Source organism: Triturus cristatus, chromosome 5_1 (assembly GCF_964204655.1).
Source record: "Triturus cristatus chromosome 5_1, aTriCri1.1, whole genome shotgun sequence".
Lineage (NCBI taxonomy): Eukaryota > Metazoa > Chordata > Amphibia > Caudata > Salamandridae > Triturus > Triturus cristatus.
The window spans coordinates 77,822,710-77,966,888 of NC_140587.1; the positions used below are offsets into that span (position 1 = coordinate 77,822,710).

Consider the following 144,179-nt stretch of genomic DNA (forward strand, 5'->3'; position numbering starts at 1 on the left):
AGTAACCTGCTGGAGTTGGGGTTCCCTTTCCCGGGTTGTACATTAAACAAACAATACAATGTTTCACTATATTGTCTGCACATTTTGGGATTTGTTCATTTTGCCACACTGGAGCCAGAAGTTTGCATATACCTTTTGCACTTAAGTGGGCTGGACCATGCGCCATAGTAACCACAGGAAGTACATAGGCATCTGGTAACAGCCAACGTTGGTGTTCAGATAATTCCACCCAACAACCCATCTCATCCAACATTCCTGTACTTTCTCTCCACTTGCTCAACTCCTTCTCTGAAGCCTCTTTCTGAATCGCTCTTACACTTTCCACTGTATCCTCATACATTCCTCTCTCTCTAACCCAATTCGCAGGACCCGCCACATACATTCGACTTGTTGCATCTTTCGCTGTCTTTTTCGCTATTTCATCTGCAAATGCATTTCCTCGGCCAACATCATCTGTAATCCTTTTGTGTGCACTACACTTCACAATCGCTATTTGGGTGGGTAAGGAAAGTGATTCAAGAAGATCAGTCACTAACTGACCATATTGTATTTTGGTGCCATGTGAAGTGAGAAAACCCCTTTCCTTCCAAAGACGCCCAAAATTAAACGCTACACCGAAGGCATACTGACTGTCAGTATACACGTTCACTCTCTTCCCTTTTGACAATACACAGGCTCTCGTTAAGGCCATCAATTCTGCTGCTTGAGCTGAATTGTGTTTGATGCGTGCTGTTTCCACAATTGTATGCAAAGTAGTTACAGCATAGGCTGAAACTGTATCTCCATTAGGCATTTTAAAACAAGAACCGTCTACCCATAGAGTTCCATCCGGATTCTCTAGCGGCGTATCTTTTAAGTCAATTCTTCCTTTTGTCTCTTCCTCAGTACGGAAGAAACAATCGTGTTGCTCCTCAACACTTTTCTCATCTGGAAGGGGCAACAGAGTGGCCGGATTCAGGGTATTACATCGTTTAATGTGTACGTGACTAGCCAAAAGCGTCAGCTCGTATCCAGTTAGACGAGCACTCGTAAGATGCTGCGTTTTTGTTCTGTTTAGTAAGGTATCCACTGCATGTGGTACCATGACAATGAGAGTGTTATCCAACACCACTCCAGCAGACTGTCGAATAGAAATTGCTGCTGCCGCTGTCGCTTTGAGGCAACTAGGCAATGCTTTAGCTGCAGGATCTAATGTAGCCGAAAAATAGGCACATGGCCGCTTTTTGTACCCAAATTGCTGTGTTAAAACTGACAATGCACAACCTTCTCTCTCGTGAACATAGAGCGTAAAAGGCTTACTGTAATCAGGAGTACCCAATACAGGAGCAGAACACAGAGCAGTACGTAAGTCGATAAAACTCTTTTGGCACTCATCAGTCCAAGGAAGGGGCTGAGGCGTATCTTTCAAAGTGAGTGCCAACAAAGGCTTGGCCAACAAAGAGAAGTTAGGGATCCACTGCCTACAGTAAGAGGTGATACCCAGAAAGGCACGCACCTCCCTTTGTATGGATGGCACAGACATTTGCGTAATCGCCTGAATTCGTTCTGGTGTTAATCGCCGTCCCTCCTTTGATAGGAGATGACCCAAATAGGTAACCTCTCGACGAACATATTGTAATTTGGAAGGTGAAACCTTATGATTCTGATTAAACAAATGGCGTAATAATGCAACAGTGACATTTTTGCAAATATCTTCTGAATCAGCAGCGACTAACAAGTCATCCATGTATTGGATAAGAGCTGCACCAGACGGCAAATGAAAAGTATCAAGATGACATTTTAAGGCTTGGCTGTAAATAGAGGGACTTTCACAATAACCCTGAGGTGCGCGCTTAAACCGGAAGCTTCGGCCTCCAAGAGAGAAGCCGAAAATGTCCCTACTCTCTTCTGCAATGGGAATACTAAAGAAGGCATTCTTTAGATCGATAACAGAGAACCAAGTCGCTGTAGAAGATATCATCGTCAACAGAGCAGTGATATCTGGAACAACAGGAAATTGTGGCACAACAATTTTGTTTACCTACCGCAGATCAATTACGAAATGATATACAGGTGGCTGAGAAGGATCAGTGCGTTTAAGAACAGGAAGAATAGGACTATTGCATGTGTTACCTCTTGTTTCCTCAACCACACCCTTTTGAATTAAATCATGAATGATTTCTAAAAGAGCTTTTTCACGTTCAGTGGAAATTCTATACTGCGGGATGCGCGGAAATTCAACATTGGGCTTGAGAGTGACAACATAAGGTGGAATCTCAAGACAGCCCACATCATTCGGACCCGTGGCCCAAAGCGTTGCTGGAAGAGAAAGCAATTCAGGTGGGAACTGATCTTTGGACAAATACATTGGGGAAATCAATTTCTGTCCTAAAGTAAGATGTACACCAGAAGGAGAACAATATATCGTAGCATGCATTCTTTTCAATAGGTCTAGACACAACAGATTCTCACCGCAACCATTCGTTAACAGAAGTGGAGCTTCCAAATCGTAAGGGCCAATTGAAATAGGCAAAGGGCAAGAAACCGGATTACGAACAGGGGCACCAGAAAATCCTACAGAAACATTTGTTAAGCCAGACAAAGGTGCCCCAGGGAGTTTAGAATGAATGATAGAACTTCTCATCGCCCCAGTATCTAGAAGAAATGGCTCTGAAACACCCATTGTAGTGACGTTAACATAAGGTCCATTCTGATCTACTGGAATCAACACAACTCCCTTACTTTGTCCATGGCTGTCCTAGTTGGCATGAAGACTTTCATTTCCGTCTTCAATATAATGGTCTTCATTGTAGTACTGAGTAGACCTAACATTCTGCTGATCGAAGTAGTTCATGGAATTGGGAGAAGGAAGGGCACGCTGTTCTTGAGTCAACACACCTCGACCTCTACCTCGGTTTGCTGACTGGAGGCCAGCACGACCTCGTGGAGCAGATAATGCTCCATTGCAGTGTAATAAAACCGGACAACTATTCTTAAAATGACCTTCCTCTCTACAATAGGCACATTGATTAGGTCCTAACAAAGGTCGCGGAATGTATGGCTCAGGCTTTTGATACAACCTCTGAAACTGCGGCGGCTGTTGAGACTGAGGCTGGACATAACGAGGAGGATAAGTTTGTTGCAAGAGAACCTTTGTTTTTAGTTCTTTCGTCTTTTTCTCTTGCTTCTCTTTTTCTTCTTTATCTCTGTTTTCATAATATTGTGCAGTAGCCAATATCTGGGCAGAAGAAGAAACAGCCCATGAACTTTCAGAATCTTTCAATTTGTGTGACAGCTCGGGAAGCAAATTAAATACGAATTTGTCCACAAATAATCGCTGTCCACCCTCTGTAGCCATGTCTTGACCACTGTGATCAATTAAGGTCTCCTCGAAACGAGTGTAGAAATCAGAGACACTTTCATCTTTTGTTTGCATGCTGCTAGTTTATCCCAATTACCTCTCCATGCAGGCATCATAGCTTTCATTAATGTAATAATCCTACCAGGGAGTTCTGAAATCAAAACGTCAGGCTTTGCACCACCCACTTGATCTCTATCTGTGGCAGTTATAACATTCCAAGTAGCACCTAGTTCCTGGGCGTGATCCTCTTTACAAATCTTAGCCCATATTGTCTGTGGGACTACATTTCCCATTAACATATTAATATCAGCTAGGTTCATGATGCAAGCGTCAACTGTCTGTGATAGTTCTTTATAATAACCTGCAGGGTTTTTACGAGGATCTGGTAGAGTCTGTTTAAGGGCCAAAACTTCAGATCTCTTCCATGGAACATGTACCCATATACGTTGAAAATGAGCAGGAATAGCTGGATTAGCACCTACTCCCGCAACCTCTTCCTTCCATACTGGAGGAACCTCGCTCATGGGATAATTTTTCAGTGTCAATTTAACCGACGGATCAGAATCAAGGAAAACTTGAGCGAACAATAAGGATCTATAAGAAATAAGTGTCCTTACAGCTTTCTCAACCTTAGAACCCACAACAAGTCCTTTATCAAAATCAGTCTGAATATCTAACAGATCTTGTGGGATCGGACTCTAATTCACATCTTCCCGTTCTTTAATGAGAGTATCGCACATTGCATTAAAAACATATCTTTGTGTAGGCGCATTCCATTGTAAAAAATAGGCATAATATCGGGCACACTGTATTGTGGACCCTTTTTGATCCATTTACGTGCAAGAGAGTCCAACTTTTCTCGTTCTTCAAAATCTGGGAACTGACTACGAGACTGTCTTCGAGCAAAAGCCGGAGACACATTGAAAGCTCCAAAGAAAGGAAATAGAATACCAGTGACCGTGTCTGTGAGACGCTTGCGCACAGACGGAGAATTAGACATAAGAATTGGAGTCAAAGTATTAGGAGAACTGACAGGAGGAGAAGCGATTATTGCAGCAGGAGCAGAAGGCAAAGGAGATCTAAGATCAGGAGATGAGGGCAAAGAAGTCGAAGTTAATGGTAAAACCGGCAAGGGCGGAAATACTGGAGGAGGCAAATGCGGAAGAGCCGGAACAGGCGGAGGTACCACTGGCGGCTGAACAGGCTGTAACAATTGGGGTGCATTGGCACTTTGTGCATAGGGCGGAGGCAACCTCAATAAATGGGACATTAGGGGATCTTCTATTTCTTTCTTATTATCGGAAGGGGATACAGGCAATACCGGATAGCATTTATCTATCGCCATGCGATGCTGTCTTTCTGTAATTTCAGTCGCATTATCAATTTCATATCTTTGAATTGTTGGGCAGCCTGTAAAATTGTCATACCCTGTGCTTTTCTATCTCGTTTTGCTTGTTTAATTTCTTTCTGTTTGGCTTCCTTACGCCAAAGGCGGAAAGAGTCAAACATTGCCGGCCGGGCTTTTCTTTTGAATAGAACTGCTTCTAAATTATCTAGCACATCGGGATCAAAACTACCATTTTCTGGCCATTTTAGAACACCATCTTTCTTCGTGTATTGGGTCCATGCCTCGTTAAAGGCAATGGGGCCAATACCATGTTTCGAATAGAGCTCATATGTGGGAGTTCCAACCGAAGGAATCGGACAAGAGTCCTCAAGCCGGGAATCCCTATTACAACCAAAGCAACAAATTCTTCCAAACTTAGTCAGACCAGGCATCTTGTGATTTCACCGGACTGTTCACAAACTTCAAGGGGGTAAAACTCAGTTTACCAGCACAAATGCACTTACCCTCGGCTTCGGCTTCAGCTATTGCAATAGTCGAATCTAAGGACCACAAATACTAAGAAAACAAAGAAAAAATTGTGAGCGCTACCCACGAAGATACTTAACTAAGGACGTCTTCTCACACCAACAGAGGCCCGTCTATCGTCTTGCCTTACCATACATTATCAAAGGAAGGGCCAAGGCAGGGTGGCAGTCAGGGCAGCGGTTGTCAGTAGCCGTCAGGAAGGAGTAACCGCGCTGCAAAAGACCTTAGGACCACTTTCGACATACAGGGGTCGCTTAATGTGGCTCGCGAACCCTCCGGAATTTTCTTGCGGAGTTCCTCACGATCTTCGGGCAGAACCGGTACCACTGAAGCCACCCCACGTGGGCGCCAGTTGAAGAACCAGAACCTTTTGGGACTGGCGGCGCAGGGTACGCCTTAATCTCCTGGATTCACCTGCTCAGCTACACAGGACACTCTGTCGGCGTTAGATCAGATTTATTAGCTGCAGCTAGTACAGTTATCCCAGAAGTACACAAGGTAGGTTCTCAGAAGACTGCCACTTCACTCTGTGGCGCACAAACTTATATACCCTATAGGTAACATATACATTAACCAAATACACACCCAGAACACATAAGAAAGAGCCAATAAGGAAAGTTGGAAAACAGGACAGAACCAATAGGAGAGATTGGAAAACAAAAGTGTCAGAAGACTCGAAGAAACCTCTCCTCCAACAATGTTTGTCACCCCTCCCTCAATCTAATTTATTAACGGATTCGTAACTAACTTGCAGGTGGCGAGATACGTTTGTGTGTGTTGGACAGTTGTGAAACGAGAGAATGCTAGCAGAAGACAGCGAAGGCCAGACGATAAGAAAGTCAGAAAAGAATAGTGTGAACCAACAGATAGTTGAGACGGGGATTAGAAAACCAGACGGAGATTAGTGGACTCGGCCAGTCCTAACACCAGCTTTGCAAATAGAGGCAGAAGGGCTGTTTTAACACGAAACTGCAGAAAAAGCAGAATAGACTTTGTTCGCCGTGCTGCCTGAGTGATGGCAACACAAAATGGCGGCGGAGCACAAAATGGCGGGTCGATTCGATCACGATCGAAAATTGAAGTTCCTCAGAACTAAAGTGATTTTATTATAACACCTCCTCAGATGCTAAATGCCCAGACCACAGGGGAATGAAGTAAATAATTGATATGCTTTAAGGGGATTAATTTTAGAGCAATCTAGGCAAGCTATTCTCTCCTGTAAATCCGGCTCGCCTTTTGAGGGTGTGTGATCCCAGAAGGCAAGCTTGAAAGGTGAAGCAACTGTTTCTTGCTCGGCCCATTGTCGCTTTCCCTATGTTAGCCTAATTGCACGTGTAGGCCGTTTTTCTTTTGCACATGTTACTTCATAATATACTTGCCTTTGTGCCACATTGTATTTTCACACAGAACCTGCACGTGTTATCGTATTTTATTCCTTTCCTGGGATTTAGTCTGAATACACTGGACCAGGTCAAACAACAATGGCCCTTGTTTTTCCTCTCTTGTCAGTCACTAGCGCTTAGACATAACAAGAGAATGCTGCTGCTGTTTGTGAGCACACATCTTTTCATATAAATGAAAACGCTGAGCGAAGGTCCTGAAGCAAGAGTGCTGTGCCAGCTGAGATGTAGAACATTCACTTATGTATTCTTTAGTATGGGGGCTGCCACTAATCCGCGAGATCTATAATATATAATCATTTAGCTTCAGTGGAAAGGGGGGGGGGGGCGCTAAAGTGTCTTATAACATGACCGGCCTTTATATGGTATATGGTTTAACTGTTAATAATGTTGTTCATTTGTTGTCTAATTGTGGCACACATACTGCATCTTGGAGCATGACAGCCTAAATAAATATTATAAACTTCCTTCGTGTCTCATGTTTATCTTATTGTTGACAAGTACAAATGAGAGCGAAAGGGTGTGTCCTGTTAACGCGATCCCTGAGAGGGTTGAGTGTTGTGTTCTGGAGTGCCCCTCAAATGTTTGTTTCTTCTGTTGTATCCCTCATAAGGGTCCAAATATAGGTTTGATCTAAATATGCCTTTATATAGGGGAAACCTCCATAACAACTAAGTTTAAATTACGACTTACCTGAACAACAAAGTCCGAACGACAAATCTTAACGACTTTCCTAAACCACGACTTTACTTAACAACGAAGCTTAATTGATGCTTCTATGATAAAGATACATGGAAAAAATGACCACTAGATTGCAGGCTTGCATTCTGCATGAACTATATACTGCACGCTCCAAACTGTTGAAGCTCCGGATAAGTAGTCAAGCACGCAAAAGGAAGTGCTTTCTCCAGAATCACAGGATGGTGCCGGGCCTCGAACTTTGTTTTAAAGTAACAAAGTGGGCAGCTTTGGCTGTAAGCTAATATACCCACCCCACTTTTCCATTTTCTTTAAAGTTACAAACTCAACATTGTTGTTTAAACGTGAAGCAAAAGACGTGTGGTTCTGTGTTTTTGAACTGCTATCACTGCAACAGAGTGAGTAAACTAGTTAAGCATCCATCTCAGTATTAGAGATGCAACTACTCCAATTTGCACATGTACCGTCAAGCGCCGCAATAACAATCGAACTTTATATTCTTCGAGGGGGTGGAGAAAGTGGAGGGACATTCAGCTTATTCACTCAGTGGTACATTGTTGTTCAGGCACGGCATGCTGTGTTGCATAAATATGGTTGCACAGCAGCCCCGTATACTTGTGTAAAGTGCTCCTCTCTGCAATACATGAATTAAAAAAAAAAATGCAGATTACTTGCTGCGCGTGGCACCCGGAGCAGGAGGCAATGTGATGACAACTACTCCTACAACAGGAAGTAGGGGAGGTGATGCTGTGGTAGGTTGACCTAGTGACAAGGGATGCACTAGCCCACACCGGCAATGTAGCATCACGTGTCACGATTACAGTACGTGCAAGCATAGATTGTGTGTGGGTGATCGTGTTTATTTTTAGGGTGGGGGGAATTAGTATTTAAGGGGGGGGGATCGGGGTACTAGTTGGAAAGCATTTTTTTAACACGCATTCCTTAACAACAAATTCGTGGTAAAGGAATGCGTGGGAAAAAAATTGTGGTTTAGACTGGGTCACGGTTACGACCTCTGTTAGAGAAGTAGTGGTTGGGGAACTCGTTGTTCCAACATACAACCTTTATATAGGCATAACTCACGTTGTCCTTATTTAGGCATAGAATTACCAATCCTTATCTAGGCATGAGCCATGCACTCCAAATATAGGCATGGTCTTTTACCTACATTCGACCACCTTCCACGTGACCACTAGTTCTTGGAATCAGACCCTTACACTCCAGGGATTCTCCGCTGCACAAGATTATTGATTTCTCCAAGAAATCCTGTATTATGCATGAACCACCAATCCCTTAGGGTTCATTCCTGACGTCTTCCTCTGCACTACATTACGTCAATGCTACCCATCCATAGTACCTTTTGGGTATAAATATACCACCCTTTGCCCATGCAAAGTAGGGGAGACCTCGACTTCAGAGAAGCCCGTTATTCCCGGCCTGACGCACTGACCAGAGACGCATGCAGAGATCCAGTTCCCAGTGTTTTAACTCCCTTCACAGGGGTGTTGGAGTTCGAGGCCAGGGAAGAGATTCCACAACTCTCTCATTCTAAAGTATGGAGTTGACTAGAACCTAGAGGGGACTCTTGGCCTCCTATACTATACTATACCATACAGCACCTACTTCTCTCCTTGTCTTACACTTAGGTTAGGTACACTCTGGTAGAATTAGTTAGGAAAGCATCTAATGAGTATCCGTACTTTTAGCTATGTTTTCATGTATATGAATGTATTTAAACAATGCTAGAGCTATACCATTTATGCTGATAATGCTGTGCATTATATATCTTGCATACTGTCTTCTGATTGTAACTGCTCCTATCTCTTACACGAGAACTGACTGTTCAATAAATACTTATTGAAACGCTTGTCTGTTATTTCTGTGTAACTCTGAGAAACCAAGCATGCAAGATTAGCTGAGCAAAACGTTATCTAGTGTTTCCACGATTTTGAGGGATCAGGGCTTTTCATGTTTGGTGGTTGCCAGAAACTATTCCCTTGTCAAGAAGTTTTTAGTGAACTCTGGGCTAGCTGGTATATGCTAAGCGAGGTTAGCATACTCAATAGGGGCAGACTGACTCCGTCCTCTGCCAAACCTGTAGTGTATGTTATCCCTAGGCGCAGAACCCATTTAGGGAAATGGGAACTACACGACATGGTGCCCAACGTTTGGTAAGGCACCTATTTAACAGTAGATCCTGAGTAGCTCAGTTGTGCTTTTCTCAGAGACCCTTACTCACAAAACTCCAAAGACGTTTGGAGTGGGTAAGGAAATGTCCGCCACAGCTTAGTAGGAAAAATCCTATGTATTAGCTGTTGGTTTTTATCAATATTGAAGGACACATCGTTTCTAAATTGTACACATTATCTTGGTTTCCTTGAAGCCCAGTCCGTGTTCTTTAACACAATGTCAGGGGACGAGAATCCAGATCCTGTCCACTTAGCTGATGCACAGGACAGAACTATAGAGGAAGGAGAAGATGGGTATATATTAATACCTCAAAATATAAGAAAAGCCGTTACGGTTAAACTTATAAAATATGGTCTATCATCCAGGGGTGGTAGAGTAGTCTTTATGATAGTCACACGAGGCATTTCAGACAGAGGTATTCTACTGTTGGGTTACATTCCCAGCAGCGAATGCAGTAACCAATTGCTTTCATTACTTCAACGAGGATGAAGCACCCGTGGAATATAATCCTTATGAGGATATTGAAGTTCCTCTTGCTTACCAGGAACATCTTACCTGGTTTAATGGCGCCCTAACGCATACAAAAGAAATAACAAGGCTTGGTCCTTTAGGAAGACCAGGAGCTACATGGCCTATTCTAGCCGGCTACACACCACATCCTGACTTTGAAACAATGACAGCAGGTGAATTACTAACTCACATTAAAGAGTTAATAAAAATATACAGACAAATAGTCCTTCATGTCATGAGGACATTAACAGTTCAGCCACCATTGGTTATACCAAAAGCTGCCCCTCATAAGGGGAATACACTCAAAATTACTCCACAGACTTTACACGCAGTCATGGGTAAAATGCCCACAAAACGTGAACAAATACCATTCTGGATAGCCCAAAAAAATTTCACAGATTGAGGCGGTATTTACATATACTAGTCCTCATGAAAAACACAGAATTCTAACAATCTGTTTGCCAATGGGGATCACACCACAACTGGAGGACTGCATCACTTGGGGAAAAGTCTTAGCTGCAATATATACTAAAACACATACCCTCTTTAGCAGTGATACCATATATCCTAAAATTCAAAATGAATACTGGGCAGAGCCTGCTCTGAATTTAGGGGTGAAATTACAAAATTTCGACCAGGTGTCCACAATAATATTGAATATTAAAAGAGAAGCAGCATCAGTGGCGATCTGCCAACGCCTAAGGGAGTTTGACTTAATAGAACAATCACAAGAACTACCCAGAATAATAAAGCAGTCAAATGCAGAATTAGGGAGAGACAGTTTGGGTGGAAAAGCTTCAAAACCACAATTGGCAGAAAGTCCTGAGAAGGACACTTTTAAACACCATACTGCTTCTTCGAAAAAGATGTGGGAAAGTAACAAACAAAACACTAAAGATTAGATCTCAATCCTGAGGTAGGTCTCCTCAACAGGAGCACACTGAAAAGAGGTATAACCTCAGGAATAGGGATAATTTGAAGACACCTGACCAGTATCGGGATACTGGTACATGTTCCTCTCGTTCCTTTCAGATCTCATCAAAGACATCCGAAAGTGGAGGAAAGTCAGACCACAAAGGAGAAACTACCAAGTCTAAAGACAAACCGCACGTTCAGGACAATAAAACGAAACCTCAATTCAACAAGAAAAAGGTAGCAAGTCTAAAAATCAGACAAGCTGAGAATTCTGAGGACACAGCTACTGAACGGGGAATGGGCTCAGACGATGCTGGACAGTGCAGCAGAAATTTCAATAGCTCGCCAGAACCTAAAGGAACTTCTGGAGATAGTGGACCTGAATGAATGTCACAGTAGAGACTGCTGATACCAGGGTTACTGCTCCACAAAGGTTATATGAGAACACCCTGAATGGAGGGAGACCAGCCCAGGAAAATTAAAGGGATATTCTGGGAAAGACTGTCAAAGGGTTATGATATCCTGCTAGCAGAAAGTGATTGGCCACCACTGTTTGTCAGGGCGTGCCCACATGGCGAGGACATAATTATGCCAGCCTTCTCCAACCTAGTTCCAATTCACTTAATATACACATATGCCAGGAAATGGGCAGTTGCCTAGGCCCTAGCATTATACAAAAATCATGTTGGATGGGATGAGGGTTCACCCCACCACATATCATAAAAAAATGAACCAACTGCACAAAGGCAGTACCCAATAAAGCAAGAAGCTAAAATACGGGTCAGGGAGATCTTAGATCAACTTGAATATCAAGGGGTGATTGAAACTTGCACCTCTCCAAAGAACAATCCTTTGTTTCCTGTGGTAAAACCAGACCTTTCATATCGTCTAGTTTTGGATTACAGACACTTAAACTCGTGTTCAAAAACTTGTGCAGTGCAAAATGCACACAGTGCAGCATTAATGAATAACATTGTGCGCAAAAAATACAAAACATTAGATCTCTCAAATGGTTTCTTTTGCCAAAACATAGCACCTGAAAGCAGGTACTTAACAGCATTCTGAATAATGGGATCCCAGTATCACTTTTGTTGTTTACCACAAGAGTTCAAGAACAGCCCGGGGTTATTCTCTGCAAGAGCAACAGTTACTACAAATTAAGAAGCATTGTCATATGTCGATGACATATACTTAACAGAACATGACTTAAATAGCCACTTGAACAGAGTGAGCACCATATTACTGGCACTCTCCTCTGAGGGCTACCAATTCAACTTTTAAAAATCAAGAATTGCCCACCTCAACGTCCTATTTTTAGGATACGAACTATCAAGTGAAGGCCATAGCCTAGCAGCAACCCTTTTAGAAAAATGTGCGCTGCTCCAGCCTCCAAAAACGCTGAAGAATTTACAATCAATACTGGGATTCCTGAATTTGGCAGAACATGCATTTTGGATTACGCAGAAAGGGTTAAACCTCTCAACGTACTAATTAAAGCTGATTTCTCAGCAAAACATTGGACACAGAAATCCTGCATTCACTTCAAGCTAATATGTTATATATACATCACTTACAAACCGGCATAAACGTATGCAATTTGGTGATCCGAATAATTCCGGGTCAAAGCGGGTACTCATATATATTTAACTTTCAATGAAGGGGAAACCATACCTATTGCATACAAATCACATTTGTACACAACAGCAGAAATGCACTTCACTTCAACAGAAAAAAATTCTGACTACAGTAGCAAGAGAACGAGCTATGGCTCTGGGGAAACTCATTGTTGTAACTCCGGTAGCAGCCTTAGAGACTGTTACGAAAGCTAGCATTCCAAATGGATACAATGTGTTAATTCTCTTGCTGCAACGGATGTAGAAAACAGATTTGATCCAAATTTGAAAAACAGGCATTCCTGCAATATGAACAAGAATATCCTCTGCCCACTGAAGTCCTGCCTCGATCAGTATGAGTTTATAACTTATATTGAAGGATCAACGCAACCCTCTACGGGGAACAAGCAAGCCTATAGTGCAGCGTGCGCAATCATTAAAGGTTGCATGCGTGATGGTAAATTCCATCCCATGATCACTAAAACAGCTCTGCTGAATTAAAAGCATTCATACTGGCACTAGCAAGCACTGATCGAGAATTTCCCTCACTCCTAGTGTGTGATTCATATTACTGTGTCCAGTCATACAATGCATATTTGCAGAATTGGGTTAAAAATGGTTGCAAAGATGCTAAAGGTGGTACAATAAAGCATAAAACGCTTTGGAAACCGGTTTCTCTGAGAAACGAACTACCAAATATTCACGTGATACATACACTGAGTCATTAACGTGATGGCGTTCACGTTGCAGGAAATTCATTGGCTGATGAAGCCGCAAAGGGGGCTGTTCGCACGGCTTGCGTAGCTGCGATCACTCGTTCAAAAACGAGAATAGACAGTGAGATAATGTTGGCTGTCAATGCTTCAACCAAAGGCAGTGGCGCAGCATTACAAAATAAATTTCCACTCAAATACTCCTATATAATTGATGCGAAAAATGTTCCTTTTGCTCAAGTGGGGGACAGAGTAATTCCAAACACTGAAGGTTGAGTACATTTAATGTACAAAGCACATTTGGGGGAGGGTCTGTCACATCAGGGGATCTCAAAGGCTCTCATCATTGAGAGAAATGTACTGGTGGCCTGGATTAAGAATGCAGACTACAATTTTCATCACTGACCGCGAGGACTGCAAAAGGCATCTTTGTCCAAAATAACAACGGACAACAGGCTACACAGCAGCATGCCCAGTGCAGACACCATTATTAGATAGCATAAGGCTCTCGACACACAGGCTTCCTTTTGGACAAATGCGCCTCCTCAAACACTAGCAAGGTTACTATGGATGTGGCCTCTGCTCGGCTGATGCTCGAACTGTTATAAAAGATTTGCGAGTCTTTATCGGCACAAACTCAATTGGCACACTATATTCTGACCAAGGCCCTGCGTTTAGCTCTCTGGCTTACAAAGAAGCCATGGTTAGTTTGGGTGTAGCATTGCGGTACTGTTCTCCCTACCATCCAGAGGGAAATTCTGTTGTGGAAAGGAAAAACCGGGACATAAAGCAATCTATAACAGCTAGAGTATTCGGTTCAGAGAATGTCTGGGTCAAACACATTTATGGGGTCCAACGTGCACTTAATAACATGCCAAGAGCTTCTCTGGGAAGGGAGGGGGGGGGGGGTTTCTCCGTATGAGGTCCTTTTTGGGACATGAATGGGGGTACCTTACCTTTAAAGTGAAGGCACAGTGGCGGATGATAAACCCTTTGATATCAAAGATAGTTTGGCTGTTTTACAGGACCTTAATAAATTAAGAACGAAACTAAGCAACATCAACCTGAAGCCAACCGCCACTGGGGAAAAAACGGCAGTCTCGGCAAGGCCTGTCTGGATCCCAATAGTTGGGGATCTAGTTAGAGAGAAGATCGCTGATAAGGAGGAGTTTGGACCTTCCTACAGAGAGCCAGTACCTGTACTAGCAATCCAAGGAGCAAGAACAGTACTTCTGCCTGCCCTTGCCGGAAAAAAGGAGAAAAGATTTGTCAATCGACCGCCTCAAACCACACTGTGGCCTATACTACACAGTAGGCCTCGTGGTCTCCAACATAGTAGTAGACGCCCTCCTCTTGCTACTATCCAAGAGGTTCAAACTGAAAGACTAATCACCATCGAAGAGTCACCATTGAGAAATAAAGGACTAAGCAACAATGCTATGGAACTTATCCCTTTTGAAACACAACAGTTCGTCCAGACACACCTGTCTACACAAATGTAACAAGTGAAAATCTGATTCAGCGAGAAAATGAAAAAACAAGGACACTAATGTCATCAAATCCTGCTGCAATAACAACAATTGATCGAACTGCATCTGGCTATTTCATAGACTTTGATATGTTTTCCGAGGATCCAAGTGAACCTGAAACCACACCAGCCAAAACAACTTACAAACAGCAAGTTAAAGACTTTTTCCACTTTCTGAACGAAACTTATCTGGTTTCACCATGGACAAAACTATGGATAATATCCGGGATATTTTTCTTTCTTTTCTGGCTAGGTTTAGTAATAACTATTAACATGCTTGTAAATGGCAAATTTGTAAAGACTTTGCAAGTGAAAATGTGAATTTAATTTTAAAACCACACAAATCGCATTGTGAAAAAAAGACTTGTCTGCAGTGAACATCACAGCGGTTCCTATACCTGATGGTATAGTTTGGGACAAAGTCGATTTTGATCTATTTGGCCCGACGGCACTTTTAAAAATTCCACACCTTTTCAAAATTTCATTAAGGGATTTTATTACCTCCAGTACCTATTCTGATGATTTGGACTTTGAGACTGTCAGTAATATGATCTCTGATTTAGAGATCTGCTGCATTTTCTAACAGTGAGAACTTGGAAGGTTCATCAGATTATGGACAAATGTACCGTTTCAACCACTATGTTCATCATTTTTTACATAGATCTGCAATACCTAGAAATATTTGCTTAATCAATGGGAACATTTGCTCAAAAACATTTGTGAAAGTTTCCATATTTTTCAGGATTTAATACATCAGATCCACCTTCTTATTATAGAAATGTGAACACAACGGCACAGAAAAATGTTAACACCAAACGGATCTATTCTGCAGCCTTTATTGCCCAGCTGTCTAGACAAGGGTTTGATTTTTGGAAAGACACTGACACAAAATCTGTCTGGGGTTCTAGAGACTGGCAAGTGCAGGGGAATGAAGCGTTATTTAGAGCATGCATTATTCCACAGTAAATGTTTTTGAATGACACCGTGCAACAAACCTCTTGCCTTGGACTAGCCAAGATCAAAGACATGAACTCACCTAGTGTACCAACACCTGCAACTACCAAGGGTAATAGCACTATGCAGGGAACAATCACCATAGATACGGTACTACAGTACAACAGATCAGACCCCGATTGGGAGAAATGGTTAATCTGGTTCTCATACACTAACCGCTGTCAGGAAAGATGCCTGAATAAAACGCAGGGTTTCACCATTCACAGGCCAGATCCCAGTTATTTACAACGACAGCACCCGGGGGTAGTTACAACGTACAGTGTAGGGAAATTGTGCCTAGATTGGCTACAAACATCCACACTAGAAGAAGTGAAACAACACTTCTCTTTACTTCAAGAAGACGCAGACTTTAGAGATTTCTTACTGGGTCCAAGAAAACCGCGACAAACTTTTCATATATGCTGGCATCTATGCGGCTTATAATGAAGTTTGGAAAGTCTCACAGGCAGAGGCCGCAGAGAGAGTATGTGAACTTGATCGTATTAATTTAGAAAGCTCACTGTGGCCGACAATGGTTTAACAACTTTGTCATCCAGAATCTATTCTCTGGGCAACATTGTATCCTCTATCGACACACTCGAACAGGATTTAGCCATGCTATTACAAGGCCAGTCCCAGTTATGTTCGGTAATGTTATTAGGCTGGATTCTACTATCTTTGCGTGCAGGCGAAGTGCCTTGGTGTTTTTATAAACGCGTCTCTGTTTTCAGAATACAACCTAACAGATAAACGGATCGAAATGGCTCAAAGAGGGGCAAAGTATACAAGTTTGTGCATTGAAAAACTGGAAAGATTACCTTTCACGGTAGCACAAAAACCATCTACAGAATGGTTAATTCATGGCCATCTTAATTTACTGGTTACAACTTTCCAATTTCAATATTGCCTTAAATAGAAGCAAGCAGGCAGATATGAATGGTTGGGTAAGGAATACATTAGGACATCCTGGATTTTACCTTACACTTACAGATGTAGGAGTGGAGGACGTGAAGTTTTTCTAAGCGGTACAAACTGTAAAAATGCATTGAGCGGTTCACTCCTATTTGAAGACATTGTTTTACACGGGGCTTGTAATGGATCTGTAGCAAACTTCTCTTGTCACCTGCAAGGCGCTCCAGCGGCCGTGATTTCTCCAGCATACGGCCTACTCTCTAATGGGAGTTACCTCCTGTTGAGTGATAAAGGTTGCTGTGGCATGCTACCGCTGTGGCATGCTACCAGGTATCCCATATCTAGTGACTATCAACTCCATGGTTACTTGTTGTATGCAAGTATTGTTTCCACCAAAAACCAGTCAGGGAGTCGCCACTATAGCCTTCACTGAATATTTCTTTTATGTTTTGATACTCTAAGCAGAATGAAAGCCATGCTTTTTCAACAGAGCATATTTTTAACCTCCGCCCGAGAAACTTGTGATCTTCAAATCGCAAGGACTTCGGCTGAGATACTGACTGATACGTACAAACTACCCTATACATTTCTCAGAAAAGATGGGATGCATCTTTAACATGTCTGATGCGAGCGGAATTGTACATGTATTTAAGACCATAGGTTCAGGACTCTTAAACACTTTCCAGACAGTCCTCGGAATCGTTCCAAACTTCGTACATTCGGTGTTTGGTGGTCTGCCCTTAATTCTTGCAATTGTTGCAGGGGTTCTGATTCTATTCCTACTGCTACGCTCTGGACGGCCTAGCAAACGGCGTCACTCCCAGTGACATGGAGAAAGCTCTCCTGGAAAGGAAGTGCTGCGAGCGCATAGCACAACAGCTGGCAACACCTCGACTACGGGAGCTTAAATACTGGTTCCTGACTTTCCGACCAAGGATGCAAGATTGCATCTTACCTGACTTCCGCTGCCTGTTTTGCGGTACAGAACGCGTGCTAGACATCTGTCAGACACTACCATCTGTCATGCCAATGGACGTCGATACTCTGCTGGACCCGCTTATGGCCTATGGTCTGTGTTGTCCCCAACGGCTTCCAATACTGATGATGGCATTCATTGAGACCTCACAGAGGCCATGTGCTCCTGCTGAGGTACGAGATGGATCAACAGGCACACGGGTAACAACGGCTGCACGAATTGCTGAAGCGTCTGATGCTGAAAGCAACTACTGTGCGGTTGACCTACTGAACGAGGTATTCCAACTGTCCCCAACAACAGTAGACGATATGTCTGCAACAGTAGATGATCTCACGTTTACCCCTAGCCCGGACACTGACTTTTGAATTGGCTTACATGGTGCTGGAAAATTACAAGAATTCGGCTTCCATGTTAACAAAAACTTGGAATGCTTTCAAAATTTACAACTTTTTTTACATGGCACAGCTATCTGCTTACAGTAGAACAATTCTTATAAAATGAACTGAAACAAATATTCCTAATACAATCCTGAAACAAATATTCCTAATACAATCCTGAAACAAATATTCCTAATACAATCCTGAAACAAATATACATTGTTTCATTCATAACACTTTAGAATTTATTGGGAAGATAAATGTTTTACATGTATGCATTACAATTTGATCACATGATTGAAATGATTTGTGGAATTATTTTAAACTGCTTTTACATGTGATGTTTTAAATGTACGGTACTTATTTTAATGTGCATAATTTATGTAGATATCATTCTTCAAAAAAGGAGTGGGTGTTGTATCCCTCATAAGGGTCCTAATATAGGTTTTATCTAAACATGCCCTTATATAGGCATAACTCACGTTGTCCTTATTTAGGCATAGAATTCCCAATCCTTAATTAGGCTTGAGCCATGCACTCCAAATATAGGCATGGTCTTTCACCTACGTTCGACCACCTTCCATGTGACTAGTTCTTGGAATCAGACCCTTACACTTCAGGGATTCTCCCCGGCACAAGATTGATTTTTCCAATAACTCATGTATTATGCATGAACCACTAATCCCTTAGGGTTCATTCCTGACGTCTTCCTCTGCACCACATTACGTCCATGCTACCTTTTGGGTATAAATATACCACCCTTTGCCCAGGCAAAGTGGAGGAGACCTCTACTTCAGAGGAGCCTGTTAATTCCCGGCCTGACGCAATTACCAGAGACGCTGCCATCCTGCACGCAGAGATCCAGTTTCCAGTGTACTGACTCCCTTTGCGGCGTGTTGGAGTTCGAGACCAGGGAAGAGATTCCACAACTCTCATCCTAAGGTATGGAGCTGACTAGAACCTAGAGGGGACTCTTGGCATCCTATACTATAGAAAATACGATCCTATAGCATACAGCACCTACTTCTCTCCTTGTCCTACACTTAGGTTAGGTACACTTGGGTAGAATTGGGTAGGAACGCATCTAATGAGTATTCGTACTTTTAGCTATGTTTTTATGTATACGAATGTATTCATAAGTACTTAAACAATGCTAGAGCTATACTATTTCTTTATGCTGATAACGCTGTGAATTATAGATCTTGCATTTTGTCTTCTGATTGTAACAGCTCATATCTTACATGAGAAAACTGACTGTTCAATAAATACTTATTGAAACGCTCGTCTGTTGTTTCTGTGTAACTCTGAGAAACAAATCCTGCACGATTAGCTGAGCAAAATGTTATCTAGTGTTGCCACGATTCTGAGCGATCAGGGTTTTTCATGTTTAGTGGTTGCCAGAAACTATTCCCTTGTCGTAAAGAAGTTTCTAGTGGACTCTGGGCTAGCTGGTATACGGTAAGCGAGGATAGCGTACTCGATGGGGGCAAACCTGTAGTATATGTTATCCCGACGCGCAGAACCTATTTAGGGAAATAGGAACTACTCGACACTTCCACCTTTGAATGGCAATTGGTAGTCACATTAGGAAGGGGTGCACTTTTGTTTAGACAGACAAGGGCACAGAGGGAAAAGCCGTTGTCAAACTGGTTTTTCAAGGGGAGTGTAGCCCCCAGGTAGTCACACCTATGAGATGGGCTAGAGAGCTCCACACACAAAACTGAAACATGGCTCAACGCAGGATCGGATCCTGACATCGTCCAAGCCCCCCCATCCCCCCCACCCCTCCCCACTGGCCCCCTCCACCCTGGCTACCCAATCGAGAGGATAGACCAGCGTCTAAAGGCGGTGGGATTGCATTCATTTATAAAAGCCATCTCAGCTGCCGCATTTCTGGGAGTCCTTTACCAGATTGTGAGAATCTCCTATTTACAATAGGCTTTACCCCCACGTTTTCTTTGTCCGTATCCTAATCTACCGCATCCCTGGCTCACTGGGTCAATTCTGTAAAATGTTACCCGAGATGGCCACTAACCTTGCCCGTACACCTGCTAATTTTACCTTGCTAGGTGACTTTAATCTGCATTTTGATAACCCATCACATGTGGCCGCTGCAGAGATTACTAAAGATCTTGCCTCATATCAGCTTAAACATAAGGCAACTAATGTGACCCATGCGAGTGGTCACCTCTTAGATCCCATTTTTTTCCAACCTAGAGGAATTAATTGGAATGCCTCCCACCCCAATACCCTGGTCCGATCATTTGTTGATCCCTTTTTCCTGGACCCCCACCTGTGTCACCCCCTCATCCAAGCCAATAAAAATCTTGTCACGTCCCTGGCCCAAACTCTCCTCTGAAAAGTGGGTACGGGAGCTAGAAAACTGTAAGCCGTCCACTGATATTGATCCAATTGTTGCCAATGAAAAATTCATTAACTGGGTTGATGGCACTTTAGATCAAGTTCTCCCGAAGAAACTTGCCCAATTGAAAGTAGGGCCCAACCGGACACAATGATATTCCCCCAAGCTCCGGGTGCTAAAACAGATCTGTAAGAAGGATTTCTCTCCAAACAAATCTGAATACAGGGAAGCCATAAGATCATACAAAGCTGAAATCAAATTGGCCCAGGCCTCCTATTATGAGGCAAGAATTTCCCTGGCAGCCAATTTCCCCCGCGAAAAAAATACTTAAATCCCCCTCACCCCCGATTAGACCTGATGCCTTTGGCCGACTTTCCAATGAACTCGCAGATTACTTTCATAATAAAATCCAAACAATCTACTCGTCATTCTCCCCGATGGACAGCCGAAACAATTTCCACTCAGAGGATGCGTCTCTGCATTTCCCCTGATGGATTGTGAATCATTCCAAAGCACCTCTGCACTCGTTAAGAGAGGGTCGCCTAGAGACCCAGCTCCACCTAATATTCTGAAACAAGTGTCCGAAATAGTCTCCCCGATCATCCTGGACTTGATCCATGCCTCCCTCTCTTCTGGAGTGGTCCCACCCCTGTGGAAAAGAGCAATGGTAAAGCCTCTCTTGAAAAAACCTAGTCTTTAGCCAGAGCTACTGAGTAATTTCCGCCCTATCTCGCTCCTCCCAGGGATTAGTAAAATAGCAGAGAAACATGTCAATATAGAACTTTCGACATATCTGGAATTCCATGACCTCCTTCATTCCTCCCAAACCGGCTTTTGCCCACGCCAAGGAACAGCAACTGCGCTGTTGGCAGTTGTAGAAGAATCTGAACAAATTCTCGATGCTGAAGGTTCAACTGCGATTGTCGTGTAGTTCCTATATCCCTATATGCGTTCTGCGCGTTAGGATCTCCTATGCGATAGTATATGGCGGAGGACTGAGTGTCGGCCACTATCACATATGCTAACCTTGTCGTAGCGTGTATTTACCTTAATAGCTCAGAGGCCACAATATAAACTTCTTGGTAATAAGAAGGGTATCGTTTCTGGCAACCTTACAACATGAAAAACCTCGTTCCTCAATGGTGGAAAAACAAGAGAGCTCAGTCATGCATGCTTAATATTCTCAGTAGTACACAAGAATTATAGAAGGGCGTTTCAATAAGAATTTATTGAACAGTCTTCTATTTTGTGTAAACGATATGAGCTGTTACAATCATTACAGCATGCAAAATAAGTAATGCATATGAGATTGAGCAAAAAGAAATAGTATTGCTCTAACATCGTTCAAGGTTCAATAATACTTTTGTATAGATAAAAACCATGTTTCAAAAAGGACAGATAACCGTGCGAGTAAAAAGAACAGTTTAAAAAGCACAGTTGATTGTTATACACTTCTGAAGTGTCCCAATGTGTTCCTACCCACCCCCACCCTTGAATCCAAACCTAAATATAGATGTAGGTGCAAGAGGAGATGTAGGCACTGAACGCTATAGGGCAGTTTTCTATAGTTGGGAGTGAAGAGCTATATCAGTCCTAAAATAGTTCTGAAGCGTATTGTGCTAAGAGTGATTTGGAGATATCTAAAAGAAAAGTCTCTCTGAGTTTCTTTAAGGTTTGGAGAAAAGTAGTCTCTAGTCTTTAGTCTAAAGTCTGAACTAATAATATTAGTTTAAAATAGCCAAGAGTCTCTAAGAGAAGAAGTCAAGTCCATACCGGAGAATGGAGAGAGTCGGGTCTTTGCTAGGATCTTGAAGTCTTAAGTTTCCGCTAGGGAAAATAGAACACTGTGCGTTGTCGTTTTGGAGTGCTGGGAGACAGAGTCTCGTCTTCACCGCGTCGTCAATGCGTCAGGCCAGGAATGAAAGGCTTCTCTGGATTCGAGGTCTCCTCTAATTTGCTTTAGCAAAGGTGGGATATTTATACTGGGCTATGGGCAGGTATGGCGTGGTATCGGTCTGAGACGTCACTAATGTACCTACAATGAAAGAAGATGGCTGAATTCCTAGAAAGCTAACGGAACTGGCATCGTTATGACAGGTAAGGTGTGCAGAAGTAGGTATCATAACCCGGTACTGCACTTCAATGATAAGTTCCTGTCGGAAGGAGGTGTGCTTGATGTCAAAGTGCATGTCACCTGATGACCCGGTAATACACATTGTCTATAGGCAAGTGTGATGTGGACCTCAGTGCAGCCTTTGACATGGTCAACCACCAAATTCTGATCCATCGGCTCAGAAGTTTGGGGGTGACCGGAGTAGCTCGAACATGGCTGCAATCATTCTTGGAAGAGCGATCCTTGCAGGTTTTTGAGGGTGATGTCACCTCAAAACCTCTGCTTCTCCATTGCGGTGTCCCTCAGGGTTCGTCCCTTAGTCTGTCCCTTTTAAATGTCTATATGACTCCGCTTGCAGAGATCGTGCTCCCACTTGGGGTTCATATAGTGACTTGCTCTGACGACACCCAACTGGTCGTAGCGCTGAACCACTCTGATAATGCCTCTATCCGCCTTTGTCCCTGTCTAGAAGAGGTAGTCAAATGAATCCATCATCCTTAAAACTAAATGGTTACAAGACCGAGTTGATACTCCTTGGCAATCCATCTCTATTCAATGCAGATCTTCTATAGCCAGCCTCCATGTGCCCCGTCCCTGTCCCTGGACAAGACCTCCGCTTTATGGTCTAGGCACAGAAGGTTGCGACTTCCTGCTATGGCATCCTCAGGATGCTCTGCAAAGTGCTTCCACTTCCAGGTGAGAAAGCTTATGGTACAGGCACTTATTCTTTCCCACTTGGATTACAGGAACGCCCTTTACCTCGGAGCTCCGATCACAACCTTTACAAAACTCCAAACGGTGCAAAACTGCGCTCCGAGGATGCTCATGGGCATCTCGAATCGGCAATATGCAAAGCCCGTCTTGAAGGCTCTCCACTGGCTCCCTGATCGGGAAAGAGTTAACTTTAAGGCCATGTGCATTGCCCATAGGATGTTAACAGGGAATGGTCCTTCAATCAACCATTCCATGGTCCAGCCTTATGAAGTGAATAGACTGCTGCGTTCTGGAGATGTATACCTGGCCGTTGTTCCCAGGATTAAGAGGGCCAGAAGTGGCGGTCGCCTATTCGCTTACAATGCTGCAAAGCTGTGGAACACCCTTCCTTCAGCCTTCGGAGGGAACCCAGCCATCTAGCCTTTTGGAAATTACTGAAGACTTGACTATTCCCTTGAGTGTGCTGCGACGTCCGTCTGTTATTGCCATAGCGCTGGGATGCCCCTGGGTAGCTACGCACTTAACAAATGCTGTTCTTATTTCATTTCATAGAAAGGTCCAGCCATGTTTGGAGTAGGCAGAAGTGTGTACTCTGGGATATCTAAATGCCATATGTAAAAAAAAATTATTTTTTAGGTTGAGTGGGGTGTTAACCCTTCTCAAGCAACAACCACAATCCTTGTGAGGTGAACCACGAAAGGACACACTTGCCTGTGCTTAACCCTCTGGTAGCGTGGCACAAAAGCGGTCAGGCTTAACTTAGATGCACTGTGTTGGGTATTTATGCAGCACACAAACAGTAATCAAGTGGAAATACAACGCAGAAAATATCCCACTCAATAAATAGAATAACATTTAATAAATAAAATGACTCCAACACAAAAGTAAATTGAAGCCGTAGAACTGGAGTTATGAATTTTTAACGTTTAAGGTGGAAAATAGCACCAAAAATTTCTACGCGCCCATGACTGGTGTCTAGACGCACAAGACTAGGGTGATGAAGCACAGTTCGGCTACATGTAGTGGATTGGGCCTGGTCCCTGCTTACCTTCAGATCTCGAAGATATTTGAAGAAAAAGTTGCTGAGACGGCATAGTATACTGCAAGGTGCCGTGCCCCACATCGTCGTCAGGGAGCAGCTTGACCAAGTCGCGGTGACGATTTCTATGTTCTGACTTTGTCCATATTTCAGAAGTTGAAAATCTCAAGATTGATGAAGCTGCAGGCTGTAGCTGAGGAGGGCTTCATAAGGCCAGATACCCCTTTTGAGAGGGGCAGCTGAACAGGCTTTTGCGTCTGCAGAAAAAAACGTCGCTGGAGCTACCACAAAATCAGGTCGACAGATGCTGCACCTCGAACAGTTCAGCAAGCAGGTAGGTGCCAGTCTCAGGCCACTTTTTGGTGGAACATTTTGTGAGTCCCACGTTTTAGGGTTAGGCTTTTACAGCACCTTTAGCACCACTTCCAAGGATCCAGGACTGGTTGGAGACCACTTAGCGGTCAGGTCTCTCTTCAGGCAGGGTCCAGGTGCTGGTGCAAGTTTGCTGGAGGTTGTTGTGTCCCTGTAGCTCAGAACAGGAGGCAAACCAATTAGCCCTTGGAGTCTCTCTGGTGTTTCTGTACTCAAACAGCAAGGCAGTGAACTGAATAGTGTCTGAAGGTCCAATATTTATACCTGGTTCCAGCATTTGAAGTGGAGGAGACTAGTAGGTCTTTCTGCATCTGGTTCTGGAACTTTCTCCCGTTGTCCTGCCCAGACTCGAAGAGGTCTAGGGTGACAAAAAGCTGGCATCAAGTTCTTTTGTGAGTGTACTAGAAGTAGCTCTTTGAAACCCAAGTCTGCCAGGGAACAGCTGTTCCATCTATCCTTCTAGTACCTAGCCCTCCCTTTGTCTCACTGTCTGGGAAGAATACAAAAATGCCTCTATTGACAGTCATGTTGCCCAGAACACAGTCTGCAGGGACCAAATGGCTAGAGAATGAAATTACCAACTTTCTAAAAGTGGTACTTTCAGAACTGTGACATTAAATCTGACTTTACTATTAAAGAGGATTTAAAATTGCAATTCTTTGAAGACCAAACATGACATATCTACCTATTCCCAAACAAAATGTATCACTTACTTGATGTAATAAGGTATCCCGTTATCCTATGGGACACGTAGGTATTGCAGTAGTGAAAAAATTATTTTAGAGTTTTTCACTACCAGGTCGTGTAAAACCTTTTAAGTACATGTCCCACTTTTTAAATAGAATGTCCACTACCCTATGGTCACTTTAGGGCTTGCCTTGGGAATGATATGTTTTCAAATGTAAGTTTTAGGCTTGGGAAAAGGTTCATTTTGCCAAGCGAATTCGTAGTTTAAAATTGCACACATGCTGCAATGGCAGGCCTGAGACATGTTTTTAAAGGGTTTTAAAAAAAGCAATGAAACAGCAAACCAATAAAGCAGCTGCACCTCCCTAGTTAATATCCCAAAATAGAGTCCTAAGAACAATAATTTTGCGCCACGTAGTGTGCACTTGCATTTGCTCCCGCTGTTTCCAAAGAGCGATCCAATGATCAAGACAAATCCAATCCCAAGTGTGGAGTGCACCATATATGTAATTTTTCACAGTAAATTAGTCCATACCATCCATGATGTTCATCATGTATTCTTTATTCTTTCATAAAAGTTGTATAGAAACGGGCAAAGCGTTTCGTCCACTCTCTGTGGACTTCATCAGGGCTGTGAAAGCATACAAAAACACAGTCTATAATACAACTGTTAGAAATGGTATTTCTGGTTGGCTGAGGCTTGCGCCAAAGCCAGGCAGAAACCACCACTCTGCTCAGGGCTGGGGAGTTACACGCCAAAGATAACCCCTGCTCACCCCCTTGGTAGCTTGGCACGAGCAGTCAGGCTTATCTCTGAGGCGATGTGTAAAGCGTTTGCGCGCGCACCCAGCAACAACACCCAAGGCCCACCACAAAGGAAACTCCACACAAGGTATTATATAAAAATAACCTTTGTATTATACACAACACATTAGATAAAAACACACACTTTACAATGTGCCATCAGGCACGGGCAGAATTTACAAGGGATTATATATACAGGGGACAGGGCCACATGGACCACTGTCAGGAATTAGCACTTTGTAGAAATAGCCCTCAGAACGTAGGAATAGTATTGGAGAACATAGCACATACAATCACTGTAGCACTAAAAATAGAACATATAGCACACAACCAGTAACTACTGGTATCAGAAAGTACCACCTACGCAACCCTAACCACCTTTAGGAATATCACGCAGGGAACTAGGACCTCACTAGTACCACCTGTACTAGGGAGAAAACAACCACCTAAGTATCACAATACCTGTAGGGGTCTAAGCACATAAACACAGGATGCCTAAAATACATTTAGAGGTGTAAAGCACATGACGCATAAACACATTCAGAGGTGCAGGAAAGGAAACAAGAACACACTAGCATAATTACTACTAGTGAAACAATCTCCAATGCATAAACGCAGTTTAGGGAGGAGAATATCATAAAGACGTTGCGCAGGCGCAAAAAGTACATATATAAAAATCACCAGGTACCCTAGGGGAGGGCACAATACAGAAAAACTGTCCCCAGGCCAACTGGCCTCTCAGGGGTGCAGAAATGACCAATCCACTAATGTCAGGGCGCGACTGCGCAGGCTGCGCAAGCCAGGCGCACAATGTACAACCTAAACGTTGCAGCTGCCCACTAAGTGCTGGGCAGCTGTGAACACGGAGTGTGGGCACCACTGTGCCCTTTGAAACTAATCTGTCGCCTTTGGAGCCTCTCTGGGCTCTAAAACAATGACATTCCCCCTAGAGCCTGTCAGGGCTCTATTAAACTATTGCCCCCGACGTTGGAGCCTCACGGGCTCTAGAAAAAAGGTGGGGGCGACGTTGGAGCGGCCCGCTGCCTTCCGGGGCCGCTCTACTGACTAGGAAATGCCCCCGTAGCGTTGGAGCCTTCACGGCTCTGCACAAAATTGCCCCCGTTCGTTGGAGCCTTCACGGCTCTATACAAACGCCCCCCGAGCACGTGGGAGCCTCACTGGGCTCAACGAAGCACAATCACCCCGTTGGAGCGCCTCGCGCTCAGACACCGAGGAAAATGCCCCCTTTGACGTTGGAGCCTTCCCGGCTCTTAAACAAAATGCGCCCCGTTGGAGCGGTCCGCTCTGGAGCGGGGCCGCTCTGCTACTGCCTCTCCCCACCCGGACTCCCTTTACTCTTACCGGCTGGGGGAGAGGTGGCGAAGACAGGACTCCGGTCTGCGGGGCTTCCACTCGCTGCACTCGGGGAGGCGGGGTAGGCTCCCGTGCTCTCCCGTCTTCTCCTCTCGTGGGGCTTCCCTCGTCCGGCTGTAGGAGCGCGGGGTAGGCTCCCGTCGACTTCCTGATTTGGGACGAGGCCCCGCCCACGTCACACGAGCACTGCCTGGCTTCCTGTTTGCACAAGGGCCGCGGCGGTGACTTTCTCAGTGGCAGCGAGGGGTAGGCTCCCTCTGTAGGTGCGATATACGGCGGGGTGGGCACCCGCCGTAAAATAAACAAATAAGCGGGGTGGGCACCCGCAAGCACACCACAATGCGGGGTGGGCACCCGCCAATTAAATAATTAAATAAGTGGGGTGAACGCCGGGTGGGCACCGGCTGGCTGCAATAAAGCGCTCCTGAGCGCTAAAAGCAAATCAAAGCACTTCCAAGCGCTTAGGGACACAAATAGAGCACTCCCAGCGCTTTAGGATAAAAAGAACCACAAAGTCCAGCAAAGTTCTTCCCTGCATGCAGCAGGGCAGGGGTGGGGGGCAAGGCTGGACCCAGAGCCAGCTCACTGGGCCTCCAGGCAGGGAGCTAGTCCAGGTGGCGGTCCTCTGGTCCAGCAGCAGCAGCAGCCCCCCCTCGGTAAGATCCTGGCAGAGAACAGTTTCTGTGGGGACACAGCCCCATTTTTATACAGCAAACCCCTTTGTTCTGGGTTCAGGGTGAGGGGGAAAACCAGTCGCAGCTGGTTGGGGAGCACCCTTGATGTGCTCAGCCCCTCACTCTATTCATTGGCAGGGCTAGGGTCGTCAGTCGCACCGCAGGGGGCGGGGCCAGCATTGTGTGTGGAAAACCCTGTCCTATTCAGGACCCAGGTGTACTCCTCCCACCCATCTAGCTGCTGATCTCCCCATTCACCACTGGGTGACTCATCCTGACTCTGGGGAATCCCTAGCCCGTCACATGACATGACCAGCCAATCACGCGACAGACACACTGCACACAGAAGTGCCCACGTGTTAGACCTGGCACCTTGGCGTGAGTCTCCCTTCCTCTTTTTGTCGCTGTGCCTCATGTGTTTTTATGGTGTTGGCCGCTCAGCGCGCTGTGCCACTGCCAACCAGTGTCACGGTGCGAGTGCTCCCTATGTAAATTGTATAAGTTGGTTGGATTCCATGATTGGATTGTTTGGTTTACTATCAGACCCCAGTACAGTGCGCCGGGGGCGCCAGGGCATGTAAATGCGAACACCGCTGGTGGGCTTGCAGCACTGGTTGTGCCACCCACAGAAGCGGCCGGTAAAATATATCCGAGGTCTGCCATCGCAGAACCTGCGTGCAGTCTGGTACTGACATGCTGACCGGCAAGTGCCCACACTTGCCAGTCCCCAAAACCTTCCCTTAGCGGCATGTTAGTCACCCCTCTGGTAGGCCCGCGGGCAGGGTGCGTTGTAAGCCTAAGGTAGGACAAGCCCGGATGCGTGGCATGTCCTAGTAGTGAATTGCCGCCATCTTGTTGTTCACTACTGCAAGGCTACCCTGTTCTCATAGGCCAGTATGGGCGGCCGGGATTATTACACCCTATGATCCTAACCGACCCAGGGAACATGGTAGGAGATCGAGTTTAGTATGCCTGAACTCGGAATAATAAGGTACATCTTTTCGCAAGGTTTATTTTAATATTCCGGGTTTGCAAATGCCGCTTTTAGAAAGTTGGCCTTTGCTTGCCTAAACCTTTCAGCCGCCTCTGCGTGTTGTGTATCTGATGTCTGGCTGGTGTGAGTGACAGGGCTGGGGGAACCCAGATGGGCAGGGCTAGGTAGCCTGGTATGAATAGGACGATCGACAGGTAGATGGGTGGGAGGAGTGCTCCTAGGTTCTGAATAGGACAGTGCTCTGCTACCTCAATGCCGGCTCCGCCCCCTGTGGAGCGTCTGATGACTCTGCCCTGCACTCTGAAAGGAGAAGCCTGCATCACGTAAACAAAGTGCTCAGAAACCGGACTGAACTAGGCAAGGGCCCCCCTGGCCTGGGAGAACAAAAGATTTGTGGTATAAATGGAGGAGCCCTGCTCCTAAAAAACTAGATCCGTTTTTGACCAAGAAGAATCTCTGCCTGAGGAGGAGGCACCGGGAAAGCTGTAGGAGGAAGACTGTCCCTATCCTGGGGGATTGGCCTGCAGTGGTGACCTTGCTGCCAAAGGAGAGAAGAGAAACTGTTGCTGAAGACTTTTACTTTACTTTTACTTTCAAGACTTGTGCTTTTCCAAAACGATCTCCAAGGGCTTGGAACTGAGCTTGCCCCCTGAACTGAGCCCCAGGACCATTGGGCTCTACCTGATCTTCACTCGCCTGCTGCTGGACTGTGGTGTCCTTTCCCTCGCCGGAGCTGTGACCCTCGTGCCCAGTCCCTCCCTGAGCCGTGACCAGGACTGCTTAGCCGCCCCCGCCTTGGGAAGAGCCTCGCTCGATCGGAGCCGCTCCCCCTACGCTGTGCTGGGCTGCCCCGTCACCTCGCTCGTTGGAGGCTCGCTGTGCACCTTCACCCTCCCGCCGGAATCGGCGTTTGTGAGCATCTCCAAGCCTCGGACGGCCCGGACGCATCTGCGTGCCCGGCTGCCCCGCTTTGTTCACACGCCACCTGCAACACCCGCTCTTGCCGTGAGCCTGAAGATCAGACCCCCATCGTGAAGTGTGGGAGCCCCGGACGCCGCCTCGCTCTTCTGTCGAAGAGCCGCTGAAATCCCGCACCCGCCTTTGCGTCAAGAAACAAGGTACTGTACTTACGAACTCGACCGCGAGCTCGCATCGGATCCAGGGTCCGCAACGTTCTTATTTCCCTGTCATCTGCTGTGTGCTCCCTGGGCGCTGCCTCAGCACGAAGTGCGCTGAGGCCTACAGTTACCTTGTGCCCGCCTAAAGAACTTTCCGTAAAACCAAGAGAACTTGACCGTATTTCCAAGAATTGTGGCCCCATCAGTTCAACGTTACTGGGCCTTGTATTTGAATCTGCTGAAACTACATAAAAGCTTATTTTTATATACTTCCTGATTGGTGTCCGTTTGTGGTGCATGCAAGGGGTTTACTGTACGTGTAATTGCATTTGCTTAACCGTGTACGCCTGAGACTTAGCCTAGACTGCTCGCGCCACGCACCTAGAGGGTGAGCAGGGGTTATTCTGGGGAGTCATCCTTCGCCCTGACAAGAAGTAAAGGGTCCCTGCTTGTTGTGGGTTCACACCTGCGTCAACCAGAGCCCCCTCATTTCTAACATTGGTGGCAGCGGTGAGGATTTACGGATTTGCATTTGTGGTTTGCGTATAGTGAATCACTGATCACCACGTAGTGAGAGCAGACCAGTAACACAGCCACAAGACTAGAATTTGTTTTTGTTTTGCCAAGAATCTCCGTTGTTAGAACCATGCCTGGTTCACTTCCCACCAGAAGGGCAGCTTCTATAATCTCTGGATTTGAGGACATAGATTGGGAAGAAAGCGCACTTCGGAATTATAGCAATGAAGAATTGAAAGGTTTTTGCTCCAAGTTCAGAATTGCCCAAACTGGATTGAGAAACAAGACCCAATTCGTGAAGGCGCTGAGGGCCTGGTATGAGTCAAAGGCACCAGAGAATCAGGTGGAAGTGGTTCCACCAGAAAGTGTCCATGAGTTTGGCAGAGGCCTGTCGCCAGAAGAATTGGCAGACAGGGCAGCAACCCGGGCACACGAGGTGGAGATGGCAAAACTTCATGGGCAGATGGATATGGAAAAACAAAGACTAGCCATGGAAGAAAAGAAACTACAATTAGAGCATGACATGAAGCTGAGGGAGCTGGAGCTGAAAGCAAAAAGTTTGGAGCTTAATCCCTCTGGTGGCAGCACACCGCCAGTACCGGCGGAACCAAGAGTTTATATTCCCAAGGATGTAGTGAAGGAGTTCTTCAGGAATGACGACATCGGGCAGTGGTTCAGACCCTACGAGGTAGCCATGTCTTCCCACCGGGTCCCTGAGAAAGATTGGGGAGCGGGGTTGTGGGGAAGGTTCCTGAGTGAAGGGCGGGACACACTGTTAGATTTACCTGTTGATGTTCGTAATTCTTATGCCCATATGAAGGAAGCATTGATGGCTAGGTATGGGTTGACCCCTGAGTTATATAGACAGAGGTTTAGGGGTTGCACTAAGATTCCCAATAGTACGTATGTGGAGTATGTGACTTTCTTTTGCAGAGCGCTGGATGGTTGGGTAAAGGGTAGTAAGGTGAATGATTATCAAGGGCTTCTTGATTTAATGGCATGGGAGCACTTGTCCAGTAATTGTTTTCCTGAGCTACGCCAGCACCTGATAGATAGTAAGCTGACTAACCCGAGGAAGCTTGCTGAGGAGGCGGACCGCTGGGTCAGTACCAGGGTCCACAAGGGTACCGTGGGAGATTCCGCCAAAGGTGGGCAGGGTCCCCAGCAGAAGAGTGGGGGGGACAGGGGTAAACAGAAGCAGTTCCAAAAAAGGCCCCAAAATAGTCCCCAAGGGAACCAAGGGAAGGGTTCTCAGCCTCCCCCACCCCAGAAACCGACCGGGGCCCCGACAGGTCCTCCTGTTCAAAAGGGGCCCGTAAGATGTTACCGGTGTAACAATTTGGGGCATTTTGCCTCTGATGTAAAGTGTCCATTGTTTGGTAAACCAGCACCCACTGGTGCTCCACCCCGGCAGGTGACTAGTGTAGCCTTGGGGGAGGAGAGGGATGTCCAAGGTGGGTGGGGTCCCGCAGAGATGTCCCTGGTCTCGCTAGGAGACCGTGAAGTGGTCCCTCCAACCCAGCTGCCTGAGAACACTAAGGTGCCAATTCCGATCCGGTAAAAACCGGGTACGAACCGTCGGACGGAGCCTTTTCTCCGTCCGACTCGTACCCGGTGCGAAATCCATCCGAAAATGCAAGTACGAATCATACGGAAACACCATTTCCGTACGATTCGAACAAAACACCGACCGAACAGAAACTAAACACAATTCCGATCCTGAAAGGAGCCGACGTGACGTCGGTACGCATCCAGCCTACGTTTCACGAACCAGGAAGTACGATTCGAACCGACGTCATCCCGCACGGAAAATATTTACCGGCTGCCAAAAACTGCCGGGAAATCAGGACGACACACGCAAGGAGCAGCTGGACGCGACGAACAGACATGGACCCGAACCTACGTGCCATCCCTGCCCTCCTAGCAGTCCACCTGGCGTACAGGAACCGACGCAGACGCCGCAGAAGGTCAGCACAACAACCAGGGGCAAAGGGGGGGGCAGGGGCAGGACACACAACACCAACACATGGTACCAAATCACACATGGCCTGGACATACCTGACCATCAGGGCCTGGTCACTTCCAGGGGGTGGGGGCAAGGCCAGCAACGCAAGCGTCCGCCACAACGGAAGTGGATGGTCACGCGAACCGGTACGTACCCTACCCAGGCCGCAAGAGCGTGGGTACGGAACGTACCACGCGTCCCCCTACGTCACTCCAACAATAGCGGTACGGCCCGTACCCACGTCAGAAAGGCCTTGGTACAGCTCGTACCAGCATTGCTGGGGTCATGTAGGGGTACGCGTGGTACGACCCGTAGCCACGCCCCCAAGGCCTGTGTACGGTGCGGACCCCACGGCCCGCAACAATGGTGGGACGCACCGTACCCACACACCAAAGGCATGGGTACGGCCCGTACCCAGGCACGCAGAGCGTGGGCAGGGGTATGTACGGACCGTACCCCCACCCGTGGAAGTACGGCCCGTACCCCCACCCGTGCATGTACGCCCCGAACCCCCACTCGTGTATGTACGCCCCGAACCCCCACCCGTGTATGTACGCCCCGAACCGCCACCCGTGTATGTACGCACCCAAGCGCCACCCGTGTATGTACGCCCCGAACCCCCACCCCACCCTGGTATGTACGCCCCGAACCCCCACCCGTGTATGTACGCACCCAAGCGCCACCCGTGCATGTACGCCCCGAACCCCCACCCCACCCTGGTATGTACGCCCCGAACCCCCAGCCGTGTATGTACGCACCAAACCCCCACCCGTGTATGTACGCACCAAACCACCACACCAGCCGTGTATGTACGCACCAAACCCCCACCCCAGCCGTGTATGTACGCACCGAACCACCACCCGTGTATGTACGCCCCCTAACCCCCCCCAGCCGTGTATGTACGCACCGAACCACCAGCCGTGTATGTACGCCCCCGAACCCCCCCCCAGCCGTGTATGTACGCACCAAACCCCCACCCGTGTATGTACGCACCTAACACCCACCCCAGCCGTGTATGTACGCACCAAACCACCACCCGTGTATGTACGCACCAAACCCCCCCCCAGCCGTGTATGTACGCACCGAACCACCACCCGTGTATGTACGCACCAAACCACCACCCCAGCCGTGTATGTACGCACCAAACCACCACCCGTGTATGTACGCACCAAACGCCCACCCGTGTATGTACGCACCAAACCCCCACCCCAGCAGAGTATGTACGCCCCGAACCCCCACCCGTGTATGTACGGACCGAACCCCCACCCCAGCCGTGTATGTACGCACCAAACCACCACCCGTGTATGTACGCACCAAACCACCACACCAGCCGTGTATGTACGCACCAAACCCCCACCCCAGCCGTGTATGTACGCACCGAACCACCACCCGTGTATGTACGCACCAAACGCCCACCCGTGTATGTACGCACCAAACCACCACACCAGCCGTGTATGTACGCACCAAACCCCCACCCCAGCCGTGTATGTACGCACCGAACCACCACCCGTGTATGTACGCCCCCTAACCCCCCCCAGCCGTGTATGTACGCACCGAACCACCAGCCGTGTATGTACGCCCCCGAACCCCCCCCCAGCCGTGTATGTACGCACCAAACCCCCACCCGTGTATGTACGCACCTAACACCCACCCCAGCCGTGTATGTACGCACCGAACCACCACCCGTGTATGTACGCACCAAACGCCCACCCGTGTATGTACGCCCCCGAACCCCCCCCCAGCCGTGTATGTACGCACCGAACCACCAGCCGTGTATGTACGCACCAAACCCCCACCCCAGCCGTGTATGTACGCACCGAACCACCACCCGTGTATGTACGCACCGAACCACCACCCGTGTATGTACGCCCCCGAACCCCCCCCAGCCGTGTATGTACGCACCAAACCCCCACCCGTGTATGTACGCACCTAACACCCACCCCAGCCGTGTATGTACGCACCGAACCACCACCCGTGTATGTACGCCCCCGAACCCCCCCCAGCCGTGTATGTACGCCCCGAACCCCCACCCGTGTATGTACGCACCTAACACCCACCCCAGCCGTGTATGTACGCACCGAACCACCACCCGTGTATGTACGCACCAAACGCCCACCCGTGTATGTACGCACCAAACCACCACACCAGCAGAGTATGTACGCCCCGAACCCCCACCCGTGTATGTACGGACCGAACCCCCACCCCAGCCGTGTATGTACGCACCAAACCACCACCCGTGTATGTACGCACCAAACCCCCACCCCAGCCGTGTATGTACGCACCGAACCACCACCCGTGTATGTACGCCCCCTAACCCCCCCCAGCCGTGTATGTACGCACCGAACCACCAGCCGTGTATGTACGCCCCCGAACCCCCCCCCAGCCGTGTATGTACGCACCAAACCCCCACCCGTGTATGTACGCACCTAACACCCACCCCAGCCGTGTATGTACGCACCGAACCACCACCCGTGTATGTACGCACCAAACGCCCACCCGTGTATGTACGCCCCCGAACCCCCCCCCAGCCGTGTATGTACGCACCGAACCACCAGCCGTGTATGTACGCACCAAACCCCCACCCCAGCCGTGTATGTACGCACCGAACCACCACCCGTGTATGTACGCACCGAACCACCACCCGTGTATGTACGCCCCCGAACCCCCCCCAGCCGTGTATGTACGCACCAAACCCCCACCCGTGTATGTACGCACCTAACACCCACCCCAGCCGTGTATGTACGCACCGAACCACCACCCGTGTATGTACGCCCCCGAACCCCCCCCAGCCGTGTATGTACGCCCCGAACCCCCACCCGTGTATGTACGCACCTAACACCCACCCCAGCCGTGTATGTACGCACCGAACCACCACCCGTGTATGTACGCACCAAACGCCCACCCGTGTATGTACGCACCAAACCACCACACCAGCAGAGTATGTACGCCCCGAACCCCCACCCGTGTATGTACGGACCGAACCCCCACCCCAGCCGTGTATGTACGCACCAAACCACCACCCGTGTATGTACGCACCAAACCACCACCCCAGCCGTGTATGTACGCACCAAACCACCACCCGTGTATGTACGCACCAAACGCCCACCCGTGTATGTACGCACCAAACCCCCACCCCAGCCGTGTATGTACGCCCCGAACCCCCACCCGTGTATGTACGCACCTAACACCCACCCCAGCCGTGTATGTACGCACCGAACCACCACCCGTGTATGTACGCACCGAACCCCCCCCCAGCCGTGTATGTACGCACCGAACCACCACCCGTGTATGTACGCACCAAACCACCACCCCAGCCGTGTATGTACGCACCAAACCACCACCCGTGTATGTACGCACCAAACCCCCCCCCAGCCGTGTATGTACGCACCGAACCACCACCCGTGTATGTACGCACCAAACCACCACCCCAGCCGTGTATGTACGCACCAAACCACCACCCGTGTATGTACGCACCAAACGCCCACCCGTGTATGTACGCACCAAACCCCCACCCCAGCAGAGTATGTACGCCCCGAACCCCCACCCGTGTATGTACGGACCGAACCCCCACCCCAGCCGTGTATGTACGCACCAAACCACCACCCGTGTATGTACGCACCAAACCACCACACCAGCCGTGTATGTACGCACCAAACCCCCACCCCAGCCGTGTATGTACGCACCGAACCACCACCCGTGTATGTACGCACCAAACGCCCACCCGTGTATGTACGCACCAAACCACCACACCAGCCGTGTATGTACGCACCAAACCCCCACCCCACCCGTGCATGTACGCACCGAACCTGCTATAAGAATGGGGTGTGCAAAACACCCCCAGCAGTGCCCAGACACAGGAGGGGTGGGTGCAGGGTCCTCCCAGCAGTGCCCAGACACAGGAGGGGTGTGTGCCTATCACTCCCAGCAGTGCCCAGACACAGGAGGGGTGTGTACCTATCACTCCCAGCAGTGCCCAGACATCGGACAATATACCCCATCAACAAGTTCAGTGACCTACAAGGGTGATACCCCAGATGCAGGCGGAGACATCGCTGAGCCAGCATGGCTATATTGAAAGGCAACCCTCACACATCCAGGAAATGTAGACACAGCACAGCACAGCATTTGGGAGACACCCTGCAGGAAAAATGGGCTGGGCCACAGAGGACGGAACACACCTTGGGACAATGTCACCATACAGTGAGAGCAAACATGACCAAATACCATTTGCAGAGACCTTTGTGATGGCACGCAGATGGCAGGGTACACCCCATGAGCAGCACACTCCAACATTTCACAGACCCCTAACACATTATCACCACCCCAACGCAGGGAGCACCAGCACCAACAGCAAGTCCAGGAAAGCATCAGTGTGCAAAACAAAAAGAAAAGGCTTTATTCAGCAGGAAAATATATCAGAGAAAATGTCCACTATGTACAAGGGCCATGGGCCAGCCCAGCAGCAATGTCCGGGGGGGGGGTACACATCGGGACGTGTGTCCCCTAGCTTGGCTGCACAGTTCACAAGTCCATTTCATCCACAGAAGAGGGGGCATCAGGGGGGAGGGTGGAAACAGGCACCGCAGGGACAGGAGGGGAAAGGGTAGGTGTTGTGGGTGCAGGGAGGGATGAATCTGCCACAGGGGGGGTGCCAGCGCCAAAGGTGGAGGACAGAATGGCGCTGCACACGTCGGCAAGTTCCCCCAGCGACTCCCCCGTACCCAATCCAACCACAGGCCCCAAGGAGGGGGGGGGGGCAAAGGGATGGGTCGCAGCGCCACTGGGGGAGGGTGTGGACAGGGTGGGGGACTCAACTCCCCTGGCCGGGTCCCGCCTCCACCGCTTGCGGGGTGGTGTCATCCTGGGGCTGGGGGGCACACTCGCAGTGGATGATGCTGTCACTGACTGTTGGCCAGGAGAGCTAAGGGGAGTGGATTTGGAGGGAGTGGGTTGTGTGGAATGCGGACTCCCACTGTGGCTGCGTGTTCTACGTTTCCCCCCCGACCCAGTGGGTGTGCCTTCCTCACCCTGTGTGTGCGTGACAGGAGGTGTGCGCTTCGACTTCCCTGGTGGTGTGGTGCCTGTGTCTGTTGGGGTGCGTGCACGCTGACGTCTGGATGTGCGTGGGACAGGCACGGGAGTGGGAATTGGGGATGGGGCAGGGGTAGGGGGTGTTACGCAGCGCTGCAGGAGATCCAGTGCTGCAGTCAGTGTGGAGTCTATGGACCTCAGCAACTGCCGTTGGTCAGACTGCGCAGCCGACATGCCCTCCATGTATGCCTCCATCTGGGTCAGCACCTGGGTGTGGGCATGGAGGACATTTAGCATCGCAGTCTGACCAACCTGCAACTGCCTCAGGATGTCCACAGACTCCGCACTCACCGCAGCAGTGGTGACAGGGGCAGGGGGTGCGGTGCCTGGCAGGAAGGAGACATGTGGGGACCGAGCACGGAGGGAAGGGCCACGAGCATGTGGGAGGCCGGTGATGGAACCTGAGGTGGCGGGGGGATGTGGAGGGCTGCCATCAGCTGGGGGGGCAGACTCCGCCACCTCTGGGAGCTCAGCCTCGGACCCGTCTGCGTCATAGTCTGTGTTGGCAGTCAACAGGTCCTCCGCCTCACTCCCTTCGGCCTCCGTGCCACTCCATGTGCCAGACAGGACAGCACTGCTGGTACTGGTGCTCAATCTCTCCTCCCGGTCCGTGCTAGTGTCTCCTTCCGTGTCCCCCGGCGATGCTGTGGGCAAGGTGAAGAGACAGGAGAAAATCAGACACCTGTACACATATGTCACATGAGTCAAATATACATAGGTCACATTGCATAGCCTGAAAAGCAACAGGAGTAACACCTACAAAACAATGTACACATGTAGGCCATGGAACACACAGTTTTTCTACCCACCATGCCACTGAGACACAATGGAGATCATGACACAACAGCAAATCACTGCACCTGAAATTTTAGAGAGGAGTCAGCCTCTGGGGACAAATGTGCACAGCACCTGCACCACACTGCGTCGTCAAAAAGGGATGAGCATGAATCATATCCATTTACTCTTGCCGCATGCTGCAAAGGCAATACATGAAACCAGGCCACACATGACAGGGTCACTGCACCTTGAGCGTATGTCCAGTCAAACATCACACACAGGCTAAACCCAGCAAGGAGGATGAAGCTTCTGACATGTAGGCCTTGTACGCACAAACCACCCACACCTGAGACAATCTCATTGAGACGGAGAAAGTATGTACACCTCTTACTCTGGGATGGAAACACATGGCCTCCACTAATTCATGACTGTAAACACACAGCCCCTGGTGGCCATGTCCACACATCATTGACAGGCAAACATCATCAGATTGTCTCAACAACACACACAGGTAATGCCCACTGTGAGTATGCACAAGCAAAATGGGTCCCCCTGTACAGTGGACACATGTAGCAACCTGTAGGTCCTAACAGTTGAGCCCAGGGTACAATGCCACCCTACGCAACCCATGGCAAAGACACAGTGAATGGCCATATTGTTGGATGACGCACATGATACCTAGGAAGAGGTGCCCCAGGGCACAGTAGTGCCCACACTCCTCCATGGTCCAGGATGGACATGACTGCAAATTAAGCAACCGTCCCTGCACTTAGCAGGCCTCCCACTCAGGCACATCATGTCAGAGGGCACACAATTGGACATGCATGCTGGAAGGCTGTACATTTTGGAGACACACCCCTATGTCGTGATTCACAATCAGTGCCAAGTGACATGGACACCACAATGACTGAAATTGGCCATGGCACACGCAAGGTCCCCATACCTGTGGCACATCACCCCCACACATGATGCTGATAGCATAGGGCACCTGCATGAACTGCCTGCATAAATAACCTTGTGCAAGAGTGGCGACAGACCAGGGAACACATTGCAAGGAGGGGAAGGGAGGGAGTGAGAACAGCACTGTGCTACTTTGTGGAGAAGTTGACGCACTGCACAATCAAACCCTGGCAGTGTATCCATGCAACTGCACACTTACATTGGCTGGGGACACACAACTGACACACATGTACCTACCCCCTTCCTGCTGCTGCCTCTCCTGTAGGCGCCTGTCCATATCGGGGAAGACCACCGCCAGCACACGCTTCTGGATGTGGGTCAGACGACGGCGGCCACGGTTCTTACGGCTCTCAGGTGAGTCCCCCAGCAGGAGCCGTGCAATCCTCCTCGTCCAGCACCGGATGTCCTGCCAGCGTTTCCTCACCTGAGACAGGCTCCGCCTCCGACCCTCTGTACCCCTCACGGCACTGACGGCTTCCCTCCAGATCTCCCCCTTGGCAATGGCGCCTACCTGTGAGGATGCAAAAGAGAGAATACATTAATCCACATGAGCAAAGACACAGAGACACACATATAGAACAATCCTCATTATGAACAGGCCATGGTATGCATGCAACTAATTGCACCTTTGTCATAGGGACATTATCCACTGTGGAAGGCCAAATGCACTACGTGCCAGTGGAAGCACACGGGTGGCATGAGGGGTACCACACACTCACTGACCAGGGATCACACTGTGCCTCACAGGCTACACCAGGATTATGTACAGCACCTCACAGCAGTCACCTGCCCCAGCACACTGATGCTACCTCAGCAGAGTACACAGACACACACAGGTACAGGACAATCACATGGCATTGCCAACTGCGGGTACACACCTCACTCTGCCCATGTGCCAGTAGACGGGGGTGTCACAGGTGTGGGGCTGGCTCAGCACGGCATGCACACAGCACTGCTCCCTGCTCACATCCGATGGCCAGGCCATATCCATCCCTCATGCTGCTTGTGTGCAACACTCCCCATATGCACTCACCCACATGACAGGGGACTAACACACACACCAATGTGCAGGGGACGAACACGGCCTTTGGACACTCACAGCACAGGTACACTGAACAAACACACATCCATGGGTACTGACACCTGTCACACTGGGGGGAACACAGGATCACATCAGGACTGTGGAAACAACATCCCCAGGAGGAGTATGCAGGCAGAATGTGGCATGCACCTTGCATTCATTGTCACAGTAGGCACTATGCAAGTGAGGAGTGCACACAGGAAACACAGCATGCTCTGCATGGGTGACATGAGGCCTTCCACACCCTGGGACCCACTCCAAACAACAGTGCATGTCTGTCACACATGGACACAATGCCAGAAGTCACTGTCACACAAAAGGGGCACAGTCTAAGCTAGTGGAGTCTGCACTCACCTGAACCCCTGGTCGACCATACAGGCTCTGGAACTGTGGGAGGATCACATCTATCAGGGCAAGGTTCTCCTCCTGGGTGAATGGCTGTGACCTCTCCACAGTCCTGGACATGGTGCCAGAGGAATCACTATCAGCAGCAGTGGTAATGGATGAATGGATGTGCAGGCAAGTGCTCTCTCATGGGACCTGGCTGCCTTATATATGCCTGGCTGGCCTGTTCATGTATAGGAGTACAGATTGATTGGTCAGTCACATTAGCATCCTACGTTTCATCCAATCCCTTCAAACCTACCCCAGTGTGTGGCTTTGCATGGTTTCAGTTTTGATAATGATGTCAAGTCAACATCCACATTGCAACAATGTAGATTCTTTCAAACTGACTTCTGCTGTGCACCTGGTGCTCAAAATCAAAAATTTAACTCAGTCTCCATGGCAACCATCAGGCATTTAGGCCCTTATACTTGTCCCTCATGTGTCCCCTATGTGTTTTCATACATTTACACACAGGTACGGTGCGTTCCACGCCCTAGGGCACCCCACAAGCAGTGATACCGACCGTACATGCGCTTGTACGGTCCGGATCACAATATGGGCGCTGGCGTATGCGTACGCCACAGTAGTACGGACTGTACACGCGCTTGTACGGTCCGGATCACAATATGGGCGCTGGCGTATGCGTACGCCACAGTAGTACGGACTGTACACGCGCTTGTACGGTCCGGATCACAATAAGGGCGCTGGCGTATGCGTACGCCACAGTAGTACGGACCGTACAAGCGCGTGTACAGTCCGTACTACTGTGGCGTACGCATACGCCAGCGCCCATATTGTGATCCGGACCGTACAAGCGCGTGTACAGTCCGTACTACTGTGGCGTACGCATACGCCAGCGCCCATATTGTGATCCGGACCGTACAAGCGCGTGTACAGTCCGTACTACTGTGGCGTACGCATACGCCAGCGCCCATATTGTGATCCGGACCGTACAAGCGCGTGTACAGTCCGTACTACTGTGGCGTACGCATACGCCAGCGCCCATATTGTGATCCGGACCGTACAAGCGCGTGTACAGTCCGTACTACTGTGGCGTACGCATACGCCAGCGCCCATATTGTGATCCGGACCGTACAAGCGCGTGTACAGTCCGTACTACTGTGGCGTACGCATACGCCAGCGCCCATATTGTGATCCGGACCGTACAAGCGCGTGTACAGTCCGTACTACTGTGGCGTACGCATACGCCAGCGGCAATATTGGCCCAGGGACCCTATACACGCGCTCCGAGCGTATGTACGGTGCGTATTACAACTGTCAGTGGTGACAGGCGGCACACAGACAGGAATGGAGCGGACAGGTATTGCCAAGGGTGGACACCAATGCATTGTCTGTGCAATACCACCTGTGTGTGACACAGGTGTGTCAGGATGTGATGTGGCACTTTACCCCTGAGGTGTGGGCAAAGCACATGTACGATGAGCTGTGTACACATGTCGTGTGTGATGGTGCGCATTGTACCACACATCCCCTGCACTCCTTTGACATGTGTGCATGTCGTACACACTAGTGGAGCCATGAGTCACTTGCATGTCCCAGTCACGGACACCCGCACCTGTCCCCTGATGCCAGGTACACGGAATATTACATATGACACGTGTATGGCTGCGTTGCATGCTGCAACCATGTCATGTGTGTGGCATGTCTTTCCATGATTTTGCTGTAGGTGTGTGATTCAATGTGTCAGCAGTTGCTGCTGCCAACATGTGTCTGTGTGTCGATGGGCATGGCACACTGTTCCGCACACCAGCCCACATATGTGATTTGCCATGAGGTGTGTATGTATCCAACTACACGGAGTATCAACACAAGTACATATCCACATGCTCCCTATGTATGTTCTGTCTCGACATGTACTCCTCAAAGGCAATGTGTGTGGCCTGTCCTATTCCTATGACATGTGACCAGTGCATATCGCATCCAACTACCTGTCTGTACCATACGCATACTACTTCTGCACATGTGTGGATGTCTGTGAATCCTGTGATGCGTGTGCATGTTCACTTACACTGGCCCACAGCTAGTCTCATGCCATGTCATCGTGATCTTGCCCCCCTCCGTTAGTGGCTGTCCCTTGGTAGGAGTGTAACCTGACTGGCGTTCGTGTCCAGGAACTGTGGCACAGACCTGACTCACAACGTGGCATATGTGTATTGGCTGTGTAACATGTGCTCAGTGCATTGACGATGTTGTTGTACAGTGCTCACTCTTAGGTGTTCCTTCCATTTCACTGCAGGGCTCCGCCTCTCCCTCGACGTATGCCAGACATTGCTGCCCTGCATGAACGGGACTGTATACGCCGCTACAGATTCAGCCAACGGTTGATTGATGAGTTGACTGGCCGGCTGGAAGCACAACTCCTCCCGCGCCACAGGTATCCAAGTGCACTGACACCCAAGTTGAAGGTGATGGCAGCCCTACATTTCCTTGCCACGGGTACGTTCCAACATACCATTGCTGATGTCGGGGGCATGTCCCAGACGATGTTCAGCCGTGTTCTGCATGATTTCTTAGAGGCCATGTTGGTTCACCTGGATGAGTACATTAAATTCCCAAATCGTGAGCAGTTGACAGATGTCAAGCGTGAGTTCTATGCCCTGGGAGGGATGCCCCATGTCATTGGGTCCATAGATGGGACACATGTTGCGTTGGTACCACCACAGGCACAGGAGGTGGTGTATAGGAATCGCAAACATTATCACTCCATTAATGCCCTTGTGGTGTGTCTGTCCAACATGGTGATTTCACATGTCTGTGTTCGCTTTCCAGGATCAGCACACGATGCCTTCATCATGAGGCGTAGCAGGGTGCCAGAAATGATGCTGCAGCTGCGGAACGAGCGAGCATGTATTGTTGGTGGGTAGACTCTGGCAGTTCAGTGTTTGGCGTCATCTTCCAATCTCACTGCCTGTGCTGACACACTTCTGTCCATGATGTTTCCTTGTAGGGGACGCTGGCTATCCCAACATGCCATGGCTGATGACGCCTGTCCGCAACCCCAGCACGGCTGCCGAGCACCTCTACAACAACGCACATGGGCGGACCAGGAGAGTCATTGAGAGGACGTTTGGACTTCTGAAGAGCCGATTCCGGTGCCTCCACAAGACCGGCGGAGCACTCCCATATGCCCCGGTGAAGGTGTGCAAGATCATCATCGTCTGCTGCATGCTGCACAACATGGCAGTGGAGGAAGCTGTTCCACTCATACTGGATCAAGATGACCAGGACCATCCACCCGTGGAGGATGAAGGGCTTGGTGACGGGGCAAGTGATGTGGAGGAGGAGGAGGCTGTGGAGGACATGCGGAGTCGGCTCATACGCAACTTCTTTGCTTAGTGGTGAGTTCCAGTGTCTGAGTGTGCACGCATTGGGCCGTGTGTGGCATGTGTTGCAATGTGTGTGTCCATCTGCATGTCTGCCAAGTGAGTCAGTGGTGTGTATTGAAGTGTCACTCAAGTGATGGCGCAATGGAAGGATGTTGTCTGAGGGTCATCATTGTCACCTGTCATGTTAACAACATGATACGTGTTAAGTACATGCTTGCGGATGTGCTCCTTTGTGCTGAATCCTTGTGTGTCTCTCTTCCACAGGTCCATGTGCATGCTGTCTGCTGGTGGCATTGTTGTGCTCCTGCTACTCCTCATGAACACAGCGACATGTGCTGATTCAGCGTCACATGCACGGGCAAGTGTTGAAATCTCCTCAGGGTAAGGGATGCCTCACGTCGTTTTGGGTGTGTGAATTGTTTGTAGTCTGTGTGCACTTCTCCGGTTCATGTGTGTTCCATTTGCATACATGGTGATCCTACATGGGGAACATGACATGGGGCAGGCTTCACCTGGAGCCATGCTCAGACTTGGTGACTGTCATGTGGCAGGGGATTGGGGATTGTGATGAGGCCATCATTGTGTGTAACACTGGCCTCGGAAACATACAGGTTGCACCGGGTTGACATGGTGTGTGATTGCCCCATCAGGGCCTCAATGGTGTATAGCGGCCTCTCCGTGGCAGCAGGGGGTGTTTAGCTGTTATCCGTCACTTGTGTGCCAGGTCAATGGGATGCCAGCATCTGTGTTGCAATGGGGGGTGCCAGTGTTGCTCCCACATGTACATCCACATGACCTGTGTATGTGTTGACAGAGTATCATTGTCATTCCAACACACATGACTAATAAATTTGTCCCTCTGTCTCCAAGGTGCCTCTTCCCTGTCAATGGTGCCCTGTTGCCACTGTGCGTGCCGCAGGTCTGGCATAGTTTTCATAGGTGGTGCATATGTGTCTATGTGTAGAGTGACAAGATGCTAGGGGTTTGTCAGGGAGTGGGAACTGTATTATGCACAAGATGCACAGTTCCATCCACCTCAAGGCAAGAGAGACCATCCCCCAGGGAAACTACAACATCTGTGTAGAATCCTACCCTGCAGTCTACGGACATGTGCCTCACGACTCCCATGGTACTTGTCCATATCCGGAGTGCATCTGCACAGCTCTGCTACTGCGTCGGGCAACCAGGCCACATCAACGTCCTAACGGGATGGGGGGAATGTTTCACAGCCAGCTGCAGGATGACCTTCTAGATCCACGCCCACACTCATGATGCAGCCCACAACCCCAACACAACCATGTGGCACAGTGATCCTAAACTGCATTCTGGCATCTCCATGCATCCAACCTTGGCCTAGCCACCATTCTCAACATCCGCCTGACGCAAGCATGCTGCACATTGTAGGGACACATGTCTAGACATACCTGGGAGCGGCAAGCCAGGTCACTCCACATGATCCCTGACCTCTGCGCATGACTGTTGCTCCCCTGAATGTGTCTGTTGCCACAGTTGTGCGGGAACCACTCAGCTGGTTGGGCCCAGCACAGGTGAGTTTGGTACTCCATGTCTGTATCAGATGAGACATTGGGACCCATGTGTGTCCTGGGCAAGACTGCGACCCCACGGTTTGGATGGTTGGAGTTAATTCTGAGATCAGGCATGCTTTGACTGTACGACACACACATGTATTGTAATAATGTAGAATCACGGCATCATCTTGTAAGTGTGATTCATTTATTTGTGGTGGGGTACGGGTTTGTGGGGATGACAAGAGGTGCACAGCGGGAGTGTAGAATCCAGAGTTCACTGGGGGAGTTGGTATCCTTGTCGTAGCAAAATGTCAGAGTCCATGCCACAGTCTTCGTCAACATAGGTCAGACAGTGACCAGCAAGTCCATGTGGCAGAGAATGTCATGTGCTGCTATTGGGCCAGAGGGCCAGGTGCCAGGCCAGGTGACCTGGGAGATGGTGATGTTCTGCTGACTCTCACAGTCTTTTTCGTGGACGACCCACCTTCCTGCGGGGACCCTCGGAAGCAGTCCGTGACGATGTCTGTGACGCTCCGTCGGATGAATCCTCCTCCTCCTGATCCCTCCCTGTGTCTGGTAATGGCCTTCGCCTGGTGCCACAGGGAGGGTTGCCCATGTTGTCGGCAATCCGACGGAGTACACCGGTCATTTGGGTTTGCACCGCCACGAGCTCAGCCTGTCTATCCTCCATCCTTCCTTGGTGTTGCAGTTGACAGGCATGTTGCTGGGACTGCAGGGTCTTCATCTCCTGGAGGGTCCCCTTGATGTCATTGAGGGTGGACGCAATCTGGTCCATGCCCCTGGTGTCACGCCGGTATGTATCCAGGATGTTGCTGACCTGGGACACTACCGGGTCCTGAGCTGCCTGGTCAGGTTCGCGCCTCCGCCGTCCTCCACTCCCGCCACCCCTGCCCACGTGCACCTGGCCTGCCGTTGTGGGTGCATCGGGTCTCCGGGACCCCTGAGGGATGGCATCTGCGTTGCCGCCTGCCTCCTCCTGGGTGCCCGGAGGACCGTGTCCCTCCTGGGCAGACTGGCTGGGTGGTCGTGTGCGGGCAGGGCTCCTGGACGTCTCCTGGGATGTGGCAGGAATGGGGGTGGTGGTTGGCACAGTTGTACCTGACGCAGGTGCTGCAGGTGGTTGGACACCAGAGGGGCCAGGTTGGTCTGGGTCATCCACGGAGTGGTGAGAGTCATCGCTGGCGGTGGGGTCATCATCCCGCGGAGCCTGGTCCTGTGTGACTTCCCCCCCAGTGTTGGGGGGTGTTCGTCGACGTTGACCTGTGTGTGAGAGAGACAATGTTAACAGTGTCACATGTGGCATCCATGTTGCATGCATTTCTGATTTGGCACTCTTCCTCTGGGTAGTTGGATCTGTCCTGCATTCCTCTCACAGTGCACTTGTGCATGGCTATGTCCCTTGGCCACAGCTGTCAGGGCTTTACGCATGTGTGAGACACAATCTTAGTTGATGCATCTATTTGGGTACACAGTCAGCAGTGTGGTGTGCGGGCGTAGCGAGCCATGCAGAGGCGCCTTACGTGTTGCACTGTACGTGGCCAAATGGTGTTTTGGCAAGGCAATTTGATGTTGCAGGTAGGGGACTGAAGCATTTGTGACAGGGTTCTTACCGACACGGTGGGTGGGTATACTGGGTGTGTGGTTAGGTCTGTGCCTGCAGCACGGATGGACTCGTGCACAGATTGACACATGGACCGGTCTTCATCTACGGAAGGGGGGGTTGAGGCACTGCCAGACCTGGTCTGCATGCACACAGTCCACCGGCTGACGAGTGGACATGGCCACACCACCCAAGGGTGATTTAGTCTCCCTGTGTCTCCCTTCCTCCCTCCCTCTGTCACCCTCCTCCCTCCCTCTGTCGGTCTCCCTCTGTCACCCTACTCCCTCCCTCTGTCTGTCTCCCTGTGTCCCCCCTCTGTCTCCTTCCCTCTCATTCCCCCTCTCCCTCCCTCTCTTTGTCACTCTCTGTCACCTCAGGCCAGCTTCCTGGGCACACACAGTTAGCCGGTCTTTGAATGGCCATTGGCTTGTTCATGTGAGTTAGTCCCTGTTCTCCGGGCACCCATTGGGCAGTGTGTCTGAGTGTAGGCTGCTGCTGTGGCGGTGTGTGCTGAGACTCTATCAGAGCGATGCATCTTCATTGTCTGCTGTTATGTGCAAATTGTGCCTTCAGACCCATGGCATCCTGCATGGCAGCCATCATTTGCAGGCAAGACAGTACTGTGTGGGTACACACAGTTTGTATGGCTGTGCCCTGGGCCATATGGGCTGAGGGCATTGTTGTGTGCTTGTGAGTTGCTCAATGTTAGTTTTGCTGCCCCCACTCCCAGCATCGACCACATCCTGTGTTGTGTTGGTGTTTTGTGTGGCCTGTGACTTGGCATGGCCCTGATTGATGCATGGGGCATGGAGGTGCCAGTGGCATGTGTGTGTTTGTGGAGTGTTGTTGTGTCCGGTGGTGGCTTGGGGGGGGTGGCATGCATGATTGATTGTGTATGGCATCCCCCCCATGTGAGGTGAGTTGTTTGTGTACTCACCAGGGTCTGGGAGTCCTGGCAGTCCGTGTAGTCCCTCCACCGCCAGCGTGGACATCACCTTCTCCTCCCAGGGATGGTATAGTACCGGTCTGGGGGGCGGCCCTCCTCCAGTGATGTTCCCCTGGTTGTGATTGTCAGTCATCTTCCTCTTGACCGTCCTCCGCAGATCGTACCACCTGGATTGGCACTCGTGCCTGGTCCTTCTGGTTGTCCCAACAGCATTCACAGAATCGACGATCCTCTGCCACATGGCGGTTTTTTCGGATATGCTGGTCTGTCTGACCAATGTCCCAAAGAGCTGTGGCTCGACTCTGAGGATTTCGTCGACAAGGATCTCCAGCTCCTCCTTTGTGAACTTTGGATTCTTGGTGGTGGACATGGCGTGGGGTGTGGTTGTGGGGGTGTGGGTGTGGATGGCTGTGGGTGTGTGGGTGTGGTAGTGGAGGTGTGTGTGTGAATGTGATGAGGGGGTGTTTGTGTAGGTGGTTGTGTGAAGGTATGCAAGTGTGAGGTTCAAGTATGGTGGTGTGGGTCGTCTGTGGGCTCTGGCAGCAGTGGGTCTGTTGCAAAGGCTCATGGTTTGTGTGTGTGGTCCATTTTTATTGGTCCATTTGTGGGTGTGGCTGTGTTTGAAATTTGTGTGGGTGTGTTATGAGGAGTGATTGAGTTTTGGGCCTCTGTTTGGCAGTTTGGCAGTTGCAGGTGAGTGTATGTGATGTTTGTGGGGTTGTTGGGCCTGTTTGGTGGTGTGGGGAAACTCTACTTGACTCTCCTTGTGTAAATATGGTTTGTCCGGGTTCAGTACGTGTTTTTTTGGCGTCAGTACGGTCCGTACATGCACTGGTGGGGGTGCGGTCCGTACATTCCCTGGTGGGGTGGTGGTTAGGTGCGTAAATACACGGCTGGGGTGGGGGTTTGGTGCGTACATACACGGCTGGTGGTTCGGTGCGTACATACACGGCTGGGGGGGGTTCGGGGGCGTACATACACGGCTGGTGGTTCGGTGCGTACATACACGGCTGGTGGTTCGGTGCGTACATACACGGCTGGGGGGGGGTTCGGGGGCGTACATACACGGGTGGGTGTTTGGTGCGTACATACACGGCTGGTGGTTCGGTGCGTACATACACGGCTGGGGTGGGGGTTTGGTGCGTACATACACGGCTGGTGGTTCGGTGCGTACATACACGGCTGGGGTGGGGGTTTGGTGCGTACATACACGGCTGGTGGTTCGGTGCGTACATACACGGCTGGGGGGGGTTCGGGGGCGTACATACACGGGTGGGTGTTTGGTGCGTACATACACGGCTGGTGGTTCGGTGCGTACATACACGGCTGGGGGGGGGATTCGGGGGCGTACATACACGGGTGGGTGTTTGGTGCGTACATACACGGCTGGTGGTTCGGTGCGTACATACACGGCTGGGGTGGGGGTTTGGTGCGTACATACACGGCTGGTGGTTCGGTGCGTACATACACGGCTGGGGGGGGGTTCGGGGGCGTACATACACGGCTGGTGGTTCGGTGCGTACATACACGGCTGGGGGGGGGTTCGGGGGCGTACATACACGGGTGGGTGTTTGGTGCGTACATACACGGCTGGTGGTTCGGTGCGTACATACACGGCTGGGGGGGGTTCGGGGGCGTACATACACGGGTGGGTGTTTGGTGCGTACATACACGGCTGGTGGTTCGGTCCGTACATACACGGCTGGGGGGGGTTCGGGGGCGTACATACACGGCTGGTGGTTCGGTGCGTACATACACGGCTGGGGGGGGGTTCGGGGGCGTACATACACGGGTGGGTGTTTGGTGCGTACATACACGGCTGGTGGTTCGGTGCGTACATACACGGCTGGGGGGGGGTTCGGGGGCGTACATACACGGCTGGTGGTTCGGTGCGTACATACACGGCTGGGGGGGGTTCGGGGGCGTACATACACGGGTGGGTGTTTGGTGCGTACATACACGGCTGGTGGTTCGGTGCGTACATACACGGCTGGGGGGGGGGTTTGGTGCGTACATACACGGCTGGTGGTTCGGTGCGTACATACACGGCTGGGGGGGGGTTCGGGGGCGTACATACACGGCTGGTGGTTCGGTGCGTACATACACGGCTGGGGGGGGTTCGGGGGCGTACATACACGGGTGGGTGTTTGGTGCGTACATACACGGCTGGTGGTTCGGTCCGTACATACACGGCTGGGGGGGGTTCGGGGGCGTACATACACGGCTGGTGGTTCGGTGCGTACATACACGGCTGGGGGGGGGTTCGGGGGCGTACATACACGGGTGGGTGTTTGGTGCGTACATACACGGCTGGTGGTTCGGTGCGTACATACACGGCTGGGGGGGGGTTCGGGGGCGTACATACACGGCTGGTGGTTCGGTGCGTACATACACGGCTGGGGGGGGTTCGGGGGCGTACATACACGGGTGGGTGTTTGGTGCGTACATACACGGGTGGGGGTTCGGGGCGTACATACGCGGGCGGGGGGTGGTGGGGTGTTCGGCGCGTATGCGGGCACATGTCTCCATGGTTGCTATGGGAGTTCGGTTCGGACGGTGTTTTTTGCGTACGGTTGTGAAATGGGGAGGACGGGAGGGATCGTACTTGCGCAGTCGGACTTTATTTTTCCGCACGGTGGGTTTCTCGCCCGGGGACGTGTCGGTGACTTTTCCCGACCCGAGGACGTGTGGGGAAATCTTCCCAATGCGATTCGTATGGACTTTTTTCCGTTCGAATCGTACTTGGCAGTTTGTACGCTACTTTGACGATTCGGACGGAAAAAAATCCGGATACGAGTCGGACGGGGAATTTTTTTACCGGATCGGAATTGGCACCTAAGAAGTACAGGCAGTGGGTGACCATAAATGGCCATAGAGTGGAAGCTCTTAGAGATACAGGAGCCAGTGTGACAGCTGTTAGGTGTCACCTGGTGTCTCAGGAGCAGGTGGTCCCCAATGCATTCTATCCCGTTGTTGCCGCTGACAACACAGAGAGACACTGCAAGGTGGCTCAGGTTCCCTTTGAGTGGGGGGGGGGTCTCTGGTACTCTTCAGGTAGCTGTGAGGCCCGCCATGCCTGTAGACTGTTTGTTAGGGAACGATTTGGAGAGCTCACCTTGGGCTAAGGTGGAGCGGAGTGCTCACCTGGAGATGTTGGGTATGCCGGATTGGGCGTGTGTCACCACACGGTCCATGGCAGCCAGTAGAGGTACTCAAGAGGTCCTGGAGCCTGAGAGGGAGGCCCAGGAACCGGCCTCAGAGAGAAGGAGCAAGGGGCGCGGGAAGCCGGCCCCTGAAGTTCCCACGGTCCAGGAGGAAGCAGACCTTGAGGGGGATGCCCTGGAGCCTACAGGGGAGCAGATAGCTGAACTGGGAGACCTGCCGGAGCTGACCCATTGGCAGCAGGAAGGGGGTCCCACCAGGGAGGACTTTTGCAAGGCACAGAAGGAGTGCCCTTCTCTCGTGGGTATGCGGCAGCAGGCTGCAGACCAGGCCGCAGGTGATCAGTCAGGATCGCATTTCGTTTACTGGGAGAACGACCTCCTATATACAGAGCCTAAGGTTGCTGAGCCTGGGTCAGCCCGTGCGCTGGTGGTACCCCAGGACTTCAGAGCCTTCCTACTGGGGCTGGCTCACGATGTGCCATTGGCAGGGCATTTGGGGCAGGACAAGACCTTTGAAAGGCTTGTCACCCACTTTTATTGGCCTCAAATGCGCAGGAGTTCAGATACTCACTGCAGGACATGCCAGACTTGCCAGGCAAGTGGAAAGAGTGGAAGGAAGCAGAAGGCTCCACTCCAGCCATTCCCTGTGGTCGGTACCCCATTCCAGCGAGTGGGGATTGACATTGTAGGGCCACTGGACCCCAGGACAGCGATGGGCAATAGGTTCATCCTGGTCCTGGTGGACCATGCCACCCGGTACCCGGAAGCCATTCCTCTAAGGACAGTGACGGCCCCCGTGGTGGGACGGGCACTGATGGGAATTTTCTCCCGAGTGGGATTCCCTCTAGAAGTGGTGTCTGACCGGGGTACCAATTTCATGTCCAAGTACATGAAATCTCTTTGGCAAGAGTGTGGTGTAACCTACAAGTTCACCACCCCTTACCACCCCCAAGGAAACGGGTTGGTTGAGAGATTCAACCGAACCCTCAAAGGCATGATAATGGGCCTAGAAGGAGCCATGAGGCGTAAGTGGGACGTCCTCTTACCATGCCTTCTCTTCGCTTACCGTGAGGTGCCACAGAAGTCTCTGGGGTTCAGTCCCTTTGAGCTTCTGTATGGTCACCCAGTCAGAGGACCTCTAAGTCTGGTCAAAGAAGGCTGGGAGCAATCTCCCAGGAAGCCTCCCCAGAATGTATATAGTTACATGCTGGCCTTCAGGAATCAGACTAGGCGATTCAGGCAACTTGCTGAGGCAAATCTGGAAGCCAGCCAGGAGGAGATGAAGCGGTGGTACGACCAGAATGCCACTCTGGTAGAGCTTCAGCCTGGACAGAAAGTATGGGTCTTGGCCCCCGTGGAGCCGTGTGCGCTCCAGGATAAGTGGACCGGTCCCTTTGAGGTGGTGGAGCGCAAGAGTCCTGTTACCTACGTGGTGGACCTGAAGTCTCCTAGGAACCCCTTAAGGGTCCTACATGTCAACCGCCTCAAGCCCCACTTGGAGAGTTCCCAAGTGGGCATGCTCTTGGCAACAGATGCTGGAATGGAAGAGGAGACAGAACCTCTTCCTGACCTCCTGTCAGCCAAGGAGCAAGATGGGTCAGTGGATGGTGTCATCCTCTCTTCCACCCTGACCCCTGAGCAACAGAATGATTGTCGCCAGTTGCTGGGACAGTTTTCTGACCTGTTTTCCCTGGTCCCTGGTGTCACTGATTGGTGCGTCCATGATGTGGACACTGGGGATAGTCCACCTGTGCGGCACAAGGCCTACAGGGTGACTGACAGGGTGAGGACCTGCATCAAGGAGGAGGTCTCCAAGATGTTTGCCCTCGGGGTAATTGAGTCTTCTAGCAGTCCTTGGGCCAGCCCCGTGGTCTTGGTCCCAAAGGCTGCAGCGCCGGGAGCCACACCCGAACTCCGGTTCTGTGTGGACTACAGAGGACTCAATTCGGTCACTAGGACCGACGCACACCCCATCCCCAGAGCTGATGAGCTCATCGATCGGCTAGGGGCTGCCAACTACCTCAGCACGTTTGATTTAACGTCTGGGTATTCGCCTTGACCGAAGGGGCCAAAGAGAGGTCAGCATTTTCCACCCCAGATGGGCACTACCAGTTCCGGGTTATGCCATTTGGGATGAAGAATGCCCCTGCCACCTTCCAGAGATTGGTCAACCAGGTGTTGGCTGGGCTGGATTCGTTCAGTGCAGCCTACCTGGATGACATCGCAGTGTTCAGCTCCACTTGGGAGGAACACTTGCGTCACCTCTGGGAAGTGTTGATGGCGCTGCGCAAGGCAGGCCTCACGATCAAGGCGAGTAAGTGCCAGATCGGGCAGGGTTCCGTGGTGTACTTGGGACACCAAGTTGGGAGTGGCCAGGTGGCACCCCTTCAGCCCAAGATAGAAACCATCCTGAATTGGGAGGCGCCCAAAACCCAGACGGAGGTGAGAGCCTTCCTAGGTCTCACCGGGTACTACAGGAGGTTTGTCAAGGGGTATGGCAACATGGTTGCCCCCTTGACAGCGCTGACTTCGAAGAAGCAGCCCATGAAAGTGATTTGGACTGACACCTGTCAGAAAGCTTTTGAGGCCTTGAAAACTGCTATGTGCACGGCGCCCGTGCTCTTGGCTCCCAACTTCTCCAAAGAGTTTATCGTGCAGACAGACGCTTCAGAGCATGGTGTGGGGGCTGTTCTTTCACAGATTAATGAGGAGGGCCTAGATCAACCCGTAGCCTTTCTTAGCAGGAGGTTACTTCCACGGGAACAAAGGTGGAGTGCTATTGAGCGTGAGGCATTTGCTGTGGTCTGGGCGCTGAAGAAGCTAAGACCCTACTTTTTTGGGTCTCACTTCCGGGTTCAGACGGACCACAGGCCCCTCAGATGGTTGATGCATATGAGGGGTGAGAATCCAAAGCTGTTGAGGTGGTCCATTTCCCTACAGGGTATGGATTTCACGGTGGAACATCGCCCTGGCACAGATCACGCCAATGCTGACGGTCTGTCCAGATTTTTCCGCCTTAGTGATGAGGAACTCCCTGGGGTAGGGTAGTTCTCCCCACTTTTCAGCTGGAGGGGACACGTGTTAGACCTGGCACCTTGGCGTGAGTCTCCCTTCCTCTTTTTGTCGCTGTGCCTCATGTGTTTTTATGGTGTTGGCCGCTCAGCGCGCTGTGCCACTGCCAACCAGTGTCACGGTGCGAGTGCTCCCTATGTAAATTGTATAAGTTGGTTGGATTCCATGATTGGATTGTTTGGTTTACTATCAGACCCCAGTACAGTGCGCCGGGGGCGCCAGGGCATGTTAATGCGAACACCGCTGGTGGGCTTGCAGCACTGGTTGTGCCACCCACAGAAGCGGCCGGTAAAATATATCCGAGGTCTGCCATCGCAGAACCTGCGTGCAGTCTGGTACTGACATGCTGACCGGCAAGTGCCCACACTTGCCAGTCCCCAAAACCTTCCCTTAGCGGCATGTTAGTCACCCCTCTGGTAGGCCCGCGGGCAGGGTGCGTTGTAAGCCTAAGGTAGGACAAGCCCGGATGCGTGGCATGTCCTAGTAGTGAATTGCCGCCATCTTGTTGTTCACTACTGCAAGGCTACCCTGTTCTCATAGGCCAGTATGGGCGGCCGGGATTATTACACCCTATGATCCTAACCGACCCAGGGAACATGGTAGGAGATCGAGTTTAGTATGCCTGAACTCGGAATAATAAGGTACATCTTTTCGCAAGGTTTATTTTAATATTCCGGGTTTGCAAATGCCGCTTTTAGAAAGTTGGCCTTTGCTTGCCTAAACCTTTCAGCCGCCTCTGCGTGTTGTGTATGTGATGTCTGGCTGGTGTGAGTGACAGGGCTGGGGGAACCCAGATGGGCAGGGCTAGGTAGCCTGGTATGAATAGGACGATCGACAGGTAGATGGGTGGGAGGAGTGCTCCTAGGTTCTGAATAGGACAGTGCTCTGCTACCTCAATGCCGGCTCCGCCCCCTGTGGAGCGTCTGATGACTCTGCCCTGCACTCTGAAAGGAGAAGCCTGCATCACGTAAACAAAGTGCTCAGAAACCGGACTGAACTAGGCAAGGGCCCCCCTGGCCTGGGAGAACAAAAGATTTGTGGTATAAATGGAGGAGCCCTGCTCCTAAAAAACTAGATCCGTTTTTGACCAAGAAGAATCTCTGCCTGAGGAGGAGGCACCGGGAAAGCTGTAGGAGGAAGACTGTCCCTATCCTGGGGGATTGGCCTGCAGTGGTGACCTTGCTGCCAAAGGAGAGAAGAGAAACTGTTGCTGAAGACTTTTACTTTACTTTTACTTTCAAGACTTGTGCTTTTCCAAAACGATCTCCAAGGGCTTGGAACTGAGCTTGCCCCCTGAACTGAGCCCCAGGACCATTGGGCTCTACCTGATCTTCACTCGCCTGCTGCTGGACTGTGGTGTCCTTTCCCTCGCCGGAGCTGTGACCCTCGTGCCCAGTCCCTCCCTGAGCCGTGACCAGGACTGCTTAGCCGCCCCCGCCTTGGGAAGAGCCTCGCTCGATCGGAGCCGCTCCCCCTACGCTGTGCTGGGCTGCCCCGTCACCTCGCTCGTTGGAGGCTCGCTGTGCACCTTCACCCTCCCGCCGGAATCGGCGTTTGTGAGCATCTCCAAGCCTCGGACGGCCCGGACGCATCTGCGTGCCCGGCTGCCCCGCTTTGTTCACACGCCACCTGCAACACCCGCTCTTGCCGTGAACCTGAAGATCAGACCCCCATCGTGAAGTGTGGGAGCCCCGGACGCCGCCTCGCTCTTCTGTCGAAGAGCCGCTGAAATCCCGCACCCGCCTTTGCGTCAAGAAACAAGGTACTGTACTTACGAACTCGACCGCGAGCTCGCATCGGATCCAGGGTCCGCAACGTTCTTATTTCCCTGTCATCTGCTGTGTGCTCCCTGGGCGCTGCCTCAGCACGAAGTGCGCTGAGGCCTACAGTTACCTTGTGCCCGCCTAAAGAACTTTCCGTAAAACCAAGAGAACTTGACCGTATTTCCAAGAATTGTGGCCCCATCAGTTCAACGTTACTGGGCCTTGTATTTGAATCTGCTGAAACTACATAAAAGCTTATTTTTATATACTTCCTGATTGGTGTCCGTTTGTGGTGCATGCAAGGGGTTTACTGTACGTGTAATTGCATTTGCTTAACCGTGTACGCCTGAGACTTAGCCTAGACTGCTCGCGCCACGCACCTATAGGGTGAGCAGGGGTTATTCTGGGGAGTCATCCTTCGCCCTGACAAGAAGTAAAGGGTCCCTGCTTGTTGTGGGTTCACACCTGCGTCAACCAGAGCCCCCTCATTTCTAACACCACTTCTAGAAGTGGCACTTCCACACTAGGTACATGCACGCCGCACACATCATCGCGCAGCATTCACTCCCACGAGTCCGCACATACCAAACTCGGGCCTGCACACCCCACGCATCAGGAACTACTAGGGACACATACATTCCCCATGCATTCCTATGGGAGGGCAGGCCTATCTCACCACATGCACTCAGAGCACGCACGCACTTTACCCTGGGACACAGGGAAAGTGCGCAGAAGCCAAAAAATCACCACACCAAGTCACCAGTAAAAAGCAAAAAAAAGTTCAGGGGTGAACCTGCCAGAAGGGCCAAGTCCAACAACAACATATAAAAGTACAACACAACATGTATTTAGACCACAATTCAAATTAGGGAAGTATATAAGACAAAACAATGTGTCCCAATATTTACAAAGACAAGAACACTTTAAAAAAAAAAAAAAAGGTATAATGGAGCGAAGAGAATTCAGTTGAGTTGAAGCCAGAAATTACGGGTTGAAAAAGTTCACATTTAGTGTAGCAGAACACTGGAGCACCAATCAAAGTTTGTAAACAGCAATAATTTCCACAGAAGGGGACGCTGTTTCAGAGGCATGGGTGATGGCATTAGGATTGCCAACGACATGGTCTGCGACATTTTGTGAACGCTCTTAGGCATGGTATTACAGCCGTATTAATAGAATTTAGTTTGAGCCATACTTTCGATAAATAATTTCTATTAATTTCGTACAAACGACCCTCTCCCTGTGGCCGTTGTACCAATCACCTAATGTTGCACTTTTCAAAATGTTTAGTGCACCTCTTTTTAACAGCATGGTTAGTAGTGTAACCACAAGAGGGTCTCGTTCAGCTCTGAGCAGGGGTCCCTGTTATTAGGAGGAAAGTGGGGCGTAGATAGCATTATTCGAACTACATTTGGGATATGCACTACCTCTTATTCGCACATGTATAGACAAACGAACGTGTTGATTCACCGTAGATAATTTTAGGATCTTCAAAAACCGGGGACTAAAACTAATAAGAGATGGTGGAGCATGACTTTAAAATTGAACACCTGCTTTGCAAGGTTCACCCGCTGTGCAATGGTTTACCCATAAATCGTCTAACGCAGCGGTCTTCAATCTGTGGGGCGCGACCCCCAGGGAGGCTGTGGAGTCATGGGAAGGGGGCTTGCATTCCCCAGCCTTATTGTCTGCACGCAAGGATTGTTGAATGGCATCCGCTCCAGGCGCTTGTACCAGACAGAGCCTCGCACTGGGAGCTGCTCTGAGAAGCAAACCTATTGTGCACACTCCTCCCCAGCTGATGATGGAGGATGGGTCTAGCGGTGGGGGGGGGGCAAGTACCAGCTTAATTGAGCCTAGCACACCTGTTAATGTACTGCGTCTTCAAGGGAAGGTGCGAGCTGGGCTTGGGGGTTGGAGGGGCTGTTCTATCCGAGATGAAAATGGGATGGAAGTCACAGGCCTAAACCACCCAGCCACGAACTTTCCTTACCTTTTGCCATTTGTCATTTTTCCTGTTTTTGTCACCTAGTTTACACAACAACGTTTAAAATGCATATTGTAAAGGGCTCTTGTATTAAGAAGTGGTTTTAAATTTTCTATATTTTTATTGTGCATAAAAAAACCTTTGCACTAGAAAGGCTTATTGACATCTGTTGCTAGAATGTCTATATTTCCTTTTCAATACGTTTGCAGATATATTTTGAAGATTTATTTCTATTAACTTTTAATTTATTATTCCTTGCTCTCATTGAGGCATAATTTTGCTAAATATATTTATAAAGTGCAATTGCACGACCCTTCGTGTGATGATAAATAGTTTCTGCAGTGAAAATGCTTGCAAACATATTTAAATGGCCATTCTCTTACTTTTTTGATTAAGACAACCGTCCTGGGATGGTTAATTCTGATAGCTGGAATGTCATTCAAAGAGGGTTGTGCTGTGAAACGGAAATCGAGCAGACCGCTAACTGCCAGCTTGTCTGAAAGAAATGCAAGTGTGAGCTACAAGTTATTCTGCACATTTAAATAAAGGATGCTTGGAAGCAGGTACTGGTTTTAATTGATCAAATCACTCAAAGCTTTGTGATGACAAAGATCTATTCTTTTTGAGTGGTAGTGCAAAGAGATAACAATTGAACTGTAAAGTGTGTGCTTATAATTGTATTTGTATAGCGCTTACTACCCCAGGAGGTGTTGAAGTGATAGTTTTGTAAAAAAAAAAAAACAATTGCTTGCAATCTGAGTATTACTAAAATGCAAGATTTAAATAATTACTTGCATATTCACAGTGCTTTCTGTCACAAGCTGTGACCTTCTAGCACTAAAAATGCATAAGTCCCTATTCTCCACTGCATGATCCAAGATTTAATTCTGCGGGTCTCTGGTTACACACAGACCGCATCAGTGCATTAACTAATAAAGGTTTCATAATGTACTATTGTGCATTTCCCACTTAGTAACAACGTTTTATATTTATTTTTCATTTAAGCTACCCATTAATTTATACCTAGCTACCTGGTAGTGAAAGACCTAAAAATCTTACAGAATACAATATTTTCAACATTATTTCCCCACTGTAAAAATGATTTGCCATGGGAATTGAGTGTTTATTGTTATTGATGAGTAACGGGGTCTAGAATTTTTCGTCAGGAGGGGGGGGTCCTTACACCCATAAACTTTTGAGAAGGGGGTCTCGGCATCAAAAAGATTGAAGGCCTCTGGTCTAACATAACCAAACTATGGGATGGGCTACAAACCGACCATAAACTCAAGCCTGTCATTCCTTTCAGGTGTCCGGTGTCTTTTGACTGATCCATACACTTGTACTAGGACTCTCTAGCAGCTCCAAATTGTAGGGCGCAATCATACATAGCAACGTACTACCAACCGTGAAACTACACAGCCTATGATGACTCTGATGTTATACTGGAGAGATCAGCACAACAACTTATGGTACGTCTTGGGGGGGCTATATGAGGCCGAATCTCTTTAAAGTCACATATGTGATTATTTGAGATGGTTGCACTCTTTGAAACCTCACTCATGTTTTATCCCTTTTTTAGGTTGAGCCTAGAGCCAGCGTGCATGTGCTGCTCTGCGAAACTTATTGTAAACAAGTAGGTGAATAGAATCTCCGCCCATATTTGCAATTGACTTGTCGTCTATCCTAAATGCTGGCTTCTGATTCGTCGATAGGCTTGTTAGTCCCGCCTCAGTACCTCCTCTTCATTTGTCATCTCCAATGGCGACTGGCCGCTTTACTTCGGCTGTTACACGGGAAATGTTATTTAGACTGTGAACACTATTTTTTTCAATGAGGCTCTCAAGGTGTCAGTCAGTCAGTCAAAAGGTCTTTATTCGATTTGCATCATAAAAGACATACTACACATATTAGACAATTCGACTACAATACAATTCATATACAATACAAAAAGGACTATAAACCTTTAAAATAGTAGATTAAATAATAGATTAAAAATAATCACATCATGTTAAAAAATACAATAAAATGCAAATAGGGACGTGCTATTTAGCCCAAGGACCAAAATAGATACTATTGTGTGGCAGCAAGGAACAAGGATTACGGCTTCAGTTTCTTAGCCCTAAGGATCCATGCCCAACTAATAAATTTAGCAACACCAATTACTATAGGAATGGAAGTATCTGTTTTCAAAATTCTACTAGCGACCTGTGCAGAGCGGGTACTCATTAGTCTGCATACAGGTCGAAGCCAGATACGTCTAGGAAGTTGATAAGTTGGGCAACAAAAAAGGAAGTGGTCCATAGTTTCAATCTTGTCTACACAAAAGGGGCATTTATCACTACCAAGAGGACTCCAACTTTTGGTGAGTCCTCGCAGTGGTAGAGCGCCCACTCTGAACTGGTGATACAACTTACGATCGAGTAACTTCGAGATAGTATCCCAGTAACTTTCATAGACAGAGTCATCCTTAAAAGCTAGGAAAGTAACAGTCATCGTGGGACCTATAAGAGAAGCACATCTCCTGTTCTTAATATAGTTCCAGTACGCATCCTTAAGTACCTTTTTTGCCGGGAAGACTTCTGTATCAGGGTTAACCCATAGGTCACGCATCCCGAGATCATACAACAGGGTTTTGATGCTAGACAACCAGGGAATCCTATACGACCCCTCCAACCCTTTGATCTCCAGAAGGGCTTTTGCATAGTTAGATAGTTCGGGGGTCGTCCACAAGCGACGCCAGAACGCCAGGGGTCTATACCCTGCCCAGTCCTCTATAGGCTGGATTCCCAGATCAAACAAGAGAGGGATGCGTGGGGTGGATTGAGGAAGCCCAATAGCTGACCGGAGGAATTTATTCTGGGCAGTCATCAATTTTGTCAAGTTATTAAAACCCCAGATCTCAGCTCCATATAAAATTGCAGGTAAAATCTTGGAGCCGTAGATCTTCATGAGTGGAGCTATTGGTTTTGTTAAAGAGTGTTTGTGCTCTTTCAGCAAAGCTCCTCCCAGTTGGGCATGCTTGAGCGCGAGAAGATCCAGCTGGTGAGACCAGCTGCACGTCTCGCTAAAAGTGACCCCAAGATAAGTAAACACTGCCGTTTGGGATAAGTTGACACCGCCCAAACACACCTCCGCCTTAACCCGCCGGGGGCCGCGAAAAACCATAAACTTGGTCTTCCCAACGTTTATTTCCAACTCATGCTCGCGGCAAAAGATCTCGAAACGAGACAGGGCCAGCTGCAGTCCCTGTCTCGTCCTCGAGATCAAAAGGGTGTCATCCGCGAACATGAGCAGGGGAATCTTCATTCCTGCCAAGGTAGGTGCATCAGTAGGGCTATTTAAAAAGTAATTAACAACCCCATTGATAAATAATGAAAACAGGGTGGGAGCGAGTACGCACCCTTGTCGAACACCTTTGGATACTTTGAATCTATCAGTGCGCTCCCCGGGTTTACCCCATCGGACACGGGCGTACGTGTTTTCGTGAATGATGACCAAAAAAGAAACCAGATCTTTTGGCATGCCCATATCCAGGAGAACTTTCCATAGCTTGTCCCTCGGCACAAGGTCAAACGCAGACCTTAGGTCTACGAAGGCTGCATACAACTTGCCTCCCCCCAAAAAGACAACCTTCCAATACAGAAGTACTACCCTGAATACTTGGTCCAGGGTCCCAGTATGTGAACGAAACCCTGCCTGAAGAGGAGACAACACATCAGAGTCAGACATCCAGATTTGGATACGACCAAGTACAAGGCGGGCAATAATTTTTTGTACTGCGTCTATTAGACTAATGGGTCTATAATTGCCCGGGGCAGAGCGATCGCCTTTCTTATAGATCGGCAGTATCTCTGCCCCGAGCCACGAGTCAGGGACTACAGCACCACCCGCAAGGGCATTAGCCAGGAGGGTCAGGTATGGGATCCATACATCTTGCTCCTGAATAAATAAATCGGGAGGGATACAGTCTGGTCCTGGGGCTTTGCCGCTCTTGATCGAACGTAGGACTAATTTAACTTCATCAGGGGAGAATTTTAGTGTATTTTCAACAACTGGAGGACAAGAAAACTGCCTGTCCATCAAAGCACCAACCTTAAATTGTTCCTCAAAGTACGCTACCCATTGTTGTGGTTCTACTTGATTAGAGGGGCGAATATCCGAGGGGGAGTTGCCCCATTTAAGGAGATGCCAGAATTGGACCATGTTGCGATCATGACAAGCCTGATATAAATCCCTCCAGCGCTCTTCATCCCAGTTTTGCTTGGCCTTGTATTGGGCATTTTTGTAAACAAGTCTACATTTTTGGATGGTAGAAAGAGAGCCTGATTTAATGGCCTCTTTCAGAGCACTTTGGGCCACTCTGCAATCCTTGTTGTACCACGTACGTGGTCTCAACTCCTTACCCCTACCAGTGGCAAGTTGGCTTTTCACAAAAAAGGATTTAAGCTCTGCGAAGAGTTTGTTATGGGAATCCCGAATATTTTCCTTGATCAAGTTTTGGGATTTCATTTGATTAAGAGAGGCCAGGGTACTGTTGATTAATTCCCTGATGGCCACACGTGAAGATTCACAAGTGGCGATCTTCGGCCATCTCACCCTTCTGAGATCCTTAGTAACGAGGACATCTATAGGGGGACTTCCCTCTGGGTGGGTAGGGGAGACTGCAAAAATATTATCCTTGATACACAGTACAAGGGGGTTGTGGTCGCTCTCGACTCTACTTACTACCACCATGTCGTCTATGAGCGGCCACAAATCCAAGCTGGCTAATATGTAATCAATTCGGCTCCCTGATCTACCATTGTCAAATGTCGACCTCCCCATCCTATCAGATTTAGTTCGCCCATTAACTGCTCGCATGCCCTGATTTAAACATAAACCCTTCATAAAAAGAGCAGCTTGAGACCATTTGTTTACTGGTTCCAACTCCAGCATGGGAACACCCCAAGTTGAGTCTTCTTCCTCGGTAAAGTCCCCACAATCGACCCCCAAGGGCTCAAAACAAACATTAAAATCTCCAGCCACAATCTTATACATAAACATAGGAGCGGTCTCTAAAAAGTTCTCCAGTAGAAGACAAGTGGGAGAGCACTTGCCTCCCGGGAGACCTCTTACATAGATGTTAATTATAAGAAAGTTGGGGCCGCTACGGGATTTGACCCTGATAATCAAAATATCAGAACTATCAATTGGAACCTCTGTCACGGTAACACCTTCACATTGACGGACCCAGGTGGTTAAGCCCCCCATGGGTCTGCCTCTATGGCTCTTAACAGCAGGTTTGTGGAAATTCAAAAACCCTGTACGAAAGTGGGGAGACAGTGCCCAGGTCTCCTGAAATGCCCATATTTCAAACTCGTCAACGAAGTCAGCCCAATCAGGAATCTCGAGCCTAGACCCCAGTCCAGCAATATTCCAGGAGCCCATTTTTAATATAGACTTCTCGACCCTGGTTTCAACTGCTTGACCTGAGACAAGATGTGAGTCGATCGTTCCAACAGATGGTATCAAGTTGTGACCAGGTGAAATAATCAAACAGGAACGATCTTTAGGGGGGGATGTTTTGATCGTAATATCATGGCTCAGATGACAATTAGGACCCACCAACCCTGGAGCAGGCACTGGGATATGTAGGGAGCCATCCATATGTCAATCATTATCCTCCAATGTAGAAAGAATATCAAAGCGGTTAAAAGTCGCAAAGGGCATGTCAGACCTGACGGGAAATGTTGGAAGATTACAATTATCCCGTAAGGATTGTATAAAGCCTGGCCTGTAAAAAAAGCCCAAAGGGAGGATCTTAATTGCGTTGGGGGCAGGGGGAGGTGGTGGGCAGCTTCCAGTATGTATTTGACTAGAACAGGAGACCTGAAGCTTAACACGACACAATCCCCAGGAAAAGACTTGTGGGACTGACCGATCCATTTAATACGCCTAACCATATTAAAGTCATCAAATAGGGCCTTACTATTTCCAATTTTGGAGCTCAAATAATGAAGGGATTTATTCTTAAGGTTGGACCAGTGTTCGTAAGATCCGTCCAGGAGTGGTGGAACATTTGCCAAGATGATCGTATAAGGGGTGGCTTGGGGAGGAAGATGTAGACTAGTGGGGGGTGAAGAGAGCCCTGCACCCACCCCTTCTGTACCCACCCTGTTAACTTGAGAGGGGCGTCTTTGCAGGTCATGACGAGCATTAATACCCCTATCGGTAACAGCTTCATGACCTGGGGCGATGTTATTCTCTTCCCCTATAGATGGTAGCAAAGGCGTAGCCCCCACTGGTCTTGATGGTCTAGAACTACCGGCCTCATTAGGCACCTCCACTGGTAACACCCCGTTCGATGGCAAAGGGGGCCCTGGGACTGGACTCTTGTTACCTGAAAACCTAGCTTCCAATTGGTCCAACCTATTGGCTACAAGATCCAATTTTTGGTGTACGGGTACAAGGAGACAGGATAGATGATCTTTAAGGCCGGCAAGAAGTAAATCCAAAAGAGGTTGTAACTGGGCCTGGCTAGAAGGAATAATGTTTTGGTCCAAAAAACGCCCGTCAACAGAGGGCCCACTAGGCTTAGAAGGAGGCGATTCAACAGTAGGTTTACTCTTTCCCTGACCTCTCGGGTGTTTTTTATTAACTTCTTTTTTATTACCTTTAGCTTTATGGGCCAACCTCCCTCTTGTTGTGACCCTGGAAGGACTTGGGGTGGAGACATAACCCTGAACAGGAACTAAAGATTCCTGCACAGGGGGAGTGTGTGCAGGAGGAGAAGTGTTACCATCAATAGGGCTAGAAAGAGCAGAGGCAAGCGAGCCAGTCTGTATCTGGGCGCATGGAAGGGAAGAGTTGGTGGGATCTAGGGAGAGTCTACGTTCCACCGCTAGAATCTCGAGGTTCAATGCTGTCTCTGCTCTTATTAAATAATCGTCGAGTGTCCCCCCCGGCTTGTCACCAGCCCTCCTTTTAGACATGCTACTGAGGCAAGTACGGCCACACTTGTTGGCGAGCACCCCGCCTTCCCTTGATATAGCACTGAAACTTAATATAGTGCACAGCAAAACAATAGTAGCGTATCCCACTTGCAACTCCCAGTTCTTAACGCCAACCCCTTACAGCAGTGGCGAGGAGGCACTATGGCAGAGCGAGGTCCCACCACAAATGTTAGGAGGTAGGCCCAGCCCAGCCTTATCCGGGCTTCGCCCGGGCGCAGCCCGCGCGCGTCCCGCGCAGCGGCTCTTCCTCCGAGCCTTTAACCCTCCCCGGCGCAGCCTGATGACGCTGTAGGCAAGCGCCCGGGAGAGGGAATGCTGGGGGTGGTAGTTTTTGGATGAACCGCCGTTCCCCTCACGGCACTGAAGCAGGTAGGGCGGGAGTTCCGGGTTGGAGAGCCGTTCCCCTCACGGCTGGCGAGGTATGTAGTGACTTCAAAGTGCCCAGAAAAAGCCAAGGTAAGTGCGTCCCGCGCAGCGGCTCTTCCTCCGAGCCTTTAACCCTCCCCGGCGCAGCCTGATGACGCTGTAGGCAAGCGCCCGGGAGAGGGAATGCTGGGGGTGGTAGTTTTTGGATGAACCGCCGTTCCCCTCACGGCACTGAAGCAGGTAGGGCGGGAGTTCCGGGTTGGAGAGCCGTTCCCTTCACGGCTGGCGAGGTATGTAGTGACTTCAAAGTGCCCAGAAAAAGCCAAGGTAAGCGCGTCCCGCGCAGCGGCTCTTCCTCCGAGCCTTTAACCCTCCCCGGCGCAGCCTGATGACGCTGTAGGCAAGCGCCCGGGAGAGGGAATGCTGGGGGTGGTAGTTTTTGGATGAACCGCCGTTCCCCTCACGGCACTGAAGCAGGTATGGCGGGAGTTCCGGGTTGGAGAGCCGTTCCCCTCACGGCTCGCGAGGTTTGTAGTGACTTCAAAGTGCCCAGAAAAAGCCAAGGTAAGCGCGTCCCGCGCAGCGGCTCTTCCTCCGAGCCTTTAACCCTCCCCGGCGCAGCCTGATGACGCTGTAGGCAAGCACCCGGGAGAGGGAATGCTGGGGGTGGTAGTTTTTGGATGAACCGCCGTTCCCCTCACGGCACTGAAGCAGGTAGGGCGGGAGTTCCGGGTTGGAGAGCCGTTCCCCTCACGGCTGGCGAGGTATGTAGTGACTTCAAAGTGCCCAGAAAAAGCCACGGTAAGCGCGTCCCGCGCAGCGGCTCTTCCTCCGAGCCTTTAACCCTCCCCGGCGCAGCCTGATGACGCTGTAGGCAAGCGCCCGGGAGAGGGAATGCTGGGGGTGGTAGTTTTTGGATGAACCGCCGTTCCCTTCACGGCACTGAAGCAGGTAGGGCGGGAGTTCCGGGTTGGAGAGCCGTTCCCCTCACGGCTGGGGAGGTATGTAGTGACTTCAAAGTGCCCAGAAAAAGCCACGGTAAGCGCGTCCCGCGCAGCGGCTCTTCCTCCGAGCCTTTAACCCTCCCCGGCGCAGCCTGATGACGCTGTAGGCAAGCGCCCGGGAGAGGGAATGCTGGGGGTGGTAGTTTTGGATGAACCGCCGTTCCCCTCACGGCACTGAAGCAGGTAGGGCGGGAGTTCCGGGTTGGAGAGCCGTTCCCCTCACGGCTGGCGAGGTATGTAGTGACTTCAAAGTGCCCAGAAAAAGCCACGGTAAGCGCGTAAGGTGTTTTGGTGCCTTCTTTTTCACCCTCCCTCCCATTGTCCATGCCTTCTTCCCCCGTTATCTTTGCCTTCTTTTCACCCCCCCCCTTGTCCATGCCTTCTTTTCCACCCCCCTGCCCTCCCTCTCATTGTCTGTGCCTTCTTCTCCCCTCCCCCTTCCCTCCTGTTGTCTGTGCCCCCCCCCTTTGTCAGTGATGCCTACGATTTGCAACGCAATAGGTTTCTTGTAAATGCAAGACCTATTGCATTGCAAATGCTTGTTTGATTTGCATTCTGGTACTGTAGACCTGCTTTCATATTGGAACAAACAAGGCTTCGAATCTATGAATACAAAATCCCAGATTCGGTAAAAAAAATAAAAAAATAAATAAAACGCATTTAGAGTTCTAAAAAGTATAAAGTCCCCTACCCCCAAACTGCATGAAAGTTTACCAAAAATGTTATCTTGAACCTCACTGTTTAATGCATCGTTTTGAACACTTGAGGTCTAGTTCTTGCCCTTCGGTGTTGTGACCCGGAAGCAGTTCTGCTTTCAGTCCTCGAAGTTCCATGCTTCTTCAAACATCTGGCTGGCTCCTGCAACTGCACGAGGGGACTTTGGAGGGCTTCGTGCAGCAAAACGAAGGCAACAGCCGCAGCATCGTAGGAGCCGCCTGCCGCAGCCTCGTAGGAGCCGCCTGCCGTAGCCTCGTAGGAGCCGCCTGCCGCAGCCTCGTAGGAGCCGCCTGCCGTAGCCTCGTAGGAGCCGCCTGCCGCAGCCTCGTAGGAGCCGCCTGCCGCAGCCTCGTAGCCGCCTGCCGCAGCCTCGTAGGAGCCGCCTACCGCAGCCTGTAGGAGCCGCCTGCCGTAGCCTCGTAGGAGCCGCCTGCCGCAGCCTGTAGGAGCCGCCTGCCGCAGCCTCGTAGGAGCCGCCTGCCGCAGCCTCGTAGGAGCCGCTTGCATCCACAGCTTGTGCTAGAAAGGGTTCGTCTTTGTGCAGAGTCTGTGTCGGACTTTAAGGTACGTTTAAAGTGAAAGCATGAAGTGACCCTTTTACTTAAAATGCTTGTTTGCAATTTAGAGAAAATGTCACATCTGTCCAATCTTACAAAATAACCAGAGTATGTGGAGTCATGCATGGTGTCCATGCGTACTCATCACGCAGATAGTTTACTCTTGGTTTGCATTGTGTGGATGACTAGTGTGAGTGCTGTACTGGAGTGTAAACGGTCTGGACCTGCAGGGCTTGGCTGTGTCTCCAAAGTGTGGACATGTCAGATGGTGCCACGACATGGAAGGCCAGGTCTCACCCTCGATTTCCAAACACAGCATCAGAATCTTCCCTTCACCGATTCTCCTCGCTGACACAGAATTTAAGTGTAAAGCACAAAATGTATTAATGTGCTTTGCTAAACTATGAAGCGCTATAAAAGAAGCTACAACACGGTACAGTATAGTACTATATAAACGAGAAGTGCAATGCAATACTGTGGTTACCATGTGTTTAAAAGTGATTCTTTGTGTTTGTTTACGTTTGCCATACCACCACGAATAGTTGTAAATCTAGTGTTGTAAAAGTACATTCAACTTCGAAAGATAATTGCGGTCCGTCTAAAAGTACTCGCGTGTCTGCAGTAGTCTAAGGTCAGTGCCCATTTTAAGTAACTCTTAACAAAAAGCACCCATAATACCTTAAGTTCTTGATCTAAATATGTGGGTCTTAATACTGTTGGTTCTAGTCATTGAGGGTTTCAGACAGTAAGTAGCAGTTCCCTGCTGCCACTTTTAAAGCTACATAAGACTCCTAAAAGTTCAAGACCATAAACTGCAGCACCGGAAACCCTGACAGTGTTACTCTGGAAGGGCCCAGTTATTCCATCTTTGCACGTTTTGGACTCTGGTAAACACGTAGCTGGTTTAGATGCAACTTGAAGTTAGTGGTTCATCGATATTTCCAACTCTCTCGAACTAAGTTTTGCAAGTGGGAAACCGAGAAGCTGGAGTGGCGACTTGTGGTCAGATATGGTGAATTAGTCCATCCGTTCTCATGCCAGCTGCGTTCTGGGAAACATTCTCTTCTCAGCCTCCTGCAGCCATCCTGAGTTCGCGGTGCTGTGATTGCTGTAGATCTCGAGTCTGGCAATGCCTCTTGGTAGCTCATAGTGCGTTCACGCTGTTCAGGACACCTCATGTGGGTTAGATCCCTGACCACTTTGAAGTGATGTGGGATTCTTTTCATATTAATTTGAAGCTCTTTGTCCATATTGGAGTGACCTGGTTTTCTCCTTATTGTGAAAGTTTTTTTGAAATCCCGTAGTCCATACCGGAGTGTGTGGAATATTCTAATTGAGGATGTCAAGTTTTATAGCTGTTTACTGAGCGTCTGTTCGTCACTCCTTCATGTGACATGTTATCATTCTGAAGGACGCTGCTTGCACAGTCCGGTGTCCCACTCCAACCAGATTTTGTGCAGCCTGGATTCCCTTGTGAGCCACCCTCCAATGTTACAATTTCACAAGGATATAGCGTAATAAATGGAAAACCTATTTGTAAAACACTCTGGGAAGACCATGTGTGACAAGCTTAGGGTCAGAGAGAACAGCGGTTTTTATTTCATATTTTCTTAACATCCCTGGCTTTGCTATTCTTTTGTCTGGTCTGGCAGGAAGCACACTCATCTAACCTTCACACTGAAGCCTTTATTTGCTTTTAACTTTTAATTTGCCTGTGAATTCACATTGAAGTACCAGAAAGCGACGAGATATGCATCCTCTGCGTTCTAGAGGCTTTTTTTCTGGCCAAAGGTTCTATTTTGGCCAAAGGTGCTATCCTTCTTTCCCTCTGGCGAATTATATAACATAGCTGCAGTTCAGCATTTACAAGCCTGTACATTTAACATAAGTTGGCTAGCACCTGGAATTTGTTTTTGCTTTTGCGAGTTTTTTTCCGGTATTAATTTTCAGGAGACATTATTGTGTAACACACATTACAGCTGTGAAATTGTGGCTTCTAGAAGCCGTTAGAGAAGCCTATGAATAGACCTAGGCGTCCAGCTCTTGACTATCACAACATCTGCGCCTTCATTTATCAATCCAGTCACACCCAGGCATTCATCCATACCTATTTAGCCATCCATGTACGCTCCCACGCAGGCATCCATTGACGCATCATCACAGACACTGGTGCATCAATACATTCACCAGTGTGTCGTGCACTGTCTGTGGTCCCATTGTGCTGTGGCCATACTTTCCTCAATGCACCAGACTTTCACTCGAACAAAATGGCATCAATGTTATGGGACTTGAAATTTTGGCTTTCCCTGATCCCAGCGAAGCCATGACAATGCAACCTCTCCCCCAGATTTCTCCATTTCATGGAGCTGGGAAGCATTTGTTTTCTCTGCCCTCAAAATGGGGAGATGGCGGCAAGCATCCATCTTTTCACACATTAATCTTTTCATCCATGCACACATGCTTTCATCTTTCCAGCTATGCGCTCGCCCACACGCATGGATTTTCACCCTCTACCTTCAGCCCGCCAAAGCCTTAGTAGCCCAATAGTCCCGTCCCCCCCCCCCCCCGCACCCCCCGCAATGCAAGGACCTAGGCATTGGCATTGATCTGTTATTTTTAGATCTTGCCTACATACGCCTTTTAGCTGTCTGTGTGTAAGACATTCTGTGAACCATATCAAAAACTTCCAGTTTGCTTGCTTCTTGCTTGATGTCTTTTCTTCCTCTCGCGTTTGTCATTCCCCTGGAAAATAGCTTCTTTACAATCCCTTTGACTGGATGACCTCTATCCTTCCACTGCTCACATTCATTTAACTACTTTTTTACGTCTCAGCCGACCAAACCGCGCTGCTGTCTGGTTTTCTAAAGACATTGTGGACATTCAGAAAGTTGACCCAGGAATGCATTCCGCCCGTTGCCTACCATTATCTTTGTGGTTTGTAACTCGCATTTTCTGTTTGCTGGCTTTGTTTTAGGCTGTCGGGTTCATCCCTTCCATTGCCAAAATCTTGTATACTGTGTTCTTTCACAAACTCTTTCTGTAAACATTCTTTTAAATCTTGTTCTTATCTTGTCACATTTGCTGTGCAATCAAAGACCGAGGTCAAATGTTAGGCTTTGTCTTCCAGGGAGCTTGGTGTTTATTTTTCTTTCTCTGATTTTAAACGTGAGACGATTTATGTGACACTCATGCTGGTTATCTGCTTGAGGATGGCTGTACAGATTATTTTTTTTCTTGCACACAAAATTTAAATATCTAAATGAACTGTGTTGACTATCAAAACAATACATTGGGTGATGACTTATTCACACATCATCGTTTGTGTGCTGTATACTTTTATCAGTAAAAATGTGTGTGATTGCAAATGTAAAGGTCATTTCATTTGAAGATCTGTTTTCTGTAATGGCAGCACGCTACCATATCATGCATACTCCAAGTTACCCAACTGTACTCCACTCCACTCCACGTCACTGCACTCTTCTCAACACCACCCCACTCTATGCCAGTGCTCTCAACCTCTCACTGCTCTACTATGCTCCACTGCACTTTGACAATGCATTCTGCTCAACTTTACTTTAAATCAATGCACTCTACGTCCATCTACTTTTCACCACTGCACTCTACGTCACTGCCCTCTACGCCATTCTATTCTGCACCACTGTACTGTACACCACTGCATTGTTTGACATTCTACTCTGCGCCACTGCCCTGTATGCCACTTCACTATACTCCACTGAACTTTACGCAGTACTCTGCCGCACTGCACTCTACGCCGCACTGCACTCTGCCACTGAATTCTGCACAAATCCACTCTAAGCCACTCTAATCTACTCTGCACTCTACGACTCTATACAACTGCACTCTTCGCCACTTCACTCTACTCTAAAACAATCTACTCTGCACTGCAGTCTACACCACTCTATTGCACGCCACACCACGCCAATGTTCTCTACATCACTTTACTCAAAACCAATGCACTCTATGCCACAGCACCCTATGCCAATCTACTTTACATCACTGTGCTGTACGCTGTTATACTCTACTGTGCCACTCTACACCTTTGCACTTTACGTCACTTTACTCTTCACCTCTGTACGCCACTGTGCACTATTATAGTCAGTGCCATTCTGCTCTACACCATTGCACTCTACGATGCTCTACTATGTATGCCACTGTATGCCAATTCACTGTACACCACTCTAATCTACTGCACTCTGGCTCTGCGCCACTTCACTCTACGCACCACTCTATGCCAATGCACTCTTATCCACTCCACTATGCACCATTGTTCTCTTCATTGCCGTACTCTCCACCTCTCCACAATACTGCACTCTATGCCAATGCACTCTACGCCAATACTCTATTCTACTGCACTCTACCCTACTTCACTCTGCTCTGAAACCATATGCTCCATGTGCCTGCACTCTGCCACTCCACTCCACGTCACTCCACGCCACTGCAATTAACGCTACGCCACTCTATGCCACTACACTCTACTCTGCACCACTATATTCTACTCTGCACCACTTCACTCTACTCTGAAATAATCTACTCTGCCACTGCAGTCAATGCTGTGGCACTCTGCTCTACGCCATTGCTCTATACTACTGCACTCTACCCTGCACCACTATACTCTGCAGCACTCCACTTCACTCTACGCCACTGCACTCCTCTGCATTCTGCCCTGCTCTACGTCATTGCACTCTGCGTCATTGCACTCTGCGTCATTGCACTCTGCGTCATTGCACTCTACGCCACTGCACTCTACGCCACTGCACTCTACGCCACTGCAATCTAATGTGCCCTGCTCTATTCTAAGCCAATGCTTTCTACACCACTTAACTCAAAACCAATGCACTCTACTCAAATCTGCTCTGCACCTCTGTACTTTATGCCACTTCACTAGGCAGCTGTGTTCCTTTCCACTCTGATACTCTTCTCCATTAAACTCTGCTCCACTGACACACTGCTCCACTCTGTGCCATTCTACAGCACTACTCCACTCTACGACGCTCCGCGCAATTCCCTCTGTACCCCTCCATGCCACTTTACTCCAATCTGTTCTATGACGCACTACTCCACTCTGTGCCACTCCACTCTGACAGTCTACTCCGCTGTACTCCACTCTATTCTCCAGCACTCTACTCCACTCTAAGCAACACCCTCTATGCTACTCCACGACACTCTGTGCCTCTCCACTGTACAACACTCTACTCAACTCTGACGCTGTGCTCCACTCTGCGCCACTCATCTCTATGCCCTTCCACTCTACTCCCTCCAAGACGCATCACAACACTGTACGCTACCCATGGCACTCCACTGTACGCCACTCCATAACACTCTGCGATATGGCGCTCCACTCCACGCTCCTTTACCCAACTTACTTACCGATGCTGAACAGCAGCCACCCTGGTGTACAACAGTGCTAAAACATATTGGCAAAGCCAATAACTCTTGCATAGGCGAGACCTATTGGCTTTGCCAATGCTTGTTGCTTATGGTAAGAGTAGGAATGAGTGCTATATGAGAAGTAAAACACTGTGAATCAGATGCTCTATATAGACTTAACTTTGATGTGAAGATTTGCCGTTGTAAAACACGGATACCTTTGGGTCTAGATGCTATTTAAACTCTCAAATAAATAAATGAAGGTTGCCGTGCTACTGTCTGTTACCTGTTCTGTGTGAGGGAAGCGCACGCTGCTGCCTCCAATACATGGATGTGACTGTAACGCCACATCCTCTCCCATAGGTGGTACTACTATTCAATTTAGGCAGGAAACTGCACATTTTGTAAGCGAAAAAGTATCATTTTACGTAATTGGTTCTTAAAGTCTGTCCCTCCAACCAAAATACAAGTTAAAGAGGTAATTATTTTACTTTGGGTTTGTCTCTGAATCCCCCTCTTATTGGTTTCCAAATGTTGACATATATGCTGTGGATGAAATAGAAGTGGAGGTTGGCAGACTCCATTCAGGAAGGAGGGAGGGGGGTTTGAGGGCTATGGGGTAAACTGGGGCTACTGGGCAAACTGGGGCTACTGGGCATTAACTCTGGGGGTTGCTTAAAGAACAAATTCGAGGGAGCAGTAAATAGCACATAATACTATTGCTTCCTTAATCTCTGTGTTTGCTACTATTGTAGCTTTAGCAGTGCCTGTTACAAGTTGCAAAGTCACAGTGGGGACGGGTCATGGAAATGAGTAGCATTAACAGGTTCCCAGTTAACCCCCTCCCACTATCTGTATATTGAGTACAATTTAGACTCCTCCTTGATGTGGTTTCTGATTACTATTTCTGCAGTTGTGACTTGGGGCTGGTTTTTGGGCTGACACTGGTCTGCGAAGGGCTAAATTTGGGCTTATTCTTGAGCAGCTTCGGACGGGTCTCAAAATCTGGCAACCGTGTCATTCAATCAACTTTCTATATCTATTACTTCTGTTCTCAGCTCCAGATGCAAGGATTTGAAGGAAGCTCTTACTAATAATGGTCAGGTCTTGGACAGTCCGGTCATGGTTCAGATTTTCTGGTCGGTGTGTAATGATCCTCTGGTCAGTGCTCTGCTGCTGATCCTGTTGCTCCTCAGTGCTCTGCTGCTGACCCTGTAGCACCTCCGGTTAGTGCTCTGCTGCGGACCCTGTAGATCCTCCGTACAGCTCTCTACTGATGACCCTGTAGCTCTTCCGGTCAGTGCTCTGCTGCTGATCCTGTCCTGTAGCTCCTCTATGCTCTGCTACTGACCCTGTTGCTCCTCCAGTCAGTGCTCTGCTGCTGACCCTGTCCTGTAGCTCCTCAGTGCTCTAGTGCTGACCCTGTATCTCCTCTGGTCAGTGCTCTGCTGCTGACCCTGTAGCTCCTCTGGTCAGGGCTCTGCTGCTGACCCTGTATCTCCTCTGGTCAGTGCTCTGCTGCTGACCCTGTAGCTCCTCTGGTCAGTGCTCTACTGCCGATCCTGTAGCTTCTCATTGCTCTGCTGCTGATCATATAGCTTCTCAGTGCTCTGCTGCTGATCCTGTAGCCACTAAGGTCAGTGTTTTGTTCCTAATCATGTAGCTCCAAAAGACCATGCTCTGCTGCTGATCTTGTAGCTCCTCCGGTCTCTGCTGCTGAATCATGTAGCTCTTCAGTGCTCTGATGCTGATCCTGTAGCTCCTCTGGTCAGTGCTCTGATGCTGATCCTGTAGCTCCTCTGGTCAGTGCTCTGATGCTGATCCTGTAGCTCCTCTGGTCAGTGCTCTGCTACTGATCTTGTAGCTACTCTGTGCTCTGCTGCTGACCCTGTAGCTCCCCCAGTCCATGCTCTGCTGCTGACCCTGTAGCTCCCCCGGTCAGTGCTCTGCTGCTGACCCTGTAGCTCCCCCAGTCAGTGCTCTGCTGCTGACCCTGTAGCTCCTCCGGTCAGTGCTCTGCTGCTGATCCTGTAGCTTCAGTGCTCTGACCTTAGTGGCTACCAGATCAGCAGCAGTGTTTTGTTCCTAATCCTGTAGCTCCAAAAGACAGTGCTTTGCTGCTGATCCTGTAGCCCCTAAGGCAAGTGATCTGATGATCCTTCAGCTCCTCAATGCTCTGCTACTGATCCTGTAGCCACTCTGGTCACTGCTCTACTGCTGATCCTGTAGCTCCTCTGTGCTCTGCTGTTGACCCTGTAGCTCCTCCGGTCAGTGGTTTGCTACTGATCCTGTAGCTCCTCAGTGCTATACTGCTGATCCTGTAGCTCCTCCGGTCAGTGCTCTACTGCTGATCCTGTAGCTCCTCTGGTCAGTGCTCTACTGCTGATCCTGTAGCTCCTCCAGTCAGTGCCCTGATGCTGATCCTGTAACTCCTCTGGTCAGTGCCCTGTTGCTGACCCTGTAGCTCCTAAGGGCTGCTGATCCTGTGGCCCCTCTGGTCGGTGCCCTGCTGCTGATCCTGTAGTAGTCTGTGCCCCGTCATCACGTAGGCAGGTTAACCCGCTTTATTTACCCAACTTTGCATAGCTGCCAAGTTTTCATATTGCTTATGTGTGACGGTTCCGTATACGGAGTGACATTCTACTGCCTAAAATATTACATATTGAGTGGCACTTTTTCCTTAGTAAAATCAAATGACGATGTCAATATGAAGAGCTAAATATCAGGCATTGCCACCTTCTGTGCAATGAGCAGCACTATCCTCACTATATTGTCCATTCTAAACTCATTAACATCCATTGAAATTAGCCTCCACCAACCCAGTCCATCCTAACTCCATTAACAGTGTTCGAAACAGCTGGCCTGACCCATTGTGTTTAAACCCTGTACACATCCAGCAGGTGTGCTCGGGCTCAACCAGCTCTCACCCTGTTTACATCCATTGGAGCCAGCGGAGGCAGGTCAGAACTGCTCTTGCCCCCATTTGTATCCAGCAGAACCAGTGTGGCCGTGCTCAGTCCATTCTAGCCCAATTTGTATCCAGCAGAACCAGTTTGACCATGCCCTGTCCATTCTAGCCCCATTATCACCCTTCAGAGCCAGCGTGGTCCTGTCCAGTCCCCTCCAGTAGCCCATTCCGAATCAGCTAGCCCTGCCCAGGGCGTTCAAACACCAGCTTAAACCAATCTAGCCCCATTTACATGTACTAAAACCACAGGGTCGCAGCAAGACTGTTTTCTTTACTGGCCTGACCAGTATTTTAATGTCTTGGCCTGCACAAAAATAACAAATCACATAAAGCCAACAATATTTTTTCCTCTTTTCAGTGCTTACTTAGACCACAAACATAACAAGAAAGGACTTTAAAAATGTGTTGTAGAGCTGCCTTAATGATCTGTGACTGATAGTTGAAAAAAGGGAGAAAAGCAGGATAAAACTAAAGAACACCACCTTTTTATATAAAGTCCTGCTTATTATGGTTCGCCTGTGCTCCTCTGAGCTCCCTGCAGCCTCCGTGCTCCTCTGAGCTCCCTGCAGCCTCCGTGCTCCTCTGAGCTCCCAGCAGCCTCCGTGCTCCTCTGAGCTCCCAGCAGCCTCCGTGCTCCTCTGAGCTCCCAGCAGCCTCCGTGCTCCTCTGAGCTCCCTGCAGCCTCCGTGCTCCTCTGAGCTCCCTGCAGCCTCCGTGCTCCTCTGAGCTCCCTGCAGCCTCCGTGCTCCTCTGAGCTCCCTGCAGCCTCCGTGCTCCTCTGAGCTCCCTGCAGCCTCCGTGCTCCTCTGAGCTCCCGGCAGCCTCCGTGCTCCTCTGAGCTCCCTGCAGCCTCCATGCTCCTCTGAGCACCTTGCAGCCTCCGTGCTCCTTTGAGCCTCCTGCAGTATAGGGGCTCCTCTGAACTCCGTGCAGCCTTGGGTCTCTTTTAAAGCTGAAAAGTCAAAAATAAAATTCACGTTGGGGTTGTAGATGTAAATTCAATCGCACTATGCAGCTTCACAATCTCATTACATAATTCTCATTCATTTCCCCCCCTAGCATTACGGTCAATTCCATTTTTTTTTTTTTTTTTAGTGATTCGCGATAACAGTACACAGCTATGTGCCTACAATCACTTGGCCGGCAGTTGAGGGCAATAAGCAATGGGCAAATATACACTGCTTCTTTGCCTACAACCCGGAGGCTGGCAGCGTTAATCAGATAATGTTCTAAAATCAAAATATAAAATACAACAACCTAACAATAAAGAGACCCTTCCCCCTCCCATCCCTTAAAACTCTGCACTGGTCAGATTTCTAGTGAAATCGTATTGTTTACATCTGGGTATGAGGGTCACCACGAGGGTTCTGAACATGTTGCGCGGACTGTGGTGTTACTGCCCCTGCTCCCTAAGGGAGAGGAAGAATCTGTAGGTATTTTGGGTGCGTTACCTCCCACAGATCTGTAGAGAGGATCTCGATAAAAGGGGCCTACAGCTCGGCCTATACCTCTCCTTTGTATTCCGCAATCAAGGAGAGGCGCTCCATTGCGAGAGTTAACCATAGTCTGTGCAGCCATGCTGTGTGATCTGGGATTGTTGCAGTACCCCAATGCACTATGATCGCTTGTCGCACCGCAAGTACCTCAAGCGCCATTTGTCTCCCCCCTCAAGGAATGTAGGGGAAAAGTCAGTGCATTTGGCAGCCATAGTAAGGTGTACGCTGGGAAGCGAGGCAACTCTGTATCAAAAGCTTTGTCTAATACCCCCCTCCCAGAAACGACCCAATTTTGGACAGTGCTGTAGTAAGTGCACCAAGGAGCCCGACAGACCACATCCCCTCCAACACCTCTCAGTGTGATTTTTATCCCATCTATGAATGCAGGAGGTACCAATATGCTACAGCCTTGTAGGCAGATTTGGTCCCCGCTGTGCCATTTGCTGTGTGATGTGACCTGAAATGGATATCTCTCCATTCATTGTCTGAGAGGACCCTGCCCAGTTCCTCCTCCCAGGGTAGTTGTCCCTTGGTACGCCCTCCTTCCTTCCTTGTAGCAAGCATGGTGTATAGTTGTGATATTAAATGTTTATCATCTTTTTTGCAAACTAGTCACTTCTCAAAGCTCTTGAGTGGCCGGGAGGCCTCTGCGTAGCAGCTCAGGGATGTGACCCAGTGTCTTAACTGTAGATAATGGAATTTGTTGGTCCGGGGGAGGCCATAATCTGATCTCAATTGTTCCAATGGAATAATCCCTTCTAGGTCAAACGGCGAACCCACCTGTTTGCATCCCGCCTCTCTCCATCTCTGGAACACCTCCGATTGCATCCTGGGAGAAAGTTGTGATTATCTACAATTGGGGACATCGGAGAGGGGAAATTTCATTAGGCCCTTATGTGCTACCGTATCCCATACCTTTAGAGTAGCGCAGTGACTGGAGAGGAATAAAGACCCCAAGCTCTATGCCTGCATGGGACCCACACCTCCCGCCAGATATTTACTCCTGCCACCGCTTGATCAATAAAGAACCAGTGCTTTTCAGAGAGCGGCGATGCCGTTCAACTAGATAGCGGAGATGTAATGCCTGCAAATATCTGTGAATCATCAGAAGGATGACTCCCACCGCCCCCCCACCCCACCCCACCCCCCCTTCCCCGCGTGGGCTGCGATAGTTGTGCTATTGATGACTGTATGGGCACGTTAGCCTGAGAATTAATTTCTGCTTCTCTTTCTTTTGCTATCGTATCTGTATCAGGTTTGCGGAAGGAAGAGGGTTTCCCAACCTATTGCCATCGAGGCTGTGTTTCTCCGTCGGTCAGGCGACTGTGCGACCCAGATCGCACCGGGGGGTACCGACTCATTCGACAGGCTTCAAGTGACCCAGGCAGGAGTCCCACGTGTGTTGGGAGCCGGATCCGCTGATTCCGCAATGCGTCACAGGGCCGACTGGCCTGCTCGATCGTATGGCCATAGAGGCCCAACTTATAGGATCTCTCTGATCTTTCCTCCCGGCTCCTCTCCCACTGCCCGCCAATCAGTCTATTCAAGGAGGGGGGGCTCAGTTGGCAGATCAAGTCCGCGTCTCCGTGCCAGCGGTCTCTGCTGCACCTCACACTCGTGCACTGGGGTCCTTCTTTCAGGGAGGCCAGCGGCAGGGCCCTCCCACCAGGGCTCCATACACAGCCCGGGCTCCGCGATCCCAGCCTTCGCTCCCGAACACCTCAGCACTGGTTAGCCTCACCTCTTCAGCCACAGGGAGCGTGTCTTGGCGCAGGGAGGCCGGGGCTTTCTCCTTTTTACCGCTGGGACTGGGGCTGCTGCTTTGCAGGCCGCCGCAAGTACGCCGGCTCAGGCAGGTCGCCATGGAGCGTCTCCCACGAAGCTCCCAGATGGGTCTCCGGGGTTCTTCTCTGTACCCAAAGGCTCCGGCGATGTTTTAAGGCCGGGTTGACTCACTTCCCCATCGCTTGCGGCTCGAATGAGCAAGCTATGAAGGTGCTATTTCGTGGCGGAGCCAGAGAGACCCTAAAGCATGTCTTATCCGGCCGCCATCTTGGCCATGCCCCGACACTAGGATTTTAAGTGGCTTATTTTAGAGAAGATTACGATAAGCAGAAGAGGGGGTAGTTTATATGAGAAGCGTCAACTGAGGGAGCAATGGTGCATCTCAAGATTGAACACAATAAGAAACTGATTCAACTCGAGAGAAGAATGGGAGAAATTTACTAGATGATTAGATGGGCCTCAATACTAAGTAAATATACAGGTTAATTATTTATTTTTTATCAAACTTCTTCTTTTTGAAAGAAAGCTTCAGACAGTCAAAGTTACACACATTTGTTCCCACATTGCCAGCAGATGTCTAAAAGGAACTCAGATGCTTCTTCTGTGGGTTTCTCCATCTTAGAAAACAAAGTGACCCCTCCATGCCCTCTGTTCACTGTAATCGTGTTTTACATTTACTACTTATTAAAACCATGTCCCAACTACTCCTCCCTCCCTCAACACCCTTCACCCCCCCCCAATAACCCTTCCAGGTGTTGTTGCTATTGTGTCCACTTCAGCTTATGTGTGTATCGTATGTCTCTGGAGGTGATTCATAGGTTCTGGTCACCGGCTTAGTATGTTGATACCGCGACAGTCGGAGCTACTTATATGGAGCCGGAGGCGGGCCTTCCCTTCTAGAATCGGAAGAGGTGCATTGCTCTCAACGTGGGTGGACATACTGCTAACGGCAAGCCCCTTGTGAGATAAGTAACTAGTGGACCCCATTTGTATTAAACATTTTTGTATTCATCTCTGAAAATATCTGCCATCCTTTCCATGATGAGTATTTTCCACAGTAGAGTGGGCCTTTGCACCAGTGCTGGTGCTTCTTTTTTCCGCCAGGCCGCAGCAATCTCAGTCTTTGCTGCCCCCAAACACGCCCACATAATGGCTCATTGTTTGGCGTTCGTGTAATGGATCTCTTAGGCCCAGAAGAACCGCTTCTACAGAAGTCGGAATGGGATAGCCAAGCATGTCTTTAATCTGTGCCAAAATCTCCTCCCAGAACGGTTTCATCGTAGTACCGTCCCAGCATATGTGACGGAAGTCTCCCAGTAAGCTGCATCCTCGCCAGCATAAATCTGAGGTCTCTGGGAATATCTTTTTAGGCTTAGATGGGTATAGGTACCACTCGAAAAGCATTTTGTAGTGTCTTCTCTGAGGTCAAGCAAGTGGTTATTCATCGCTATGTCTGACCATAGGTGTTTCCATTCCTTTTCTAGGACATCTCTCCCCACTATGCCCTCCCAGCTGGCGATATAACGCTGGCGTGGAGCGTGGACACTAATAGGCTATACAGGAATGATATCACCCCTTTCATTGAGCCCACCTTCCTTTCGAAGGACTCTACTGTTGTGGGGTCTCGTGTAGCTGCTTCCCTTATTGGTGGGTGGAGGGCCCAGTGCTTAAGTTGGAGGTAGTGGTCGTGTTCATTGGGTGTTTGTTTTTAAAGTCCCTCTGACAATGTAAGTATGTCATAGTTGTGAAAGAGGTCTGATAGCATTATACATCCTCCCTCCCTCCATGCGCCAAATGACCTTTCCACCAGTGCCGGCGGAAACTCTGCGTTAAAATGAATTGGAGTGTATGGGGAGGGGAACGTTCTCCACCCCTGTCTCGTAGTGGCCTCATCCCAAACCCTGAGCATAGTCCGCGTGGACGTGCTTAGGTAAGCGTTCGGTGGCCTATCGTTTTTCTGTTCCCAAATCAGATTGTCCTCCCCACGATAGCCCTGTCCATGTGCAGCCAGTGTTTGTCTGATTCCCTCTTGGACCACTCCACTATCACCCGTAGTCGTGCAGTTTTGTAATAGAGATCGAAATCTGGGAGGGCCACTCCTCCCTCGTGTCTCGGCCATCTGAGAGTGTGAAACGGAAGGCGTTCCCTGCCATTTTGCCATATATATCCCGTAATAAGTGAGCGTTTCCTAGGGAGAAACCCTTGCTCGATCGGAAGGGCCTGGAATAAATATACAAATCTTGGCAGCTCTTTCATCTTTATGGCATGGATCCGTCCTAGCCAAGAGATAGTTTCCAGCGTTTAAGATTGTGTTGTAGGAGGGGAGAATAGTTTGCTTTGAAGAGCCCTCCCAGGTGAGGCGTGATCTGGATCCCCAAGTATGTGAGGGTGTGCTTGGCCCAGTGAAATGGGGTCCCCCTTCCCAGCAGCGTATCCTCTTTCCGGCTGGGTAGTATTCAGGATGGATGATTTATTCAAATTTACCTTAAACCCTGCTACGTCTTCGAATTTCCTCAGCTCTTCTTGGAGAGCGGATAGTGAAGATCGGGGGATGTGAGGGTCACCAGGATGTCATCTGCGAACAGGGACTATTTCTGTTCCTCGCTGCCGGATCTTATCCCCTGGATTTCCGAGGTGACTTGGATTCTCGCTGCAAAGGGCTCTATGCTTAAGGCGAATAACAGTAGGGACAACAGGCATCCCTGCCTCGTCCCTCTTCATAGATTGAATGGCCGGGAGCACCCTCCATTCACCTGCACTCGTGAGTACGGGTGTGCGTAGTTGGCTCTGATCATATGAATAAATGAGGCCCCAAATCTTTCCAATGTATGGAACATTAAGGCCCAGGCTACCTTGTCCAAAGCTTTTTCCGCGTCAAGCCCCATCTCTATTGCGGGTACTTTGTGTTTGGAGACTTTCTCTATCAGACACAGCATTCTGCGAATATTATCATGGGTCTGTCCCCCCTTTATAAAGCCTGATTGGTCCGGATGTATAAGGTCAGGCATCAGGTCTACCAGTCTGGCTGCCAGTATTGGCGAGTATATTAGCTTCTAAGTTCAACAAGGCGATTGGCCGCCTGTAGGAGGCACAAAGTTGAGTTTTTTTCCTTGCCTTCTGGATCGCTGTTATCCTGGCTTCAGCCATAGAATCTTCACTTTTGTAACTGTCGCAATTGCATTAAAGAGTTGTCATCTGGGTGATGAGCTCTGGGGCAAATGTTCTATAAACGTGTGCCGTCAGGCTATCCTCCTCTGTGATGGAGGTGTCCAGTTGCTCTCTCCAATGCGGAGAGACCCTAGGGAGAGACACTAAGTGATTTGGGCCACCCGGTCCGAGGCCACTGCTTGGTAGCGATTACTGTAAAAGGTCCCAAATATGTTCACTTTGCCCTTGTCTGAGAGTTCTATGTATCCCCCTCCCCTCCCCCCCCCCCCTAATCCCCGCTATATATTCCTTCTCCCTTTTTTCCCCCGAAGTTGTTTCGCCAGGTGGGATCCCACTTTTTTCCCCTGGGCATAGGATAGCTGACTAAGCCGAAGGAGTGTATTTTCCGCCATATTGGTTTAAATCACGTTGATTTTCTCCTTTAGGGTGCTAAGTTGGCGTAAGTGCCGCATAGGTGCCTTTTTGTGCTCTTTTTCAAATTCGAGCTCTGCTTCCAGTGCTTTGCTTTCTTTTGCTCTTTGCCTATTGAGCGTGGTATTCTATTCGATGCATTTACCCCTCACCACCGCCTTAAAAGCGTCCCAGTTATTTGAGGGGGTGGTAGCGATTTGGTTGATTCAATTGAAAGTATTCCTTGATTGTCCCTATCGGTTCATCTCTGAGCAGTCTGTCCCTAGTCAGTGAGGCTGGAAAGAACCATCTTGGTGGTCCCGGTGTGGGGCTGCTCCAGTTCTGGCAGACCGAAATTAGGCTATGGTCTGAAACGGTAATCTGGTGTATTTTTGCAGCTTGCAGGACCCCATGAGGCATTGGCTGAGGAATATATAGTCTAGTCTTGAATACGATCGGTGTACATGCGAGAAGAAAGTGTAATCTCTTGTGTTTGGATAGATTGACCTCCACGCGTCGGTGAGGCCCATCGTGTGGAGGGTCTGTTTCAGTCCTTTGGGGAACTACCTGTGGGCGCCCTGTGTGGATGTGTGCTATCCTCTGTTGCTTTCCAGGTCATATTAAAGTCCCCCATGAGAACTATTGGGCCTTCTGCGAACCCTCCTAGCATTTTCATCAATAAGGTCATGAACGCGGCTTGGCCTGTGTTGGGTGTATAAGCTGAGACAAATGTGCACATCCTCCCATCAGCTTCCCTTTTACCATTATCACTCTTCCTTCCTTGTCCATTTTCATGCCTTCAGTCTGGAATTTAGTTGTGTTGTGGAAAAGGAGAGCCACCCCTTTTTGTTTTGTTCCTGCGGAAGATCTGTATATTAGCGAGTAGCTTTTATGTCTGAGTCTGTACATCTGCCCATTTTAAGTGAGATTCTTGGTGTGCCACTATATCGTGTTGGTGATCTATTAAGTATCTCCAGACTTTTTGGCGCTTGAGCGGGGAGTTCACTCCCTTAACATTCCAGGAGGCTATACTAAATGTCCTGGTGAGGCATCGCCTTTTCCTCCCGTCCCCCTCGAAGCCTAATGCATGCAGCAATTCCATCCTCGTTGCTCCCTACGGCCTTCCCAGTTGTTCCTTTGTCCAGGTGCTACCCTTTGAGGCATTTTGATGTAGACAGAGTAACACCTTTTGTATGGCCACCACCTTTCCACGTCCCCCCCCACCCCCCCATCCCAAATTGTGGGACCGCAAAACCCAACAAAACCTTTGCCGGAGGGCCCGATGGCCCCCCAGTGATAGTCCTTTGTGATGCCGGGCACATTAGTGGGTGCCATTGTCTTGACCCGCCTCCTCGGATGTCTCTGCTCTGTTACACACAGTGTGTTTGTGTGTTGTCTTTATCCACTCTGAGATCCTTTGGAGGGGCGGTCTTCCCTGTATCTCAGTTCGCAGTTCTCCCAACCTGTTTGTTTTGTCCATTTCGGTTTCTCTTAGGAAATCTGAGTTATTCCGAGGTCGCCGTGGTCTCTTTATCGTATGTCAAATCCATTTTACGTCTTGGTTTGTCTCCCCCTTGGGATTGTTTGCCACTGGGAAGCCGATGTGCACAAGGTCTCACCGATTTTTGAGGTTGGTTGAGGCTCTGAATCTTCTGCTGGAGGGAGCCCCAGGAGTTCCAGGCCCCTCTCCAGATCCGTGACATGTTGGGCCTTATTCAGTTCAAAGGCTAGACCAAACGGATACATCCATCGGTATCTGATGTTGTCAGCTCTTAATTTTTTTGTCAAAGGCCGGAAGAGTTGCCATCTTTGCAGGGTGGACTGCGCAAGGTCCTGATACAGTATATAGCTAAATCCTTGAAAGGCAATCGTGTCTTTCTTCCTGTCTGCTTGCAGTATTGCTTCCTTAACTTTAAAGGAGTGTAGCTTGACCAGAACATCTCGGGTCTGTCTTCTTTCTCCCGCCGCAGGTGCACCCACACAATGCGCTTTTTATCTTTATTAGACGTGGGCTCACTATTTCCACTAAAAGACCCTCGACGAACTCCTCCAGGTCCGGCCCTCCTCCTTCCTCCATGTCCCTGATTCGTATATTGTCCCTCCGTGACCTGTATTCCAAATCCTCGTTTTTCAACAGTGCCTGTTGTAGCTGGGACTGCAAGTCCTGAACACTCTCGTGCGTGTCCATATTTTTCCTATCGAGATCCTGTGCATGGGCCTCAACCTCCAGTACTCTTGTGCCGATGGAGTCCACATCTTGTTGAAGGGATGACATACGCTCAGTGAGGTCTGCTTTAAGTTGTTCCATTGAGGCCTTTATGTCCAGTTTCAGTTCCGCGCGCAGCTCTGGTTTGAATTCCCTCAGGGAAGCCATGAGGTCGTCCATAGTAAGTGCCATGATGGAAGCGTCATTCCCCTGGTTTTGTGCAGGCCTCTTCTCTGCCTGAGTGAAGAAATTTGTGACCATACTTGTGGACTTTTTAGGTAGCATAGGTGCATCCCCCTGCTTCTTGATCGGGGGCAGTGGAGCCCTCTGGATTTCCAAATCACTAGAGTCCGTACTCCCCATGAAACGCATCGAACCTAAGCGCAGTACCAAGACTGCTCCCTGGTATTCCTCTATATTACAGGAAAGGAAAAGTCACTGATTAAAATTAGAGACTAAATGGCGACTGGATTATTCCCCTTCCAGTAAAGCTGCATATAGAGAAGCGATAAGAACCTTCAAAATCGCACGATCTACCTTTTTCGAAGGAAAAATTAATGCAGCTGCCTCCAGGCCTAAGGAAATATATCGCATTGCAAAGACCCTCCTCAACTCCCTATCATTGCACAAACCCGCTGCAACAACCTGGCAGAGTTCTTCCTCCAAAAAATACAAACCATTTATACCTCCTATTCTCACTCCGCTCACCAAATCATTTGAATCAGGGCCCCAGTCCCTAGCTACACTCCAATCTTTCCCCCCGGCTTAATCCCACCATACTGGAATCCCTTGCGCATCAGGTGAAATCCGGCTCTCCCAATGACCCTGCACCCCTGCGTACCCTGCTGTTAGTCAACAGCAAAATCCTACCCGCCATACTTGATCTGCTTAATGCCTTCCTCTCTGCCGGCACTGTCCCGCTTCCCTGGAAGCAGGCCATGGTTAAAGCCGCTCATCAAAAAACCCAACCTAGACCAAGATAACCCCAGTAACTATCGACCAATCTCCCTGTTGCCTTGGCTGAGCAAGATCCTTGAGAAAAATGACAATTCAGTATTGGCGGAGTTCTTGGAGGCCAACCATCTGTTTTGATTTTGGGAATGCCCTCTACTTAGGGGCCCATCAATCCACCTTGCGCAAGCTCCAGATCATCCAAAACTGTGCAGCCCGAACACGCCTCCAGATCCCCCGTCGACTCCCAGTCAAACCCAGACTAAAGAGCCTCCATTGGCTCCCAGTCAGGGAAAGAATCGAATTTAAGGCCCTATGCATCGCCCACCAAGCCTTTTGGAAAACTGGCGCCGCCATCAATCAATCAAGCAATCACTGATGACCCCCTACCACCTGAACAGACAGCTCAGATCAGCATCTTCTCGCCACAGTGCCCAGGATTAAAAGAGCCAGATGTGGGGGCAGTTCATTCTCCTATAACTCTGCCATACTTTGGAACTCCCTTCCCCTCCATCTGCGATCAGAGCCCAACTTACTCCCCTTTCGCAAACACTTAAAAACCCTGCTTTTTAATAAATCTGAATAGTCTCCAATTGTTCACCTGCACGCGTTGTCTGTAGCGCTAAGACGCCCGAGGGTAGCTATCGCGCTTAATGAATTATCTTTTCATTTCAATATTCAGGAATATCCTTCTGTCGTGTCGAGGTAGGTGGCCTAGTACTCTGCTGCATGTTTAGTCTGGTTTCAATTGCCCCGGGCCTCCATCTTAGTGTCAGGCTTGCAGCTCCCTGGTGCTGGTCTCTCATTCTCAAAAGTGTATGCCCCCGCAACTTTACTTCTCCTTGTTGTCTCGCCCCAGTGCAGTCTTTACTTTCAGCTGCTTCACCCTTTAAGGCTCTCTCTCCAGCCTCGCTCGTCTCTGCAGCTGCCGTCCTGGGGTCAGGTGCGACCGGTGCCTCGCTTGTGCACTATATCGGGGCCTTGTCATCCTCTCTCATCACTTTCCCAGGTGCCCCTCTGCTTCCGAGTAACTGCGGGCCTTTACTCACTGCTGGCAGTCAGATGCGGCGATCAAGGGGCCTTTCCTGGGCCGGGTCGCGCCCGTGCCGCGGTTTTCTGGGTACTTCCCTTGAACCTGAGCCTCACGGCCCCCAGTGTAGGTACCAGGCGCTCTGGGGAGGAGGTTGATGGATGATGTCTGTCCTCCAGCAATTCAGCCCGCCCAGTGGTCGATTCCTCATCTACGCTTGGGTGCTCTCGAACGTGAGGGCCGCCATCTTGCAGCCCTCCGGAGTCTCTGGGCCATGCTCGTCAACCAGCCCACTCTGCAGGATCGCTGTCGCAGACGTTTTCTTTGAAGTTATATATGTGGATTACAATATGTCTTTCTACAATACGTTTCTCCTCAACACAGACGTACAATGTTTTAAACAACAAATAAAAGCATTGTTGGATACTCGCTCGTTACTAATTTAACCACCTTATGATGGTGATACTAACAATGAGAGTAAACTAGTGACGTGTCCATAACCTTTGCCCCGACAAAGTAACGCGTTTAACGTCCGAGAAAATGGCGGCAGAGATTTCTAAACTAAACTGAAGGAGGACGAACCACACGGCCCGAGAAGCGTGAGGTAGGAATGGATACCTAGGGGCATAAATAAGTCAGTTAGTTATGGGAGGGAGGTGAGATAAATTAATACAAAATCTTTTTAAACATATACAATACTTTACTATACGAGAGAGGTAACAAATACCTTTATTACGTAGGTTCTGTATTGGACACGAGCGAGGAAAGAAGGACAGCTGCCGCATTCGTGAAATAGTAGGTATGAACTAAGACTCTATTAGCTATTAAATCCATGTAGAAAGAGTTTACATAGGTTCCCTTAATCTTTGTAGGTTTGTAATGTTGATTAAAGAATTAAGTCGACATTCAGACAAGATTGAGAAAGAATATAAGATTGCACCCAACCAAAGTGTTTATATGAATTAGAGTGTGGAGGACAAGAATCTTTCTGTAAGGTACAAACAAACTATAGAGTTTTATAATAATATAAGCGGAGATTTAATTAGTTATTGGAACCATGAAGAAAGGATTTGTATATGTTCCCTTGGTTTCTTTAGGTTTGCACTACTGACCAAAGAAAAAACCTGAACACCAGACAAGATTAAAAAATAATATAGTACTGAACCTTACCAAACCAATTCCATGTGAATTAGTATTTTAAGAAAAGTATTCTCTTGGTCACCACACTGCGAATACTTATAAGGTATGGGAATAATTGAGGTAAATAGGGGGACATAATACAAAGAGTATATAAATGTATTAGTTAAAATCCTCCTCTATTCTAGATGTCCTTGGAGGTAGACTATTTGCTTGAGGCTACATATGAGGAACGTGTGGCGAAATTGCACACTTGGGGACAAGGGTGAAATACGAATATTTCTTTATATATATTTAAAAATAACCTTCAAGTAAAAATACCAGTGAGCGGGCATATAAGGTACAATATTACCTGGGAGAGAGCCCCAGTATCAGTGGGTTCCTGAAATATTACTCCTATGAGGAAAATAAAATATTTACTCATTATGAATGATGTAAGGTGTAAACTAAATCATTAACTTTTTATCTGTTATGAATGGTGGTAGCCGAGTACGGATGAGCGATGATAGGTATGCATGTGGGAAATTAATATAAACCCTGATAGATTGAGCTACAAACCGCATTAAGAATAGAAATGTAATTTTGTTCTTGTGATTAGAGGAATGTGCTGGGTTTTAATATAATCCTTTATCTTTATGTATAGGCGATTTTCGTTTATAACTAGACTTTGGGAAACATGAATTTATCCCGAAGAAGGTGGCCATGAATATGGGGTGCGTCGATGCATAACTAAATCCAAATCTGGAAGACATTGTGGAACACAGCAGATACTAATGTTTCATGATACAGTCAATGATCTATGAACGATTGGTTACTGTAAAAGACATATGTGACTATCTGTTGTATTTTCCATGTCTATGTATTGTTGTATTTTTATGAATGTTCTTCCTGTCCTTCTTGAAAAAAAAATTATAGTGATGGGATTGTATTATTTTTATATAGGATAAGATGGAGGCCTTGTATTGTTTAGCTTTTCAAATTGATTTAGAAATGAGAATGGATACATATAAATAAAATAATAAAAGGAAAAACATTTTTCCATAAAAATGTCCAGGTGTGGTATTAACCTTAATGTTATCCCGGGTGAAAGAGAAGTATGTAATGGGATTTAGTGAAGGTGAAGAGTGTGATTGAATTTGCATCTACAGGCCCAACAGGAATTTTATTTTTCACTTCAGTTTAAAAAGTGCCCTGTCCTTTGGGTAAATGGGACCCCTCTCTTTCATGGAGCTCTTTTAAAGCTCACTGCAGCCTTGGAGCTCCTCTGAGCTCACTGCAGCCTTGGGGCTCCTCTGAGCTCACTGCAGCCTTGGGGCTCCTCTGAGCTCACTGCAGCCTTGGGACTCCTCTGAGCTCACTGCAGCCTTGGGGCTCCTCTGAGCTCACTGCAGCCTTGGGGCTCCTCTGAGCTCACTGCAGCCTTGGGGCTCCTCTGAGCTCACTGCAGCCTTGGGGCTCCTCTGAGCTCACTGCAGCCTCGGGGCTCCTCTGAGCTCACTACAGCCTCGGTGCTCCTCTGAGCTCACTGCAGCCTTGGGGCTCCTCTGAGCTCACTGCAGCCTTGGGACTCCTCTGAGCTCACTGCAGCCTTGGGACTCCTCTGAGCTCACTGCAGCCTTGGGGCTCCTCTGAGCTCACTGCAGCCTTGGGACTCCTCTGAGCTCACTGCAGCCTTGGGGCTCCTCTGAGCTCACTGCAGCCTTGGGTCTCCTCTGAGCTCACTGCAGCCTCGGGGCTCCTCTGAGCTCCCTGCAGCCTCGGGGCTCCTCTGAGCTCCCTGCAGCCTCAGTGCTCCTCTGAGCTCCCTGCACCCTCAGTGCTCCTCTGAGCACCCCGCAGCCTCAGTGCTCCTCTGAGCACCCCGCAGCCTCCGTGCTCCTCTGAGCACCCCGCAGCCTCCGTGCTTCTCTGAGCACCCCGCAGCCTCCGTGCTCCTCTGAGCTCCCCGCAGCCTCAGTGCTCCTCTGAGCTCCCCGCAGCCTCAGTGCTCCTCTGAGCTTCCCGCAGCCTCCGTGCTCCTCTGAGCACCCCGCAGCCTCCGTGCTCCTCTGAGCACCCCGCAGCCTCCGTGCTCCTCTGAGCACCCCGCAGCCTCCGTGCTCTTCTGACCCACCTCCTGCAGTCTGTGCTCCTCTGAGCCCCTAGATTCTTGGTCAGATGCTCCAGCATTTCGTGATTTCCTAAATAATCGCGAAATCAGGTGAGGAGTACGATGACCGCTATATTTATCTTCGGGCTGCAAAGAAAGTCTCCAGCAGAAATGGTGGTATCTGATTGGCTGCACCTGCACACGTCACTACGTGCTGCCGTACAGCCATAACATTACAGAAGTGATTGTGTAACCGTGTCGGCACTCTGAGCGTTGAAACTGTGACTCTATCACTTCCCTGTTTGTTATCTTGTTTGCAGCTCTGTGATCGTGTCCAGAGCCGAGGATCGCTCAGGACTGTCATGGTTACACGTGATTTGTGGCTCTGAGCAGCCTGGCCCGCTCACTCTACGTGAGCTTCTCACAGGTGCTGCACTAAGGCAGATTTAGAAGCTTCCATCAGAGCTCAGGGCAGGCAGGGCTGGAGTGGAGAACCAAGCAGCTGTGACACACGACACCTGTTAGCAGGCAGAAGAATTCCTTGGAAGTTGCAGCACTTCCCTGTTCATCGAGCTATGTTCACAGCTCACATTCTGCAGCGCCCAGCTGCCACCCGTGCCTGTGATGAAAGATGGAGTTCATGGGGGCCAAGAGGTGGCAGAGCGAGCTCAGGAACGGCCATCACTTTCCTCCTTTGCTGCTCCAGTCCAGTATCCCAGTAGCAGGCAACAAACATGCATCCACTGCCGTCTACAGCAGGTCTTCCCAATACTTGTTTTTCTACCACCCATTTAATACTCCCTGTAAAGGGTGCCTTCCATGAAGGAAAGTTGTTTCAGCAAACATTTCAAATTGCTGATCCAAAAAAACCCATTTAAATAGATAAAATATGAATATTATACACATACCGATGTCTATGAAATATATTACATTAGTGCACACTTTGGACTTTTCTGGCATGGCAGTGATGACATTGTAAACGGCCCTGCCATTGTTGTTTACATTTGGAACTTCTGCCTATTGCACAAGTAATGTATACCCTGTGCAGACTCCAGCAGTCTGAAATGCTCTGTATTGAGTGTAAAGTATGCACAGCGAATCTTATTTTGGTTGAAACTGTAGGATTATTTTTTTTGCTTACAAAGTTTAGATGTGGGGCTCAAACATGCAAATTTGACATTTAATCAACACCACTTGCGTAGTGGACCTCTGAAGCCTGTGCCTAAAAAGTTGCCCAAAAAGTCATAATATGGGGGGTCACTTGTTATTGATTCTTTAACTCCAGTCCAAATTAACAATCTGGATTGTGTATTAGATCTACGGGCAGATAGACCAGGTTTCAAAGCTTGTTCCATGGAGAGCAGACTTGTTACTTGCCCTCCATCCATCCTATTTGTTTCTGTAGCTGGTCCATCCCAACCTATGAGTGCATGTCTGAAGACCGCTTGTGGTATTGTTGACTGCAAGTCTGATTTGGGGTGATGCTGTTATTGAAAGATTTGATGACCATATTCATTCATTTGTGGGAAGGTAGTTCAGTACTTGGAGCATTTGCTGTGAAGAGTTATCCATAACCTAGAGGTCACAAGTTAGAACCTGGCAGGGCCTACTCTGCCTTTCATCTGTTTGAGGTTGACAGAACTGCTTTTGATTATGTATTAACAGCAATCCCAGAGAAATTGAGTTATTCAACCTCATTTAGCAAAGCACTGTTCTGTGACAGTAGTGTTTGGTCACTTTATTTTCACCAAAGTACCAGATTATAATAGTTTTGCTGATAATAAATCCTTATGTGAAGGTTGTAACTTTAGCATAGAAGGCTAAATAGAGAACACTCTCAGACACCTTAGATATGCCTATTTCAAAGTGGAATGCTCTATTAAAACAGTTTCCATTCTTTTAAGGCTGAAAAGGAATGATTACAAATAAAATAAAGTGCTGCAGTAATGCCGCAACATTTCAATTTTTGTGCCCCATAATTAGCACATTTATGCCGCAATATACTGGGGGGTCTGCTCAGTGCTCCTCTGAGCTTCCTGCAGCCTCTGTGTTCCTCTGATTTCCCTGCAGCCTCAATGCTCATTTCAGTTCCTGGCAGCCTTAGTGCCCCCCTGAGCCCCCTGCAGCCTCCGTACTCCTCTGAGCTCCCTGCATCCTCTGTGCCCCTCTGAACACCTGTAGGCTCCGTGCTCCTCTGAGCTCCCTGCAGCCTCAATGCTCCTCTGAGCTCCCTGCAGCCTCAATGCTCCTCTGAGCTCCCTGCAGCCTCAATGCTCCTCTGAGCTCCCTGCAGCCTCAATGCTCCTCTGTGCCCCATGCAGCCTCATCACTTCTCTGAACACTCTTCAGTCACAGTATGCCTCTGAGCTCCTTGCTTTCTCTGTGCTCTTCTGAGCTGCCTACAGCCTCGGTGCATCTGAGTTGCAGTGATCCTCTCAGCCCACTACACCATCTGAACGTCTGAGCCCTCTACAGCCTCCGTGTCCGCTCTGAGCTCCCTGCAGCCTCCGTGGTTCCCTGAGCTCCCTGCAGCCTCCGTGGTTCCCTGAGCTCCCTGCAGCCTCCGTGGTTCCCTGAGCTCCCTGCAGCCTCAGTGGTTCCCTGAGCTCCCTGCAGCCTCAGTGGTTCCCTGAGCTCCCTGCAGCCTCAGTGGTTCCCTGAGCTCCCTGCAGCCTCAGTGGTTCCCTGAGCTCCCTGCAGCCTCAGTGGTTCCCTGAGCTCCCTGAAGCCTCAGTGGTTCCCTGAGCTCCCTGAAGCCTCAGTGGTTCCCTGAGCTCCCTGCAGTCTCATTGCTTTTCTGAGCTCCTGCATCCTCAGTGCTTCGCCAAACCCCTGTAACTTCATTGGTCCTCTGAGCACACTGTGGCCTCGGAGCTCCATGCAGCCTCACTGCTTGTCTGAGCCCTCTGCAGCCTTGGGCAGCCTTTGTGCTCCCCTGCAGCCTCTGTGCTCCTCTGCGGCCCCTGCAGCCTCTGTGCTCCTCTGCGGCCCCTGCAGCCTCTGCGCTCCTCTGCGGCCCCTGCAGCCTCTGCGCTCCTCTGCGGCCCCTGCAGCCTCTGCGCTCCTCTGCGGCCCCTGCAGCCTCTGCGCTCCTCTGCGGCCCCTGCAGCCTCTGCGCTCCTTTGCGGCCCCTGCAGCCTCTGCGCTCCTTTGCGGCTCCTGCAGCCTCTGCGCTCCTTTGCGGCCCCTGCAGCCTCTGCGCTCCTCTGAGGCCCCTGCGCTCGTGCAGTCTCGGGATTCCTCTGAGCTCGTGCAACTTTAATGGTCCCCTGATCCCCCTGCAACCTTTATGCTCCCGTGAGCCCCCTGCAGCCGCAGCCTCATTGCTCCCCTGATCCCCCTGCAGCCTTTGTGCTCCCGTGAGCCCCCTGCAGCCGCAGCCTCATTGCTCCACTGATCCCCCTGCAGCCTTTGTGCTCCCGTGAGCCCCCTGCAGCCTCATTGCTCCACTGATCCCCCTGCAGCCTCATTGCTCCACTGATCCCCCTGCAGCCTCATTGCTCCACTGATCCCCCTGCAGCCTCATTGCTCCACTGATCTCCCTGCAGCCTCATTGCTCCACTGATCTCCCTGCAGCCTCATTGCTCCACTGATCCCCCTGCAGCCTTTGTGCTCCCGTGAGCCCCCTGCAGCCTCGGTGCTCCTCTGAGCTCCTTGCGGCATCATTGCCCCTCTGAGGTTCCTGCCGCCCCGGTGCTACTCGCAACCTCATCACTTCTCTTAACACTCTTCAGTCACAGTATGCCTCTGAGCTCCTTGCTTTCTCAGTGCTCTTCTGAGCTGCCTGCAGCCTCGGTTCATCTGAGTCGCATTGATCCTCTCAGCCCACTGCACCATCTGTATGTCTCTGAGCCCCCTGCAGCCTTTGTGCTCCTCTGAGCCCCCTGCAGCCTTTGTGTTCCTCTGAGCCCCCTGCAACATCAGAGTTGCACTGAACAATGGAAACGCTAGGAGTGAAATTATCTGGTTGATCTGTGTCAAGCGAGGGTTTTTTCAAAAGAGGGATTACTTTGGTATGTTTCCATGGGTCATGAGAGAGATGAGACATCGTTGATAGATGGGACACCGATCCGATGTTGGATTGTGGCTGGATATTACGAAGGAGAAAGATGAGGCAGCACTGAGAACCGGCTTGACCCAGATTGGGAATGCTGTTAGTCCTAGCTGAACGTCTCACTTAAACAGAAATGTTATAATTTCACAGACTAGTGCGTACACCATACTGATCCTGTATTGTACCTTTGTAATCACTATATGCATTGTGTTTTTCTAATCGTCTCACACTGGAAGGTACCTCTGAAATCCCTTGCACATTTAATGTTCACTTTAAATTGTATTGACTCATAAAGCTCCTCGACATAAGACTAGGCCTGATGTGGTTAAATAAATACAACCTGGAAAAACCTTTCTCCACATTCGTTGTTTGAGACTGAACAAGGATATATGAGCACTCTTGATTAATCGTTAAAGTGGCAGACGTCATCCTGGCTGCGCGCTACCCCTCTGCCAAGGCTGTTTACTAGGCACATTATGTTGCTTAGTGTGCTGAGGTGTGTAATGATCTCTGCCCCTGCACCTCAGGGCACATGTCATGTCAAACCCTGCATTATTGTAAATCTGAACTCGCTCTGTAAAGTGCTTTTGTTCTCCGTGGACTATCAACTTTAGAATGTCCATGATTTTCCATTGGTATGTGTGGAATGCATAGCGAGCAGGGAAAGGATTATTGGTGTGTTGGGAGTGTGAGTGTAAAGAGTGAGAGACTGTGGCAAAATGGTTGTGTAGAAAATGTCTGAATGAATGGTTGTCTGGGGTCAATCTAGGGCCAGTTGTTGTGTGCTCAGGACAAAATCTTTATATTACATCTCGAAAGTTACCTTCTACTAAGGAGACAAAATGTAGGCCTCGCAGGAGGGAGGTTGTCAGAAACAACCTGTTATGCTCAGTCTTAGGGAGGTGACTCTTTGCCCAGCTGTCCACTCTATGGTGAGCACGCACAGTGGTTCCTGGCAGGGGCGAGTGTCACCCTCCCAGATCCCCCTGAACCTTATCACACCTCTTACCTCAACCCTTGTTCCCTTGGAACAGCATGGTGTGATGGTGGTAGAACACCATCAGGAGAAGATTGCTGATGTGTGTGAGTTGGCTTCCTATGTGGTCTAACTTTGCAAGGCTGGGGAGGCTCTTGTGGATTTCTGAATGGCAGGACCCGATGCTTTATGGGAGATAATTATCTTGCCTTAGGACATTGCAGGTCTGCAATGTTATGAAACCTCTTAGTTTTGAAATACTGCTAATTTGCGCAGAGAAATAATCCGATATTAATTGCATTATGGAACTTTACTTCACAAAGTCAAGAAGATTCTAAGGCGATTCCAGTGGCGCTTCCAGTGATCTCGTATTTGGAAGTCTGAGTCAGTGGAGGGACCGTTCACACACTCTAGGAGTCCTGGAAACTGAACAGTCTGATCAGTTATCTGATTGGCGGAGGCACCAACTGGATCGACTAGTTCACCAGTTGCAATCAGAAAAGTGTACTTTACATTTATGGTCTATCTGACATTAAACCTCTTTCTTGAGTACAGACCCCTTTGCTTTTCTCCTCCCTCCTTCTCTGCCTTTCCGTTCAAAATCACTACTTCCTCATCTAGTTTCTGTCATTTTTAGTCCCTTTGACAAAATCAGGTACCTAATTTCATTACCACCCTCACAGAGATTTGTTTCTCATTCACAGAATCAAAGAACCTGATGAAGAGACCTGCAGCACCCCAACACCAGAAAAGTCCTTGTCAGCATCACCAGATCAACTGTATCAGTGTGTAGAGTCTGAGAAAACTCTCAGCTGGACGTAATACCTGGATACACACCCTACGATATACGTTCAGGAGAGAAATACTGGCCTATTGTGAGAAAAAGCTCACGCAGAGCTCATCTTTATGGACGGTTTAAAAGATCCACACCAGAGATCATCTGAGTATACGAAGTCTGAAAAACTTTCCTCTGAATTTGCACCTCTGATAAGTACCTCAGATGTTATGTTCTAGTTAGAAACCAAACTAGTTCATACAATGGTATGGTTTATCACATTCTGGAGTGTGAGAAAACCATGACCCCCAGAATATTTCTGTTGAAATATCAGAGAATGCTTACAGGGGAGAAAACCTAGCAGTATATGTAATGTGGCTAACACGACACCAAGGGTTCCTCGTTGCACAGGTATCACATTGTTCCTTCTGAGGATAGGTCATACTAGTGTACGACATGTGGGAAAAGTTCACAGGAACCAAAGAAGCTGTTGAGAGACCAGAGAGCTCATACAGGTGATAAACACTATAATTGTACAGAAAGTGGGGAAAAGCTTCACTGAGTGGCACACTGGTGAAGCAACAGATAGTCCGTGCTCATAAGAAACTCTTTCAGTGTAATGAATGTGGGAAAAACTTCACTGAGAAGAAATCACTGTTGTCATATAGTCCATACTGGTTAGAAACCTTGCTACTGCATAGAAAGTAGAAAATTATTCAATGAGAGGGCACACTGGTGAAGCATAAGATAATGTATACTGGTGAGGAACCCTATCAGTGTACCGAGTGTGAGAATCTTCACTAGGAGTAGCATTCAGTGCATTCATCAGAGTGCCCATACTAGTTATAAGCGGTATCACTGTACAGAAATAGGAAATGCTTAAGTGATATTAGGCCGCTGATGATGCATCCGACACCCCATTCCGCCGATAAACCCGATCAGTGTGCAGAATATGAGAAATGCTTTGCAGCAAAGAGCAAACTGTTGGTACATCAGAGACTACATAATGGGGAGAATCCCTGTCAGTACACAGAATGCAGGAAAAACTTTATTAAGAAATACAGTTTGTTGAAACACCTGAGTGTCCATACTAGAGAGAACCCCTTCGACTGCACAGAATGTGGAAAAAGGTTCACTTGGAAGGTCACACTGTTGAATCATCAGAGAATTCATACTGGTGAGAAACCCTATCATTGTACAGAATGTGGGAAAAGCTTTACTGTGAAAAGCAGTTTATTGAAGCATCAGAGAATCCACACTGGTGAGAAACCCTATCAGTGTACAGAATGCGAGAAAAGCTTTATTGACAAAAGCAGTTTGTTGAAGCATCAGAGAATCCACACTGGTGAGAAACCCTATCGGTGTACAGAATGCAAGAAAAGCTTTATTGACAAAAGCAGTTTGTTGAAGCATCAGAGAATCCACACTGGTGAGAAACCCTATCGGTGTACAGAATGTGGGAAAAGCTTTACTGAAAAGAATACGCTGTTGAGCCATCAGAGAATCCACACTGGTGAGAAACCCTATCATTGTACAGAATGCAAGAAAAGCTTTGTTGACAAAACCAGTTTGTTGAAGCATCAGAGAATCCACACTGGTGAGAAACCCTATCGGTGTACTGAATGTGGGAAAAGATTTACTGAGAAGAATACGCTGTTGAGCCATCAGAGAACCCACACTGGTGAGAAACCCTATCGGTGTACAGAATGCTGGAAAGGCTTTACTGGGAAGCGTACGCTGTTGAATCATCAGAGAATCCATACTGGTGAGAAACCATATCAGTGTACAGAATGCAGGAAAAGCTTTACTGTGAAAAGACATTTGTTGTTGCATCAGAGATTCCATACCGGTGAGAAACCCTATCAGTGTACAGAATGCGGGAAAAGCTTTACTGAGAATGGTACACTGTTGAGCCATCAGAGAATCCATACTGGTGAGAAACCCTATCCTTGCATAGTATGTGGAAAAAGGTTTGCTCTGAAGAGATCACTGTTGAATCATCAGAGAATCCATTCTGGTGAGAAACCCTATCGGTGTACAAAATGCGGGAAAAGCTTTACTGAGAATGGTTCACTGTTGCGCCATCAGAGAATCCATACTGGTGAGAAGCCCTATCATTGCATGGAATGTGGAAAAAGGTTCGCTCTGAAGAGTTCGCTGTTGAATCATCAGAGAATCCATACTGGTGAGAAACCCTATCGGTGTACAGAATGCGGGAAAAGCTTTACCGAGAATGGTGCACTGTTGAGCCATCAGAGAATTCACACTGGTGAGAAACCATTTCAGTGCAAAGCATGTGGTAAAAGCTTTACTGTGAAATGCACACTGTTGAATCATCAGAGAATCCATACAGGTGAGAAACCCCATCATTGCATAGAATGTGGAAAAAGGTTCACTCGGAAGAGCTCGCTGTTGAGTCATCACAGAAGCCATACTGGTGATAAACCATTTCAGTGTACTGAATGTGGAAAAAGGTTCACTCGGAAGAGCTCGCTGTTGAAGCATCAGAGAATCCATGCTGGTGAGAAACTGCATTGGTGATCTAAATGTGGGAGAGGCTTCACTAAGAAGAAAGCTATATTAAGACATCAAGTAACCCACACAGGTGAGAAACCCTATCAGTGCACAGAATATGGGGAAAGCTTCACCAATAAGAAATCACTGTCAGAGAATCCATACTGATGAGAAACCTTTTAATTGTTCTGAATCTAGAAAAAGCTTCACTCGGATACCCACATTAAAGGCAATTCAATGTGGCAAACATGAAAAAAGCGTAACAAGAATGCAGATATTGTAAAATAATCAGGGAATCCATTCATTGAAAACTCCTTGCCTAGAATGTGGAATACTAGTGAAGCAAGGGGACTTGAAATCTATCCGCATTTGGATACAAAAGTGAATCCAGAAGACCAATTCAAAATGCAATAAGAGTCCTGTCTCACCTTATTTATTCTATCATTTGACAATTTCTTCATATTATAAACATTGCTGTCTTGCTCTGCACAGGGATACGTGACTGGTAAATATCATTGTGTGCGTAATTGTTGAAAGTATAAAGGTAAAGATCATCATTGCATTGGTTTCAGACCAAGAAATTTTTTTAAGACCGGAATAGCCCATTTACTCACTTTCATGCATTCCCTCTCCGTGATAACTCTCTGTGCTTTTATAAAATACTACTTGAATCATGAATTTATTTGCACACATATAGACGTTCACCTCTGAAAATAAATGTGCAATAAAACGTCAGTTGGATCTAAAAGGGAAGATTCAAACATTTCTTACTGTGACAATTCCATGTTATAGCCTCAATAGTACGTGACTTGAGAAAATATTTTTAAATAATTCTCATGAGAACATCATGGCGTATGAAGATTCGTAAAATGGAATATGCTGTTTATTATCATTGTTTTTTTATTTAAAGACTTCTTTTTATTTCATGTGTAGGTGAACTGCTATACTGTTTGGTTATTTGTAGTAAAAGAACAAAATCAATGTTTAATTATGTAGTTAAGTATGAGAGCGACTCTTTCTGCAGGCTCCCTGTGTAATTTTTGTCCTGCTATTGCGGGAGTTAGTGCTGTGTAATGACTCGGTGGTGCCTGTGGACCCTGCATTGCAGGGCTTGGTGCATGTGCTATGACCCTTAAAAGTATATGTTTCATTAGCTTATCTCCAATTTGTATGAGTTTATTAATACATTGGTCCCTAATGTATGACACCCGATGTACCCGGGGTCTATACGTTAAGTGTTTGTCATGGACTGCAACACTTATTGTGCCACAACGAGTGTGACAAGGTGTAACATCTCTCCCACACTGCCACTGCAGGCCGGCAGAGCTATTGTGCCATTTCAACCTGTGGCAAAGCCAAAATCTTCCTTGTTAACATTTGTGAGTCACATCTAAGGTAGGTCTAATGAGCCTCAAAGGCAGGATGCATTATATGAAATAGAAGAATAGCAGTAATGTTTTACATGTCCTTACAGCAAAATCCCTGCATTGTCGTTTTTTGTGTTTATGTATTAAGACCAGTACCTTCATTGGTTAGCACGGAGTTGCACACTGACAACTCAATATTGCTAACTTCCATATTGAGGTTGAAGCTTTAAGGTATCAAAAGAATCATTGCATTAAATCTAACCTGAAGTGCAAGTTGAGTTTAATGTAACTATTTTAGAATTGCCAATTTCTGAAGTTGTCAATTTGTTGCCCAAAACTTTCCAGTAACTGCCTTTGGTTACACACAACTGCTGTACTCGAGACAGCCTGCTGCCCTCCTAGGGAGAGGTGAGAACAACTCTCAGGAAGGGCAACTAAGGACCTGCCCAGGGGAATAGGTGTGATCTTCTGGCAGGATGGCCAGAGGGGGTGTGAGCCCAGAGGGGGAGCTTGAAAGATGAAGCCATTGTTGTGTGTTTCTTGCATGGCCCATTGTCGCTTTTCCTATGTTAGCCTAACTGTGCACATTGTAGACCGCTTTTCTTTTGCACACGTTACTACATAACACGCTTGCCTTTGTGCCACATTGGATCTTCACACAGAACCTGCACATGTTTTTATATTTTATTCTTTTCCTGGGGTTTAGTCTAAACACAGTAGACCAGGTCAAACAACAATGCCACTTGTTATTCTCTCTGGTCAGTCACTAGCACTTAGACCTAACAAGAGAATGCAGCTGCTGTTTGTGAGCACACATATCCTGTCATATAACTGAGGACAGCGGTTCTGAAAGAACACACACTGAGCGAAGGTCCTGAAGCAGGAGTGCTGCGCCAGCCGAGATGTAGAACATCCACCTATGTATTCTAAGGTACGGGGTCCACCACTAATCCCAGATATCTATAATATATCATCATTTATCTTCAGTAGAAAGGGGGGTTATGTTTAACTGTCTTATGACAAGTAAAGTCTTTTGATGGTATATGGTTTGTTAACCATGCTAATTATATTTTTGGTATGCATTTGTTGTCTAATTGTGGCACAGATACTGCATCTTAGAGCACGACAGCTTATTATAAACTTCCTTCGTGTCTCTTGTTTATCTTTTTGTTGACAAGTACGAGTGAGAGCGAAAGGGTGTGTCATATTACCACGATCCCTGAGTGTGTTGTGTTCTGGAGTGCCACTCGTTTCTCTGTTCCACCTTTTAAGGGCAATTGGTAGTCACATTAGGAAGGGGTTGCTCTTTTGTTTAGACACACAAGCTGGCTTCTCGGGCAAAGAGGGAAAAGCCGTTGTCAAACTGGTTTTTCAAGGGGAACGTAGTCCCCAGGTAGCCTGAATAATGCCATAAAAGCAATAGTTTAACTTGTATCTGAAACCCTATGCCAGCCCTCAATGATATGCTGAGTAACTTCAATTGTGTCTGGGAATGCACCCTGCGTTCAAACAACTCACTCCTCCCCCTTTACTTTGACACTCACCCTGCACTCACAGGGATCACAATGTACTCACACGGATCACCATGCACTCGCACCACCCGCTCACCCTGCACTCAGTGACCCCACTTCACTTATACCACTCGCCATGAACTCGTACCGTTCTCCCTCCACTTACCCTGCGGTCACATGAGCACACTGCTCACTGCACTCAGTAATCACTCTGCACTCACAATGCTCTTGTGCTGTTCACCCTGAACCTCACCCTGCAGTCACACGAGCACACTACTCACCCTGCTCATGTGACCCTTTACTCACCTGTCCCCCTCACTGCTCACTCTGCAATCTCACTCAAACAAGCCCATCACGAACCACACATTCATTTGTCCCACTCTGCACTTGAATCCATACCCAAATTCATATGGTTACCTCACTCACCTTGCAGTCACTTCTCTCACCCTACTTTCACACTGTTGCATCACTTACCGTGCACTCACATTGTCACTCCCGTCACCCACACAGCTCAGAGGGCTAATGTGCCTGCTACAAAGAACTTGTACCATGCAGATCACAGAACTGAGTTATAGTAAACTATGGGTAGCCCTATAAAAAAGTGAAATGTTGGTCCGAAAGGGGCTAGAGAGAGATGATGTGCATTGTTGGCGAGTGTTAGTGAGGGAATTCATGGAGCAGGAGGAAATGGGAGGGGGCGCACAAAGACTGTTGTACTGTGCGTGACCAGTGTTAGGGCCAGCCCTGGCTGGAAGTCTTAGTCCCCCCCCGAAGTTCGGGTCTAGTTGCACTCCCCTGGTTGCTTACCACATTGGAAGTACGTTTGCTGCCTGTTTATCATATCTTCATCTCGAGTTGGGGCTCTCTGATGGGATTAGTCATTCAGAACCGCCAATCTGCATGTAGTTCCTGCAGCAGGGCACTGCTTTGACGTCCGCTCTGACGTTCCTCCAATGAACGGTACAGCAGGAGAGATGCCAGGGAGTGCTGCAAATTTTGTATACATAAAGCTGCAACATACTTAAACTTTGCAGATGAAACGGCACTTCTTCACTTGCCTTTTGCCTCATGGTTGCTGATTTTAACATCTGGTTGCTGCCGTTCGCCTCGCTCTTGAACCCTTCCCCCTCAAGGTTATCCTGGCTTGTACCCTCGCAGCTACTGCATTTCACTGCAAGGAATTTTAAACGGTTATATCCTTCCTGAAGATTCCATTCTCTGGCAGGTAAGAGTGAAGAGCTTTTTGTTTTATTTTTTTTAAAGCCTCGCTCCTTTCCCCTTCGTCCCACTACTAGTGGGTACGTTGGATGTTTCAAGGAGGAGCGGATTTGGCATTAATGCCATAGGTGCTGACTTTGGCTCTGGGAACCCAGGTCAGAGTCCTGGCATTGGCGCAACATCATGTGATCCTGGGCAAAATCACTTAATTTACCAGTGACTTACGAAAAATGAACTTGACCTTGATTAAAGTCACTGGTGCTTGTTTAACATGTTTCAATCCCTAGAGCTGAGTCCACAAGCCTAATATAACAAATATTGGGAAGCATGCCTACCATCTGTCCTCACTTCTTTCGTAGACCAAATTTAAATGATTTCTTCTGCAGCTATTTCTGAAGCTTTGGAAGGCGATCTTTATAATCCAACTATGCTAACAAATTGACTCTTGCTGCTGCTAGAGAATAAAGATTTATATATCCTCTTGAATCACTTATATCACATTTGTATGATGTAAATGTCCCCTAGGCTTTCTTGGAAAACTGTGGCTGGCCTCCTACTGGCATGGCAACACCTGGCCATACTCCACATAATCACGGATTTTTCAATTGCGTCAGAAAGCATGTTTTGTGGAACCCCTTCTGATACCTTGTCTAGGGGCAAGGTTGTGGCGTAACAGAGCTGATGGCTGGGGAAGCGGGTTAAATTCTTGGTGCCTGCTTAACATCCTGTAATTCTGGGCATTATCACTTAATCTCCCTGTGCTTACAAAAAATGAATGGGTGCTTGTGTAATGTAAAAGATGCTGCTGTAAAGCGCTCCAATACCTTTGGGTCATTTTCGCGCTATATAAAACTGTAAAAAATATATTACAAAATTTTGTGAGCACTCCCGTTTCCAGGTACTGCTCAAGACTGGAAGTGGAGCTCAAACTAAGGGTGGCAGAAGCAAAAATCCATCCACACATTGACTGTCTCTGTGGAGGAAAACAGGCACACCCCTCACCTGTGTTTTGGGAGTGTTTTTACTAATCTATCCTAAATTTTGTGTTTTTATATGAAAAATAAAGCGCCACTGTAATTTTTTTGTGGTAATTTTTTCTTGGAGACTTTTCATTTGAACTTTATAATAAGCACAAGCACTACAAAAACTTCAGTTTACTAAACACTCTTACTTTATTTAATATTATTTGCCCTATACAACCTGGGCTCTGCAGGAGGGAATGGCCATCCATGGTGCAGAGTACCAGCTTCTAGAACTTTTTTGTCAGGTGATGGTGGCTCGACGTGTTAAAAGGTTTAGATGGGGTGGGCTCAGCCGACAAAAGTTTGAAGACCTCTGACTTAATTGATGTAGTAAGGTAGATCGTTATCTTATGGAAGACGTAGGCATCACAGTACTAAAAAAACAATTTGAGTTTTTCACTACCTGTAAAACATTTAAGTAGATATCCCACTTTTTAAATAATATGCCACCTACCCTATGGTCTCATTAGGGCATGCCTTAGGGATGAGATGTTTTCTGATGGAAAGTTTAGGCTTGGGAAAAGGTTCATTTTGGCAAGCGAATTGGCAGTTTAAAACTGCAGACATGCGGCAAAGGCAGTCTGAGATATGTTTTAGACAGGGGCGTAACAGGCTTGCACAGCTGCATGGGCCCCCCTCGCACAGTGCTCAATTCTGAGCGCTCTGGATAAAATCTGGAGCAGGGACCCCTCCGTGTACATTGCAGGGGGGGGCCTTAAGCTTTTGTTACGCCACTGGTTTTAGACGGTTATGTAAGTGAGTGACACAATAAGTGCTGTAGGCCCAGTAGTATCATTACATTTATAGGCCCTGGGTACATGTAGTACCACTTTACTAGGGACGTATGAGTAAATTAAATGTCCCAATTGGTGTAAGACAGTTTTACCATGTTTTAAGGTGCAGGCACTTTAGCAATGGCTAGCAGCGATAAAGTGCACATGGTCCTAAGTCCAACAAAAATGAATTTTAGTAAACTGGAGGGGAGCAGGCAAAACATTTAGTGGAAGAGCACACTAACGGCTGTCTGGTCTAATGTATTCTCCGCAGCTGAAAGCTGTGATAGCTACCCACCCTCCTGGTAGTTCTCATTATTAAGGCAGAAGAACCTGAATAAATCCCCTTCATTAAAGTGGTCAGACTCTGGGAGGTGTTCCACTGTAAAGTTCATTCCCTGTAGGAAGAGTGACCACCTCAACAGTTTGGGATTCTCAACGCTCATCTGAATGAGCCATCTAAGGGGCCTGTGGTCTGTCTAAACTTGGAAGTGAGTCCCAAACAGGTATGGTCTCAGCTTCTTCAGTACAAAGACCACAACAAAGACTTCTCTCTCAGTAGCACTCTGCCTCCTGGAGAATTACTACCTATTTATGAAGGCTATAGGTTGGTCTAGTCCCTCCTCATTTAGCTGTGTGATCACAGCTCCTATACCTTGTTCTGAAGCATCTGCCTGCACAATGAATTCGTTGGAGAAGTCAGGAGCATTGAGTACAGGTGCTGTACACATAGTCTCCTTAAGTATATCAAAGGCTTTCTGGTGGGCCACAGTCCAGAAAACCTTCTTGGTCTTCTTCCTAGCAGTCAGTACAATTAAGGGGACAAAGATGGTGCTAAAGCTCTTAATAAACCTCCTATAGTGCCCAGTGAGACCCAGGAAGCCCGCACATCAGTCTGAGTCTTGGGTGGTTTCCAGGCCAGGACAGTCTTGGCTTGGAGGGGCAGCATCTTGCCCCCGCCCCAGATGTCCCAGATACACCACAGAACCCTGCCCTATCTAGCACTTGCTGGCCTTGATAGTCAGGCCAGCCTGTTGCACAGCCTGCAGCACCTCCTGTAGGGGGCGCTGGTGATTTTTCCAACTGGAACTGAAGACATATGTCATCCAGGTAGGCGGCAATGAATGCCTCCATCCCAGTCAGGAACCTGTTGACCAAACTCTAAATGGTGGCAGGGGCATTCTTTAACCCAAAGGTCATAACTCTGAATCAGAAGTGGCTGAATGTAGACCTCACTTTAGCCCCCTCGGTAATAGCAATTAGCAGTACCCAAAAGTCAGATCAAAAGTACTGAGTAGCTTGGCAGCTCTCAACCTATTTATGAGCTCATCGGCTAGGGGGATGGCATGAGCATCGGTGTTGGTAACTGTGTTGAGCCTCTTATAATCCACATAGAACCTGAATTTTGGGGTGGGACCCTGTGGGGTGACTTTAGGTTCCAGCACCACTGGGCTAGACCAGCAACTATTGGAGTGCTCAATCAGCCCCAAGTCAAGCATCTTGGACACTTCTTCCTTGATGCTAACCCTTACCTTGTTGGACAGTCTGTAAATGTTCTTTACAGGCATGCTGTCTCCTGTATGTGTATCTTGATTAAACAGTGTAAGCCTAGGGGTGAGGGAGAACAGGCAGACAAATAGTCCCTGCAACTGGTGACAGTTCCTCTACTGTTCTGGGGTCAGGATAAGGAAGAGTGTGGGAAAGTAGGATCTGCTTTCATGGTCACCTCCGCTTGTTACTGTTGTCAGTGTTTTTCTGACTAGTCTGACTGGGATTCTGCTAACCAGGACCCCAGTATCTGTGCTTCTTCGCTAAATTGGCCATGGTAACTACCTTGGTACACTCCAGATTGGCTACTGGTGTACCTTTAAGTCCCAAGTACATGGTAGTAAGGTACCCAGGGCATAGGTACACCAGGGGTCTCCCATGGGCTGAAGCATGCATTATGCTACCCATGAGAGACCACTCAAATTGTGTCTACAGGCCTGCCATTGCAGCCTGTGTAAGCTGGTGCTAGCACCACTTACAACAAATGTTTCCTTATATCTGAGGTCACTGCACTTGAAACCTATGTCACCCCTAAGGCAGGGTGCTCGGTTCTAAATGTGAGGGTGCCCTTGCATGAGCAGGCCACCCCTACAACCTACGGAGTCCATTCTCCAAGGTTGTAAGTGCATCAGCCATTAAGATACATGAAGTTGCCATGCATCATTATGCAATGGTTATCTCTAAACTGGCTGTAACGAACTCTGTCATGTTTGGTATCAAACATGTTGGAATCACCCCCCAACGCCCCCCCCGGAAACAGTGAGGGAGGTATGATTCAATGCACTGTAAAGCTCCTCCAGGAGGCCCTCAGTTCTCCTGGTACTAGTCTTCTAGATCTGAACAGCAAACTATGGCTGCTGCCGACCAGAGGCACAATTCTGCCCTCCTGCTGCTGAGCAGAGCAGGGGAAGGCAGAACATTAGGTTTACTGTCATAGGGAGGTGTGACCAACTCCCTGACAGGAGTTAGTGTATTTGGGCAGGGTGGGGCGCTTGCCAGCACCACTGAGACTGCTTGAAGGGCACATTTGGTGGCTTACGCTCTGGCACAAAACTGGACAAAGTACATAGGAGTATCCTCCCCACTGTCGAGCCCCTCCTCTGGGAGGGACCCCTGAATCGTCCCGACCCTTTCCTTAGGGTACTTAAGGGCTTACCTGTGGGTGGCTCCCTAGATTCGTTGTAGGACAAGATTCAAATTGAATTCAACTTCAACTGTTGGGCACTCTGGACCTCCCTGCACTTTGCGTTGGGAACCGAGCGTGCAACTGAGAAGACTCTTCTGCTCCTAGTCTTGTCCTCCTGCAAGTATGCTGCAACATCTCTGCTCCATACAAGTTTTTCACAAGGCCTGTGGACATACAAGACACTTGAAGGAATCTCTCTTGAACTGAAGGGGTCACTCCCCTGCAGGCACCACAACTCAGCTGATCTGTCAGCTGATCCTGGGCTCCTACGGACTCCGAAAGGCTCAGCAACACAGGGGGTGTTTATGGAACTCCCTCAAGGCCTGCACTGGCTTCTCACCGAGTTTGAGGCCAGTATCCCTTGTCGGAACCACTGGAACAGACCCCTTATGCACCTCATCGATTTGCCATTGCCAAGGCTTGTTGACTCACTCCTTTGGAGATCTTTGGGCTTCAAGAAGCTCCAGCCTCCAGCATCTCCTGAAGCCAAAATCTTCATCTGCACCGCATCCTTTGCACCGTGGGCCTTCAGCCTTTGGTGAACTGCTCGGTCATCTTGCAACTCCTGTGCCTTTGGCCCATGGGTCCTCTTGGGGGACTTCTGTGGCTCCAGTGGGCTGTCCTGTTTGCTCGGGGCCTTCTCTGTCTTACCTGCTCATGGTGAGTCACTTGGATCTTGCTGGTCCTGACACTGCACCTTTTTCTTCAACTATGATGGTAGCCATTGCAAGGCTTGTTGGTGCCCCTGCCAGACACTGACCCTTTGGCTCTTGACATCCGACATGGGACAGCTCGTGCATGGTTCCTGGTCCGTATAACTGTCACATTCAGGGCCCGTCAACTCTCCTGCATCCCTGACATCGGTGGCCATTCATCATCTGTGCCTCCTGGTCACTCCTGAGTGGCATAGACTGTCCCTACTGTTTGCAGGTACCTTTGGGTTCCACTGAATACTTTCACCTTCTTTGCCAACTGCATCTTTTCTGAAGTCCTCCATTGTGGTCTACAGCGGTTTCCGACGTCCCTTCGCACCTATGCACCCGGCTTCCCTGGTGTAGGTATCCTGGTTCCTCGGGTATCGTCGGTGAGGTGACTCTTCAACCTTCCGTCTTCCATGGGGGTTTCTTTAGGGTCTGCTGGGAAGGGTCCTTCTTTAAAATTACAACAGCGACTTACCCATTGACATTTGAGCATGCAGATGTGTTTCCACTCTGCACATGGGCTCCGTGAGGGTTCCTAGATACTCACCTTGGGTGGTTCCTTAGGTCCCCGACTCTTCTATGTCTTCTGGGTCCGTTATTGACTTAAGTTGTGGTTTGCTTTCCACTATTTTATTATATAGTTTGGTCTCCCCCTGGAGGTCACTGTGTATTCTGTGCTAGTTAGGTATTCTGTTGACAAAGTATTGTGTTTATATCTCCGGGTAGGAGATAATCCATTGTGTGTGAGTGTTAATAATAAATACATATTTTTATAACTACACTGTGGTTCTTTTTCAGTTAACCTATACATAAGATTAAGTACTGGTAAAACAAGCTGCTTTACACTCTTTCTGGACTAAGCCTGTAGGCTGCTCCCCACAGCTACTACTTAGAGAGCTTGTCATGGTTGTCTAAGACCACTAAAATCACCTTAAGGGTTGTCTGGATTAGTGCAAGGTGTCCACTTACATACTTTTCAGAAATCTGCAATACTACAGAAAAGCATCCACTGCTTACATACTCTGATCTGGTCTCCAGCTGAAATATATTAGAAGCTGGGACCCCAAACTTACTGAATTCTGCTAAATACCAATTTATTCAATTTCCAATCACTGTAATACCGGAATTTTTGAGAATTCCACAGCTATCTCATTATGCTGACATGGTAAAAACTCTGCCATCACTCAGATTTGGACTGAGACAATAATTCCAAAACTCTAGTGCCGATTGTCAGCTTCTTCGATCTGCTTCCCCCTAAGACGATATTTCATCTGTTCAATACGCAAATTTGTTGTAGAAAAATTGCTAATTTGTCTACATGGTCTGAAAAACACTGAAGTGCAAACAGATCTGCTTTCAAGCCCAAATAATTTACGCAAGACAATCCCTCCATCCATTTACACCCAATGTGTAAATTGTCTAATCTTGCACTGCAACCAATTCTATACCATACTCTGAGGACACATGAAATACAGCTCCCTGGTCTAGGCTTCGAAGTTGTCTAAGTACCATGCCAGTTCCTATCTAGCTTATTTTGCCTAAGACAAATAATCGCTGTACCAAGATCCCTTCCAAAGATGATTCGCTTCCAACCTTTGAAGACACCAGTAATGAAAGGAACTGCCTGATTAGAAAAAGTTAGGACACCCAAAACTCGAGCAAGTATTCTAAAAGGGAAATTGATTCGGATTTAACAAACTATTCATTTCACTTTCCTGAAAGGAAGACTCAATAGTGCTCAAAACTCAGAAAATCCAATATTCTGCTTGGGACTATGATTGATTTTTCCAGAGTTATTAGAAAACCCAAATCCTGCAGCATCTTTGCATATTCTCAAATGATCTACCAATTCTCTCAAATCCTAAGACTAATTAGTAAGTCGTCCAGATACATAATCAAACGCACACCTCGCTCGCTCAACCATGCTGCTGCTGGTCTCATTACCTGTGGGAAGTACTACGGTGCTGATACCACGCCAAACATTAAACAAAACTTAAAGATTACATCCCATCTGAATTGGAGATAACTGACTCGCCTAATCCATATGAATCGTAAAATACGCATCCCTCAGATCTAATTTGTCGAATCAATCTTCCTCCTGAAGGATATCGCCAAGTAGTTTAATTCCCTCCATCTTGAAATGATGATCTTCCACAAACCAATTCAGATCTCTTAAATTTATCACTGGACGCCATCCTTTGTCCTACTGGTTGGCAGAGCCCCAGCACACTTAGTTACTCGTACACCAGGAAAGAAGTGGGGTCTAACCATGTAAAAAGAGGCACTTTTCAACATGACTTCCGCAAACGAAAGAGGATGAGACTAACCTTCCCCTAGAGAGCCTTCATCGTCTTAGTGGAAGAACCTGGAAAGGCCATCTGCATGGGCATGGGCAGTCCCAGGTTTGCGTTACACTTTAATGTCCATTCCCTGTAGGGAGATGGACCACATTAGCTATTTGGGATTTTTACCTTTCATTTGCATAAGTCATCTGAGAGGTCTGTGGTCGGTTTGAATACGGAAGTGGGACCCACACGGGTAGGTTCTCAGCTTCTTCAGGGACCAAACCACAGCGAAGGCTTTGCTCTCAACGGCAATCCAACGCTGTCCCCGGGAGAGTAGCCTCCTACTAATAAAAGCAACAGGCTGGCCTTAGCCAAGGTCATTTATTTGGGATAGGACCGCTCCTATCCCATGTTCAGAGGAATCAGTATGCACAATGATTTGCTTGGTACAATCTGGAGCTTGCAGGACAGGTGCCGAGCATATTTTTTCAGAGCATCAAAAGCCTTTTGACAGCTCACCGTCCAGTTCAACTTTTTGGGCGTTCTTTGGAAGGTCAGTTCAGTGAGGGGTGTTACTATGGTGACCTAATCCTTCATAAACCTCCGGCACTATCCAGTCAAGGCAAGGATGGCCTCCAAAGCTTTCATGTAGTAGATCCGGTGATCCTGCCAGGTGGAGTTAAAGACCGCAATATTGTCAAGATACGCCGCACTATAGGATTCCAACCCAGCAAGGACTTTGTTCACCAACCTCTGAAAAGCGGCAGGTGCATTTTTCAAAAGGGAGGGCATAGTGAACTGATAATTCCCACCCGGGGTCAAAAATGCAGATTTTGGCTCCGGGAGTCAAGCCTATCTGCCAGTACCCTGTTGTGAAATCAAAGGTACTCAGATACTTGGCCATTCATAACCTCTCAATTAACTCTTCTGCCCTAGGAATTGGGTGCGTGTCAGTTCTGGTCACAGCATTGTGGCCCCTATAGTGCACGCAGAACCTCATCTCAATCTTTTTTGTTTTTTACCACACTGGGTATGAGGTTTGGGGCCAAAGAAGACTGGGCTTGCCCAGGGGCTCTCAGATGGCTCTATGACTTCCAATTCCAGAGCCATGCTTTCTTCAGCTTTGTTGCTCCCCTTGATCTGATCAGACTGCCTATAGATTTTATTTTTGACAGCCTTTCGGCAGTGTCCACGTCGTGGGTACACCAGCTAGTCTGACCATGGGTCAAAGAAAAGAGCTCAGCAAACTAATTTATTACTTTCCTGCAATCAGTCTGCCTTTGGCAGTGAGGGTGTCTTACAAGACCACTCCCTCGACTGACCCATGTTTTGGGATGTTGGACAGGAGGTCAGGGAGAGGTTCACTCTCTGCTTTCTTATCCTCGTCTGCAACCATAAGCATGGTCACATCAGCTCTGTCATAATAGGGCATAAGTTGGTTCATATGGGTGTGGCACCTGGGGTTCCTGCAACTGCCAAGGTCCACCAGGTAGGTGACTCCCTTTTTTCTCTAGTATGGGATAGGGCCCACTCCACCTATCTTGGAGAGCCCTAGGAGCCACAGGGTCGAGCACCCATATCTTCTAACCTGGTTCGACCATTGCAGCCTTTTGGTCATACCACTGCTTCTAGAGCTCTTAGCTGGCCTTAAGGTTTATGTTTGCTTTTTCCATGTACTCGGCCACCTGAGAGTGGAGGCACAGCACATGGTCCACTATGTTTTGTTTGGGTTGGACGTGAGAACGCTTCCATCCTTACCGTATGAGGCACAATGGTCTCTTGACAGAATGACCAAACAGAAGCTCAAATGGGGAAAACCCCACTCCCTTCTGTGGCACTTCCTTGTAGGCGAAAGGTATCCATGGTAGCAGGACATGTCATCACCTGTGGAGTTTTTCAGGGAGTCCTTTAATCATACCCTTCAAGGTCTTGTTGAATCTCTCAACAAGGCCATTACAAGGGGTAGTGAACCGGTAGGTCACTCTACACTCCCTCTGCATGCGTTTCAGGTAGCCAGACATAAAGTTGGCCCCTCTGTCTGATACCACCTCCTTAGGGAAGCCCACTCTGGTAAAAATTCCAATGAGAGCACTAGCCACAGCATGGGCAGTAGTAGTCCTAATGAGTATAGCCTCAGGACATCAGGTGGCATTATCCACTACCACCAGGATATAACTATTTCCTGATGCTGTTGGAGGGTCAAGGGGGCCAACAATGTCGATCCCTACCCTTTCAAAGGAAACTCCAACTACTGGGAGTGTAATTAAGGGGGCCTTTGGTTGCTCACCTGTCTTGCCACTGGCTTGACAGATGGGACAGGAGTTGCAGAACTCATTCACCTTCTGGTTCATCCATGGCCAGTATAAGTGGCTGACCAGCCTGCTTCACATTTGTTCTGACCAAGATGTCCAGTTAGTGGGATGTCATGGGCAAACATGAGGAGGGACTCCCTAAACACCTGAGGCACTACCACTCGCCGAGTGGCACTAGGTTTTGGGTTTCTGGCCTCGGTGCAAAGGATCCTCCTTCGTCCAATAGGTTTTGTGGGAACCACTATTATCGCCACATTTCTGTGTAACAGCTTGCTTTCGCAGGCTTTCAAGTGTGGAACCGGTTCTCTGCCCCGGCACAGATTTTCCCTAGAGGGTCCCCCTGGGTCCAAGAGCCCAGCCTGGTAAGGCTCAAACTCCTGTGGCTCAAGTTCCCTCTGGTGCTACTCTTCTCGCTGGGGAGAGAGGTCGGGTGTGTGTTTTGCGACCGGTTCCCCAGTATACTTGTCTTTTCTCTTGGAGGATTGGGCACCTTTCCCAGGCTCCAACACCTGTTTTTATCTGCTCTGTGCTTGGTTTTTGCACAATGATTCCAGCATGGATCCTTAGTTCTGCTGCAGCCCAGGGTGAGGTCTCCAAATCCTTACCAAGCAAACATTCAACTGTGAGTGTTGGAGAGACTGCTACCTCTTTCATACCAGCAACACCCCCCAACCCCAGTCAAAGGACACCATTGCCATTGGATGGTTTGTCATCACAATTTCAGCTTTGGTGACTGGATAGGACCTTCAGGAATATATTGATCGGGGAGACTACATTTTGTCTCACCATGGTGACTCTGGCACCAAGGTGTCTCAACCCTTCCACCCTAATCCCATTAACCCCTTCGGTGCTCATGACTGAATGGTTCCGTCATGAGCACAGGAGCACCGGTGCTCATGACTGAACCATTCAGTCATGAGGACAGGCGCACGAAATCCCTCTGCTGCAGACAGCAGAGGGATTTCCCTTTTTTTTTTAACTGGCCCTGGGAGGTTGGGGAAAGCTTCCCCAACCTTCTGAGGCCAATTTGCCTTTTTTATTGCAATGCCGATCGTGCACCTGGTGCGCTGTTGTCATTGCAATAAAAACTAAACAAACTTAGTTTGTTTCATTGTTTCGGTGCTCGTGGGGCTATCTCAGCCCCCCGAGCACTGAAACAGATGGGAGAGGTATCGTTGGAAAGGGGAGAATCTCCCCTTTCCAATGGTGCCCCTTCCCTAGTGGATTCCTGCTTGGGGATAGCCCCAGGGGAGCGATCCCCAAGCAAGGATCCACCCACTAGGCACCAGGGAGGGGGGAGCTGCCACTTGGACAATTGCCTTTGCTCCTCCCCCCATATTTTTTGGCCTAATTCAGTCTTTCGGCCCCTCTGGTGGGCAGATGGGTTCTGCAGACCCCCGGGGGGGGGGGGGGGGGACAGAAAGCCCACTAGAACCAGGGATTTTTTTACTATGCAAATTAGGGGTGGGTGCTGCCCAATATGGGCACGGGAATGCCCCCCCCCCCTGCACAATTAGTCTTCCTGGGTACAGATGGGGGCGGTAGCCCCCAATCTGGGGGGGGGGCAGAAAGCCCACTAGATGCCAGGGTGTTTTTTTTTTTTTTTACGATTAATTTAGGGGTGGGGGCTGCCAAAGATGGGCATGACAATGCCCCCCCACAAAGTTCCAGTCTTTCTGCCCCCCTGGGGGGCAGAAGTCTCCAATCTGCTCCCCATGGGGGCAGAAAGCACCCTAGACACCTGGGATTTGTTTTTTTTTTTTTAATAGGCCCGGGGTGGGGGCTGCCCAGAAGGGGCATGCAAATGCCCCCACCCTACCCCCCAAAGAAATCTAAAGACTTGCTGCCCTTCCAGGAGGAAGATGGGGGCAATAGCCCCTGAACATCCCCCGGGGGGTAGAAAGCCCACTAGCCACCAGAGATTTTTTTTTTCACCAAAGTTCGGGGTGGAGGTTGCCCAGAATGGGCATGCCAATGTCCCTACCCCCCCAAAAAAATATGCCATAGCCTTTCTGCCCCCCTACCGAGGCAGATGGGGGCAGTAGCCCCTGATCTGCCTCCCGGGCAGAAAGTCCACTAGGCACCAGCGATTATGCTTCGTTTTCTATTAGTAGGGGAGGGGGCTTCCCAAAATGGGCATCTCAATGCCCCCATCTCCCCAAAAGAATAGCCAAAGTCTTTCTGCCCCCCTTGGGGGCATATTGGGGCAATAGCCCTTAATTTCCCCCCCCTCCCCAGGGCGGCAGAAAGCCTAATAGGCACTGACTGTTTTTTCAGGATGTCTACATGTGGATTTTGGGCTCTAGCGCAGCGGGTACATAGGGAAACCTAGCAAACCGGTGCATTTTTGAAAACTAGACACCAAGGGGAATCAAGGATAGGGTGACTTGTGTGCCTCTAACCAGGTTCTGTTACCCAGAATCCCTTGAAACCTCAAACTTAGTTTTAAAAAAAAGCACGTTTTCCTCACATTTCTGTGATGGAAAGTTCTGGGATCTGTGTGGATCCACAACATTCCACCCACCCCGCATTCCCCAAAGTCTTCCGAGAAAAATGGTACCGCACTTGTGTGGGTAGGCCTAGTGCCCGCGACAGGCAATGGCCCAAAACGGAACATGGACACCACATTTTCACAGTGAAAACTGACCATTTTTTTGCAGAGTGCCTAGCTGTAGATTTTTTACCCTAGCTATGCTGGCACCTAGGGAAACCCAGCAAACCTATACATTTTTGAGAACTAGACATCCAGGCGAATACAGGATGGGGTGACTTGTCTGGCTCTCATCAGGTTCTGTTACCCAGAATCCCGTGCAAACCTCAAACTTTGTAAAAAAAAAAAAAAAATCTTATTCTGTGGTGGAAACTACTGGAATCTGCGTGGATCCACAAAATTCCACCCAACCGGCATTCCCCAGTCTTCCAAGAAAAATGGTACTTCACTTGTGTGGGTAGGCCTAGTGCCTGCGACAGGAAACGGGGCACTAGGCAAGCCATACCTCACTGGACTCCCCCGGGTGTCTAGTTTTAAACAAATATGTGGGTTTGGTAGTTTCCCAAGATGGCCGCTGAGCCTGGAGCCAAAAACCCAGATGACCTTTGCAAAACCAGGTTGTTTTGTGATAGGTAAATTTGATGTCCTCAATACATTTTGGGCCCTTGCCTGTCGCGGGTACTTGACCCTCCCACACGAGTGAGGTACCATTTTTATCGGGAGACCTGGGGGAACGCTGGGTGGTAGGAAAATTGTGGATCCACGCAGATTCCAGAACTTTCCCACATAGATATTTGAGAAAAAAGTGATTTCTTTTTTTTTTTTTTCAGCGAAATTTGAGGTTTGCAGGGGATTCTGGGTAGGAGAATGTTGGAGGACCCACGCAAGCCATTCCTCGCTGGACTCCACCGGGTGTCTTGTTTCCAGAAATGTGTGGGTTTGGTGGGTTTCCCTAGATGGCCGCCGAGCCCCAGGCCAAAAACTCATGGAACCCCACTTGGGTTGGTTTGTGAAAGGTAATATTGATGTCGCCTCAATAGGTTTTGGACCCTTGCCTGTCGCGGGTACTTGACCCACCCACGCAAGTAAGGTACCATTTTTCTTCAAACACTTTCAGGAACGCTTGGTGGGTGGAATTTTTGTAGATCCTTGCAGATTCCATAACTTTCCACCACAGGAATGTGAGAAAATGTGGGTTTTTTCGGACAATTTTTAGGTTTGCAACGTATTCTGGGTAACAGAACCTGGTGAGAGCCAGTCCAGTCACCCCATCCTGGATTCCCTTGTGTGTTTTAGTTTTCAAAAATGTATAGGTTTGCTAGGTTTCTCTAGGCGCCGGCAGAGCTAGGGTTCAAAAACTATAGCTAGGCACTTTGCAAAAAAAGGGTCATTTTTCACTGTGAAATTGAGGTGTGTCCACGTTGCGTATTGTGCCATTTCCTGCTGCGGGCCCTAGGCTTACCCATACAAGTGAGGTACCATTTTTCTCGGAAGACTTTGGGGCACACGGAGTGGGTGGAATTTTGTGGATCCACGCAGATTCCAGAACTTTCCACCACAGAAATGTGAGGAAAATGTGTGTTTTTTTGTTTGTTTTTTTTCACAATTTTTTAGGTTTGAAAGGGATTCTGGGTAACAGAACTTGGTGAGAGCCAGTCAAGTCACCCCATCCTGGATTCCCCTGGGTGTCTAGTTTTCACAAATGTATAGGTTTTCTAGGTTTCCCTTGGTGCCGGCAGAGCTAGGGTACAAAAACGACAGCTAGGCACTTTGCAAATCAAGGGTAACTTTTCATTGTGAAAATGTGGAGTGCATGTTGCGTTTTGAGTCGTTTCTTGTCATGGGCACTAGGCCTACCCACACAAGTGAGGTACCATTTTTATCGGGAGACTTAGGGTAACACAGAATTGTAGAGTAACTGTTATTACCTATTGACTTTAGATGCATTTCTGCCTTCCAAATGAGACCATGTGTAAAAAAATAAATGATTTTGAAAAATGACCTATGATTCTCATGCTAGTATGGGTTATCCCAATTTCGGAAATGTGCAAATATCTACTGTTTCTCAACTCTATATTTTGTTCCCATTTGAGAAATGCATAGGTGTCTTTCATTTTCCCAGAATAATTGCTATATACCCAGTACATAATAAAAAACCATTGTAAGTCGCTGCTCAGTTATTGGCTCTGGGTTTGTCGGGTTCTTGGTGAAACTTCAAGTCATATATATCCCTACAACCAGAAAGGTCCAGCAGATGTAACGGTACATTGCTTTCAAACAGCTGTCATAATTAGAAGTTGTTACAGGTGAAAACTTTGACACAAATGGCTGTTTTTTTCAACTAATTTTCAATTTGTCCTATATTCAACGGTTAATTTCTTTAACCCCTTCAGCGCGGCGCGGATTACCGCGCTGTGCTGAAGGTTCTATTGCGCGGGCGGGGCCATGACGGAGCGGTTCCGTCATACGCACAGCGCAACAGACGCGCATGACGGAACCGCTCCGTCACTCGCATCGATGTGGATAAAGAAACGTTGAAGGATCTACACAAATGACCCCTTGTTGAATTCAGAATTTTGTCTACTTTTCTAAAATGTATAGCTTTCCAGGATCCATTATTGGTTTCATACCCATTTCTACCATTAACTGGAAAGAGGTTGAAAGCACAGAAAATATCAAAAATAGGCTGTCGCAGAAAAATGCCCAAACTGTATAAAATATTTAGGTTTTTTGACAAGTCTGCTTGTCCCTGAAAGCCGGGAAGATGGTGATTTCAGCACCACAACCCCTTATCTGCAGCCCTTTTTTCCCCCAAAAAATAAAATGGAGCTTTATCTTGGCTAATTTCTGTGTCCCCTCCAGGGGAATCTACAAACCCTGGGTACCTTTAGAATCCCCTTAATGTTGGAAAAAAAGGACGCAAATCTGGCGTGGATACCTTATGTGGTCAAAAAAGTTACAGGGGGCTAAGCGTGAACTACCCCAAATAGCCAAAAAAAAAGGCTTAGCAGGGGGGGGGGGGGGGGGGGGGAGGCCTAGCAGCGAAGGGGTCAACAACAGGATGCTGTCTGTATTCTTGCATGTAAGTGGGCCGGACAGCTAGTGTGTCTAAATCTACCTCCTCTAATAAAATTGCCTCTGTGAGCTCTCTGGCCTAGCCAGTGCTCTTCTGGGATTCCATCTGGAGATTGGCAACTGCACGTACTGCAGGTGGACTAGAAGCATTTTTCTTGTTTTTACAGCCGGAGTCTCTAGTTTGGTGTCTTAGGGACCTACAGTCCTGGCACCAAGCCTCCTTGAGATCCCGCTCTTAACCTGGTACCCACCCTTGGGCTGTGAAGAGTCATGGGACTCACTCTCCTGAACAGGTTTTTGGGGTCCTGACAGTGTCTTTGTTTTTAGGGTTCTCCTTTTTCCCTTTGGGGGGCCTTAGGTCTCTTTTTTATTTTTTTTTTTTTTTTTTAATCTCCCTTGCCAGTGGTAGTTCTGGGCACCCTTGATTTGACCCAGTGGTTTGCCTTCTTCCCAAACTTTAGAGGGGAAAGTGGACCTAGGTCTACTAGATGCTTATGTAACTTCTTATTGTAATAATTACTTAAGAGATGCTCTTTCGTGATTAAACTGTAAATCCCTTCACAGTCAGTCACATTGTTACCTGTTAGCCCCTCATCTAGTGTTTTATTTGAAAAGTCGATCCGGGTCTGACCTTGTGTTTTGAGAGTCTCCCGGAACCTTATCCTATACTCTTCAGCAGTGAGTCCATGGCCCTCAATCAGGGTACCCTTCATGAGGTTATAGAGTTAGCGTTTTTTCCAGGTTATGTCAGGAGTCTATCTCTGCATTTCCCTCCGAATAGCTTCCACAAAAAAGGAGTCCAATTTTTGAGGCTACTTTTCTACCTATGCAGGCTCTCTCGAATGCAGCGAACCATTTGGTGATATCCTCACCCTCTGTGTAGTTAGGGACAATCCCTTTGTGGAGTTAAGTCATTATACCCTTCCCTCTCCCTATTTACTTGAATGCTGCCACCAGGGATAGGTCCGTCTCTTTTCCTTGTCTTTCTATGTCCAAGAGTTGAGCTTCTAAGCTCAGCCCCTTGGCCAACCTTTCTAGCTGGAGGTCCTCGTCCTAGGGCACCGCTGATATTTCTGAGGGGACTGACTCGTATCCGTTGTCAGCATCATTTTAATCTGAATTATCTTCTTCTCCAGACTTGTCTACCGTGTCTGGATGATCTTTCTCAAACTGTGCTAGCAGTTGTCTGAGATCTATCTTAGCACTTTGCCTGTTCTGATACCTTAGCCTTTTCAGAGGGTCCTGCACCAGGTGTGGTTCAGGTCTATGTAAGGGGTTATGTCGGGCTCCTCATCCTGGCTACTGTTTTCAGGCACTATTATGCCAACGTTGTGACCGTTTGAGAAGAAACAAAAATCTACCAACATTTTCTGTGTCCTAACTAGAGTACAGATCTTAAAATTTCTAACTACTTGGTTTCAACAACTTAACCTAGGCCCTATCAGTTAATTTTCGAAATTTAGAACAATCAAAAACTAAAGATTGTTTTTTTTTTTAAATTAGATTTATTCATGTGATCGCCTATTGACAAAGCAGTTTCAGCAAATGCAAAGTCGTAGATCTGTCGCTGCACCACCAAATGTGGGAGGCTGGCTCTCTGTACAGTGCACTAAAATGAAGTACACTATGTAGAGAGTCTGAGAATCCCCACAAAGTGGCCAGAGGTAAAGTAGATAGTAATACTGATCTATTTTGTGGTAATGTAGGTGAGCAGTTAGGCTTATCCTGGGGCCGGGTTTGTTGTCTCACACAGAGGCAATTAGCAAGTCACACAATCAAGAATAAGTCTCGGACCAATTGAATATAAAAATACCAGTATCTTTATATAATATTTAGGAAGCAAGATTACAAAATACAAATCCACTGTGTGCATTTTTTGTGATCGAATAAAGAGCTGTAGTGCAGTTCAAAAATGTAATACGTCTAGAATCTTGGCACTGTCGTCGATAAAGCTGAATAAATATCACAGCGGTCTGGCCAGAAGGCAGCGGATCATTTGGAGTTTGGAAGAACTCCAATACAATTACCTTTGTGGTCACTGGAAGGAGGCCAATGGGGGTTCAATGGAGCCAAAGCACCGCCACGCAGGGACCGTTGCACTTGAAGGCAGGAGGTGCAGAGTTGAATAGCGGAGGACTGCCACGCAGGTGCCGGTGTGGTCATGAGGCGCAGGACTCCGCCATGGAGTTTCAGGTGTCCTCGGTCACTTGGAACTCGAAGCTTGGGTTGATGCAGGTTCATTGGAGGCCCAGGACTCAGGCACAGCAGGCAGTTGCGACTTCACATGGTTTGGGTGAACCGGAGATCGTGGGCTGGTCTTGATCGGCAGCAGTCAGGTCACAGGTGTGGGGCTGTCTATTACTGAAGAGGAGGTCGTGCCACCGATGATGCTTCACACTGTAGAAGCCACTGCCAGGAGGAATCGTGCTCAATGGAGTGGGGCCGTTTTGCGCGTCAGTCACTTATCTGTGAGGATCTCTTGAGTTGATGGAGGCATACAGATGTTGGAGTCCTGTTACAGTGGTGAGTCACGTCGACACAAAGTGCTGGTTCTTAACCCTCTTGGTTGCTTTACCGGCGGTCAATGGGACTAGAGCCTCTTGCCCAAAGGGAGGTTCTTGGCAATTGGTGAAGGCTGGAGGGGCTCCAGGGTTTCTTGGAAGCCTCTTCGGGGCTCAGGAAGGACAGCAGGCCTGTTCTGTTGCAGTTGGCAAGGTTTTTGACAGGTTGGTCTGCAGCAGGGCTCAGTTCCTGGACCACCAGCTGTCGTTTTCCTCTTTCTGTCTGTCAAATCTGAAGTCAGGTGCTTGATGAGCCACCTAAATACTGAATTTTAGGGCATTCTAGAAGAGGCCCGGTAGTAGCCAATGGGCCCTAGAACCTCTTTATGTTCACTCCACTTTTGGGGGGGGGGGGGGTGGGCGGGGTGGGCATACCCTGCCTCCTAATAAGCTACTATTCCCATACTCAAGATGGCGGGTAGTGAAAAGTGCGGTCCAGCTCGCCTGTCCCACCTGAGGGGTGGTACAGGGTGAAGGTAGAGACATCCTCTGCTTTACCTAATTTTCTCGCCAGTCTTCCTGTCAAAAATGTAGCTGGACTGGCAGTCACCATCTGCTTTTAACTGCTGAGGGCACGGTTCAAAGGCGGTAAAGCCTTTGAAGGCCCTATTTCTGCTAAGGCAGATCCTGCAGGGGGGAAGGTGTGACCGACTCTGCCCAGAGCAGGCATTCTCTCTGGATCTGGAGAGCTCTGGCTCTCTACCCAGGGGTCCAGAAACCTGTCAGGTGATGGCAGGCTGGCTAAGACTAGACCGGAACCACACAAGTGTTGGGTTAGGTTCAAGGGATCCTCTAACTGATACTGTGAAAGCATTAATAAATCCATCTCTGGAATCAGTGAGGATTTATTAAGACGAGATGTTTGGTACCAAACATCCCCTTCTACAGTGAAGCCATCATGAAGCTAAGAAACTTCTGTGGCCGGGTTTCTGCTCATTTACTCCTTATAGCTTCCCTGGGCACTTACAATACTCCAGATTAAACTGGACATTGTAGGGGCACCCTTGCTTATGCAGGGGGGTTCACACTTGAAAAATTGTACACCCTGCCTTAGGGCTATTAAGACCTTCTAGAGGAGTGGCTTACCCATATCTTAAGTTGTGCTGGAAGGCATGGCACGCAGGGTTGTGTGCCATGTCGACTCTTCATTTTGTCCTGCACGTGGTCCCGCAGCCAGCGAGAGCAGCACCGCTTTGTCTGGGTGAGGGGTCCCTAGGGGACCTTCTTCTGTCCTCATGCCCGAAGTACCAGGGGTACCATTTACTAAGGACTTCTAGGAAAAACAGAAGTTTTTCCAATCGTGGTACAGTTTTAGGGAAAGAGATCTGGCATTGGGGACCTGATTGGCAGGGCCCCAGCACACTCACAGTTCAAAGTTACATCATATGCCACACATTAAGTGGGGGTTGACCATGCAAAAAGAAGCACTTTCCTACACATACATATTATTAATAATTATTATTATACCAGAAACGTATGTATATATTAAAAAAAAAAAAAGTCTTGTACTTTATTGTTATTTGTAACGGGAAGATATGTGTAGAGTTGATTTTAGGTTCCATTCCATGCCATAGCGTTCTATGATGCAGTGGAACTTGGGATCAAGAATTTGTGGGGAGAGGGAGCAGGAAGGGTGCAGGAGATGGACGGTTAAGTTAGTTGGTTTGTTGTCACAAATCCCAGGTTCACCTCCCCCAGGGGTCAAGCATCCGTCATCAACTTCCATGAGCGACTCAGAACACCGTCCTGAGTGCTCCAGGGCCACATGGCTCCAGCATGTCTATATGATGTTTTTTCTCATGCTACACAGACTGGTCTTTATCTGTCACCTCGCACAATCTTCTTTGTTCCAAGAATAATGCTCTTTATGCCTAATATCGCTGAGCCCACTCTGAAGAACTTTGTGCTATTGTGGCATGTGTCTGTTTAGCATTGGTGTGTTACATTTTTCTCCTTACCTGAAAGGTGTATACAAACTTTTGTACCTACTCGCCACACTGACTAGGACCAACCAGGCCAGAGAAAGGTATTCGGTTATTTCTGTTCCCATTGAGAGGGGTAGTGATGTGCGAGTAGGGGCTGGCCTACCTCAGTGGGGTTAAAGAAAGACTGACTTTCATATAGACCACTGCTTCTCAGACTTTTAAGAACCATGACCTACTTTTTAGATAGACAAAAGGTCACGATCCACCTAGCTTGAATGGACACGAGATGGATGATTTTATCAATGTAACTAAAGCATCGTGTGGTACGGCACTGTCATTTACAAACAGCACATTTTCCATTGAAATGATCTCTAAATTTGCAAAGACCAACAATTTTACAGAAAAAATATATTGCACAAAGATATGTGGACATAGTGTTTCAGTGAATATCAATTGTGCCTCACCATTGAAGTGTCTTGATTTGTATTAAGCCCAGTAAAATCTTTGTTTCTCCTCACACTTCAAAATTACCAAAAGATGTGCTTCATTTTTACTTCCTAACTGCTGAAAGTGTACAATTCATTTACAAGAAATTACATTTCGTTGTGTATTACAAAAATAACATCCCGCAGCCTTCCTTTAAGTGTCTGTGCCCCACTAAGATTGACATTTAATTCACTTTACTTCTCTTTCTCTAACTGCAAAGTGAGAGGAGTTTGTAAACCCCAATACCCATGTTAAATAAATAATCTGCAATTTGTCGGATGACATAGACTGACATTTGACCCCTCTGATTTTGAAGCGCAATTAATGTGACAAGATAAATACATAATTTAAAGGCATCTTTATTTATTGCTTGGACTTTCACAACCCACCAGCTCATGAGCGACCACAGGGTCGGGGCCCACATTTTGGGAAACACTGATATAGATGATCACCATCTCTAATAGTGCAGACAACGTATAATGCAGTGGACTGGTGTGCTGCCAAGAGGAAGGCCTCATGGCTGTCTTGATTTCAATTATCTAAGTCGATCATATTTTGACTTGTTAAATTTGTGTCTCTGTTACTGCTAGCAGAGAGATCCTTGTTTGTAAAATGTCTTACATAAGGATCATTGCTGTCTTTAGTGGCCTCCCTGAGCCTCCCAACGGAACACTCTGCCTCAGACGCACGCTTTCCAGACTTATCCTAACAAACCAGCCACTCTAGTGGCACAAGCTTGTCAGCCACCACCCACTAGAGCCTATCCTGACACACAAACCTTTACCAGAGTCATCTTCCTGAATGTGCCCAGGCTAAAAGATGCAGGAACTCTGTATACCTCAATACTTCTCAGACCTAAAGAGGAATCTCCTATCTATGCGAACAGCCTTCGTTTTCACTTCTGAAGCCTACCTAGAAGTACTTACTCTTTAAATGTCCACCTCCATCAACCCCTTTTTCTTTCTTCGACATAAATATAAGTGCTCTGCTCCAGCAGGTCGTGGCAGGGATTTGCTGAAAGACTTATGTTGAACTTCTGTTACCAAATCTCAATAGCCAATTTATTCTGACACTGGTAAAAGCCATTTCAGTGGCCAAGACTTGCCTATTATATGCAACAATAATATACCAGATTGCATGTGGCCCTTTATTGTCTTTGCTTTCGAAAATGAGTGTCTTGAATTGCATCAAAATGACATCACTTATTGGCGTCATGATCAGACTGTTGCCACAAGAAGTGTCACTATAAATCATGGGTAAGAGTAATAAAGGAGGTGTTGGAAATGGCCCTTTTTGCAGGGTCATCCCTAAACTTTTTGCCTTCCTCTTGTATTTTTTCTGACCTGTTCGTGTTGATTTTATGACTCTGGGCACGTTACCACTGCTGATTAATGCTAAAGTGCATATGCTCTCCTTGTGTAAATATGGCATGTGAATTGGTATATCCATGATTGGCTTATTTGGTTTACCTGTTAGTCCCTAGTAATGTGGCCTGTGTGTGCCCAGGGCTGGTAAACCAAATGCTGCTGGTGGGCCTGCAGCGCCGAGTTGCGCCACCCACAGAAGCAGCTTGTAAAGTGTGTCTCAGACATGCCACTGCAGTGTCTGTGTGCAGTCTAGAACTGCCATCTTGGCTGTGAAGTGCACCCACTTCCCAGCCCCTGAACCTTCCCTTGGCATCATGTAAGCCACCCCTATGGTAGGGTGCGTTGTATGTGTAAGGTAGGACATGCTCTGATGTGTGTAGCATGTCCTGGTTGTGAATTACACCCAATTTCATTTTTCACTACTGTAAGGCTACCTGTTCTCCATAGGCCAGAATGGGAGGTTTGGCTATTACATTCTATAGTCCTAACTGACCCACAGAACATTGTAGAAAAACGAATTTAGTATGCCTGAGCTCAGAATATGAAAATACATATTTTAGTAAAGGTTATTTTTATATTCTGTGTTTGAAAATACCGCTTTTAGAAAGTAGGTATTTTCTTGCCTAAGCCTTCCAGTGTGCTCTGCTGTTATGTGTATTGGCTGTCTGGGTTTGGAGTGACAGGGCTGGTGAATTCCAGGAGACAGGGTGAGGTGTCCCAGTGGTGAATGGAGAGATCTGCATCTAGATGGGTGGGAGGAGTTGCACCTGGGACCTGAATAGGGCTGTGCCTTCCCTGCACAATGCTGGCTCCTCCTCCTGTGGTGCGTCTGATGTCTCTGCCCTGCACCCTGAAAGGAAAGAAGCAGCCTGGTAAACAAAGTGCTCCAGGACTGATCAGAACTGGTTCTGGCTGGGTTCAGTGACTTGTGACTCTTTAGAACAAAGACTATTTGGGTATCCATATCTGTGCTGAAACCCCTACAATTTGTATTGCCCCTGGATCTCAAGACCAACCTCTGTCCGTGGAACTGAAGAAAGCTGCAGGAGAGGACTGTCCTGGTGTTGTGTGCTGTTCCCTGGATTGGCCTGCAGTAGTTTTCATTGGACTGGAAAAAGGAGGGAAAAGGAGCTGTAAGAGAACTTTTTATTCTTGAACCTGCTATCACCCAAGGGCTAGAGAGAGCTAGCCCCCTGACTGAAGTCTCAGGACCAGTAGACTTCATTTCGTCGCTAAAGCCTCAAATTTATCGCTAAAGCCTAAAATCACCGCCCACACGTTTGCGACCAGAAAATCGTCGCTACAGCTGCTGAGCGTGAAGAAAATCGTCGCATCACTGCCGCTGAAGGCTCGCTCGCCTGATCATCGCCCCGCACGTTTGCGGTCAGAAAATCATCGCTACAGCTGCTGAGCGTAAAGAAAATCGTCGCATCACTGCCGCTGAGGGCCCGCTGGCCGGATCATCGCCTGCACGTTTGCGGCCTGAAAATCATCGCTAAAGCTGCCGAGCTGAGCATCTGGAAAATCGTCGCTAACCCCCGTTAGCGAGCGGCCGTGACCAGAGCATGAGGAAAAACATTGCTAACCCGCCGGAGCGACATTTCTTGTGGATTATTTGCCAACATCTCAGACCTGTGAGTAAGTGGGGTTGCAGAGACCACTGTCCTGAACTGAGCTTTGCATTCCCCATTGGAACTATTTTTGCAGCATCCAGAGAGAATTATTTTTGTACAGTATTGTGGTTTTCTCGTTATTTGGTCTTGTGATAAGCCTCTATATAAAGATAACTATTTTTTTGATACCTACCTGTGTTGTGTCCCTTTTGTAGTGTTCCTCACTGTATTACTGTGTATGGTCATAAACGCTTAACACACTGCCTCTGAGATTAGCCTAACTGCTCGTGCTACGTTACCACAGGGTGGAGCAGGGGTTGTCAAAGGGGTGCAGCCCTTCACTCTGACTTAGAAAGAAGGGTCCTTGCTTGGACAGTGGCCGTTCACTGCCAACCAGAGACCCCCATTTCTAACATTGGTGGTCAGCGGTGGGGATCTGGACTTGCGTTGTTGACCGCATACAGTAATTATGGTGTACACTACTAGTGAGTGCAGACCATAACGTGCCACATACGTATTTGAGGATTTTTTTTTTTTTTTTTTAAGTCTATTTTTGATTAAGAGTGCCAGTTGTTGTCACAATGGCCAAGCCCAGAGTTGTTGACCCAGAAGAGTTTTCCTGGGAAGAGGAGAAGATAGATACCTACACGTCCAAGGAGCTAAAATTATTTTGTGAGAAATTTACAGTCCCTACCACGGGGTTCACCAGGAAAGAAGAATTCTGCGAGGCACTGAAGGCCTGGCTAGCAGCCAGGGATGCCCCTAGGAATATGGGTGAGCCTGTGGTGGAGGGAGAGAATGTGGATAAAGTGTTTGAGGTAGTAGGTAGTAAAGCGCTTTCCAGCCCGGGCACAAGTGTGTCGGCGTGGGGTCTGTCCCCAGAGGAGATGGAGCACAGGGAAAGAGAGAGACGCCATAATAGGGAGATGGCTAAGATGCAAATAGAAGGTCAGAAGGAGAGAGACCATGAGATCAGGAAGATAGAGCTTGAAATGATGAAAATGAAGCTGGAGCATTGAGGGAGCTGGAGATTAAGGCAAAGAATGGAGAGACTTCCAGTCCCCCTGGTGGCAGCATACCAGTAGTACAGACAGAGAGCAGAGTATACATTCCTAAAGAGGTTGTTAGGGATTTACACAAGAGAGTGCCAATAGCAGTAGAGGAGAAGTTAGCTTGGGAGGGTAGATTGTACCCCAAGAGCAGTTTTAATTGTCTGGACTCACCAGTGAGGGTGAGGTCCAGTGGTGGCAGCAAAATTGAGTTATGTAATGATGACAGGGTAGTACGCTCTCCCCGAGAGGTGGCACCTGACCCGAAGAAGGGGGTTGATCTACACCAGGGGATTCAAGGATACGATGTAGCTACATTGGTGTGCAGTGTCCCTGAGGTGGATTGGGGAACTAGCGCAGGGGCTGTTCTGCTTGGGTCTTCGGATCAGATAGAACCCGCTCAGCAGAGCCTCTCTAACCCAGCCAGAACGTTACCCCCTCCCTAGGGCCTATTCACAATAAGTAACCACATGTATATACCACCTAAGGACAGGGAATTCCTACTCATATATATATATACCAAGACCTCTTATAATCGGCGGCCTCGCGATCCCATACGGATCCAGGACTTCCTACCCAGACGGCAGCCTCAGACACAAGTGGCGGCCTCGCGATCCCATACGGATCCAGGACTTCCTACCCAGACGGCAGCCTCAGCCTCGCGATCCCATACGGATCCAGGACTTCCTACCCAGACGGCAGCCTCAGACACAAGTGGCGGCCTCGCGATCCCATACGGATCCAGGACTTCCTACCCAGACGGCAGCCTCAGCCTCGCGATCCCATACGGATCCAGGACTTCCTACCCAGACGGCAGCCTCAGCCTCGCGATCCCATACGGATCCAGGACTTCCTACCCAGACGGCAGCCTCAGCCTCGCGATCCCATACGGATCCAGGACTTCCTACCCAGACGGCAGTATCAGCACAAGTTCATCCTATGATCACCATAACATACAGGAAGGGAATCAGTCTCACTATTCATCAGATCACACAAGGATTGCTAGTTCGAGCACAGCCTGTTCTCTGGTTCGAGGGGCTCCTCTCTCCCTTATTCAGTTACCACTTACCTGATCAGGGTTAACATCTGTTCATGTCAAGTCACAGCTGACTAGAAGAATAGGCTACCCTCTTATACAAGAACACGCAGCACATGTTGGTTCACTACAAACTGGGTACTTTATTACTCATTACATACGCAACCACATAACATTACAATATAACACATAACCTGCAAAGAAAAGTGAAAGATTAGGTTGTACACTCTAATAAGAAAGGGGTCGACATCACCTTAGTAGTGTGTAGCCTGCACTCAATGGTCATCTAGGTTCCCTTCTCGTCTGTGCCTCGGCTCGCCTGGAAGTCACACCTCCGCAGTCACGGATCTGTTCCCTTCACCCTTCTCCGAGTCACTGGGACCTCTTCCTCATCGGCTACTCTCTCCTCTCTGGCTATTCTGCTAGAAGAGTATCTGTCTCTCGGTTTTTCTCCGCCTTCAAGTTTGTCATCTGTCTTCCCTGGAATAAGTAGTAGCTTTACTGCTAACGGCTAGATGCCGCCTACGGACTGAAGCAAGTGCCAAGTATCTGCCTCGGACTTTCACTAATATAGAGGTGCATTTCCTCATGGAAAATTCCGGCCCGTAACCTGCCGCCCACCAAATTCTTGTACCTCCCCGTACCAAGGACACGTTCCCAGCCGGCCGGCCTGATGTAGTGTCTTCGGCATGAAGAAAAATACAATCCTTCGATAAGGGCCGGCCTGAACCAGTTCTCTCCAAGCGAATAACACCTCATAACTAAAACATTACTTTTGACCTAGAAGCATCCCAAGCTGCCGGAGCAGAAAGAAAGATGGAGTCTCTCCCGTTTGAGGCCTACCAGGCCTGAATTCAGCACGGCTCCATGAAATACCCTCACTACAGGACAGGTTATCCCTAATACTAACGAATCTATCCCCTAGGCTATGTGTGCAAGCCCTGATCTATGGGGAAGAGCACAGGATCATGTCGAAGTGCCTAGGAAATAGGCTCCATTCACTACTCTAACCCTTAGACTTGGATGGTAAGAGACTGAAGTCACATTAATCACCCTTCAACACAAGAAGGCCGGGAAAATCGAGCAGTACAGGGGCCCATAGTCCTAGTGAGGGGAAGGACACCCTACCGACTCTACATGTGAGGTGCAGGGAGAGGGGTTCCCCCGTGGTTGAAGTCCTGGTGTATGAGTGTGAGAATCGCCCAGAAGTGTGTGGGTTGACTGATAGACAGTCATGTAATGTCTCGCCCATTTCAGGAGAGTGGTGTGGGGTACGTATGTGAGGAACTGGATTGTGAGGTGAAGGTTAGCACCTGCGTGGAACTGTGTAATCCAATTGTGGGAGAGCATATTGTGAGTTCCTGTTTTCCAGAACTAAACCAACACCTGTCAGAGCGCGAGTTCCCTGATCCTAGGGAGATGGCACAGGAGGCAGACCTCTGGGGGAGTACCAGAGGCTCTGTAGAGGCATTAGGGAATGACCCTAATAGGAGTGGTTCAGAGGTCTTCCAACCCAGAGGGGTGGGAGAGGTCCGGAGTGATGCAGCTAGGTCCCCTTGTTGTGAGGAGGTTGTAGGGCCTCACATCCTGTCTCGAGGGAGCAGGAGTGAGACTGGGATAGATCCCGAAGTGCCCCCACCTCAGTCTCCAGTACTGGATGGTTCCATGAGGGAACACCAGGTAGAGAAGATAGTCTGTCCGGATGAACCGTCAGTTGTGGGGAGTCTCCCCGTGTTAGGTGAGCTAGGAGTGCCTGTAGTCAGGCCTCCATCAGATCTTGTGTCTGGCCGTGCCACTCCTAGGGGGAGGGTGCAGGAGTCCAGTTTGAGGGGTGTGAGGGGAAAGGAGCCCCCAGTGGGAGAACCAGTGGGTCAGGGGCCAGTCAGGAGGGCTGAGCTCCAGAGGAATGACCATGGTGACAACACTTCTGTCCTGGGAGATCTTCGCGCCCTGTCAGGTGGAGAGGGACCGGGAGATCTGCGCCAGGCAGACTGTCACGCAACACAGGAGTTCTGTGTTATCATCGGGGAGGGTGTTTGTACTCCCCAGGAAGTCCTGGTTCGCCAGGCAGTTTTTCAACCGTGGGGGTTGGTCCCTGAGTTGGGAAGTCAGGTCCAGGTGTTGTCTGACCTGGAGGGAGGGACAACTGTAAGCAGTGTCCCGACCATTTTTTTCTTCTAAGTGTACCACTCCAGGTGGGAGGGTGCTGTATGCTGGAAGGGGGTGCAGAGGGAGGAAGTCCTCGCCTCTGACCCCGGTGCCACCTGAGGGGTTTTCCAGGTTGGTAGATCGTTTGCAGGGTCAAGGCCCTGAACTGGTGGAGAGATATGTTTCCCTCAAGGGGGGCCTGGGTGCTCCCCAGGAAGTCCTGGTGTGCCAGGCAGTCTGTTGCCCAACTCTAGAGGAGTGTCTTGTCCATGGGGGAATTGGTGTACTCCCCCAGAAGTCCTGGGTTGCCAGTCACAGGTCCAGCCTAAGGGTACAGACCCTGGGTTGGAGGACCAGGTCCAGGGTGTCGCCCCTGACCTGGAGGAAGGGGCAACTGCAAACAGTGCCCCTACCGGTTTGTGTTATGGGGGCACCTCTCTAGGTGGGAGGGTGCAGGGCCCCAGTAAAGGGGGCTGGGAGAGGGCAGCCTCACCCCGGTCCTCCGCCCAGTCTAAGGGTACAGACCCTATGCTGGGATGCCAGTTGCAGGATAGAACCCCTGAACTGGTGGGCGAATTGTGCCGGACACAGGTGCCCTGACAATTCTGGAAGGGGGTACCGCTCCAGATGGGAGGGTACCGAGCCTCAAAGAAGAGGACCGGGTGTGGGAAAGCCCACCCGTCTCCGGCCCCGCCGCTTGGTACAGGCCCAGGGCTGGTGGATCGGTGTCAGGGTGTATTGCCTGTACTGATGAGAGGGAGAGTAGACAAAAGGTGCCAGGCACCTGGGGCTATTGCCCCCTGCTCTCTGATGCCACCGAGATGTGAGAGCCCTGAGAGTTATAGGGCCTGGGTCTCATCGCTGACTACTGTCAGTGGCAACTATTGCTTGCTGTCTCTCTGTTGGGACAAACCTGTGAGCAAGCTTGGGTTAGGTGCTGCACAGGTGGTGTCCACAGGTGAGGGGAAGAGTTCCCCATTGGTTGTCGTATTGGGCCCTGAGAGTGTGGACCAGGGGATCGCACAGGGCTCGGAGTGGCGTAGAACTGGAGTATGCCCCTGCAGTAGCGGGCCAGATCCATGTTCCCAAAGCAGGGAAGCCCATCAAGGTAGTGATTGGTCTCCCCTGCGTTTTGGCGGGAAGGTGGTTGTGTTGGAAATGGCCCTTTTTGCAGGGTCATCCCTAAACTTTTTGCCTTCCTCCTGTATTTTTTCTGACCTGTTTGTGTTGATTTTATGACTCTGGGCACTTTACCACTGCTGATCAGTGCTAAAGTGCATATGCTCTCCTTGTGTAAATATAGCATGTGAAATGGTATACCCATGATTGGCTTATTTGGTTTACCTGTTAGTCTCTAGTAATGTGGCCTGTGTGTGCCCAGGGCTGGTAAGCCAAATGCTGCTGGTGGGCCTGCAGCGCCGAGTTGCGCCACCCACAAAAGCAGCTTGTAAAGTGTGTCTCAGACATGCCACTGCAGTGTCTGTGTGCAGTCTAGAACTGCCATCTTGGCTGTGAAGTGCACCCACTTCCCAGCCCCTGAACCTTCCCTTGGCATCATGTAAGCCACCCCTATGGTAGGGTGCATTGTATGTGTAAGGTAGGACATGCTCTGATGTGTGTAGCATGTCCTGGTAGTGAATTACACCCAATTTCGTTTTTCACTACTGTAAGGCTACCTGTTCTCCATAGGCCAGAATGGGAGGTTTGGCTATTACATTCTATAGTCCTAACTGACCCACAGAACATGGTAGAAAAACTAATTTAGTATGCCTGAGCTCAGAATATTAAAATACATCTTTTAGTGAAGGTTATTTTTATATTCTGTGTCTGAAAATACCGCTTTTAGAAAGTAGGTATTTTCTTGCCTAAGCCTTCCAGCGTGCTCTGCTGTTGTGTGTATTGGCTGTCTGGGTTTGGAGTGACAGGGCTGGGGAATTCCAGGGGACAGGGTGAGGTGTCCCAGTGGTGAATGGAGAGATCTGCATCTAGCTGGGTGGGAGGAGTTGCACCTTGGACCTGAATAGGGCTGTGCCTTCCCTTCACAATGCTGGCTCCTCCTCCTGTGGTGCGTCTGATGTCTCTGCCCTGCACCCTGAAAGGAAAGAAGCAGCCTGGTAAACAAAGTGCTCCAGGACTGAGCAGAACTGGTTCTGGCTGGGTTCAGTGACTTGTGACTCTTTAGAACAAGGACTTTTTGGGTATAAATATCTGTGCTGAAACCCCTACAATTTGTATTGCCCCTGGATCTCAAGACCAACCTCTGTCTGTGGAACTGAAGAAAGCTGCAGGAGAGGACTGTCCTGGTGTTGTGTGCTGTTCCCTGGATTGTCCTGCAGTAGCTTTCATTGGACTGGAAAAGGAGCTGTAAGAGAGCTTTTTAATCTTGAACCTGTAACCACCCATGGGCTAGAGAGAGAGCTACCCCCCTGACTGAAGTCTCAGGACCAGTAGACTTCATTTCGTCGCTAAAGCCTCAAAATTATCGCTAAAGCCTAAAAATCATCGCCCCGCACGTTTGCGGCCAGAAAATCGTCGCTACAGCTGCTGAGCGTAAAGAAAATCGTTGCATCACTGCCGCTGAAGGCTCGCTGGCCTGATCATCGCCCCGCACGTTTGCGACCAGAAAATCATCGCTACAGCTGCTGACTGTAAAGAAAATCGTTGTATCACTGCCGCTGAAAGCTCGCTCGCCTGATCATCGCCCCGCACGTTTGCGGTCAGAAAATCATCGCTACAGCTGCTGAGCGTAAAGAAAATCGTCGCATCACTGCCGCTGAGGGCCCGCTGGCCTGATCATCGCCCCGCACGTTTGCGGCCCGAAAATCATCGCTAAAGCTGCTGAGCGTCCGGAAAATCGTCGCTAACCCCCGTTAGCGAGCGGCCGTGACCAGAGCGTGAGGAAAAACATCGCTAACCCGCCGGAGCGACATTTCTTGTGGAATATTTGCCAACATCTCAGAACTGTGAGTAAGAGGTGTCGCAGAGACCACTGTCCTGAACTGAACTTTGCATTCCCCATTGTAACTATTTTTGCAGCATCCAGAGAGAATTATTTTTGTACAGTATTGTGGTTTCCCCGATATTTGGTCTTGTGATAAGCCTCTATATACAGATAACTATTTTTTTTATACCTACCTGTGTTGTGTCCCTTTGTAGTGTTCCTCACTGTATTACTGTGTATGGTCATAAACGCTTAACACACTGCCTCTGAGATTAGCCTAACTGCTCGTGCTACGTTACCACGCGGTGGAGCAGGGGTTGTCAAAGGGGTGCAGCCCTTCACTCTGACTTAGAAAGAAGGGTCCCTGCTTGGACAGTGGCCATCCACTGCCAACCAGAGACCACCATTTCTAACAGGAGGCATGATTGCATGGGGGATGTTACAGAAAATGGCATGAGTAATGTCTATTGGGGGGGATACAACTGGACCACTAGAGATGATCACAGTCTTGTTTATTATAAATCTTTAAATTTTCATGTCGGCCATAAAACAGTGCCTTTCTTAAAGAGTATTTATACTTCAATCCAATGAAATATGTGTGACTTTTATAAAGGAGGAATGTACCAACAGGCAGCGTACAAGAGAGGAGTTTTACAAAGAGTGTGCAAATGGGGCAGTGTCATGCACACTGGGGATGGGATGTGTAAGAGGGTTAACAGTGGCCAAGGAGAGGCTTGAGAGAATGGGATGCCAGTGAAGTAAGAGTGCTATTTAATACTATGGACTGGAATAGGGCTGCAGAGCGTGTATAGCAGAACAGGAAATGTGATTAGGATTGTGAGCAATGACACGGACTGCTGCACTGGAACATTACCATCCAAAGCCAAACACTGCACAGGCACCTCAGCCTACAATTTTATTTATTAATGTGAAGAGTTTTATACAGCACTGGCTAGACCCGGAGGTATCGGAGCGCTTTACATAAGGAACAGCGAGTTGCAAGTTGCAAGTTACAAATTAAACATTAGTTACACAATGGTTACATCGTAAGGACAAGAGTTACTTGCGAATAACAAATAAGGACACAATAATAAAAACTAAAATAACACAGAGTATGCATTACTAGAGCGAGGTGTAACAGAGAAACAAAACATCATAAGGGTAAAGGAGGAAAAGTGAAAAGGGGGTAAGGAAAGCAGATTAGGACCAGTAAGTGGAAGAGAAACAAACCGGTATTTGGACCAGCAATCTCAAAAATCCATGAATCGGAGCCTGAAAAGTTTAGAGAGGTATAGGGGACCCAAGGGGGAGTTAGAGTTAAAAGCAGTCCAGCAAAAAAGAGAAACGTTCGAAAGGTCGCCGGGATTGAGTCCAGCGAAAAAAACGGACGGACAAAGGTCAACAAGATGGAGGATCCAGGTTGTGGGCATCAACGGAACCATCTGCCAGAAGTTGTCGAGTTAGCATATCTGAGACCTTCTCACAAATGTTTTCCACAAAGACTGTGGTAGTTGGACCACTGTTTTCATCAATTTCTCGACTCTTAAGACCTAAGAGGTCTTTTCTTGGTCCCAGATGTTTGTTGACCATAGACATAGGTAACACAACAGTTGGAGCTGGAGCCATTAGGCGTATTAGTACGGGAATCATTGGGGGTACAGGATGAGGGAAACCAGGAAATTGAGGCGGTGGAATCCCAGGAGGTAAAGTTGGAATTCCCACTGGAGGTTGGTTCAAATGTGGTGGGAATGTGGCTGCCCGCTGCCCCCGCACAGGGCCACCTAAAAGGGCAAGCCTTTAGTGTCATTTGGGCACAAACACCACCCCTCCTAGTGGTTGGACTCAGGCTAGGAGTCCTTTCGCCTTGGCATGCTAGATGCGTCACGTCCGGCACACAGAGGTCGGGGAGGGTACTTATACCTCCCTCTGCCTTTCTGGCGTCCTCTTTGCGCCGGACACGCAGTCTGTGAAGCGGTGGACATCGAGGGGCAGAGGCCAGCGGGTCTTGTGTTGTGAGGTGAGCGTAGGGCAAGAGGGTTTGGGGGTGCTCAAGGCCTTGCCCGGCGCCCCTCAATTTCCACATCGAAATTAAATTAAAGATGTCTCCCCTGTGGGAGGCCTCGCGTGGGCTGCGCACCGGGTGGTCCGCTCGGGTCTGGAGCATTTGTGCCGCGGTGTTTCATTCCCTCCCCTGAGTGCCGTCTTCTCTGCAAGGGGACACTTTGGCGCTTGGTAATCTAACCCAGTGGGTTAGCGCTGGTGTTTCTCTTCCTTGAAATAGTGCAACATTACCCTTGTCTTGTATCAGTGTGATGGGGAGCGGTAATCACTAGAACTGGCATTTGGCAGACCGAGCAGGGTTAGTGGATAGTGTAAGCCCTGGTGTCTTCCTGAGAAATAGGTTGGGCCCGGACACATTTTTACGGGTTAACCACTGTCTTAAGGCAAGTAAAGGAGTTAATGGTATAAGTAAACACCTTGTGATGGACGGGTGGGTTGATATATTTGATACGATATTATTTGCACGTCGATATTCTTGGGTCTTGATGTGGTGACGTGCAGCCTTATGTGGACAAGGCCCGCTTTGGGCCAGTTGGGGGTTTTATGCTTGTCGTGATATGTGTGCCAAAGTGTGCTTTGACCTGGAGGGACTGGCCCAGATGCTGAGATGGAAGGACACATCAAACGGACATGCATGCAGCCTCGGGCAGAAGGACACATATGGCCAAGGGGGGGACACAGGTGCTTCAGAGGCTCGTTACCTGACCTTCCCTATGACTGCTGGATAACGAAGTCATTTGTAGCATGTCACTGGACGTATGTGGACCCAGCAACAATCCCTCAGTCTTGTGCTCTGATTCTGTGCAAATCACTTTCCTCCGCGTGCCCTGTGCTGTTCCTGTGGAGGTTAAACAATCTAAAAGACATCCCAGATTTAGAAGGGTCTTTAAATAAGCAGGCGTGAGGAGGCTGACGTTCGCTTTTTAAAATCGGGGCTCCAGACCGGCAGCGCTCACACATTCTCGTTTTGTCTTCGGATCATACAGCTGAAGTTTACGTTACATCGGGTAACACGATAACGTGTCTTGAAGATTTGTTTTTTTTAAATGTACCTCTTTAACAAGCAGAAGCATTTTATTTGGTGCACCAGATTGGATGACTGGAATGAGGGTAATTTATTAAAAGCGATCATTTTTTCGGAGATGTTGAGTCCCATCGGCGAGTATGAAGGGATGCCGGCTATGCCTCCAGCCATCCATACACATGCAGTCTTACGTACCCCTACTACAGGTCAGGGTGGGTCGGCCATTTCACACTGTCGTAGATTTAATTCTGTGTGAAATGTTAGGTTTTACGTTGAATTCCAGTATTTATAGTTCAACTTTCCTGGTGTGCGTTATTTGAACGGGACTACTATGTCCGGGGCGTTGGCTTCGCAGGTTGTCTAGATGCCCCTGCCCCCCAGGTGTTCCAATTGAGTTTGGCATGACTAGTCCCGTTGGTTAGTGGGATCTGGTTGTGGGGCAGGTGATCAGTCCCTCGCCGGTGAATCATGTTGCCAGGGCAGGGTCCCGACTTGTGTGGTCTGGGGAGTTTACCGGAGGCGGCGTGCAGAGCAGCGAAGCATCCGGTCCAATTGCCATGGGGTGGTAGCCCGGATGCCGTCTTTGTCCATGTTTTGAGAGATTGATTTGGAGTTTGAAACGGAGGAAGCATAGCTGGGCTCATGGCAGTCTCTGCTCCACAGTTACTGGGAGGTGGTTAGGAGGGAGTGCCCATTCATCATTGGGGTGAGGTAGCCGGGATGCGCTGTGCCTGTGTCCACGTTGGGTAATTGATTGATTGCAAGCGTAGCTTGGTATTGATACCGTAACCGTTGCTTGGTTTGGTATTTGCGCTCGGCCATAGTGCCAATATCGGCAAATGTAGTCACATCACACATCAATAAACCACACGACACTTTTGTAAGTGGAGAAATATTGCTGCAGGTTTATTAGCATAACCAATATGCAAACATGGTGGGTTATCTTACGAGCGATCCCAGGGCAGGCCAACCCCTATGCCGCCTGCCCATCTGATAAGCCTAAATTACACCGTGGCAGATGCCAATTGGTGCATACCAAATATTGGTAGGGGCCACCCCTCCCACTCGTGGACCACCAGTCCACTTGCATACTCACGCCCCCCCGAAAGAGGTGGGTGGAGCATTTATGGCAGCCCCCGGTTGCTCAGACCCACAACCGCCAGTAGGACTAACGGGGCACTGTCGTTCTTCCAGGGAACAACGCTAAGACATCCCTGGGTATCCTGGCTTAGCACCACGCTGTGCTGCTGCATGAAGTACCCCTTGGTATCTGCAGACTCTGGATCGCCCTGTAACTCTTCCACAGCCTTGGGAGTGGCCACCGTCACTACCAGGGCCCCCCCCCAAGGTAGGCCTTATATTTACAACATGCTGATTACCGGGCTTCTCCCAGGTCCAGCCAAAACAAGTCTTAGCCCATACAGGACCGGAGGCCAGCATGCCCCCTCAGGACAAGTGCCCCCCTTCCTTTCTAAACTCCCCGTGGATTTTTGACTGAGATGACCTGACCTAAAAATAGGCGTTGGTCCAATGTTACCTTTGCATGGCTGAAGAACAACCTAGACAAGCGACTCCTGCCAGGAAGTGCCAGTGCGGGAGGAGGTAAGAGATGACAAGCCTGCCTTACTTCCTCTTTCACTCAGTTGTCTGAGTCTAGCACTAGTCGGAGTATGTCCATCGCATTCCGTCAGTCACCACCCAATGTGAAGCCTTGCCCTCCCAAACTTTTGCTAGTATACCAGGGAGCTGACAGGACCGGGTGGCCCACAAGGGAACCAACGTATAAATTACCTCTATATTTTGAATACTGGGAATGCCAATTGTTCTCTTGATATTTGTAGCCCAAATGTGTTTCCCAGGGGTTTCCCCCAATCATATGGACCAAATCGCCCCCGTTGGAAGGCCACCTCCACAACCTGCATAGCTGCCAGCCAGTGCTGGAGGGCGGGCGAAAATACCCGTTACCATTACTCAAAACAATGGTACCTGTTTCATCGAACACTAGGACGGGAAACCAAGTGAACCTACCAGGATCTGCATCTGGAGTTTCCCCCCCAAACCTATGTACCATGTCGCCCTGGTTGGAAGGCAACTTCAACAACCTGCCAGCACATACTAACGTCACTCGAGGACGGGATACTAAGTGGACCTACCAAGATCTGCACCTGAACCAGAGGTCGGACCCAGGCCCCTCTAAGTTCTGCCGCTCCACCTGCCTGTGAACATGTATCCCGGGGCAGACCTCGGGAATCTAACCCATGCCTGACTAAAAACACACTGAAAGGCATGACAGCAGGCTAACCACCAACATTGTATTCTGAATGTTTGCTGACAAGTGCCAAGGAAAATGGCGAAAAAGGAGCTATACAGCTGCTGGTGCTGTAGAAGGTGCACATAGCTTGTAACTGATTGAAAATCCCTTACTACTGTTGTGCATGACCCACAACCCTTGGCTCTCCATGGTTCGATACCTTCCTGCTAATAATGGTTTCCTAGAAGAATGTAGACCAAACTTATGATCAACAATGGCGGGACTTCAAGATCTAATGAGTTTCTTGAAGGACACCAAGTTCACCCCCACAAAAATACCACTTATCGCCGGGTTGCATGCGCAAGGGCAACCAGTCAAAGTATCCAGACACAACCAAGAAGTCTAACCTTACCTTACCTTACCTTGAAACGTAACCCCAACTGGCCCTGAAGCGAGAAAAACCATGCTAGGGCAACTCGGCAGCCTCCCTCCGACGTAGGTCTTTCTTGCTGAGAAGGGTGGAGCCATGCCCATTGTCGGTGTATGTACATGAAGAAATCATTCATGCTCCCAAGGACAGAAATTCTGCCCCCCCCCCCCCCCCCCCCCCCAAGTGGCCTACCCACTTTAAGGCACCCAGGCAGTACACCTTGAATTAACGCCCGATCGTCAACCCCAGACTGATATACTGTTTTACCCCCACCCTGGGTACCCTGTCCGGTTACCGCCCCAGCAGACGCACCGCAAGACCAACTGAAGAAAGAGAAAAACAGCTCAGACCTGAAACTGATCGCGGCGACCCATGCATAGAGCTGGCCAAAGAAGCGCGAAACTGGGTTCAGCCTACGCCGAAAACAGCCGGGGGTGGATTGGTCTGGCCTGCTAGCACGCATACCCCTCCACCCCCAACTATTGCTTCAGAGAGATAAGGGCATGCCACCTGCCCCGCAGCTCATTGCAAAGTACCTTTAACTTTCCTCCCAAACTGAAAGTAAATATGTTACCCCGCTGGAAAACTTGGCGCAGGGTAACGAGGCCACCCAACAGAATGGCACTCGAATAGACGACTTCTGAAGGATTAGTTGCTGAGTGTGTCTACCAGGTTCTGAGCCTGCTACCAGGACCCCCTAAAGGGTCAGTAAGCTCGACTAATCTGTGTATATAGTCTTCACTCGTGGGATGTGGCCTAAGTTGTACATAAACTGTGGAATGCACGCAAACCAATAGAAGGGTGACAAGCAGACTTCCTTATTTGCACGATCAGCGTTAGAAAGCACACCGCAGGAAAGCAGGTCCCTTGCAATCACGATGGGACCCTGGTCCCCTCGAGCTGTATGCCTTGAGCGCAATACTGACTGTTAGAGTTGGGCCCCAGGTGATAATGCTATCCAGAATTGACTGTGTATGCAACGTCGCACAGCCATGTAGGGGGTATGAGAAACCATACCCGACCTGCGAGCGAGGTTGCGTAGTGCACTGCCCCCTGATCGGTCTTAGTGACTGAAAACATGCACCATACGATGCCCCCCGCTAGCGCCTCCTATTGCCGCAACAACATAACTACTAACCATCGCACTCCTACCAGCGTGACAATTCATACCATACCAGACACCAAAGCCTGATTTGGCCTGGGTGGCCTGCGCTAGTGGTGCTCCAGGTATACTACATCAATCAACCGCTGTTGTCGCGCTCACGTACCAAACCTGGCAGACAGGGCCACCGCGCGGCAGGCCGCCACAGTGACAAACTATTAAGCACTGTTGCCGAGCACCCAAACCAGGCACTGGATGCACACCCCCTCTGTTCCAGTCACCAAGCGCCTCCCAAACATTACTCTTGAAATTGTGTACGGTCCCAAAGCAGGCCGGGTGTGTCCCCACTGGAAACAGAGCACACTGTATAACAAAGCCCCTCTGCTCAAGGGTATTGGAACCGGCCAAGATGCAGAACGGAAACGTGCTAAGGGACAGTCTCCGCAAGGCCGTATGACATTCCAAGCCAGAGATGCCCGCTAGGCGTCTGGCTATCCATTTCTATTCACTGCAATAAGCAGCCTGCGATGACAACTGCTTGTGTCTTAAGAAACCCTGTGTATATCGTGTCCAGCAAAACAACCACTGTATCTGCAAACCAGGGTTCTCCCTTTTCAAATGCCAGAACCTCCCCATGGTCCGGAGGCTCGTGTGATGGCCAAAGCGACTAGCTGAGTTCCCCACACCGGGCACATTCACCCAAAAGGGGCATCGAGGCGCCAAAGCCAAACGGCTCATTGCAAGTACAATCCGGCTCCCGACAACATTCCCAAAGAGGAGAGTAGCCAAGAACACTACTAATGCAAACCTCTGCAGACGCAAAGTGGAGCGATGGTCCAAGGAACAGAAAAATCTTGTTTCCTGGAGGGGACCGTGCAGGACAGGAGAGCGTCTACCCGAGTATCCTGCAACTGCTGCCACACCCATACCAGGAGGATGGCTACAACTGGCATGGTAGTGTCATGTGCTGGCGTTAAATGTGCCATTTGTAAGTATGCATCAACCACTGCTACATCTGTACAATCGATCTCTGAAAGTACTCCATAGTACGATAAACTCACTCCCCTTATACTAACAGACTCTGCAACTGATGAAAATAAGTGACGGGCCGCACTTCTGCAAGTCCAAGGTTGACTTTCGCACATTGGTGGATTTAAGCGAAAGATGCAGAAAGAATGACAGTTCAATGCAGGTAGATTGTGCTATGTAACTGCTCATAAAAAACCCGAATTACAAGGCGCAGGCAGGCCTAACTCGCCCCTTCTGACGAGAACCTCCGCAACACAAGAATGCGCAGAAGTTTGAGGTACCCACATCGCCTGGGTTGGGCACCCATGGCAGCGGTGAACCTAACCCGGTATCAACTAGTCCGCTGGCCCTGAACCTGCGTCGCCCCGGCCACATGATTCGCGCCTACGTGCTCGGCTACCGAACAATGTGTCCGGCCAATAAGCTCATCCAAAGAGGTCGTGAACACAACTACGGCGAGGCTCTTGGCTTAAATTCATGCAAAAGGAGGGAAATAAAGCCAGCACAACAATGCATCGTAGGTCTACGTTTCCGCAGACAAATATAATTATCACTGCCGAACACATCCTTTGTCACCACTGTGGTGGTTACAAGGTATAATAAATATATATATTATTATTATTTTTTTTTTTACACCTGTTGCTTTTCCCTTAAATGAAGCTTGAGAATACGAGCCCTAATAAAACGATCTGAAAAGCACCCTCCTACAAGGCCTAAGCATCGAACTGGTCATGGGATACATAGATAAATGAATTGGCGGGACATATGCACCCTGCCAGCCCAGTCCAGCTAAGCAGTGCAGGCAGCCAAGGGAAATCGCGCTGCCACTCGCCTGTGGGGGTGAACTGCCCTTGTTGACCACCACCCGGTGCAGCAACAAGGCTTTCCCGCTGCTGCTGGAAGTCACGATGCTCCACTAAGCCCTCCGCTGCGATCACGCCCGGAATGCAGATATTCACTACCCGCCAGTCGGTCCCCGTCCTATGAGGGTGAACACATTCTATAGGGACTCCTGTACATTCGCCTCTATATGGCTGCATTGTAGGTGCAACAGGGCGGAACCTGCCCCCATGTGTCTCAAATAACCACCGGCATCCCAATAGAGACAGATGCGCGCCACACACGACGGGCCAACATGCATCCCCCAGCACCTCAAAAGACCTCACCTAATGCCAGCGGGGGGCCGAATCCCCAGCATCGCTGAAAGTTGATGTGAGCTGGTCAACGTCTCCGAGTCCCCCACTGTTCCCACGACCCAACTTACACTCCTAGTCCCTAGTGTGTGGTTCCCGCAACTCAGTGGGTCACCGGCAGGATCTGTGAGGGAAAATAGAGGTTTTTTTTTTTTTTTACTCCCTGGAGTATAACTAGCCCGAAATAGCCCTTGGCTTGCTCTCCGTGTCCCCCACTGTCCCCACAGACCCGACTCCTTGTCACTAGCGAGTGGATCCCGCAACTCTGAGGGTCACTTGGCAGGATCTGTGTGAGAAATTATAGAGGGTTAGGTTGTTTTTTTTTTGCGTGAACATTCCGCATTAAAAGAGCATCGGCTGCACCACAGAAGAACACATTCATTATAAGATAGATACGTGGAGATTGAGTGATTTGCCCAGAATCACAAGCAGTACCGCTCCCCTGTGACCAGCGCTCTGAACCTGGTTCCGCAACCCCTCTCTCAGTGCCTCACCTACCGCGGTTTCATAGGGCCCCTCAGACCCCCCTACCGGTGGCACTGGGGGTGGCTGCTGGCGCACGAGGGATGTCCTGTGCTTGTGCAGGAAGGCAGCGCTAGACGCCGCCTGGCGATGAATAATCGCGCCATGCCGCTCCCCGCAATTCCGCCCGACATTAGACTGATGGGCGACTTCCCTCCCCCTCGCGTTGAGCATCGGAGGACCTAGGGTACATGGCCTGTGTCTGCGCGCGGTGGGAGGGGGGACATGATGACCACGAACGGTGCACTTGGTAAGCGAACGCTTGGGCCACCTACAGGTACCGGGGGGTGCAGCACTAGCTGGCGTCGAGGAGCGACATGTTGTCCCGAGGGGCGCGCTATTAGCGGAGGCAACATCGCGACTGCCCGCAGATCTGAGGTGTCTGCCACTGCCCTGTCCAGGCCTGGCACGCCCAGTGCTCCCATAGTGACCCCCCAACCACCCCAACTGGGTGGCACCTAGAGTGCTGATGTTGCGCGTGTGGAACACAGGGGGGTGGCTACCCGGCTGTCCCCTTGTGAGACACGGCCTCGCTCACCACACCCCCCAGTGCTTGTCCCCCACATCCAAGGGCCTGGGTGTAAGAGGGGTGAGGGGGGGCACCAGGAGAGCGCGACTGAGAAGCCGGGACCCGGTCGAGGGAGGGCCCACGAAGAAGCAGAAACCCCCCCCCCTGCTGCCCGTGCAAGCGAGGCGGCACAGCACCCCACCCCTGCAATCACGGCATGCAGCTGGGGCAGCGACGAGTGCTTGTGACCCATTACCCCTTCCCTCTGTTTGCTCAATTGTCTACCAAAATAATCTCCGTTGGTGTCGCTTCACATGCGCACCGAAATGACATAAAACATTCAGG

General features: G+C 48.8%; 1 protein-coding gene across 1 annotated transcript; it reads left to right on the plus strand.

The window, feature by feature from the left end:
* The first annotated feature begins 67,680 nt into the window (after window positions 1-67,680).
* On the plus strand, window positions 67,681-100,739 carry LOC146830233 (uncharacterized). Its single transcript, XM_085604438.1, has 2 exons — window positions 67,681-68,179; window positions 96,515-100,739. Exon 2 carries the CDS (start codon window positions 97,486-97,488, stop codon window positions 99,124-99,126), a length of 1,641 nt encoding a protein of 546 aa, XP_085460564.1. The 5' UTR covers window positions 67,681-68,179; window positions 96,515-97,485; the 3' UTR covers window positions 99,127-100,739.
* Window positions 100,740-144,179: the final 43,440 nt, after the last annotated feature.

Excerpts from the sequence above, each read along its gene's own strand:
- LOC146830233 (XM_085604438.1), top strand. The coding sequence starts at position 97,486 with ATGATGCATCCGACACCCCATTCCGCCGATAAACCCGATCAGTGTGCA.